General features: G+C 42.6%; 3 protein-coding genes across 5 annotated transcripts in view; 2 read left to right on the top strand and 1 right to left on the bottom strand.

The window, feature by feature from the left end:
* Positions 1 to 1,205, top strand: part of LOC135511009 (phosphatidylinositol 4-phosphate 5-kinase type-1 gamma-like) — a 38,767-nt gene extending 37,562 nt beyond the window's left edge. For all 3 annotated transcript variants that reach the window (XM_064932457.1, XM_064932449.1, XM_064932439.1), the window contains one exon: positions 1 to 1,205. This exon is cut by the window's left edge and continues 95 nt beyond it. The gene's annotated coding sequence lies outside the window, so the exon portion shown is untranslated.
* A 34,041-nt stretch (positions 1,206 to 35,246) lies between these two features.
* On the bottom strand, positions 35,247 to 94,776 carry LOC135511001 (ephrin type-A receptor 4-like). The gene is made up of 18 exons (XM_064932425.1): positions 94,639 to 94,776; positions 93,718 to 93,785; positions 90,369 to 90,677; positions 89,857 to 90,211; positions 59,782 to 59,937; positions 56,914 to 57,360; positions 47,333 to 47,457; positions 46,374 to 46,533; positions 46,119 to 46,230; positions 40,186 to 40,244; positions 39,947 to 40,060; positions 39,561 to 39,746; positions 39,354 to 39,415; positions 39,058 to 39,267; positions 38,712 to 38,888; positions 38,390 to 38,580; positions 38,106 to 38,264; positions 35,247 to 37,370 (listed from the first exon to the last, which is right to left on the bottom strand). The coding sequence occupies exons 1-18, from the start codon at positions 94,724 to 94,726 to the stop codon at positions 37,241 to 37,243; spliced, it is 3,108 nt and encodes a 1,035-aa protein (XP_064788497.1). The 5' UTR covers positions 94,727 to 94,776; the 3' UTR covers positions 35,247 to 37,240.
* Positions 94,777 to 118,121: 23,345 nt separating this feature from the next.
* On the top strand, positions 118,122 to 119,644 carry LOC135507781 (C-C motif chemokine 20-like). The gene is made up of 4 exons (XM_064927440.1): positions 118,122 to 118,320; positions 118,541 to 118,658; positions 118,769 to 118,846; positions 119,103 to 119,644. The coding sequence occupies exons 1-4, from the start codon at positions 118,245 to 118,247 to the stop codon at positions 119,137 to 119,139; spliced, it is 309 nt and encodes a 102-aa protein (XP_064783512.1). The 5' UTR covers positions 118,122 to 118,244; the 3' UTR covers positions 119,140 to 119,644.
* Positions 119,645 to 144,179: the final 24,535 nt, after the last annotated feature.

Below are 144,179 nucleotides of genomic sequence, written 5' to 3'. Positions count from 1 at the left end.
CTACAGCATTCTATAACCCTTGTGGCCCAAGCTGCACGTGAAGGATAGTTTTACCCACTGGGATGAAGAAGTACTCTGTGGGAAGACTTATTGAAATGAAATGTTTCTACTTCGGCACCACTTTCACACACACACACACACACACACACACACACACACACACACACACACACACACACACACACACACACACACACACACACACACACACACACACACACACAACCACCATCGCGTCCTAAAAAAGTATGCAACACTACTGATTGATTTGCCACAGAGTCAACTCAAATGTAAAATGATGCATAATCATCAATGGGGGTATTGTGAATAAAACCATAGTGCAACCATTTCAAACATTAGCTAAGACATCCCAGGGAGTCTGTCATTCAGTTCTGTAGTTGTTCATATTTTACTTTTGTGACTTGTGCTTGTCTCAAAGCCATGTGTTCATGTAATATCTTGTATGGAATAAGATTTATTATATTGTAATGTCAGGTTTTGGACTCCTATGGTTAAATGTTGGAGAGTTTTTTTTTATGAAGCAAAACTTTTTTTCTCAGTTGTTGTATATAATGTTTTACTGTGTCTGGTGGTGATGGCTTTACATTCAGCTCAATTATGTGTTGGTGTGTTGTGATTGGGCTACGCAAAATAGCGTTGTTTTGCGTTCTTACGGGGCACATTGTTCATGAAAACCTGAACATTTTATTGAGCTTTTAGCACTTTAAAAATTAACATTCTGCAAATGTTTTTTGAATCCATAATATATTTTGTGAATTGTAAATAGTGTGAGTGATAGTGAGCCAGAGAGTTAGAAAGTGAAAGAGGATATTGCACTTTGTCCTGGTCAATAATATATTAGGTCAAGGGTTAAAAAAGATTCTAAAGTTGTTCCAGTCCAGGGAAGTATTTAATCATCTCCATCCTTCTAAAGGTGCAATCTGTAACTTATCATTCCCCCTGCGGCAAGAATCACAATCGACCTTAAACAAAACACAAAGAAAACATATTTCGTAAGATTTTGCCAATGATAAATATGACATTTCGCATCGGTCCCCCGAAAAGCGTTGAGCCGAATCTACAGATTACAGATTGTCCCTTGAAGACAAATCACCACTGGCTGTTTGTGTATAAAGTATGTGGACAAGGAGTTAGAGATTATCATCATAGCAAATAAAATAATATATTGTTTCAGAAGTATTGAATTTGTTGGATTATCTAATTTCTCTCACAAACCCATTTTGGTTACGATTTTGTTTAACTTCCTATGGAACATAATGGATGCTATTTATTTATTTATTTGTGTACTGGTACAAATACTTGACAAATCTGACTCATAGAGCTGCAATAATGAACAGACCTGCAGAAGCTCAAGAGCATTTCACTGGAAAACTGGATAGAAATCTTTGTTTTGTGTAGTTTTTGCCACTAGGTGGCAGCATTATCCCGCTTAGAAGACTTGAGCATATTGACATAACTGTAACTATTCTGAAATTCAATGCCAATATTTTCATGCACATTTGTTCCTCATTTACTTGGAGCTAAAATAAAACATCTGCCTAGGGTGAATATGACTCAATCTCACTCAATCTGAGGCTTGTTTAGTCTCAGGCAACACATTTACATTTACACACACACACGCACTCCTACATATACACACTCACCTGTTCTCTCCACCTCTACCACAGAAGGGGAAAACCTACAGTTCTCTCCAGAACTACCACAGAAGGGGGAAAACTACAGTTCTTTCCACCTCTACCACAGAAGGTGGAAACCTACAGTTCCCTCCACCTCTACCACAGAAGGGGGAAAACTACAGTTCTTTCCACCTCTACCACAGAAGGTGGAAACCTACAGTTCTCGCCACCTCTACCACAGAAGGTGGAAACCTACAGTTCTCGCCACCTCTACCACAGAAGGGGAAAACCTACAGTTCTCTCCACCTCTACCACAGAAGGGGGAAAACTACAGTTCTTTCCACCTCTACCACAGAAGGTGGAAACCTACAGTTCTCGCCACCTCTACGACAGAAGGGGGAAACCTACAGTTCTGGCCACCTCCACCACAGAAGGGGAAAACCTACAGTTCTTTCCACCTCTACCACAGAAGGGGAAAACCTACACTTCTTTCCACCTCTACCACAGAAGGGGGAAACCTACAGTAAAATATGAAATTGATGAGAGAAATATAGTCAAAAGAAAGGGCATAACAGAATTGAGCTGTTTGTGAATTTCACTGTGGGTATGTGTGAGTATGTGTGAATGTCATTGTGGGTATGTGTGTTTGTTTGTGTGTGTGAATGTCATTGTGGGTATGCTTGCATGTGTGTGTGAGTGTGAATGTCATTGCGGGTGTTAACTCAGCCCTGTCTGGCCATAATGGAATCTCTGATGGACAGGGATCAAAGGCTGCTGGTCCAATCTTCTCCTTTAATGAAAACAAGATTCCTCTTTTCTCTTCCCTCACTCCCTCTTTCTCTCTCTTCATCTCCTCTCTCTCATACACTGACTGTACAAAACATTAAGGACACCTGCTCTTTCCATGACATATACTGGACCAGGTGAGTCCAGGTGAAAGCTATGATCCCTTATTGATTTCACTTGTTAAATCCACTTCAATCAGTGTAGATGAAGGGGAGGAGACATGTTAAAGAAGAATTTTTAAGCCTTAAGACAAATGAGACATGGATTGTGTATGTGTGCCATTCAGAGGGTTAATAGCCAAGACAAAAGATTTAACCTCTACGGGTTCCGTGTCCCTAAACCGGGACAGTTGTTGCTAAATATGCAATAACGTGACTAGAATGATGTTGTAAACAACAGCCAATTCTGTGACACAAACATGTCTCTTATGGGCAGAAAGGTTAAATTATTGTTAATCTAACTGCAGTGTCCAATTTATAGTAGCTATTACAGCGGAAAAAAATACTATGCTATTGTTTGAGGAGAGTGCACAGTTATGAACTTAAAAATACTATGCTATTGTTTGAGGAGAGTACACAGTTATGAACTTAAAAATACCATGCTATTGTTTGAGGAGAGTGCACAGTTATGAACTTAAAATGCCATGCTATTGTTTGAGGAGAGTGCACAGTTATGAACTTAAAAATATATGCTATTGTTTGAGGAGAGTGAACAGTTATGAACTTAAAAATACCATGCTATTGTTTGAGGAGAGTGCACAGTGCACAGTTATGAACTTAAAAATGCCATGCTATTGTTTGAGGAGAGTGTACAGGTATGAACTTAAAAGCACCATGCTATTGTTTGAGGAGAGTGTACAGTTATGAACTTAAAATACCATGCTATTGTTTGAGGAGAGTGCACAGTTATGAACTTAAAAATACCATGCTATTGTTTGAGGAGAGTGCACAGTTATGAACTTAAAAATACCATGATATTGTTTGAGGAAAGTGCACAACAACAACATGCTTTTATCACGACAACTGGTTTGATACATTCACCTCTGAAGGTAAATAATGTACTTACACTCAGTAATCTGTCTCTGATTTGTCATCCGGAGGGTTCCAGAGATAAAATGTAGTGTGGTTTTGTTTGAAAAAAATAAATTTTTATATTCAAATGTAGGAACTGGGTTCTACAGTTTGACCCAAATGCAGCCTCTGGCTCCACCAGCTGCTGGGTTTTTCACACTCAACTGTCACGCCTTGGTCATTGTATTTTGTGTTTTCGTTATATATTTGGTCAGGCCAGGGTGTGACATGGGTTTATATATTGTATTTTCGTATTGGGGTTTGTAGTATTTGGGATTGCGGCTGAGTAGGGGTGTTGTTTAGGTTTGGCTGCCTGAGGCGGTTCTCAATCAGAGTCAGGTGATTCTCGTTGTCTCTGATTGGGAACCGTATTTAGGTAGCCTGGGTTTCACTTTGTATTTCGTGGGTGATTGTTCCTGTCTCTGTGTAGTGTTCACCAGATAGGCTGTAATAGGTTTCACGTTCCGTTTTGTTGTTTTTTGTATTTATAAGTTATTTCGTGTATCGTCATTTGTTCCATTAAAGAACATGAGTAACCAACACGCTGCATTTCGGTCCGACTTTCTTTCGACAAACGAAGAACGCCGTTACATCAACAGTTTCCCGTGTGAATCAAGAATGGTCCACCAAGGACATCCAGCCAACTTGACACAACTGTGGAAAGCATTGGAAGCAACATGGGCCAGTATCCCTGTGGAAAACATTTAGGAAGGTGTTCTTAATGATTTGTACACTCAGTGTAGATTCTAACTGGTGTTTAGCTGGGAAAAATAGGTAAAACATTGTTGAAAAGCAAGGAAGACATTTTATCGATGTCTCCTTGCATACAGAAATTGCAAATGATATGGTGCAGTAAATCAACGAGGAGAGAAGTAAATACACTAAATGCACATCAGGCTTGAACTTTGAAAAGTATGAGAGACAGAAGAAGTGCTAGATAGCCTAAATGACCCTACTGGGTTAAAAATGACATATATTTTGTATAGAGGAATCCCTCACAATGATGAATGCATTACTCATATTCACATACCTGCTGTAAGGTCAAGTGTGTGCAGTGGTGGAAAAAGTACCCAATTTTTATACTTGAGTAGAAGTAAAGATACCTTGATATACAGTGAGGCAAAAAAAGTATTTAGTCAGCTACCAATTGTGCAAGTTCTCCCACTTAAAAAGATGAGAGGCCTGTAATTTTCATCATAGGTACACTTCAACTATGACAGACAAAATGAGAAAAAAAATCCAGAAAAACACATTGTAGGATTTTTAATTAATTAATTTGTCTAAAAAACAAGCAAGATTTCTGGCCCTCACAGACCTGTAACTTCTTCTTTAAGAGGCTCCTCTGTCCTCCACTCATTACCTGTATTAATGGCCCCTGTTTGAACTTGTTATCAGTATAAAATACACCTGTCCACAACCTCAAACAGTCACACTCCAAACTTCACTATGGCCAAGACCAAAGAGCTGTCAAAGGACACCAGAAACAAAATTGTAGACCTGCACCAGGCTGGGAAGACTGAATCTGCAATAGGTAAGCAGCTTGGTTTGAAGAAATCAACTGTGGGAGCAATTATTAGGAAATGGAAGACATACAAGACCACTGATAATCTCCCTCGATCTGGGGCTCCACAAGATCTCACCCCACTGTAAATTACTAATATAAATGAAGTAAAAGTGAAAGTCACCCAGTAAAATTCTACAAGAGTAAAAGTAAAAAACGATTTGGTTTTAGATACACTTAAGTATGAAAAGTAAATGTAATTGCTCAAATATACTTAAGTATGAAAAGTAAATGTAATTGATCAAATATACTTAAGTATGAAAAGTAAAAGTATAGATCATTTCAAATTCCTTATATTAACCAAACCAAATGGCACAATTGTGTTGTTTTTTAAAATTTACGGATAGCCAGGGGTACTCTCCAACACTCAGACATTATTTACAAATAAAGCATTTGTGTTTAGTGAGTCCACAAGATCAGAGGCAGTAGGGATGACCAGAGATGTTCTCTTTAAGTGTGGGAATTAGACCATTTTCCTGTCCTGCTAAGCATTCAAGATATAACAAGTACTTTTGGGTGTCAAGGAAAATGTATGGAGTAGAAAGTACATTCTTTTCTTTAGGAATGTAGTTGAGTAAAAGTAAAAGTTGCCAAAAATATAAATAGTAAATTAAACGATAGATACCCCAAAAAACGACTTAAGTAGTGCTTTAAAGTATTTTTATTGAAGTACTTTACACCACTGAGTGTGTGTGCTGAGAAATGTGTTTGACTCTATAGCTGTATTAGCATTCCACAGAGAAACAGAGACAGGTTCAAGAGCCCTGAGAAAGAGGGAGAGAGAAAGAGGGGAGCGAGGGAAACAAAAAGGTTTAAGAGTGAGAGTGAAGGTGAGGAATGATTGCTGTGTCTTTGCAGCAATAATCAGAGTGTGATCTGAATTCCATGCTGTTGGTTTGGGAATTTGGGATGATGTCTGGATGGCATCACATTGGACCAAGACATACAGTTCATTCAGAAAGTATTCAGACCCTGTCCCTTTCCCCCACATTTTGTTACGCTACAGCCTTATTCTAAAATGAATCTGCATCTTTTTCTGTATTTCTGTTTTTCATTAGTGATAAATTAGCAAACCGTTCTGAAAGCCTGTTTTTGCCTGGTCATTGTGGTGTATTGTGGGTAGATTGACGAGGGGAAAAAACAATTGAATCCATTTTAAAATGAGGCTCTAACGTTGAAAAAGAAAGCACTGTACATAGACACCGTTTGCCACCGCCGAGGCCTCTACCAGGTCCATGCCATTGTAACTTCCTTCTGGCGGTGCTCTCTTGACATCTATGACGATCTAGACACCTGGCTGTCGTCACAGCGATTGGTGTTCATTTACATTCTCAAGGCATGGTGTTTGTGTGCTTGTACAGTACATGTGTATTTATGTCTGTGCAGTGCCAGTCAGCTTCCATACAGTCTCTCTGGTCCAGGTATCATTGACCTTTTTGACCTTTTCTTTATCTTTGCCATGTAGTATACATCGTTCTCTCTGGACGGAAGTACTTCCTGTTTTCATCTGTCTCTATCCCCTTGGTCTCCCTTTGTGTGTGTGTGTGTGTGTTTAATATGTGTGTGCTTCTCTTCCTGTAGCCTAAACTACCCTAAACTACTCTCTCCTGCCAAACATAAGCACTCTGTCATCACCTTGTCAAAATGTCTCTGAACACAACACTGCTGAAGGAATCGGACTCTTTTCTCATTCTCTTTAACTCTTGTTGTAGGAGTTTTAAAAATCCTTATGAGCCCTGGCTCTTTACAGTTTTCATGGGGGACATAGCAGTTGCACTGGCCGACAGGAAACCGTGACCTAATGGGCTCCAGGGACCTGTTAGTAAGGGCGAATGAAAGCCCAATGATGTTATTAGGAGATTCTGGCGCAGGATGATGATGCGTGATGCCCCAGTGAAGCAGGAGCAGATGGCTAGGCAGATGACACGCCTCAGTGGCAATAAAATGAGGGCTCACTGGCAATGCAGAGATGTGTGTGTGAGTGTGTGTGTATGTATGTACAGTAAGGGAAAAAAGTATTTGATCCCCTGCTGATTTTGTATGTTTGCCCACTGACAAAGAAATGATCAGTCTATAATTTTAATGGTAGGCTTATTTGAACAGTGTTAGACAGAATAACAAAACAAAAAAATCCAGAAAAACGCAGGTCAAAAATGTTATAAATTGATTTGCATTTTAATGAGGGAAATAAGTATTTGACCCCCTCTCAATCAGAACATCTTCTGGCTCCCAGGTGTCTTTTATACAGGTAATGAGCTGAGATTAAGAGCACACTCTTAAAGGGAGTGCTCCTAATCTCAGTTTGTTACCTGTATAAAAGACACTTGCCCACAGAAGCAATCAATCAGATTTCAAACTCTCCACCATGGCCAAGACCAAAGAGCTCTCCAAGGATGTCAGGGACAAGATTGTAGACCTACACAAGGCTGGAATGGGCTACAAGACCATCACCAAGCAGCTTGGTGAGAAGGTGACAACAGTTGGTGCGATTATTCGCAAATGAAAGAAACACAAAAGAACTGTCAATCTTCCTCGGCCTGGGGCTCGATGCAAGATCTCACCTCGTGGAGTTGCAATGATCATGAGAGCGGTGAGGAATCAGCCCAGAACTACACGGGGGGATCTTGTCAATGATCTGAAGGCAGCTGGGACCATAGTCACCAAGAAAACAATTGGTAACACACTACGCTGTGAAGAACTGAAATCCTGCAACGCCCGCAAGGTCCCCCTGCTCAAGAAAGCACATATACATGCCCGTCTGAAGTCTGCCAATGAACATCTGAATGATTCAGAGAACAACCGGGTGAAAGTGTTGTGGTCAGATGAGACCAAAATGGAGCTCTTTGGCATCAACTCAACTCGCCGTGTTTGGAGGAGGAGGAATGCTGCCTATGACCCCAAGAACACCATCCCCATCGTCAAACATGGAGGTGGAAACATTATGCTTTGGGGGTCTTTTTCTGCTAAGGGGACAGGACAACTTAATCGCATCAAAGGGACGATGGACTGGGCCATGTACCGTCAAATCATGGGTGAGAACCTCCTTCCCTCATCCAGGGCATTAAAAATGGGTCGTGTATGGGTATTCCAGCATGACAATGACCCAAAACACACGGACAAGGCAACAAAGGAGTGGCTCAAGAAGAAGCACATTAAGGTCCTGGAGTGGCCTAGCCAGTCTCCAGACCTTAATCCCATAGTAAATCTGTGGAGGAGCTGAAGGTTTGAGTTGCCAAACGTCAGCCTCGAAACCTTAATGATTTGGAGAAGATCTGCAAAGAGGAGTGGGACAAAATCCCTCCTGAGATGTGTTTAAACCTGGTGGCCAACTACAAGAAACGTCTGACCTCTGTAATTTCCAACAAGTGTTTTGCAGAGGGGTCAAATACTTATTTCCCTCATTAAAATGCAAATCAATTTATAACATTTTTGACATGTGTTTTTCTCAATTTTGTTGTTGTTATTCTGTCTCTCACTGTTCAAATAAACCTACAATTAAAATTATGATCATTTCTTTGTCAGTGGGCAAATGTACAAAATCAGCAGGGGATCAAATACTTTCCCCCCTCACTGTATGTGTGTGAGTGTGTGTTTGTGTGTGAGTGTGTGTGGTTAGGGTCTCCTCTCACTCTGTCATTAGCTCTGATTGATGCCTTTAATTTTCCTCTCAGCGTTCACCCACTTCACTACAAACACACCCACGCATGCACGCAAGCACGCACGCACACACTATACATCGTGCATGGTCGTATGTATATGGACATGCATGCATGTGTGAGTATGTGTGCTGGCAAGTTTCTGTATGGTATGTGTGTGTATTTTGTATACTCTGAGAAAGCAAACAGTGACCTGTGGTGGCCCAGTTCCCTCTCTGAAACAGTGACCTGTGGTGGCCCAGTTCCCTCTCTGAAACAGTGGCCTGTGGTGGCCCAGTTCCCTCTCTGAAACAGTGACCTGTGGTGGCCCAGTTCCCTCTCTGAAACAGTGACCTGTGGTGGCCCAGTTCCCTCTCTGAAACAGTGGCCTGTGGTGGCCCAGTTCCCTCTCTGAAACAGTGGCCTGTGGTGGCCCAGTTCCCTCTCTGAAACAGTGACCTGTGGTGGCCCAGTTCCCTCTCTGAAACAATGGCCTGTGGTGGCCCAGTTCCCTCTCTGAAACAGTGACCTGTGGTGGCCCAGTTCCCTCTCTGAAACAGTGACCTGTGGTGGCCCAGTTCCCTCTCTGAAACAGTGACCTGTGGTGGCCCAGTTCCCTCTCTGAAACAGTGACCTGTGGTGGCTCAGTTCCCTCTCTGAAACAATGGCCTGTGGTGGCCCAGTTCCCTCTCTGAAACAGTGACCTGTGGTGGCCCAGTTCCCTCTCTGAAACAGTGACCTGTGGTGGCCCAGTTCCCTCTCTGAAACAGTGACCTGTGGTGGCCCAGTTCCCTCTCTGAAACAGTGACCTGTGGTGGCCCAGTTCCCTCTCTGAAACAGTGACCTGTGGTGGCCCAGTTCCCTCTCTGAAACAATGGCCTGTGGTGGCCCAGTTCCCTCTCTGAAACAATGGCCTGTGGTGGCCCAGTTCCCTCTCTGAAACAGTGACCTGTGGTGGCCCAGTTCCCTCTCTGAAACAATGGCCTGTGGTGGCCCAGTTCCCTCTCTGAAACAATGGCCTGTGGTGGCCCAGTTCCCTCTCTGAAACAATGGCCTGTGGTGGCCCAGTTCCCTGAGTTTGCAAAACTGTCATCAAGGCAAATGGTGGCTACTTTGAAGAATCTCAAATATAAAATATATTTGGATTTGTTTCACACTTTTTTGGTTACTAGATGATTCCGAATGTATATGATTCCTTACTGTACATATGGCTTTATATACCTCCCATGTTATCTGCGGGTGTTTTGCACATGACTACATGGATATGTTAACAGAGCTCCTACCCCTCCCTCCCTCTCCCTTGCTTTCTCTCTCTTTCTCCATCTCCCCCCGTCTCTCTCTATCGCTTTCCCCTCTTGATTTCTGCGTAGTCTGCATGTTCTGTATCAGGGGGGAAATGGGGTGTAACAAAGCTAACGTTTCATCTTCAGGGACAACACACGATTTCATTCTCTGAGCCGGAAAACCAAGCAGCATAGAAACAACAAACAGAGAGCGATGGAGGGGGGTTGAGGAGAAAGACTGGGTTAGAATGAGTTAGAAAGAGAGCAAGGGATGGAGGGAGAGGAGAATGATAAGGAGAAATAGGGGTGGAGGTAAGAAGTGAGGAAGGAGAGAGAGAGAATGACAGAGATAGAAAGAGAAAGAAAAATAAAGATGGAGAATGACAGAGGGAGAGAGAGAGAGACAGAGAGTGAGTGTTTATTTATTTTAAATATTTGCACATTGTTACAACACTGTACATTAAAGCCCATTGAATTGAGAGACACAGAGAGTGTGAGAGAGACAGAGAGAGATAGAGAGAGACTGTTTGCTGTTCATTTTTATTATTTATTTCACTTTGTATATTATCTACTTCGCTTGCTTTGGCAATGTTAACATATGTTTCCCATGCCAATAAAGCCCCTTGAATTGAATTGAATTGAGAGAGACAGGCACACAGAGAGAGATAATGAGAGAGAGAGAGTGTGAGAGAGACAGGAGATAGAGCAGAATGCCGGACCAATGTGACTGACCCAAAATTAAGGAAAGCTTTGACTATGTAGAGACTCAGTGAGCATAACCTTGCTATTGAGAAAGGCCGCCGTAGGCAGGCCTGGCTCTCACGAGAAGACAGGCTATGTGCACACTGCCCACAAAATGAGGTGGAAACTGAGCTGCACTTCCTAACCTCCTGCCAAATGTAGCTCCATATTAGAGACACATATTTCCCTCAGATTACACAGATCCACAAAGAATTCGAAAACAAACCCAATTTTGATGAACTTCCACATCTACTGGGTGAAATATCACAGTGTGCCATCACAGCAGCATGATTTGTGACCTGTTGCCACAAGAAAAGGGCAACCAGTGAAGAACAAACACCATTGTAAATACAACCCATATTTATGTTTATTTATTTTCCCTTTTGTACTTTAACCATTTTTACATCATTACAACACTGTATATGTACACAATATGACATTTGAAATGCCTTTAATATTTTGGAACTTCTGTGAGTGTAATGTTTACTGTTCATTTTTATTGTTTATTTCAATTTAGTTTATTATCTACTTCACTTGTTTTGGCAATGTTAACATATGTTTCCCATACCAATAAAGCCGCTTGAATTGAATTGAGAGACAGGTACAAACACAGACAGAGGGACACAGAGAGAGAGAATGAAAGAGAGACAGAGGAAGACAGAGACAGAAGGGAGATAGAGAGAGAATGAGAAAGAGACAGAGACAGAGAGGGAGATGGATGGAGAGAGCAGATATCAAAGCAGATGGGAAGTGTTTGAACTCCGGAGGGGGAGCGAGATGGAGATGAAGAACTGGTCCTGTGTGGGAGGTGACACCGTACTTACCTACCCATCATGCATTGCGTCACCCCTGTCAGCCCACTCAGGGTTTTAGGGCCATCGCTGTTCTTATTGCGTTACCATGGTTACTATAATTCCCCATAAGAAACCAACAAAAGGTTACAGAGTTTTTATGAAAGTGGAAACCAGTGATGGTACATATAAATCTGAACTTGAAATGACAGCCTAAATGATTTGCTTAAAGCTTACATGGGATATTGCGTTAGATTAGATTGACATAGTACAGCAAAACAACCTAAAGCCATGGTTTACTGTTGTTTTTGTCGATTTCTAGAGAAACAACTCTCTGATGCACACTTTGTCCATATGACAATATACCAGAATACAAGTCATTTTAGGAAACACATTGAAATTAAGTTGTAATGTAGTCCACAATCACACCATGAGTAGTTAATCATAAAACATACACCCCTGCCTTTCTTCTTCCGAGAGAGTTCTTTATTCCTGTCTGTGCGATGTACTGAGAACCCAGCTGGCTGTATGGACGGGGACAGTATATCCCGAGAGAGCCATGTTACAATCCCTGATGTCTTTCTGGAAGGAGATCCTCTCCCTGAGTTTGTCTACTTTATTATCCGGAGACTGAACATTAGCGAGTAATGTGCTCGGAAGCGGTGGATGGGTTGCACGCCTCCTGAGTCGGACTAGACATCAGTGGTGTTTTGGAGCAGCATATGGAATAAGTTCAATTGCCTTGGACGTGGCCCGCTTCCAATGACTGTGGGCTCTTCTTCTCTGTGGTTGATGTGAGTAAGACATTTAAGCGTGTTAACCGTCGCAAGGCTGCCGACCCAGACAGCATCCCCAGCCGCATCCTCAGAGCATGCACAGACCAGCTGGCTGGAGTGTTTACGGACATATTCAATCTCTCCCTATCCCAATCTGCTGTCCCCACTTGCTTCAAGATGTCCCCCATTGTTCATGTACCCAAGAAAGCAAAGGCAACTGAACTAAATGACTATCGTCCTGTAGCACTCACTTTTGTCATCATGAAGAGCTTTGAGAGACTAGTTAAGGATCATATAACTTCTACCTTACTGGACACACTAGACCCACTTCAATTTGCTTACGGCCCCAATAGATCCACAGACGATGCAATTGCACTGGACACTTCCCTATCCCATCTGGACAAGAGGAATACCTATGTAAGAATGCTGTTAATTGACTACAGCTCAGCATTCATCACCATAGTACCCTCAAAGCTCATTAAGCTTGCAGCCCTGGGTCTGAACCCCGCACTGTGCAACTGTGTCCTGTACTTCCTGATGGGCCACCCCCAGGTGGTTGAGGTAGGAAACAACATCTCCACTTCGCTGATCATCAACACAGGAGCCCCCCAAGGGTGTGTGCTCAGCCCTCTCCTGTACTCTCTGTTCACCCATGACTGCTTGGCCACGCACGTCTCCAACTCAATCATCAAGTTTGCAAATGACACAACAGTACTAGGCATGATTACCAACAATGACGAGACAGCCTACAGGAAGGAGGTGAGGGCCCTGGGAGAGTGGTGCCTGGAAAATAACCTCCCACTCAACGTCAACAAAACAAAGGAGCTGATCGTGGACTTCAAGAAACAGCAGAGGGAGCACACCCATAACCACATCAACGGGACACACAGTGGATAAGGTGGAAAGCTTCAAATTCCTCGGCGTACACGTCACTGACGATCTAAAATGGTCCACCCACACAGACATTGTGGTGAAAAGGTGCAACAGCACCTCTTCAACTTCAGGAAGCTGAAGAAATTTGGCTTGGCCCCTAAAACCCTTACAAACTTTTACAGATGCATAATTGAGAGCATCCTGTTGGGCTGTATCACAGCCTGGTATGGCAACTACACCGCCCGCAACCACAGGTCTCTCCAGAGGTTGGTGCGATCTGTCCAACGTATCACTGGGGGCAAACTACCTGCCCTCCAGGACACCTCAGCACCCGTTGTCACAGGAAGGCCAGAAAGATCATCAAGGACAATCAACCACCTGAGTCATTGCCTGTTCACACTGCTATCATCCAGAAGACGAGGTCAGTACAGGTCTATTAAAGCTGGGAAAGAGAGACTGAAAAACATCTTCTATCTCAAGGCAATCAGAGTGTTAAATAGCCATCACTTGCTGGCTTCCACGCGGTTACGTAACCCTGCACCTTAGAGGCTGCTGCCCTTTATACATAGACATGGAATCACTGGCCACTTTAATAATGGAACACGAGTCACTTTAATCATGTTTAAATAATGTTCACATACTGCTTTATTCATCTCACATGTATATACTGTATTCTGTCTTACTGTATATTTTAGTCAATGCCACGCCGACATTGCTCAATCTAATGTTTATATATTTCTTAATTCCATTATTTTGCATTTTAGATTAACGTTAGTGTGTATTGTTGTGAATTGTTAGATACTACTGCACTGTTGGAGCTAAGAACACAAGCACTTCACAACACCCACAATAACATCTGCTAAATATGTGTATGTGACCAATACAAATTGATTTTGATTTGATAGAGAGACTTTCTTCTGTCTTTCTACTGTATGTATTACATTTCTAATATGATTAGGTGATTGAGGACCACAGGGATTCAGACTGGAGTGTGGTTTGGACACGACTGCTATGCTGTGGTTGGTTTTGGAACTCAACCACGGTTTTGACATTCTGTCATGGTATTAACATACTGTAGTGGTTTTGGTATTTTGCTGTGCTATATTGTACTGTATGAATTTGTATGTTTTGTGCTATCATAGAGCAAGAGGGAGAGAGGCAGAGATGACTTGAATTTACTTCCCATTATGATCAATAAATGACCGCAGGTTGGATTAGGGGGGTGAGGGTGAGGAAGGGAGGGGGTGAGGGAGAGGGGGAGGTTGGTCGTACGAGAGGTGAGTTAGAGGTGAAGCTCTCAGTAATGATGCAGAGGAGATGTTGTGACAGGCAGAATGTGTTAGCGCTGCATGAAGACTGTCTGATCTGGCCTGACCTCTGACCTCTAGATTAGCACCCTATGAGGATGGGGGGGGGTGTATGTATATATAGTACTTACTATAGAAATCTGAAGGACACTGTAGTATACTGTGGAATACTTTACTCCACAATGTAGAATCCCTCGATCACGCTTATTATAACATTTTGTACATTATAGTAAATAATACAGTATACTACAGTCATGTCTGCAAAATCACTACAGTAAATACGTCAGTATACTACAGTAAAGTCTGCCGAAGTCGGCTCCTCTCCTTGTTCGGGCAGCGTTCGGTGATCGATGTCACCGGCGTTCTAGCCATCACCGCTCCATTTTCCATATTCCCATTTGTTTTGTCTTGTTCCATACACACCTGGTTTTCATTCCCTAATCACACAATGTCTTTAGTCCTCTGTTCCCCCTCCATGTCTTTGTGTGAAATTGTTTCAATGTTATGTGGGTAGTGCTTTGCCTCCATTCCACACCCTTAACATAGAGTCATGTCAGTAAAAACACCACAGTGAATACTACCGTGAAGTCCACAAAAACACCACAGTGAATACTACAGTGAAGTCCACAAAAACACCACAGTGAATACTACAGTGAAGTCCACAAAAACACCACAGTGAATACTACAGTGAAGTCCACAAAAACACCACAGTGAATACTACAGTGAAGTCCACAAAAACACCACAGTGAATACTATATTATACTACAGTCATGTCCGCAAAAACACTATATTGAATACTACAGTGAAGTCCACAAAAACACCACAGTGAATACTATATTATACTACAGTCATGTCCGCAAAAACACTATATTGAATACTACAGTGAAGTCCACAAAAACACCACAGTGTATACTATATTATACTACAATCATGTCAGCAAAAATACTATTGATTAGTATAGTGAATACTACAGTACATTCTGCAAAAACACTACAGTGAATACTGTAGTATATAAATATCGTAATATTACTGTATGTAGACCATAGTATGCTTTAGTATTTTGTCATATGGGATGTTATAAGTAAGGGGGTGATGTGGTGTTCTTCTCTGGCTACAGCTGGTAAGGAAGGAATAAGGGCTTCATTGCCAGGCAGACTGATGAACCAGCAGCTTTAATAGTAAAGAAAATATTTTACACCATTATTCCACTCCCAGGTACGTGTTTATCTTTGCCTTGGGTGGAGACAACAAAGCAATTGATTTCAAATCCTAATCCCCTCCTCTACAGCCTGTCCTATTGATCTTCAATCCACCCTAACTAACATAGAGGGGTAGAGGACCTATGAAGGAGAACAAAACTCTCTCCATCTCTACTTCTCTCACTTTTCATTTATTTTTCTTGAGAACTCTCTATTCTTCCCTTCTCGTCAATAAATAAAGTACTGGGTCAGGTTAGATGTAGTGGAGTTTGGTGAACGTGTGATGAGTAGCCTTGTTTTGATCCTGAATACTCACTTTAACTACCAGAGTTATTGCCTATAGGCTTATAGGTCTTGTGAAATTGCCTATAGATCTTGACGCCCATAGATGACCTCGGATTTATACTCGGTCTGTGAAATGTCCATGAAGTTCCTGTTTCTCTGCCTTTGGGTTATTGTCTGTTCACATTACCTCACGACTGCCTGAGCAAGTTCACTGAAACAACATGTCTGCAAATGACTCAATTCTTCTCTTTCTCCATTGATTGGTCTCGTGGCTGTGAAAATGTACTCATTCCCATCTCTCTCTCCATTCATCATTGCTCTCAGCTCTTTCTTATTTTTCTTCTCCTTCTCTCTCTCTCTGCCTCTCTCCAGGACGTATCATGTTTCACTCCACACATCAGTAATTGTTTGGCCTGTGTTTGGCTAGCGGAAGACATGTCTTTAGCTCTGAGTGCCTGCTATTCAATGATAATGGCTCTTTTTCTCCAGCCTTAGTGGAATGTCCGAAACCCTGTCGTTGATACACTTGATCTTGGGTACATATTGTTCAAACTTGTTTCTGGATCTTTCCCTGTGTGTCATTGTCAGTACAGATATTAGAACAGACTTTGTTATACTGTAGCTTGTATTTGGTCAGTTTTGTCCCATCTAGACATAGTAGTTATGGATATCAACAAGGGTCTCTGTGGTTATAAATGTTGCATTTGTAGGTATAGCCAATCTGTGGGAATCGATTCACCTATTCTCTTACTATTACCTGAACACGTTGATTCTATTTTTAAACCACAATAATGTCCCTCTTTACTGCTCTCTCCTTCACACTCTTTCTTTCATTCTCTCCTGTAACTAGAGAATCACAATGTGGGGCACTTACCAAATCCATGTCTGTAACCAGGTTTCAATCCAACCTTTTTATGAGAGTAAAGTACATGTTGGATAAAATAAATGTCATGACAGGACTGATGGAAAGCGCACAATTGTCGGTAAACTTTCCAAACGTCGTCGACAAAACAAAGCACGTGAGACAATGTGGGATCTTTTTGTGTCTGTAAAATGTATTGTGTGAGGAATGCGGTGGAAACTGTCCCGGGATGACATGTTGTGTTATTCTCCCACTGCAACTTGGGAAAGCATACAGTTGATTAGGCTACAGGTGAAATAAGTTAGGATTAACTTCACAGGTGAAAGTTCAAGGTGATGAGCTTGATGCTCCTTTCCAAAAAAACAATTGTTCTTATTCTGGTGACATGATGATCGATGCTTGGCTGCCGTTTGACAAATAAAAATAATCTCACTCTGTCCATAATAATCTCATCATGTACACTATACCCACACTGTATCTGCGATCTGTTGGCTAGAGCGCACATGCCAATACCAGAATGAGCACATTCACTATATAACGCAAATTTTTTTTTGTCACTAAACCATCAGTAGAGTTGAAAATGCAACAGAAACCCATGTAACTTGTATTTTTTATTTGGTAGGCTACATGGGAATTTTACCAAAAAGTTATTTTTATGTGCACCACGTCGTCACGCAAAGCCTTTAATTCGCAACAAGTCAATTTGATGGAAAAACATCTCAGGTGGGAAAATGCACATATTGTTTTATGCTGATTTTAGAAAATTTGCATGAAAATCTGTCGACCAATTGGATGGAAACCTAGCTTGTGTCATATGTTGGTGCAATATGGAAGTTTGACACAGTAGGAGAATAGGGTATCACACCAGGAGAGTCCGGGCCAAACCAGGACAATAGGGTATCACACCAGGAGAGTCATGACCAAACCAGGACAATATGCTACCACACCAGGAGATTCCCGGCCAAACCAGGACAATAGGGTATCACACCAGGAGAGTCCCGGCCAAACCAGGACAATAGGGTATCACACCAGGAGAGTCCCGGCCAAACCAGGACAATAGGGTATCACACCAGGAGAGTCCCGGCCAAACCAGGACAATAGGGTATCACACCAGGAGAGTCCCGGCCAAACCAGGACAATAGGGTATCACACCAGGAGAGTCCCGGCCAAACCAGGACAATAGGGTACCACATCAAGAGAGTCCCCGGCCAAACCAGGACAATAGGGTATCACACCAGGAGAGTCCCGGCCAAACCAGGACAATAGGGTATCACACCAGGAGAATCCTGGCCAAACCAGGAGAGGTCTGTTGCGCCCTTTGCGTGTGTATTTGCATTCATATTTCATGTAGGTATTCATTCATTCTCTAGAGTGCAAATAGGGTCTTTGGGTAAGATTCCCTGACCCCAATGAGGGCAGCAGCCTGGGCTTGTAATGGAGGGGGAGATAGATAGTGATCTATAATAGGAGATTTGTGATATAGATTGCTAGTGTAAAAGATGATGTGATATTGATTTGTAGTTTACTTTATTAGACACACACACACACACGCACACACACACACACACACACACACACACACACACACACACACACACACACACACACACACACACACACACACACACACACACACACACACACACACACACACACACACACACACACACACACACACACACACACACACACACACACACACACACACACATGCACGGCACTGCCGTTTTAAACACACTTTTGGGACGGAACCCTACTGTATATACAGTATGTACAGTTTTATCCAAACAAAATCAAAGCTCTTTTGCAAAATGTAGACGTGGTGTGGCCCCTCTCGCTATTGAGACTGGTAGATACTGTTAGATGTAGCAAGTAGACGTAGCAAGCAGTTGTTTAATCTCATGATGATGCTCAAGTGCACAAATGCAGATACTTCACACAGTCAACATCGGATAATATTTAATCATATATATATGGTAATGGCTATAATGTAAAATACAGAATCCCACAATACATAAACACTCCCTTAGATAAACGTGTTGGTACTTTTTGCAACAATGGTTCCATTGAAACAGAAGCTCATGTCTTGCTTTACTGTGGGTTATACAACAACATTAGGGATGATCTTTACTGTGGGTTATACAACAAGATTAGGGCTGATCTTTACTGTGGGTTATACAACAACATTAGGGATGATCTTTACTGTGGGTTATACAACAGCATTAGGGATGATCTTTACTGTGGGTTATACAACAACATTAGGGATGATCTTTACTGTGGGTTATACAACGACATTAGGGATGATCTTTAAAGTGGGTTATACAACGACACTAGGGATGATCTTTACTGTGGGCTATACAACAACATTAGTGATGATCTTTACTTTGGGTTATACAACGACATTAGGGATGATCTTTACTTTGGGCTATACAACAACATTAGTGATGATATTTACTGTGGGTTATACATCATCATTAGGGATGCTTTTTACTGTGGGTTATACAACAACATTAAGGATGATCTTCACTGTGGGTTACATAACGACATTAGGGATGATCTTTACTGTGGGTTATACAACAACATTGGGGATGATCTTTACTGTGGGTTATACATCATCATTAGGGATGATCTTTACTGTGGGTTATACAACAACATTAGGGATGATCTTTACTGTGGGTTATACAACAACATTAGGGATGGTCTTTACTGTGGGTTATACAACAACATTAAGGATGATCTTTACTTTGGGTTATACAACAACATTTGGGATGGTCTTTACTGTGGGTTATATAACAACATTAGGGATGATCTTTACTCTGGGTTATACAACAGCATTAGGGATGATCTTTACTGTGGATTATACAACAACATTAGGGATGATCTTTACTCTGGGTTATACAACAACATTAGGGATGATCTTCACTGTGGGTTATACAACAACATCAGGGATGATCTTTACTGTGGGTTATAAAACAACATTAGGGATGATATTTACTGTGGCTTACACAACAACATTAGGGATGATCTTTACTGTGGGTTATACAACAACATTAGGGATTATTTTTTTCATCAGCTGTCCAGCCAAAATAAAAATGTTAACAGTCTAAAGTATAAAGAAACGTCTCCATTGGAGGATAAGGTGGCAGGCTTTGGCATTTACATTATTGTTACCTGATCAAATTTCACATTATATATTATATATATATATATTCATTATATATATATATTTATTTTGGCTGGACAGCTGATGAAAAAGATACAACATCTACTGAGCTTGGTTTGTTGTTTATGCATACTTATACAATGGGTGGGTCTAATCCTGAAAGCTGATTGGTTTAAACCGCATCCCAGCCGGTGTCTATTCCACAAGTTACCACTGGCTGAATCTATGACTTTAAAATGCCTATTTACTCTGTTCCATCTGACTGCTCAATCCACTGTCTCATCAGCCCAGCCATGCAATTTATGAACTTGATCTCCATCATAAAAAGCATCTAAACATTATCTCACATTTCTTTTAGACTAATATTTAGTTTTCAACAGCGGAGATGTTGTATAAACATTGTTTCAATATTCAAATTCGATCTCCAGCTGTTCCATAGTAATGAACATGTCGGGAGTCGGGATGAACCGACAGCCAGGCAGCTTTTCTCAGCCAGTCGAAATCACGAATCAGCATCATTTATCTGGATATATACAAAGAACTATCAATAAAAAAACGGTGAAACGAAAATAAGTGCATCTAGTTTGTTGTCTTTCCTGCTTGAGTTTGAAGTGATTGTGTTAGTTGTGTGGTTGTTGTTCAGATGAGCTAGCCAGTGTTCTGTGAGAGAGCACATTTTCTATGCCAGGTGAAATCGAGCATCATTAGCTCATTGTTATGGATGTATCCAAATAAATGTAATTAAAAAGCACTTAAACAAATGCAAATGCAGCTAATTTGTTGTTGTTCTGTCTGCACTGTTTGACGTGACTGTACGTTAGCTGTAGATGTCTAGCTAGCAAGCAAGGGATAAGAACGTTGCCAGCCAGTATGGCAATGGAACATTTAGAATGAACGACTGAGTCGCGTCTCTGGCAACCGAACCGATACAACGAACGACCAGCCGGCTTGGGTAGCAACCCTAGATCTGTGTCAGGACTATATCTTTTGTCGAAGGATGAAATAGTATGAATATTTTAAAATAACGTTTTTAAGTAAAATATGTAAATCATTATTTAAAAATGTTGGTAACCAGTTGTATAAAAGGGACTTCGTCTCGGGCATTACAACACCTGTGCCAATATATCCTCCAAACACTGGCTTATTGGGCATTATCACTTAACTGTCTGTAGATTATGTCATGTATTATAAATGACTCCTGTACCATGTTTCACTATGATTGTTTTTTGTGTCTCAAAACTCAATTTGAGTGGTCCACAATGTGTTTTTTTGTATTTCGTATTATTGTATCATTGTGGAGTGACACTTAAATACATTTTTCTAAACTCTAAACACACTGATGGTGCACTATTGGTTTCAGTCCCGACAAACACACATAAGGATACACACAGTACATTGGGTATTATAGGGTATTACATTGTGTTATAATGTGTCCTGCTGCACATTTTTGACCACTCCTCACAACGAGGGGATGAACAGATGGATAGATGAGTGGTGAGGCGTTTAGAGGAGAGAGGATCCAGGACAGATGCTTCCATTAGCTAGCTAGTGTGTTATCTCTCTCTTTCTCACAAAAATCTCCTCTCCATCATCTCCCCCTCCCTCCCCTCCCCCTCTATTTTCTCTTCCTCTGCCTCTCTCTCTCTCTCTCTCTCTCACATGCACTCTCCCATCCATCCTCTCTCTATTCTCCCTTCCTCCTGTAACAGTGAAGTAGCCCCCTGCCAAGTGAAAGCAGACCCAATATAACCATAATAAATAAGTTAAGACCGGACATCTGGAACTGAAACATGCTGTTGAACAGCCTCCGGAGCCTAGAGAATGTGTGTTACAGACATATATATATATACTTTACACACACACACACACAATCACACTCAAACATGGACGCACGCATTCACACATACACGCACACGCATGCACACACAGTGAAGGTAAAAGCATCAAGTTCCTCGGTGTACACATCCCTGAAAATCTGAAATGGTCCACCCAGACAGACAGTGTGGTGAAGAAGGTACAACAGCACCTCTTGGAGCTCAGGAGGCTGAAACATTTGTTTTGTCCCCTAAGACCCTCACAAACTTTTACAGATGTACCATTGAGAGCATCCTGTCAGGCTATATCACCACTTGGTATGGCAACTGTACCACCCGCAACCACAGGGTTCTCCAAAGGGAGGTGCAGTCTGCCCAATGCATCACAGGGGGCACACTGCCTTCCCTGCAGGACACAAACAGCAAAGGGCCAAAAAGATCATCAAGGACATGAACCATCTGAGCCACGGCCTGTTCATCCCGTTATCATCCAGAAGGTGAGGTCAGTACAGGTGCATCAAAGCTGGGACCGAGAGACTGAAAAACAGCTTCTATCTCAAGAACATCAGACTGTTAAATAGCCATCACTAGCCGGCCTCCACCAGTACCCTGCCCTGAACTTAGTCACTGTCACTATTTTTTATATTTTCTACATTGTAGAATAATAGTGGAGACATCAAAACTATGAAATAACACATATGGAATCATCTAGCAACCAAAAAAGGTTTCAACAAATTAAAAAACATGATATTTGAGATCCTTTAACTTCCTTGGGACAGGGGGCAGTATTTTCATGTCCGGATGAAATGCATGCCCAAATATGCCCGGTATGCATATTATTAGTAGATTTTGACAGAAAACACTCGGAAGTTTATAAAACTGTTTTAATCATGTCTGTGAGTATAACAGAACTTATTTAGCAGGCGAAACCCCGAGGACAAACCATACAGATTTTTTATTTTTGAGGTCACTCTCTTTCAATGGGTTTTCATTGGGAATCAAGATTTCTAAGGGACCTTCTTGCAGTTCCTACCACTTCCACTGGATGTCAACAGTCTTTAGATATTGGTTGAGGTTATTCCTTTGTGTAATGAAGAAGTAGCACTGTTCAGAACGAGGGTAACTTCAAGTGTTCTGTGAGATAGAGGCACGTGGCCTGAAAGCTAGCTACAGTTTGTTTTCCTCCTGTATTGAACACAGATCATCCCGTCTTAATTTTTTTTGATTATTTCCGTAAAAAACAAGACCTAAAGTTGTATTAGAAAAGTAGTTTGAAATGACATTTGAGATATTTTTTAGTCACGTTACACAAGTTGGAACCGGTGTTTTTCAAGATCAAATGCGCCAAATAAATGGACATTTTGGATATATATCGACGGAGTTAATCGAACAAAAGGACCATTGGTGATGTTTATGGGACATATTGGAGTGCCAACAAAAGAAGCTTGTCAAAGGTAAGGCATTAATTATATTTTTATTTCTGCGTTTTGTGTCGCGCCTGCAGGGTTGAAATATCCTTCTCTCTCTTTGTTTACTGGGGTGCTATCCTCAGATAATAGCATCGTTTGCTTTCGCCTAAAAGTCTTTTTAAAATCTGACATGTTGGCTGGATTCACAACAAGTGTAGCTTTAATTTGCTATCTTGCATGTGTGATTTCATGAAAGTTTGATTTTTAAAGTAATTTATTTGAATTTGGCGCTCTGCATTTTCACTGGCTTTTGGCCAGGTGAGACGCTAGCGTCCCACATACCAGATAGGTGAATATCCACCCTTTTCCTTGATGACAGCTTTGCACAATCTTGGCCTTCTCTCAACCAGCTTCATGAAGTAGTCACCTGGAAAGCATTTCAAGGTGTGCCTTGTTAAAATTTAATTTGTAGAATTTCTTTCCTTCTCAATGGGTTTGAGCCAATCAATTTTGTTGTGACAATGTAGGGTTGGTATACAGAAGATTGCCTTATTTGGTAAAAGACCAAGTCCATATTATGGCAAGAACAGCTCAAATAAGCAAAGAGAAACAACAGCCCATCATTACTTTAAGACATGAAAGTCAGTCTATACGGAACATTTCAAGAACTTTGAAAGTTTCTTCAAGTGCAGTCGCAAAATCCATCAATTGCAATGTTGGCTGGCTCTCATGAGGACCACCACAGGAAAGGAAGACCCAGAGTTACCTCTGCTGCAGAGAATAAGTTCATTAGAGTTACCAGCCTCAGAAATGGGCAATTAACTGCACCTCAGATTGAAGCCAAAATAAATGCTTCACAGAGTTGAAGTAACATGCACATCTCAACATCAACTGTTCAGAAGAGACTGCGTGAATCAGGCCTCCATAGTTGAATTGCTGCAAAGAAACCACGACTAAAGGACACCAATAAGATGAAGAGACTTGCTTGGGCCAAGAAACACAAGCTATGGACATTAGACCGGTGGAAATCTGTCCTTAGGTCTAATCAGTCCAAATTTGAGATTTTTGGTTCCAACTGCTGTGTCTTTGTGAGATGGAGAGTAGGTGAATGGATGATCTCCGCATGTGTGGTTCCCACTGTTAAGTATGGAGGAGGAGGTGTGGGGGGGCTTTGCTGGTGACACTGTCAGTGATTTATTTAGAGGCACACTTCCAGAATGGCTACCACAACATTCTGCAGCGATACGTCATCCCATCTGTTTTGTGCTTAGTGGGACTATCACTTTTTTTTCAACAGGACAATGACCCAAAACACACCTCCAGTATGTGTAAGGGCTATGTGACCAAGAGGGAGAGTGATGAGCGCTGCATCAGATTACCTGGCCTCCACAATCATCCAACCTCAACCCAATTGAGATGGTTTGAGATGATTACAGAGTGAAGGAAAAGCAGCCAACAAGTGCTCAGCATATGTGGGAACTCCTTCAAGAATGTTGAAAAAGCCTTCCAGGTGAAGCTGGTTGAGAGAATGCAAAGCTGTCATCAAGGCAAATATATTTTGATTTGTTGTAACACTTTTTTTGGTTACTACATGATTCTATATGTGTTATTTCATAGTTTTGATGTCTTCACAATTATTCTACAAGGTAGAAAATCGTAAAAATAAAGCAAAACCCTTGAATGAGTAGGTGTGTCCAAACTTTTGACTGGTACTGTGTATATATACAGTTGAAGTCAGAAGTTTACATACACCTTAGCCAAATACATTTAAACTCATTTTTCACAATTCCTGACATTTAATCCTAGTAAAAACTAGAAAACGATGTCATGACTTTAGAAGCTTCTGATGGGCTAATTGACATAATTTGAGTCAATTGGAGTTGTAACTGTGGATGTATTTCAAGGACGACTTTCAAACTCAGTGTCTCTTTACTTGACATCATGGGAAAATCAAAAGAAATCAGCCAAGACCTCAGAAAGATATTGCAGACAAATTGTAGACAAGTCTGGCCTGGCTACCTGAAACGTTTGACCCAAGTTAAAGAATTTAAAGACAATGCTACCAAATACTAATTAAGTGTATGTGTCACACCCTGACCATAGTTTGCTTTGTATGTTTCTATGTTTTGTTTGGTCAGGGTGTGATCTGAGTGGGCATTCTATGTTGTGTGTCTAGTTTGTCTGTTTCTGTGTTTGGCCTGATATGGTTCTAAATCAGAGGCAGGTGTTAGTCATTGTCTCTAATTGGGAACCATATTTAGGTAGCCTGTTTTGTGTTGGATTTTGTGGGTGATTGTTCCTGTCTCTGTGTTTGTTTGCACAAGATAGGCTGTTTAGGTGTTTTCACGTTTTTGTATACTGTTTGTGTTTTCATCTTTATTAAAGATGTATACAAGTAACCAAGCTGCATTTTGGTCTGCCTCTCCTTCAACTCAAGAAAACCGTTACAGTATGTAAACTTCTGACACACTGGGAATGTGATGAAATAAATAAAAGCTGAAATAAATAATTCTCTACTATTATTCTGACATTTCACATTCTTAAAACAAAGTGGTGATCCTAACTGACCTAAGACAGGGAATTTTTACTCTAATTAAATGTCAGGAATTGTGAAAAACTGAGTTTAAATGTATGTAAACTTCTGACTTCAACTGTGTGTGTATATATATATATATATACTTTGGACTCTGACATTGCTCAACCCAATATTTATATATTTCTTAATTCCATTCTATCACTTTTAGATTTGTGTGTATTGTTAGAAGTTACTGCACTGTTGGTGCTAGGAACACAAGCATTTTGCTACACCTGTAATAATTTGATTTCACACACACTACCTGCCTGATTTCACACACACTACCTGACTCTACCTGCCTGATTTCACACACTACCTGACTCTACCTGCCTGATTTTTTTATGAGAAAGTAACTCAGTGTCTGCCAAGTCTTTTGATTGCATTCTGTATCACACATACACATTCTTTCATATTAAACCATGTTGAAAAGCAATTCAAAATAGTCTCAGAGAAATTGCATTTGTATCTAATAGGACTTTTGGAATGTGATTCAGAAAAAAGTTTCTTTCAGCCTAAAAGGCACAATGTGTAAGTTGTGATTGTTAATTGGGTTAGTTAGTGAGCTAAGTGATCTGGCTCTCAAGTTAGGGTCATTGTTCATATATATACGTGTGTGTGTGTCTCTCTCTCTCGGCAATTCATTTTCCTGACGATTCTGCATGTTCGATCAACAGCGTTCGTCAACACCCAGCAGGTGTGGCCGACATTTCTGTTTGTCTGTATTGTCCTTTACTCTCTCCATCCTTCTCTCCATCTCCATTTCCTCCATCCTCTCCCTCTCCATTCCTCTCTCCATCCCTCTATCTCACCCTCTCTCCATTCCTCTCTGACATCCCTTTCTCCACTCCTTTCTATATTCCTCTCTCCACCCCTCTTTCCATCCCTCTCTACATTCCTCTCTCCATCCCTCTCACCATTCCTCTCAATCCCTCTCTTCATCTCTCTCTCATTCCTCTCTCCATTCTTCTCTCCATCCCTCTCTCGATCCCTCCATTCCTCTCTCCATCCCTCTTTCCATTTATCTCTCCATCCCCCTCTCTCTTTCTCTCAATCCCTTTCTCCATCCCCCTCTCTCTCTTTCCATCACACTTTCTCCATCTCTCTCCATTCCTCTCACCATCTCTCTCCATCCCTCTCTCCATCTCTCTCACCATCTCTCTCTCCATCTTTCTCATCTCTCTCATCATCTTCCTCTCCATTCCTCTCTCCATCTGTCTTTCCATTCCTCTCTCCATCCCTCTCTCCATCTCTCTCTCTCTGTATGCCTCTTAGCCTTTCTACTATCTCTGAGCCTCAGGATTAAACACAGTTATCCAGGACATCAGAGGACAGACAGAGCACACACATGCACACACACACACACACACACGCACACACGCACACACTCACACTCACGCACACATGCACGCACACACGCACACACACACACACACACACACACACACACACACTCACACTCACACGCACGCACACACATGCACGCGCACGCACGCACGCACACACACACACACAGACAGACTCACTGCTGTAAACCTGCTGTGGAGGACAGTAAATGCATTAACCCTGCACCCCAAGAAGCACAACACTTCATTTGTTCACTCAGCGAGCCGCCAGAGTGATTGACATGTCTCTCTTCTCCATCTCCTCCGCTCCGCTCACAAGATCTCAAAGTTCCCCTTTGATATTCAACGTATTATGGATGAACATCTATTCGTTTTTTACAATCACTTTGGCACTAATTTCGGAACCTTGATGTCATTTTTCAAAACTCTAGACACAAAACTCGCAACCAATGATTAAAATGCAAATTTTTCAAAAATCTTAACACTTTTTCCATTTGCTTGGAGACAATACACATAAAGCTAAGATCATTTGTTCATTGAACTAAAATCACCTGCTCAAAATGACACAACTTAACATCAAAATATTACCATTTCAAAATGCAACTCACACATTACATCTGAGATGACTGTCTACTCATTTCATTACAATGATCTAACTATCAATTGATACAACTGCTCAAAATGATAAGTAACTGTTGCATTACTCTTAATGCATAGTTTTATGGAAACTGACAAAGAATATTCTAGATCATGAAAGTTTCAGGGTAACAAGATCCATTGACACCAATTACCGTGGAACATGAACCAATTGGACTACATTATCGATGGATGTAATATTTCATCATCATTCCTTATCAGACACTGTTTCTATGGTCCCATTTGCCACTTTTCCAGACCATGTCATCAGATTTGACATTACTATACAATCACCAGCCACTTTATTAGGTACACCTATCTAGTACTGGGTAGAACCCCCTTTTGTCTCCACAATAGCCTGAATGATTCATGGTGTTGTACGTTAAGAGATGCAATTCTGCACACCACTGTTTAAACAGCTGTTATTTGAGCATTTGTGGCCTTTCTGTTAGCTTGAATGAGTCTGGACATTCTCCTCTGACCTCTCTCATTAACCAGGTGTTTTTGCCCACAGAAATGCCTCTCACTAAATGTGTTTTGTTTATCACACCATTCTCTGTAAACTCTAGAGACTGTAGTGCGTAAAAATCCCAGGAGGGCAGGTGTTTCTGAGATGCTCGAATCACCATGTGTGGCATCAACAATCATACCACGGTCAAAGTTGCTTAGATTACTCATCTTGCCTGTTCTAATGTTGTATTTCAAGGACTACCTTCAAACTCAGTGCCTCTTTGCTTGACATCATGGGAAAATCAAAAGAAATCAGCCAAGACCTCAGAAAAAAAATTGTAGACCTACACAAGACTGGTTCATCCTTGGGAGTAATTTCCAAACCACCTGAAGGTACCACGTTCATCTGTACAAACAATAGCACGTAAGTATAAACACCATGGGACCACGCAGCATTCATCCCGCTCAGGGATTAGACCTGAAAGGCCGCTCAGCAAGGAAGAAGCCGCTGCTCCAATGCCGCCATAAAAAAAAAACAGTCTATGGTTTGCAACTGCACATGAGGACAAAATATCATTCTGTTTGGAGAAGTGTCCTCTGGTCTGATGAATCAAAATTAGAACTGTTTTGCCATAATGACCATCGTTATGTTTGGAGGAAAAAGGGGGATGCGTGCAAGCCGAAGAACACCATCCCAACCATGAAGCACGGGAGTGGCAGCATCATGTTGTGGGTGTACATTGCTGCAGGAGGCACTGGTGCACTTCACAAAATAGATGGCTTCATGAGGAACGAAAATTATGTGGATATATTGAAGCAATATTTCAAGACATCAGTCAGGAAGTTAAAGCTTGGTCGCAAATGGGTCTTTCAAATGGACAATGACCCCAAGCATACTTCCAAAGTTGTGGCAAAAAAGGACAAAAAAGTCAAGGTATTGGAGTGGCCATCACAAGCCCTGACCTCAATCCTATAGAATATGTGCGGGCAGAACTGAAAAAGCGTGTGTGAGCAAGGAGGCCTACAAGCCTGACTCAGTTACACCAGCTCTGTCAACTTATTGTGGGAAGTTTGTGGAAGGCTACCCGAAACGTTTGATTCAAATTAAACAATTTAAAGGCAACGCCACCAAATACTAATTGAGTGCATGTAAACTTCTGACCCACTGGGAATGTGATGGGAAAGAAATTAAAGCTTTAAATTAATTAATATTAATTAAATTACCCACTGGGAAAGAAATTAAAGCTGAAATAAATAATTCTCTCTACTATTATTCTGACATTCAACATTCGTAAAATAAATTGGCAATCCTAACTGACCTAAAACAGGGAATATTTACTAGGGAATATTTAATATTTATTTGGCTAAAGCTGTATGTAAACTTCCGATTTCAACTGTAGGTAGGGGTGAAGTGGCTATGCATAGATAATAACAGTGAGTACCAGAAATGTACAAAACAAATGGTGGGGTGGTGGGGGTCAATGTAATAGACCGATGGCCATTTGATTAATTATTCAGCAGTCTTATGGCTTGGGGGTAGATGCTGTCACGAAGCCTTTTGGTCCTAGACTTGGCGCTCTGGTACCGCTTGCCATGTGGTAGCAGAGAAAACAGTCTATGACTTGGGTGACTGGAGATCTGACAAGGATGGCAGGAAGCTTGGCCCCAGTGATGTACTGACCCATACGCACTACCCTCTGTAGCGCCTTATGGTCAGATGCCGAGCAGTTGCCATACCAGGTGGTGATGCAACCGGCCAGGATGCTCTCGATGGTGCAGCTGTAGCACTTTTTGAGGATCTGGGGTCTTCTGCCAAATCTTTTAGTCTCCTGAGGGGGAAAAGGTTTAGGCAGGCTACCTTCACTTCCTTGGGCACAGGGACTATGGTGGTCTGCTTGAAACATGTAGGCATTACAGACTCAGTCAGGGAGAGGTTGAAAATGTCACTTGCCAGTTGGTCAACGAATGCTCGGAGTACACGTCCTGGTAATCTATCTGGCCCTGCGGCCTTGTGAATGTTGACCTGTTTGAAGGTCTTGCTCACATCGGCTAGCGAGAGTGTTATCACACAGTCATCCAGAACAGCTGGTGCTCTTGTCCATGCTTCAGTGTTGCTTGCCTCGAAGCGAGCATAAAAGGCTAATCTGGTAGGCTCGCGTCACTGGGCAGCTCGCTTCTGGGTTTCCCATAATAGTTTTCAAGCCCTGCCACATCCGATGAGCATCAGAGCCAGTGAAGTTGGATTCAATCTTAATGCTGTACTGAGGCTTTGCTTGTTTGATGGTTCATCAGAGAGCAGGGTAGCCTAGTGGTTAGAGCGTTGGACTAGTAACTGGAAGGTTGCAAGTTCAAACCCCCGAGCTGACAAGGTACAAATCTGTCGTTCTGCCCCTGAACAGGCAGTTAACCCACTGTTCCTAGGCTGTCATTGAATATAGGAATTTGTTCTTAACTGACTTGCCTAGTTAAATAAAGATACAAAAATAGCCGGATTTCTTATAGGGGTCCGGATTAGTGTCCCACTCCTTGAAAGTGGCAGCTCTAGCCTTTAGCTTGATGCGGATGTTGCCTGTAATCCATGGCTTCTGGTTGAGATATGTACGTACGGTCACTGTGGGGATGACGTCGATGCACTTATTGATGAAGCCAGTGACTGAGGTGTTATTCTCTTCCATGCCATTGGATGAATCCTGGAACATATTCTAGTCTGTGTCAGCAAAACAGTCCTGTAGCTTAGCATCCGCATTATCTGACCACTTCCGTATTGAGCGAGTCACTGGTACTTCCTGCTTTAGTTTTTGCTTGTAAGCAGGAATCAGGAGGATAGAATTATGGTCAGATTTGTATGCATCTCTGTGTATGGAGTAAAGGTGGTCTAGAGTCTTTCCTCTGGTTGCACATGTGACATACTGGTAAAAATTTGGTAAAACCTATATCATTTTGCCTGCATTAAAGTCCCTGGCCACTAGGAGCGCCGCTACTGGGTGAGCATTTTCTTGTTTGCTTATGGCCTTATAGAGTTGGTTGATTGCGGTCGTAGTGCCAGCATCAGTCTGTGGTGGTAAATAGACGGCTACAAATAATATAGATGATAACTCTCTTGGTAGATAGTGTGGTCTACAGCTTATCATAAGGTACTCTACCTTTAATATTAGACATCACTCACCAGCTGTTATTGACAAAAAGACACACACTACAGCTCTATATTATCCGGGTCGTTATTCAGCCACGACTCGGTGAAACATACGATATTACAGTTCTTAATGTCCCATTGGTAGGATAATAGTAGGTCATCAATTTTATTTTCCAATAATTGCATGTTCGCAAGTAGAATTGATGGCTGTGGGAGTTTATTCGCTCGCCTACGAATTCTCAAAAGTCAGCCCGATCTACCTCCTCTTTTCGTCCGTCTTTTCTTCACGCAAATGATGGGGATCTGGGCCTGTTCCCGGGAGAGCAGTATATCTTTCTCGTCAGATTTGTGAAAGGAAAAATCTTCTTCCAGTTCGTGGTGAGTTATCCCAGTTCTGATGTCCAGAAGTTATTTTGGAAGCAACATTATGTACAAAATAAGATACCAACAACGCAAAAAACGTACAAAATAGCACGATTGATTACGAACAAGTAAAACATCAGCCATTCTCTACGGCGCCATATTAACATCCCTAACAGGGTTAAAACAGAAACAGATGGAAGTTTAACAGTTTAGGCATTCATTTTGAGTGATTAAGGTTTGGTCTATGTTTTGGGGAATGCTGAAATTAAAATAATTAAAAACCATGTGTTTCCATCAACTATAATGAAATAGTATCACGGCTTGCTAGAGCATTGCAGTGGCGCAGTGGTCTAAGCAGCATGCTCTGGCTCTGAGCATCATGAGTTTGCACCCAGTGCTGGACAATCGTTTAAGAGGAAGGCATATTATCGACATTTTGGGGACCTTTTTAAATGTCCGAAATCAAAGTGTACTTCTAGTGATCAGGCTGCCCCCCACCCCCTCCACCCAGCTCCTACTGACCTCTACCCAGCTCCTACTGACCTCTACCCAGCCCCCTCCCCTACACCCAGCACTTACTGATCTCTACCCAGCACCTACTGACCTCTTGGCTCTCATAGGTTATGAGGCCAGAAGTTCATAAACTTCACTGTGGAAATAGTGATATGTTGATATGCTTCAGTTTGCTGTGATATGACTGGTTTCATATTTGTCTCCATCGATCGTAAGGACGGTGAAATAGATTTAAATCTATTGTCATTTATATTTACAATCCCCTTATCCAAACATCTAACTCATTTACCTCGCTCTTATCAATGGCTCTTATCCATTTGTAAATGACAGTGCATGAAGAATGGTGTTATTTCCACTACTCATCATTTCTTCAAGCGTAAAGGTGGGGGAAATATGATGGAATTAAGTCAAGGTCAGAATACGGAGTATCTATAGACACAACGGTGACACACCTTCATTTGATTTAACTCTTCCCCAAACGAATAGCAGGTGAATGGCATGCTATTCTCATGCTTAAATTTAATGTCAGAATACACCTAGAGAGAAAAGTGCATAAAAAGGGAATTACGTTCCATTTACACACGCTTAACTTGGTCCACTACTGGAATCAGTGGACACAAACACACACTGTACAATAGAGTCAACAGTATCTCTCTCTCTCTCTCTCTCTCTCTCTCTCTCTCTCTCTCTCTCTCTCTCTCTCTCTCTCTCTCTCTCTCTCTCTCTCTCTCTCTCTCTCTCTCTCTCTCTCTCTCTCTCTCTCTCTCTCTCTCTCTCTGTGTGTATGTGAATATGCGCTTGCATGGCTGTGTGCGTCTTAAAGAGAGCTTTTCTGGATTGAAGGAGAACTGGGGCTTGTAGTGTGTGAAGGTGATTGGGAATTGGTGGTAACATTGTAACGGTGGAGGCTGTTGTGTAAATAGCATCAGGATTAGTGTTAATCACACTGGTATTCCCAAGGGGATTCTGGGTAGACCATAACAGAGACGTGGGAGGTCTGCTGACCACACCCTCTATCCCCTGACCCCGAGAACTACACCCTCACCTCAGTGACCCTCTATGACCTCAAGACCAGGATTCCTTATTTCTGGGTCCGTATTCACACTGTATCTCTGGATTGCTGATCTAGAATCAGGTCCCCCCTGTCAATTTATGAATTATCGTCTAAAAGACAAAACTGGTCCTATATCAGCATTTCTACTCTGAGGTTTTCATTATAACCATGTAATCCCATTGACGAGACTCCAAGGTTTTAGCATTTCTGGTACTCACTGTTATTTGAAGAATTCCAGATAACTATTCAGCAGAAAAGTAAGAAGTCGTAGAGCTTTCACAAAACTGACTGGACTAAGCAGTTTTTAGGGTAAAAAGTGCTGTAGTAAGATGCTACTTCAGACCCATGGCAGCAGGGGACATGGATCACATGACTAATTGTCAATTCTGTCTCAGACTCATTAGTCAGATTTTAATTCTGTCAGATGTTATGTCCACTGGCAGCAGGGGACATGGATTCTCGAGTCAGTGGCTTTGTATAACAGAAGGAGTCTCATCCTTTACAGTGTATCCTCATTTTCTTTCCTCTCCTCTCCCCTCCTCTTCCCTCCTGTCCTCTTCCCTCATCTCCTCTGCTCTCCCCTCCTGTCCTCTCCTCTTCCCTTCATTTCTCTCCTCCTCCCATTTTCTCTTATCTCCTCACATCTTCAATACATATATTAGGAAGTAATGGAGATTGAACCGGGATAAGAAATAATTTCATGGTGTGGATATAAGCTAATTTACACTTGGAGGACTGCCTGGCACTTCTCTCTACCAGTACCAGCAGACACACACACTTGCATGCACGTACACACACAAAGCACACACACACCAGGTTTACCGTGGGAATGCCTCTGGCATTGCATTGGTCAATGAGGTGATGCATTTAAATGGAAATATATTTCAACCCTGGCTGTGTGTGTGTGTGCATGCCTCTCTGTGCGTGTATCTCTAAACCCTGTCTCTCTCCTCCCAGTCACACATACATTAGGGTACGGTTGACTGGCTATTAAAGACACCCCACTGCCACTCCCCCATGTACAACCAGGCGGGATTAGCCTGTTCTATTACCACACTAATCTAGTGACCAAAAGACCACAATGACACCCTACACAGACAGAGAGAGAGCGAGAGAGGGGAGAGAGAGGGGAGAGAGAGGAGAGAGAGAGAGAGGAGAGAGAGAGGAGAGAGAGAGAGGGGAGAGAGGAGAGAGAGAGAGGGGAGAGAGGAGAGAGAGGAGAGAGAATCCTTTCTCTTAATATGGTTTCTTGCAGAGACAGACAGGCAGATTAGGAACTGGTGTCTAGCTTGGTGCTTGGGTATCCCTCAAACTCTATTAGAATGGTAGAGTGGGTGTGCCTGTATTCATATGACAAGGTGTGTTTTGTGTGAAAAAGCAGTGTGTCTAAGGCCGTTAACAGGATCAACTCTTCAAAAAGACTGTCACAGCATATCTCTGCCCCGCACCCGTAACCCACAGGGCAGCTGTGTGTCCGTGTGCGTGTCTGTGTCAGTCAGATCCCATGTAAAACCCTAGTGTAGAATGTCTGAGTATCCAAGGTGATTTGCCTGTTGTCTCCAGCTGGCAAGATTTTTATTTCATCCAAAATCAAATGAACAAATATCCCAGATTTGAATGTGAAATTGAGGTTTGGTATTGTGCAAGCAGTTGCTCAAGTGACACATATCCCTGAGTACACCATGTTCTGTACTGCTATGTATGTAGTCCCCTGTCCTTAATATATTCTGTCCATGTGTAGTTCTCTCCTGTTGTGTGTGTGTGTGTGTGTTTAGCAGATGGCACGCTCCACACCACTGAACGTTTTAACAGAACGCCTCCCAGCACCCTTCACTTGAATCCACCTGGCTTTGCTGCCGCTGGCCAGAACACACTAGTGAACACTCTTCACTTCGTTACATACACACAAACACACACTTCCCAGTCACACACACTCTGCCGCATCTGTGTCAAAAATAAGTTATGACAGAAGCAGACCATCTCAATTTGGACATTTATTACAATGCAATATGTCAGTCAGTCATTTTCCATATTCCTATTTTACAATTTACAACCCAGATAATTAGAAGATTATAAATAGAATGAAATGCTTCATGTACCTGAATTCATTTTCAAACAATTACATTTACAAAGACATAGAATACCTACAGTATATGCTAATCGTTGACTAGATAAAACCATTGTTAGTGTGTTCATCCTCAATAAAAAAGGCATTGAGAGCTTGGCACAATAAATTCTATCACATAACACTCTCCTCCATCTTCCTGTCTTTGCATATCCAAAACTGGTCCTCAAAGACAAGCACACACACACACACACACACACACACACACACACACACACACACACACACACACACACACACACACACACACACACACACACAAGCACACACACACACACACACACACACACACACACACACACACACACACACACACACACACACACACAGCGTGATGCTTCAGAACTACACTTCCTCAGCTTGTCCTTTAAGTTTCTGTTGACTTTCAGACATCCTTCAAATGTTTCAGATAGAGCCCAAAGCTCTACAACAGCTACAACATCTCTCCTCTACCAGCTGAAAATCTGACAACATTCTGTCACGGTTCAGATATGATAAACAGCACATTTGCACAATGACAATATATAGACTATCGTAGTCATATGAAATGCCTTAGGCCATACTTGGTGGACATTCAACTCCTGGTTTATTCATTGAACTCTGCTTCACTATAGACTTACAAGTCCTTGTTGATGAATGGATGTAGCACTTATTAGTACTTGTCAACAAAGTTCAATGGATGGACTACTCCTTAGTGGGTATGGGAGGGAGTCCTTGTATTGTATTAGAGATTAATGAGTAGTGTGGTCCTGAAATGCATATGTGGCAAATTGGAGACATATATTCTGTTTGTGTAGTGGAGATCAAAAACAAAAGTTTATCTGAACAGAAAACATTGGCACCACTCTGAACTAGGGCTGGGCAATATATCAAATGCCTGTATCGCAAAATCAAGTTATCTTTTTTGATAACCTTCTTATATCCTCTTGTTCTCATGTTGTCTTTTTGGTCTTGTCTCCTTCACGCCCTCTGTGCTGTGTGCACCTTCCCATTTACACCAGAGATCTGTATGTAATGACGAGATGCTCATGTCTCTGCCCTAACAACGAGAGGCGATAACAATTCAGTTGTTCTGCCTTGTAAGCTAGCAAATAAATCAAATTTGGCAAAATTTGAAATATAAAGATTACTCACTAGGACGTGGACTGGTGCTTGAGAGATTGTTTATAATCTTCTGTAATGCCTTCTACAAGAAGTTAGTCATTATTAGTGAATGTGCATTATGCATGCTTCTGGTTATTACATTTGTAACAAAATTAGCATTTTCATAGACAGACTTGAAAGCCATATCAGTGATTATTGCAAAAAAAGGTTAAACTATTTTTATAAAATAATACAATAATTAGTGAAATGTAGTGTATTTTACCTTTATACAACAACGCTTATTTAGAGAAAACCTTTTAAAAATTGATATACGTGAAAAAAGGCCATATCGCCCAGCCGAACTCTAAACAAACTACAGAAACGTTTCGCACATGTCTTAAAAGTCAGGATGACTGTGACAAACATTGTCGTGTCATAAAGTCACCAATAAAATAAAATAATGAAGAGCAGTTACATTTTTTTTTTTACACAGACACGTATGTACAAAAAGTAAACAGAACAAGAGACGGAAGGTTCCGTTGGTTCCACTGAAACAAACAGCTTCTTCAGCCTCAGGTCAATCCTCAGGGCATAGTTCAAAGGTTATATGGTTTATAAAAGTGCCTCTTTTCTCTCCTCCGTTCATATTTTCTGTTGTAGGGTTTGTTTGTTGACGTTATTCCTTATGGAAATCTCAATCTAAAGTGCATGGATGACGGAAATGGAATTCATTAAAACAAAAGTCTGTTTCTGTTTTATATCCATTCACTGGCTCAGACGGGAACCATACTGTCCTGCATCTCTTCCTGTATTTGTTGCATGTGGGACAGCAATACCTGCTGCACACTGGCAAGGATCTGGTCCTGGTGTGATGGTGTGACGATTCCTATACTGGCCATGTCCCTGTAAACATAGTACAACACACAATTAGGCATGTTGGGAGTTGAAAAGAGCATGCTCACGGACACACAAAATGAGAAAGAGAACAGGAGAGACAGAGAGACTATTGAGAAAGGACGCCGTAGGCAGACCTGGCTCTCAAGAGAAGACAGGCTATGTGCACAGTGCCCACAAAAGGAGGTGGAAACTGAGCTGAACTTCCTAACCTCCTGCCAAATGTATCTCCATATTAGAGACACATATTTCCCTCAAATTACACAGATCCACAAAGAATTCGAAAACAAACCCAATTTTGATAAACTCCCACATCTACTGGGTGAAATGCCACAGTGTGCCATCACAGCAGCATTATGTGTAACCTGTTGCCACAAGAAAAGGGCAACCAGTGAAGAATGAACACCATTGTAAATACAACCCATATTTATGTTTATTTATTTTCCCTTTTGTACTTTATCCAGTCGCACATTGTCACAACACTGTATGTATACACAATATGACATTTGTAATGTCTTTATTCTTTTGGAACTTCTGTGAGTGTAATGTTTACTGTTTATTTTTATTGTTTATTTCACTTTTGTATATTATCTACTTCACTTGCTTTGGCAATGTTAACATATGTTTCCCATGCCAATAAAGCCCCTTGAATTGAGAGAGAGGGAGAGAGAGAGACAGAGAGATAGAGGGAGAGAGACAGGGAGAGAGACAGGTGACGAGAGAGATAGAAAGAAACCGACTTACTGCTGTGTGAGGGTTAGCAGGCTGTCAGGACTGGTGTATCCAGCAGCAGTGAGGGTGTCTCTGTACATCTCCATCCCTATAGCCTGGAGCCAGTATTCTACTGACCACACCGACACAAACTCTGGACCTCCTACAGGCTCCAACAGAGTGGGAACAGGCCTGCACAGAGACAAAGAAAGAATGAGTTATAGTGAGTCCATGTCATGAAAAAACATTGAAAGGGCCTGCAATGAAAGACATGGTTTCCTGTGTGTGTGTGTGTGTGTGTGTGTGTGTGTGTGTACCTCTCCCCTCCTGTCCTCCTCAGTGTGGTGGTTGGGTTGCGGATGAGTTTATCCAGAATGTTGAGGATCTGTGTGAAACTGGGTCTGTGTATTCTGTCTCTCTGCCAGCAGTCTAACATCAGTTGGTGCAGACAAACTGGACAGTCCATAGGTGGGGGCAGACGGTAACCCTCATCTATCGCTTTTATCACCTAGAGAGAGGGGGAGAAAGGGATCGAGTGGGTAAGAAAGCATGTTTAACTAACTTTGTCTAACTGTTCAACTTAGTTTCTGTCTCACATTCAGGCGAATGTCCTGTTTTTGAGTTTTAACACACACTTACATCCTGGTTACTCATGTCCCAATATGGCCGTTCTCCATATGACATCACCTCCCACATGACCACGCCGTAGCTCCATGTGTCAGAGGCTGGAGTGAACTTCCTGTAGGCGATGGCCTCTGGAGCAGTCCATCTGATGGGGATCTTCCCCCCTGGAGAGTGGTACGTCCCAGGCACCTCCTGTAACACATTAAAGAAAATTAGGATCCACAGGTGCTAAGGACCCACATTTAAAAGATGAGTGATCTAACAGTCATTGAAACCTTATCTTGCATAATAAATCATTACTCCAGACAAGTAATATGCATGTTTAGGTTCTATGTTCTTTCCTGTGTTTCTGTGTTCTTACCTGTGTGATGTATGCTGCCTCAGGGTCGTCCTCCAGTACTCGTGACAGGCCGAAGTCAGACACCTTACACACCAGGTTGCTGTTGACCAAGATGTTGCGTGCGGCCAGGTCTCGGTGGACGTAGCTCATGTCAGACAGGTACTTCATGCCCGACACGATGCCACGCAGCATGCCCACCAGCTGGATCACTGTGAACTGACCGTCGTGTTTCTAATGGAGAAAGACAATATAGACATTAGAATAGAGTTTACAGTGTGAACACAGAGATACATACTCTCTCTCATTCTCCTTCTTACCCTGAGGAAGGTGTTGAGGGATCCATTCTCCATGTACTCTGTGATGATCATCACTGGTTTACCTGAAGAGGAGAAAAACAAACAGCGATTAAGCCAGGATGGAGTTCCACAAAGATCAGTTTTGGGTTCCCTGCTTTTACTTTATAAATGAAGAAAGAACCTGTAAATCTCTGCTTAGATTGGTCAAAGTAGCTGTCAATCACTCACATCGTGTGACCACACCCTCCAGTCTGATGATGTTTGGGTGGTCGAACTGTCCCATGATGCTGGCCTCAGAGAGGAAGTCCCGCCTCTGTTTGTCAGCGTATCCTGCCTTCAGACTCTTTATGGCCACGTAGATCTCCCTCTTCCCCTGGAGCCGCAGACGGCCACTACACACCTCCCCAAACTCACCTACAATGCACATAGATAGACACAATATCAATAACTACACACCTCCCCAAACTCACCCACAACACAGACACACCCACACCCACACCCACACCCACACACACACACACACACACACACACACACACACACACACACACACACACACACACACACACACACACTGATGATTTATTGTCCGTATGTGTGTCAGGCTCCCTTACCGATGCCAATTACTTTCTCTATGTGTATGTTGGAGGCGTCAATCTCTTTGGCAAACTCATGGACAGCCTGGTCCGGGTCCTCATAGGTGAAGGGGTCCACGTATATCCTCACACCTTCAGATGGAGAGGGAAGGGAAGGAGGGGGAAGGGAGATGGTTTGAGAAAATAAATTGGAAGGGATGGAGGGATGCCCACATGAGTATGTGCTCGGCCATGTTTGTTTGTGTGTGGGGTCTTACCTGGGTTTAAATGTTTCTCCTCCTCTAAGTCCTGCTTAGCTTTGCTGTATTGTCCCCTCCTGAAATAACAGAGGTAGAGAATGAAGTAGTGAAGGGAACAGAACACAGCTTGCTAACAGGTAGAAGACGGACAGGGGGGTGGAGGGAGAATAGTGACTTAACAGGATGGAGGGAGAATAGTAATTTAGGAAGAAGGAGAGGGGGATGGAAGGAGAAAATGAGTTGTGTGTGCAGGTGTGTGTGTGTGTGTGTGCGCGCGTGACACCTTAGTCCTGAGAGCCACTCTCAGTATAAAGCAACCTCAAGGGAGAGGTTGTGTGTGTGTGTGGGGAGGCAAGGGGGAGTTGATACAGGGGCTGTGTTTTTGTGGACACTAATGATAAAATCAGGGACAAGGGGATTACCAGGTGAGCAATCAGGCCTTTAGGAAACACCGTCTCTTTTAGGACAAATCAAATCAAATGTTATTTGTCAGATGCGCCGAATACAACATCTGTAGACCTTACAGTGATATTCTTACTTACAAGCCCTTAACCAACAATGCAGTTTTAAGAAGAAGTGTTAAGAAACTATTTACTAAAATTAACTGAAAAAAAAATAAAAAATAAATAAATAATAATTAAGGAGCAACAATAAAATAAATGTAGCGAGGCTATATACAGGGGATACCAGTACAGAGTCAATGTGGAGGCTATATACAGGGGATACCAGTACAGAGTCAATGTGGAGGCTATATACAGGGGATACCAGTACAGAGTCAATGTGAGGCTATATAGGGGATACCAGTACAGAGTCAATGTGGAGGCATTCAAGTACAGAGTTTGGGGCACCGGTTAGTCGAGGTAATTAGAAATCAAAAGTTTCACTTAGAAATCTCATTGTTTTTGAAAGAACAGCAAATGTTTTGTCCATTAAAATAACATCAAATTGATCAGAAATACAGTGTAGACATTGTTAATGTTGTAAATAACTTTTGTAGCTGGAAACAGCTGATTTTTTTATGGAATATCTACATAGGTGTACAGAAGCCCATTATCAGCAACCATCACTCCTGTGTTCCAATGGCACGCTGTGTTAGCTAATCCAAGTGTATCATTTTAAAAGGCTAATTGATCATTAGAAAACACTTTTGCAATTATGTTAGCACAGCTGAAAACTGTTGTTCTGATTAAAGAAGCAATAAAACTGGCCTTTTTTAGACTAGTTGAGTATCTGGAGCATCAGCATTTGTGGGTTCGATTAAAGGCTCATAATGGCCAGAAAAAAATAAACTCTTCTGAAACTCATCAGTCTATTCTTGTTCTGAGAAATGAAGGCTATTCCATGCGAGAAACTGCCAAGAAACTGAAGATCTCGTACAACGCTTTGTACTACTCCTTTCACAGAACAGCACACACTGGCTCTAACCAGAATAGAAAGAGGAGTGGGAGGCGCCGGTGCACAACTGAGCAAGAGGACAAGTACATCAGAGTATCTAGTTTGAGAAACAGACACCTCACAAGTACTCAACTGGCAGCTTCATTAAATAGAGACGGGTGCTTTGCAGGTACTATGTCAACAGTGAAGAGGTGACTCCGGGATGCTGGCCTTCCAATCAGAGTTGCAATGAAAAAGCCATCTCAGACCGGCCAATAAAAATAAAAGATTAAGATGGGCAAAAGAACAGACACTGGACAGAGGAAGATTGGAAAAAAAGTGTTATGGACAGACAAATCTAAGTTTGAGGTGTTCGGATCACAAAGCATGCTGGAGGCAATGTGATGGTCTGGGGGTGCTTTGGTGGTGGTAAAGTGGGAGATTTGTACAGGGTAAAAGGGATCTTGAAGAAGGAAGGCTATAACGCCATTTTGCAACGCCAAGCCATACCCTGTGGATGGCGCTTAATTGGAGGCAATTTCCTCCTACAACAGGACAATGACCCAAAGCACAGCTCCAAACTCTGCAAGAACTATTAGGGAAGAAGCAGTCAGCTGGCATTCTGTCTATAATGGAGTGGCCAGCACAGTCACCGGATCTCAACCCCATTGAGCTGTTGTGGGAGCAGCTTCACCGTATGGTACGTAAGAAGTGCTCATCAAGCCAAACCAGCTTGTGGGAGGTTCTTCAGGAAGCACAGGGTGAAATCTCTTCAGATTACCTCAACAAATTGACAACTAGAATGCCCAAGGCTGTAATTGCTGCAAATTAAGGATTATTTGACAAAAGCAAAGTTTGAAGGACACAATTATTATTTCAATTAAAAATAATTATTTATAACATTGTTCAATGTCTTATATTTCCTATTCATTTTGTAACTCATTTCATGTATGTTTTCATGGAAAACGACATTTCGAAGTGACCCCAAGCTTTTAAACGGTAGTGTACATGTAGGTAGAGGTAAAGTGACTATGCATGGGTAATAAACAGAGAGTAGCAGCAGAGTAAAAATGGGGGTGGAGGTCAATGCAAATAGTCTGGGTAGCCATTTGATTAGCTGTTCAGGAGTCTTATGGCTTGGGGGTAGAAGCTGTTAAGAAGCCTTTTGAACCTAGACTTAGTACTCCTGTACCGCTTGCCGTGCGGTAGTAGAGAGAACAATCTATGACTGGGGTGGCTGGAGTCGCTGGAAATGTCTTGAGCTCGGCCCTCCTCTGACACTGCCTGGTATAGAGGTCCTGGATGGCAGGAACCTTGGCCCCAGTGATGTACTGGGTCGAACACACTGCCCTCTGTAGTGCCTTACAGTCGGAGGGCAAGCAGTTGCCATGCCAGGTGGTGATGCAACCAGTCAGGATGCTCTTGATGGTGCAGCTGTAGAACTTTTTAAGGATCTGAGGACCCATAACAAATCTTTCCAGTCTCCTGATGGGGAATAGGTTGTGTCGTGCCCTCTTTATGACTGTCTTGGTGTTTGGACCATGAAAGTTTGTTGGTGATGTGGACACCAAGGAACTTAAAGCTCTGAATCTGCTCCACTACAGCTCCGTCGATGAGAATGGAGGCGTGTTCGGTCCTCCTTTTCCTGTAGTCCACAATCATCTCCTTTGTCTTGATCACATTGAGGGAGAAGTTGTTATCCTGGCACAACACTGCCAGGTCTCTGACCTCCTCCTTATAGGCTGTCTCATCGCTGTTGGTGATCAGACCTACCACTGTTGTGTTGTCGGTCAACTTAACAATGGTGTTGGTGTTGTGCTTGGCCATGCAGTCATGGGTAAACAGGGAGTACAGGAGGGTACTGAGCAAGCACCCGAGGGGCTCTCGTGCTGAGGATCAGTGTGGCAGAGGTGTTGTTGCCTACCCCTACTACCTGGGGGCGGCCCATCAGGAAGTCTAGGATCCAGTTGCAGAGGGAGGTGTTAAGTCCCAGGGTCCTTAGCTTAGTGATGAGCTTTGAGGTCACTATGGTGTTGAACGCTGAGCTATAGTCAATTCTCACGTGGGTGTTCCTTTTGTCCAGGTGGGAAAGGGCAGTGTGGAGTGCCATATAGATTGCATCATCTGTGGATTTTTTGGAGTGGTATGCAAATTGTAGTGGGTCTAGGGTTTCAGGGATAATGGTGTTGATGTGAGACATGACCAGCCTTTCAAATCACTTCATGGCTACAGACATGAGTTCTATTGGTTGGTAGTCATTTAGGCAGGTTTGTGTTCTTGGGCACAGGTACTATGATGGTCTGCTTGAAACATGTTGGTATTATAGACTCGGTCAGAGACAGGTTGAAAATGTCAGTGAAGACACTTGCCAGTTGGTCAGCACCTGCTCGGAGTACATGTCCTGGTAATCTGTCTGGCCCTGCGGCCTTGTGAATGTTAACCTGGTTTACTCACATTGGCTACGGAGAGTCACCCGGAACAGATGATGCTCTCATGCATGCTTCAGTGTTGCTTGACTCGAAGAGAGTATAGAAGTTACTTAGCTCATCTGGTAGGCTCGTGTCACTAGGCACAAGGCTGTGCTTCCCTTTGTAGTCTGTTAGAGCTTGCAAGCCCTGCCACATCCAAAAAGCATCAGAGCCGGTGTAGTACGATTCAATCTTAGTCCTGTATTGATGTTTTGCCTGTTTGATGGTTCGTCAGAGGGCATAGCAGGATTTCTTTTAAGCGTCTATGTTAGAGTCCCGCTCCTTGAAAGCGGAAGCTTTACCCTTCAGCTCAGTGCGGATGTTCCCTGTAATACATGACTTCTGTTTTCTGTATGTACGTACGGTCACTGTGGGGACGATGTCATCGATGCACTTATTGATGAAGCCAGTGACTGATGTGATATACTCCTCAATGCCATTTGAAGAATCCTGGAACATATTCCAGTCTGTCCTAGTAAAACAGTCCTGTAGCTTAGCATCCTTGTTATCCGACCACTTCCTTATTGAGCGACTCACTGGTACTTCCTGCTTTAGTTCGGGAGGATAGAGTTATAGTCAGATTTGCCAAATTGAGGGCGAGGGAGAGCTTTGTACGCGTCTCTGTGTGTGGAATAAATGTGGTCTAGAGTTTTTTCCCCCCTGGTTGCACATTTAACATGCTGGTAGAAATGAGGTACCTCTGGCCTGCTCGCCTCCCTACCACTGGCCTGCTCGCCTCCCTACCACTGAGGAAGTACAGTTCCCGCTCAGCCCAGTCAAAACTGTTTGCTGCACTGGCCCCCCAATGGTGGAACAAACTCCCTCACGACGCCAGGACAGCGGAGTCAATCACCACCTTCCGGAGACACCTGAAACCCCACCTCTTCAAGGAATACCTAGGATAGGATAAAGTAATCCTTCTCACCCCCCCTTAAATGATTTAGATGCACTATTGTAAAGTGGCTGTTCCACTGATGTCAGAAGGTGAATTCACCAATTTGTAAGTCGCTCTGGATAAGAGCGTCTGCTAAATGACTTAAATGTAAATGTAGGTAAAATAAAAAAATCTTCCATGCATTAAAGTCACCGGCCACTAGGAGCGCCGCCTCGATGAGCATTTTCTTGTTTGCTTATTGCCTTATACAGCTCGTTGAGTGCCTTCTTAGTGCCAGCATCGGTTTGTGGTGATAGACAGCTACAAAAAATATAGATGGGAACTCTTGGTAAATAGTGTGGTCTACAGCTTATCATGAGAAACTCTACCCCAGGTGAGCCAAACCTTGAGACTTCCTTCGTGCACCAGGAGAGGTCCTACCGCATTATGAAGACGGCATCCCGTAGTGCTGATATCACATAACGCGGTAGGACCTCAGCTGGTGCACAAAATCTAATATTAAGGAAGTCTCAAGGTTTGGCTCACCTGAGGTAGAGTTTCTCATGATAAGCTGTAGACCACACGATTTACCAAGAGTTCTCATCTATATTTTTTTGTAGACATAGACTGCCACCCCGTGTCTTACCGGATGCAGCTGTTCTATCTTCCCGATGGACCAAAAACCAAGCTAGCTGTATGTTATCCATTTCATCGTTCAGCCACGACTCAGTGAAACACAAGATATTACAGTGTTTAACGTCCCGTTGGTAGGATAATCTTGATCGGGGCTCATCCATTTTGTTACCCAATGATTGCACGTTGGCTAATAGGACTGATGGTAGAGGGGGATTACTCACTAGCCGTACTTACACCCCGACCTTCGTCACCGATATCTCTGTCTCTTCTTTATGCGAATGACGGGGATTTGGGCCTTGTCGGGTGTGAAGTAAATCCTTTGCGTCCGACTCGTTAAATGAAAAAATCTTCATCCGTACGAGGTGAGTAATCGCTGTCCTGATATCCAGAAGCTCTTTTCGGTCATAAGAGACGGTGGCAGAAACATTATGTACAAAATAAGTTACAAAAAAACCACACACAATAACACAATTGGTTAGGAGCCCGTAACATGGCAGCCATCTCCTCCTGGTGCGATCATACACACGGTCTCCTTTTGGACATACTGCCTCCTTTAGGACACACTATGTATGTTTCCCTGTGGCTGTGTGTGTGTGTACCTGTGGCTGATGATGAAGACTGTGGTAGAGATGAGCAGTAGAACCACACCCCCACTGATTGACAGTAGGAGAAGGGTGGAGTTAGCGGCATTACCAATCAGAGGCAAGGGATCTGACAGAGGGAGGAGACAACAGGTCACAAACCAGGACATTTTCATTCAAAAACAGGTACATATTTGATCAATATCCCTAGCTCTATAAAAATAGACAAATAGAATATCATATAATATGAAATAATAGAACATAGTGTTGTACCTGAGTTGGTGGAAAACTCAAAGGGGGCGCTGAACTCTCCGTATCCGGCGGCCGTGCGAGCTCGCACTTGAAATACGTACACAGTGAGTGGGTTTAGCCCAGTGATATCAGCACTACGGGATGCCGTCTTCATAATGCGGTAGGACCTCTCCTTCTGATTCTGATTGGATAGGAGAGGAGGTGAGGGGCGTGTTAACGTCCACTATATGAAGCGTTCCAATATATAAAATACAACCCATTATAATTGGCAAGCAAAAAGAAAATGGGTAAAAGATGTGAACATGATTCTAAAATGTAACTTGAAGTTGCAGAACAATATTTTCTGTGGGTCTGGAGGGAAATTCCTCTCCCTATGGCCTACAATCACAAAACCATTCAAGCAATGAAACACACAAAAACATTGCCACACAGTCACAAATCCCTCCCACAGCTTGCCCATCTCTTATCTACATTGCCTCAAGCTCTCTCTTTTTCTCTCCCAACATATTTTATCTCGTATCCTCTCCCTCCATTTCTGCAGGTTAGCGTTTTGTGTAATTTATCTTGTTCTGGAGGCAGCTCTGCAATGGTCACTAGCTGGCACAGCCAAAGTCACAACATTTTAACCCTAACCACATTGCTAACCCTAAAGCCTAACCCTAAACTGAAATTAAGAACAAAAACTATATTTTTGTTTTCATGAATTTTTACACCCAGTTCTGCCTCCAGGACAAGACTCATGACAATAAATTTCAACCTGCTACATTTCTCCCTCTATCCTTTTCTGTGTCAAACACAAGGAAAGCTTTGAAGATAGTTTATTGGTTATTTTATAGGTCTATTGATTCTTTTATAGGTCGATTGATAACAGTTGAAGCAGTTGAAAACTTATACACTCACAGATACGCATAACACACAGTTACAATAGGTTTCCATAGGATATCTGATTTCTGAACCGCGGTTCCCACGAGACACCTTACCTTCTCGTAGTACTTGACCTCGTATTCAAGGATGACCCCGTTGGGCCGGTCGGGCTGTTGCCATGCCAACGACACATCGTGCCTGGTGACATCACTGGCCTGGATGGATGTGACTGGGGAGGGAGCTGTGCGTGAGGGTGAGAGAGGAGAGAAAGAGGGGTACACAAGTTGAAGAATGAACACTTCATAACAACCGCCTGCTTAACCCGGAATCCAGCCGCACCAATGTGTCGGAGGAAAAACTGTTCAACCGCCTGCAGGCACCGGGCCCTCCACAAGGAGTCGCTAGAGCGCGATGAGCCAAGTAAAGCCACCTCCCGGGCCAAACCCGGACAATGCTGGGCCAATTATGTGCTGCCCTATGGGACTACTGATCACGGCCGGTTGTGATGCAGCCTGTGATCAAACCTAGGTCTGTAGCAAAGCCTCGAGCACTGCGATGTAGTGCCTTAGACCGCTGCATCACTCGGGAGGCCCATGGCTTCTACATTCTATTGAACGGTCTTGAATTAATGCACAACAACCATTTTTCTATGCATAACAAGTATTATTGTGGTAATCACTCTGGCAAACTGACCTTCAGGAGAAGAGAGTTATGTCACTGGTCTATGTGACTCTCTGGATTTATGATACTGACTCACTAAAGACAGATTTTTTTTATTTCAGAGTGTATGAGTATTGACCGACTCTGGTTAGTTCCCATACTACTCATTTATTTGATTTGATTCATTTGACCTTTATTTAACTAGGCAAGTCAGTTAAGAACAAATTCTTATTTTCTTATAGCACCCAGTAGGTGACAATATATTACACAAGAAGACAGCACACTTCCATCAGGCAGTTAAAGTAGGTGTGTCTACCGCTATCTGTGACTCAAAGACAATATATTACACAAGAAGACAGCACACTTCCATCAGGCAGTTAAAGTAGGTGTGTCTACCGCTATCTGTGACTCAAAGACAATATATTACACAAGAAGACAGCACACTTCCATCAGGCAGTTAAAGTAGGTGTGTCTACTGCTATCTGTGACTCAAAGACAATATATTACACAAGAAGACAGCACACTTCCATCAGGCAGTTAAAGTAGGTGTGTCTACCGCTATCTGTGACTCAAAGACAATATATTACACAAGAAGACAGCACACTTCCATCAGGCAGTTAAAGTAGGTGTGTCTACCGCTATCTGTGACTCAAAGACAATATATTACACAAGAAGACAGCACACTTCCATCAGGCAGTTAAAGTAGGTGTGTCTACCGCTATCTGTGACTCAAAGACAATATATTACACAAGAAGACAGCACACTTCCATCAGGCAGTTAAAGTAGGTGTGTCTACCGCTATCTGTGACTCAAAGACAATATATTACACAAGAAGACAGCACACTTCCATCAGGCAGTTAAAGTAGGTGTGTCTACCGCTATCTGTGACTCAAACACAATATATTACACAAGAAGACAGCACACTTCCATCAGGCAGTTAAAGTAGGTGTGTCTACCGCTATCTGTGACTCAAAGACAATATATTACACAAGAAGACAGCACACTTCCATCAGGCAGTTAAAGTAGGTGTGTCTACCGCTATCTGTGACTCAAAGACAATATATTACACAAGAAGACAGCACACTTCCATCAGGCAGTTAAAGTAGGTGTGTCTACTGCTATCTGTGACTCAAAGACAATATATTACACAAGAAGACAGCACACTTCCATCAGGCAGTTAAAGTAGGTGTGTCTACCGCTATCTGTGACTCAAAGACAATATATTACACAAGAAGACAGCACACTTCCATCAGGCAGTTAAAGTAGGTGTGTCTACCGCTATCTGTGACTCAAAGACAATATATTACACAAGAAGACAGCACACTTCCATCAGGCAGTTAAAGTAGGTGTGTCTACTGCTATCTGTGACTCAAAGACAATATATTACACAAGAAGACAGCACACTTCCATCAGGCAGTTAAAGTAGGTGTGTCTACCGCTATCTGTGACTCAAAGACAATATATTACACAAGAAGACAGCACACTTCCATCAGGCAGTTAAAGTAGGTGTGTCTACCGCTATCTGTGAGTCAAACACAATATATTACACAAGAAGACAGCACACTTCCATCAGGCAGTTAAAGTAGGTGTGTCTACTGCTATCTGTGACTCAAAGACAATATATTACACAAGAAGACAGCACACTTCCATCAGGCAGTTAAAGTAGGTGTGTTTACTGCTATCTTTGACTCAAACACAATATATTACACAAGAAGACAGCACACTTCCATCAGGCAGTTAAAGTAGGTGTGTCTAGCTATCTGTGACTCAAAGACAATATATTACACAAGAAGACAGCACACTTCCATCAGGCAGTTAAAGTAGGTGTGTCTACTGCTATCTGTGACTCAAAGACAATATATTACACAAGAAGACAGCACACTTCCATCAGGCAGTTAAAGTAGGTGTGTCTAGACTATCTGTGACTCAAAGACAATATATTACACAAGAAGACAGCACACTTCCATCAGGCAGTTAAAGTAGGGTGTCTATGCTATCTGTGACTCAAAGACAATATATTACACAAGAAGACAGCACACTTCCATCAGGCAGTTAAAGTAGGTGTGTCATTGCCTATCTGTGACTCAAAGACAATATATTACACAAGAAGACAGCACACTTCCATCAGGCAGTTAAAGTATGTGTCTACCGCTATCTGTGACTCAAAGACAATATATTACACAAGAAGACAGCACACTTCCATCAGGCAGTTAAAGTAGGTGTGTCTACCGCTATCTGTGACTCAAACACAATATATTACACAAGAAGACAGCACACTTCCATCAGGCAGTTAAAGTAGGTGTGTCTACCGCTATCTGTGACTCAAAGACAATATATTACACAAGAAGACAGCACACTTCCATCAGGCAGTTAAAGTAGGTGTGTCTATTTTTATCTGTGACTCAAAGACAATATATTACACAAGAAGACAGCACACTTCCATCAGGCAGTTAAAGTAGGTGTGTCTTTTTTATCTGTGACTCAAAGACAATATATTACACAAGAAGACAGCACACTTCCATCAGGCAGTTAAAGTAGGTGTGTCTACTGCTATCTGTGACTCAAAGACAATATATTACACAAGAAGACAGCACACTTCCATCAGGCAGTTAAAGTAGGTGTGTCTACCGCTATCTGTGACTCAAAGACAATATATTACACAAGAAGACAGCACACTTCCATCAGGCAGTTAAAGTAGGTGTGTCTACCGCTATCTGTGACTCAAACACAATATATTACACAAGAAGACAGCACACTTCCATCAGGCAGTTAAAGTAGGTGTGTCTACTGCTATCTGTGACTCAAAGACAATATATTACACAAGAAGACAGCACACTTCCATCAGGCAGTTAAAGTAGGTGTGTCTACTGCTATCTGTGACTCAAACACAATATATTACACAAGAAGACAGCACACTTCAATCAGGCAGTTAAAGTAGGTGTGTCTACCGCTATCTGTGACTCAAAGACAATATATTACACAAGAAGACAGCACACTTCCATCAGGCAGTTAAAGTAGGTGTGTCTACTGCTATCTGTGACTCAAACACAATATATTACACAAGAAGACAGCACACTTCCATCAGGCAGTTAAAGTAGGTGTGTCTACCGCTATCTGTGACTCAAAGACAATATATTACACAAGAAGACAGCACACTTCCATCAGGCAGTTAAAGTAGGTGTGTCTACTGCTATCTGTGACTCAAAGACAATATATTACACAAGAAGACAGCACACTTCCATCAGGCAGTTAAAGTAGGTGTGTCTACTGCTATCTGTGACTCAAAGACAATATATTACACAAGAAGACAGCACACTTCCATCAGGCAGTTAAAGTAGGTGTGTCTACTGCTATCTGTGACTCAAAGACAATATATTACACAAGAAGACAGCACACTTCCATCAGGCAGTTAAAGTAGGTGTGTCTACCGCTATCTGTGACTCAAAGACAATATATTACACAAGAAGACAGCACACTTCCATCAGGCAGTTAAAGTAGGTGTGTCTACCGCTATCTGTGACTCAAAGACAATATATTACACAAGAAGACAGCACACTTCCATCAGGCAGTTAAAGTAGGTGTGTCTACCGCTATCTGTGACTCAAAGACAATATATTACACAAGAAGACAGCACACTTCCATCAGGCAGTTAAAGTAGGTGTGTCTACCGCTATCTGTGACTCAAAGACAATATATTACACAAGAAGACAGCACACTTCCATCAGGCAGTTAAAGTAGGTGTGTCTACCGCTATCTGTGACTCAAAGACAATATATTACACTAGAAGACAGCACACTTCCATCAGGCAGTTAAAGTAGGTGTGTCTACTGCTATCTGTGACTCAAAGACAATATATTACACAAGAAGACAGCACACTTCCATCAGGCAGTTAAAGTAGGTGTGTCTACCGCTATCTGTGACTCAAAGACAATATATTACACAAGAAGACAGCACACTTCCATCAGGCAGTTAAAGTAGGTGTGTCTACCGCTATCTGTGACTCAAACACAATATATTACACAAGAAGACAGCACACTTCCATCAGGCAGTTAAAGTAGGTGTGTCTACCGCTATCTGTGACTCAAAGACAATATATTACACAAGAAGACAGCACACTTCCATCAGGCAGTTAAAGTAGGTGTGTCTACCGCTATCTGTGACTCAAAGACAATATATTACACAAGAAGACAGCACACTTCCATCAGGCAGTTAAAGTAGGTGTGTCTACCGCTATCTGTGACTCAAAGACAATATATTACACAAGAAGACAGCACACTTCCATCAGGCAGTTAAAGTAGGTGTGTCTACTGCTATCTGTGACTCAAAGACAATATATTACACAAGAAGACAGCACACTTCCATCAGGCAGTTAAAGTAGGTGTGTCTACCGCTATCTGTGACTCAAAGACAATATATTACACAAGAAGACAGCACACTTCCATCAGGCAGTTAAAGTAGGTGTGTCTACCGCTATCTGTGACTCAAACACAATATATTACACAAGAAGACAGCACACTTCCATCAGGCAGTTAAAGTAGGTGTGTCTACTGCTATCTGTGACTCAAAGACAATATATTACACAAGAAGACAGCACACTTCCATCAGGCAGTTAAAGTAGGTGTGTCTACTGCTATCTGTGACTCAAACACAATATATTACACAAGAAGACAGCACACTTCCATCAGGCAGTTAAAGTAGGTGTGTCTACCGCTATCTGTGACTCAAAGACAATATATTACACAAGAAGACAGCACACTTCCATCAGGCAGTTAAAGTAGGTGTGTCTACTGCTATCTGTGACTCAAAGACAATATATTACACAAGAAGACAGCACACTTCCATCAGGCAGTTAAAGTAGGTGTGTCTACCGCTATCTGTGACTCAAAGACAATATATTACACAAGAAGACAGCACACTTCCATCAGGCAGTTAAAGTAGGTGTGTCTACTGCTATCTGTGACTCAAAGACAATATATTACACAAGAAGACAGCACACTTCCATCAGGCAGTTAAAGTAGGTGTGTCTACTGCTATCTGTGACTCAAAGACAATATATTACACAAGAAGACAGCACACTTCCATCAGGCAGTTTAAGTAGGTGTGTCTACTGCTATCTGTGACTCAAAGACAATATATTACACAAGAAGACAGCACACTTCCATCAGGCAGTTAAAGTAGGTGTGTCTACCGCTATCTGTGACTCAAAGACAATATATTACACAAGAAGACAGCACACTTCCATCAGGCAGTTAAAGTAGGTGTGTCTACCGCTATCTGTGACTCAAAGACAATATATTACACAAGAAGACAGCACACTTCCATCAGGCAGTTAAAGTAGGTGTGTCTACCGCTATCTGTGACTCAAAGACAATATATTACACAAGAAGACAGCACACTTCCATCAGGCAGTTAAAGTAGGTGTGTCTACCGCTATCTGTGACTCAAAGACAATATATTACACAAGAAGACAGCACACTTCCATCAGGCAGTTAAAGTAGGTGTGTCTACCGCTATCTGTGACTCAAAGACAATATATTACACTAGAAGACAGCACACTTCCATCAGGCAGTTAAAGTAGGTGTGTCTACTGCTATCTGTGACTCAAAGACAATATATTACACAAGAAGACAGCACACTTCCATCAGGCAGTTAAAGTAGGTGTGTCTACCGCTATCTGTGACTCAAAGACAATATATTACACAAAAAATACTAGATGAAATGTCAGAATAATACTAGAGAGAATGATTTATTTCAGCTTTTATTTCTTTCATTACATTCCCAGTGGGTCAGAAGTTTACATACACTCAATTAGTATTTGGTAGTATTGCCTTTAAATTCTTCAACTTGGGTCAAACATTTCAGGTAGCCTTCCACAAGCTTTCCACAACAAGTTGGGTGAATTTTGGCCCATTCCTCCTCACAGAGCTGGTGTAACTGAGTCAGGTTTATAGACCTTGCTCGCACACTCTTTCTCAGTTCTGTCCACATATTTTCTATGGGACTGAGGTCAGGGCTTTATGATGGACACTCCAATACCTTGACTTTGTTCTCCTTAAGTAATTTTGCCACAACTTTGGAAGTATACTTGGAGTCATTGCCATTTGGAAGACCCATTTGCGAGCAAGATTTAACTTCCTGACTAATATCTTGAGATGTTGCTTCAATACATCCACATAATTTCCCTTCCTCATGAAGCCATCTATTTTGTGAAGTGCACCAGTCCCTCCTGCAGCAAAGCAGCCCCACAACATGATGCTGCCACCCCCGTGCTTCACATTTGGGATGGTGTTCTTCGTCTTGCAAGCATCCCCCTTTTTCCTCCAAACATAACGATGGTCATTATGGCCGCACAGTTCTATTTTTATTTCATCAGACCAGAGGACATTTCTCTAAAAAGTACGATCTTTATCCCCATCTGCAGCTACAAACCATAGTCTGGCTTTTTTATGTATGTTTTGGAGCAGTGGCTTGTCCTTGCTGAGCAGCCTTTCAGGTTATGTCGATATAGGACTCGTTTTACTGTGGATATAGATACTTTTTTACTGGTTTCCTCCAGCATCTTCACAAGATCCTTTGCTGTTGTTCTGGGATTGATTTGCACTTCTCGCACCAAAGTACGTTCATCTCTAGGAGAGAGAGAACACGTCACCTTCCTAAGCTGTATAATAGCTGCGTGGTTCCATGGTGTTTATACTTGCACACTATTGTTTGTACAGATGAACGTGGTACCTTCAGGCATTTGGAAATTGCTTCCAAGGATGAACCAGACTTGTGGAGGTCTACAATTTTTTTTCTGCGTTCTTGGCTGATTTATTTTAATTTTCCCATGATGTCAAGCAAAGAGGCACTGAGTTTGAAAGTAGGCATTGAAACACATTCACAGGTACACCTCCAATTGACTCAAATAATGTCAATTAGCCTATCAGAAGCATCTAAAGCCATGACATCATTTTCTGGATTTTTCCAAGCTGTTTAAAGGCACAGTCAACATAGTGTATGTAAACTGCTGACGCACTGGAATTGTGATACAGTGAATTATAAGTGAAATAATCTGTCTGTAAACAATTGTTGGAAAAATGACTTGTGTCATGCACAACTTGCCGACTTGCCAAAACTATAGTTTGTTAACAAGAAATATGTGGAGTGGTTGAAAAGCAAGTTTTAATGACTCCAACCTAAGTGTATGTAAGCGTCTGACTTCAACTTTATATATCATTAGGCTGTATGTGTATCGGCTCTCATTGGTAGAAGGAAGACTGGACCAAAGCGCAGCGTGGAAAGTGTTCATGATACTTTATTCAAAAACACTCAAACAAAAATAACAAACGCGAAAATGAAAGTGCACAGTTCTGTTAGGTACAGACACTAAACAGAAAACAAGAGCCCACAAAACCCAAAAGGAAAATGACAACTTATATGTGATCCCCAATCAGAGACAACGATAGACAGCTGCCTCTGATTGGGAACCACACACGGCCAAAAACAAAAAAAAACAGAAAACAGCCTTTTCCACCCGAGTCACACCCTGACCTCACCAAACAGAAAAATAAGGATCTCTAAGGTCAGGGCGTGACAGTATGTATTTTTAGATATAGGCCTATTATAAATGTGTATTATTCTCGCATCACCAGCTTTATTGCAAAAAGACAGACAAATGCACACAACTTTAAGCTATATATTCAATTGAGGTAATGAACTGCCTATTCATCCGCACAGCAATTAATAAAACAGTACCATGTTTGCAAAACAAGTTTTTCTGAGCTTATGTCAATATTACACAGGTAAGCTAACGGTTGCAGAAATCAGGAATGCAGACAGGCTCTATAGACCTCTATATATGAATGTCTGTGTCCAACACACCACCTGGGGTTATGTTGGGCATCTACTGACCAAAAAATATTTCTCAATGACACGTATTGCTAAATCAAAAGGTTTAAGGAAATACAGGCAGGCACTACATTAGTACATGACAAAACAGCTCGCTGAATCAAGCATGATGGTCTTGTAAGTATAATAGCAAAGCTTGTTATCATATGATTAAAAAAGCTTGAAAAGGTAGTGGAATGGGATTAGTGTGATGTGGGAAGAATCCAATACTTTACCTTGTGTGTGGTACAAATCACATTATTGTGGGAGCACCTCATCTAAGAGTATGAACTGTTTGAGAAGGTTTGAATTCTAAGCAACCTGCCTCCACACAGTTTGAAGTACAATACCAACTTAGCTTCTTTAGTAGGTCAAAGCTGTGTGCTGGAAAACCTTGGTGGAGCATTGGTGAAGTAGGCATTCTGGTGCTCATGTGAATTTCCTTCATTTCGGCTTCAGACAAATGCCTACTTCTCACTTAAAACTTTGTTTTTCGTTTTTAATAGCCTATAAGGGTTAATTATGGCTGCATTGGTCAGAATCTGTAACCATATCAGTGTTGCCAGCGACGGCATATGAGGAGATAGCCTTGTCCAACTAACCCTACTATCTGAACGTGAACATATTGGAAGTTAGAGGCCTAATATTCATTATTTGATAGGGAAAAAAAGACTTATGTGACTAAAAAAGCTGTGACTAAAACGAGACAAATTGTCCAGTGTTTTAGTCGACTGATAATAAGTAAAACTAACAAAGGATGCATCCTCTTTCTATCTCTCACACTGTTTACTGAGTTTGTAGCAGAAATAAAGTATTCTTCACTCAGCATTTTCACACACACACACACACACACACACACACACACACACACACACACACACACACACACACACACACACAAAGAGGCGCAATAGACAAGTATTGCGTTACCGAGGCATCTAAACATCAACCTAAACCAGTTACATGACGACTCCACTGTGGTATTATGTTTATGTCACTGAGACAAGTCACTCCTTGAGAGAGGGGACAAACACTAAATCCAATTAAACCAACCCGCTTCAGAAACTCTCAAACAGACATGGAATAAACACAGTCCTGCTTGGCCCCTTAAAACACACATACACTCTCCCTCCACTTACTTCTAAACTCTCTCTCACACACACAAACTCACCGGCCTGGTTGGTGGTGAGAGTGACAGACACACTCTCTCTTGCACCTGCAGTGTGGCCTTGGGAAACTCCGTTGCGGGCGCCAATTGTGAAGGTGTAGCGTGTGTGTGCCTGCAGCTCGCTCACACACACTCTGGTGGCCCCCAGGCCGCTCTGCTGGGGGGAGAAGAGGACGTCTGGGCCGCAGGGTAGGCAGAGCTGGGTCCCAAGAGGCCCGTCAGGACCCCCAAGGCTACCAGCCTCTCCAAGTTCACTCCCAGACAAACTGCCAATCTGAGTTTGATTCCCGGTTTGACTCCCAGGGTAACTCTCAGGACCGATGCAGAGCAGGCAGTCCACATTGTATCTGATGTCAGTTCTCCCTCCAAGCCTGAGTGGGGCGCTCCACTCTAGAACCACTGATGTCTCGTTGACCTCTGAGATCAGCTGCTGTGGAGCAGAGGGGGGTTCTGGGATAAATAGGACAGGTAGGTTGAGTTAGAAATGATATTTCGGCAATCGTTATATACAGTGCCTTGCAAAAGTATTCACCCCCTTTGGCAGTTTTACTCTTTTGTTGCATTACAACCTGTAACTTAAATGTTTTTTTATTGAAATAGTCCAAATTGGTGAAGTGAAAAAAAATACTTGTTTCTAAAAAATAAAAACGGAAAAGTGGTGTGTGCATATGTATTCACCCCCTTTGCTCTCAATAAGATCTGTGCAACCAATTACCTTCAGAAGACACATAATTAGTTAAATAAAGTCTACTTGTGTGCAATCTAAGTGTCACATGATCTCAGTATATATATATATATATATATAAAAAAATAAACACACACACACACAACACACACACCCACACACACACACACACACACACACACACACACACACACACACACACACACACACACACACACACACACACACACACACACACACACACACACACACACACACCTGTTCTGAAAGGCCCAGGGAGTCTTATACACCACTAAGCAAGGGGCACCACCAAGCATGCGACACCATGAAGACCAAGGAGCTCTCCAAACAGGTCAGGAACAAAGTTGTGGAGAAGTACAGATCAGGGTTGGGTTATAAAAAAATATCCAAAACTTTGAACATCCCACGAAGCACCATTAAATCCATTCTAAAAAATGGAAAGAATGGCACCACAACAAACCTGCCAAGAGAGGGCCGCCCACCAAAACTCACGGACCAGGCAAGGAGGGCATTAATCAGAGAGGCAACAAATGATGATAACCCTGAAGGAGCTGCAAAGCTCCACAGCAGAGATTGGAGTGTCTGTCCATAGGACCACTTTAAGCTGTACACTCGAAAGAGCTGGGCTTTACAGAAGAATGGCCAGAAAAAGCCATTGCTTCAAGAAAAAAATAAGCAAACACTTTGGGGAAAAGGCATGTGGGAGACTCCCCAAACATATGGAAGAAGGTACTCTGGTCAGATGAGACTAAAATGTTGCTTTTTGGCCATCAAGAAAAACATGTCTGGCGCAAACCCAACACCTCTCATCAGTGTGAGAACACCATCCTCACAGTGAAGCATGGTGGTGGCAGCATCATGCTGTGGGGATGTTTTTCATCAGCAGGGACTGAGAAACTGGTAAGAATTAAAGGAATGATGGATGGCGCTAAATACAGGGATATTCTTGAGGGAAACCTGTTTCAGTCTTCCAGAGATTTGAGACTGGGATGGAGGTTTACCTTCCAGCAGGACAATGATCCTAAGCATACTGGGGAAGATACTGCTAAAGCAACACTCGAGTGGTTTAAAGGGGAAAAATGTAAATGTCTTGGAATTGCCTAGTCAAATCCCAGACCTCAATCCAATTGACAATCTGTGGTATGTCTTAAAGATTGCTGTACACTAGCAGAAGTCATCCAACTTGAAGGACCTGGAGCAGTTTTGCCTTGAAGAATGGGCAAAAATCCCAGTGGCTAGATTTGACAAGCTTATAGAGACATACCCCAAGAGACTTGCAGCTGTAAATGATGCTAAAGGTGGCCCTACAAAGTATTGAATTTGGGGGGATGAATAGTTATGCATGCGCAAGTTCTGTTTTTTTGTCTTATTTCTTGTTTGTTTCACAATAAAAAATATACTGCATCTTCAAAGTGGTAGGCATGTTGTGTAAACCAAATGATACAAACTCCCCCAAAATATATTTTAATTGCAGGTTGTCAGGCAAGAAAATAGGAAAAATGCAAAAGGGAGTGAATACTTCGCAAGCCACTGTACGTTCCATTTTGGTACTTATTGTTGTTCTGTTGTGTGTTCTATGTGTTTTCTCAGGCTGACTTGGTGAACAATGTGCTGTATATAGGCATAATTAAGTTTATGACAAACAGACCAAGGTCTCAGTCAGAACATATTTACTGAGAGAGAGAGAGAGAGAGAGAGAGAGAGATATGTTACTGAGGACTATTCATCCCACTCAGGACATGGTGTATTACTCATTGGATCAGTATAATGGGAGGCGTGAGAGGAGAGAGACAGAGGGAGGCGTGAGAGGAGAGAGACAGAGGGAGGCGTGAGAGGAGAGAGACAGAGGGAGGCGTGAGAGGAGAGAGACAATGTGTGAGATACCCCTTTGGGGAAATACAGTGTGTGAGATACCCCTTTGGGGAAATACAGTGTGTGAGATACCCCTTTGGGGAAATACAGTGTGTGAGATACCCCTTTGGGGAAATACAGTGTGTGAGATACCCCTATGGGGAAATACAGTGTGTGAGATACCCCTTTGGGGAAATACAGTGTGTGAGATACCTCTATGGGGAAATAGTGTGTGAGATACCCTTATGGGGAAATACAGTGTGTGAGATACCCCTATGGGGAAATACAGTGTGTGTGCGTTCATGTGTTCTTACGTGTGCAGGGCATAGGTGCAGGGTCTGTCTCAGAGCGGTAGTATCCTGGGTTGCAGTCACAGACAGCAGCCCCCGCTTTCTCTGAGTGACTGTGTGGAGGACACTCAGAACATGCTCCGTCTGTAGACACAGCTCTGTAGAAACCAACCTTACATGCTGCAGAGAGACAGATTCAATGACTTGTCATTCCATCAACAAATGCATTGCCATACTACTTAGTTTGACATAACCCCCATGTTGTGTGAGAAAAGTGGGGGTAACAGTATTTGTGTGTGTGTCTGTGTGTTGGGGGGAAGATGACAGAATGACACACTCATCAGCATATGAAGTATTCCTATAGTCCCTGTAACTACGCTGTAATTATCTCTGTAATTACCTCTAATACTCTCTCTTTCTCTCTAATGCTCTCTCTCTCAAATGCCCTCTCTCTCAAATGCCCTCTCTCTCCAATGCCCTCTCTCTCAAATGCCCTCTCTCTCAAATGCCCTCTCTCTCCAATGCCCCTCTCTCCAATGTCCTCTCTCTCTAATGCCCTCTATATCCAATGCCCTCTCTCTCTAATGCCCTCTCTCTCCAATGCCCTCTCTCTCCATCGCCCTCTCTCTCCAAAGCCCTCTCTCTCCAATGCCCTCTCTCTCTAATGCCCTCTCTCTCCAATGCTCTCTCTCTCAAATGCCCTCTCTCTCCAATGTCCTCTCTCTCCAATGCCCTCTCTCTCCAATGCCCTCTCTCTCTAATGCCCTCTATATCCAATGCCCTCTCTCTCTAATGCCCTCTCTCTCCAATGCCCTCTCTCTCCAATGCTCTCTCTCTAATGCTCTCTCTCTCCAATGCCCTCTCTCTCCAATGCTCTCTCTCTAATGCTCTCTCTCTCAAATGCCCTCTCTCTCCAATGCCCTCTCTCTCCAATGCTCTCTCTCTAATGCTCTCTCTCTCAAATGCCCTCTCTCTCCAATGTCCTCTCTCTCCAATGCCCTCTCTCTCCAATGCCCTCTCTCTCTAATGCCCTCTATATCCAATGCCCTCTCTCTCTAATGCCCTCTCTCTCTAATGCCCTCTATATCCAATGCCCTCTCTCTCTAATGCCCTCTCTCTCTAATTTCCTCTCTCTCCAATGCCCTCTCTCTCCAATGCCCTCTCTCTCCAATGCTCTCTCTCTAATGCCCTCTCTCTCCAATGCCCTCTCTCTCTCCAATGCTCTCTCTCTAATGCTCTCTCTCTCTAATGCTCTTTCTCTATCTCTCTAATGCGCTCGCTCTCTCTCTAATGCTCTCGCTCGCTCTAATGCTCTCGCTCTCTCTAATGCTCTCGCACTTTCTAATGCTCTCTCTCTTTAATGCTCTCTCTCTCTAATGCTCTCTCTCCTTCTCTCTAATGCTCTCTCTCCTTCTCTCTAATGTTCTCTCTCTCCTCTCTAATGCTCTCTCTTTCCTCTCTAATGCTCTCTCTCTTTCTAATGCTCTCTCTCTCTAATGCTCTCGCTCTATCTAATGCTCGCTCTCTAATGCTCTGTCGAATAATCTCTCTCGCTCTCTTATGCGCTCGCTCTCTAATGCGCTCGCTCTCTAATGCGCTCTCTCTAATGCTCTCGCTCCCTCTAATGCTCTCTCACTAATGCTCTCTCACCAATGCTCTCTCTCTAATGCTCTCACTAATGCTCTTTCAAATTCAAGCTGCTTTTTGGCACGAAAAACATTGTGTCAATATTGCCAAAGCAACATTGTATACAATATACATTGTAATAAAATTAAAAAAGAATATAAAATGGTAGTAAATAATACACAATGATATACAAAAATAACAGAAATAGTAGAAATGTAATAAATATAACAAGCTAAACATGGAAAATGAAACTAACTTATAAATGAATAACTGTCTCTTCACCATTACATCAGTACTACAACTACCATCATCATTACTACTACTACCACCACCACCATCACTGAACTGCTAACATTACCATCACCCTACTACCCATACCACTGCTATTTGGAATGATAAACAACAATAATAATAGTAATAACAATAATACCAATAATACTAATAATAAGTATGTTACTGCTTACAATGCAGATGTTATTATTCAGTATCCCTTAGACTATGGCAGGCAAATACATATTTGGCTGCAAGAGGAGCCATTGCTCCTTCGCAAATGAGTATTTTTAGTTTTTCCTCTGGGTTTAATAAGTTAACATTTGGAAAAAATATAGTCATTTCTGTGAAAAATGAATCTCTTGGTGAGGAATATTTCTCACAGTAAAGGAGAAAGTTAATCTCTGTTTCTACTTCCCCTGTCGTGCAGTGACCACGTACACACTCCTCTTTGGGAAGCCATGTCTTTTTATGTCTGCCGGTTTCTATTGCCAATTGGTGGAAACAGCCTGTACTTGGTAAGGATCTGTCTCTGCTTCGTATCTCTGACAGAGTAGAGATAATCAGCCACTGCATATTCTTTGTTTAGGGTCAGATAGCAATTTAGTCGGCTTTGGGATTTTGTTTGGTTTTTCCAATGTTGTAAATGAGTCCTTTGATTGGTTCATGATTTTGTTTATTTGAATTCTTTCTTTTGAAGCAGTGCTGGTGTCAGCTTGGTTGTTTAGGTCCAAGACCAGCTGACTAAAAGTGCTAATTTCTGGGCTCAGCTCCTGGATTTGAAGTGCTTTAAATTGCAGACTTGAATTTGGATGTAACCAAATTTTGAAGGATCTTTTGAGAATTTTCATTACCACTGGAAAGCGACCCAATTATGCCATACATGCATTAGTTGGTTATTTCTCTGGACTTGTAGGGCTTTCTCTGCATGTAGGGCTCCAATTGGATGTTTGTCCCACATATTAAAGTATAGTTTATTGAGTGGCCCCCAAATCTCACTTCCGTAAAGAGCAATTGGTAGGATTACACAGTCAAATATTTTGGTCCAAATTCTAATTGGGATGTTGAATCATTTCATTTTTATTGCATACAATGCTCTGCAGGCTTTTTCTTTGAGTGCATTCACTGCCATATTATCTATTTCACCTTTATTTCACCAGGTCGGCTGGTTGAGAACAAGTTCTCATTTACAACTGCGACCTGGCCAAGATAAAGCAAAGCAGTGTGACACAGACAACACAGAGTTACACATGGAATAAACAATAAACAAGCCAAATAACACAATAAACAAGACAATGACACAGTAGAAAAAAGAAAGTCTATATACAGTGTGTGCAAAAGGCGTGAGGAGGTAGGCAATAAATAGGCCATAGGAGCAAATAATTACAATTTAGCAGATGAACACTGGAGTGATAAAGAAGCAGATGATGATGTGCAAGTAGAGATACTTGTGTGCAAAAGAGCAGAAATGTAAATAAAAACAGTATGGGGATGAGGTAGGTAGACTGGGTGGGATATTTACAGATGGACTATGTACAGCTGCAGCGATCGGTTAGCTGCTCAGATAGCTGATGTTTAAAGTTGGTGAGGGAAATAAAAGTCTCCAACTTCAGCGATTTTTGCAATTTGTTCCAGTCACTGGCAGCAGAGAACTGGAAGGAAAGGCGGCCAAATGAGGTGTTGGCTTTGGGGATGATCAGTGAGATATAGTGAGATATACCTGCTGGAACGTGTGCTACAGATGGGTGTTATCGTGACCAGTGAACTGAGATAAGGTGGAGCTTTACCGAGCATAGACGTATAGATGACCTCTGGAGCCAATGGGTCTGGTCACAAATATGTAGTGAGGGCCAGCCAACTAGAGCATACAGGTCGCAGTGGTATAAGGTGATTTGGTAACAAAACGAATGGCACTGTGATAGACTGCATCCAGCTTGCTGAGTAGAGTGTTGGAAGCTATTTTGTAGATGACGTAATTTTTATCATAGGTACACTTCAACTGTGAGAGACGGAATCTAAAACAAAAATCCAGAAAATCACATTGTATGATTTTTAAGTAATTCATTTGCATGTTATTGCATGACATAAGTATTTGATACATCACAAAAGCAGAACTTAATATTTGGTACAGAAACCTTTGTTTGCAATTACAGACATCATACGTTTCCTGTAGTTCTTGACAATGTTTGCACACACTGCAGCAGGGATTTTGGCCCACTCCTCCATACAGACCTTCTCCAGATACTTCAGGTTTTGGGGATGTCGCTGGGCAATACAGACTTTCAGTTCCCTCCAAAGATTTTCTATTGGGTTCACGTCTGGAGGCTGGCTAGGCCACTCCAGGACCTTGAGATGCTTCTTACGGAGCCACTCCTTAGTTGCCCTGGCTGTGTGTTTCGGGTCGTTGTCATGCTTGAAGACCCAGCCACGACCCATCTTCAATGCTCTTACTGAGGGAAGGAGGTTGTTGGCCAAGATCTTGTGATACATGGCCCCATCCATCCTCCCCTCAATACGGTGCAGCCGTCCTGTCCCCTTTGCAGAAAAGCATCCCCAAAGAATGATGTTTCCACCTCCTTGCTTCACGATTGGGATGGTGTTCTTGGGTTTGTACTCATCCTTCTTCTTCCTGCAAACACGGCGAGTGGAGTTTAGACCAAAAAGCTATTTTTTTGTCTCATCAGACAACATGACCTTCTCCCATTCCTCCTCTGGATCATGCAGATGGTCATTGGCAAACTTCAGACGGGTCTGGACATGCGCTGGCTTGAGCAGGGGGACCTTGCGTGCGCTGCAGGATTTTAATCCATGACGGCGTAATGGTTTTCTTTGAGACTGTGGTCCCAGCTCTCTTCAGGTCATTGACCAGGTCCTGCTGTGTAGTTCTGGGCTGATCCCTCACCTTCCTCATGATCATTGATGCCCCACGAGGTGGGATCTTGTATGGAGCCCCAGACCGAGGGTGATTGACCGTCATCTTGAACTTCTTCCATTTTCTAATAATTGCGCCAACAGTTGTTGCCTTCTCACCAAGCTGCTTGCCTATTGTCCTGTAGGCCATCCCAGCCTTGTGCAGGTCTACAATTTTATCCCTGAAGTCCTTACACGGCTGTCTGGTCTTGGCCATTGTGGAGAGGTTGGAGTCTGTTTGATTGAGTGTGTAGACAGGTGTCTTTTATACAGGTAACGAGTTCAAACAGGTGCAGTTAATACAGGTAATGAGTGGAGAACAGGAGGGCTTCTTAAAGAAAAACTAACAGGTCTGTGAGAGACGGAATTCTTACTGGTTGGTAGGTGATCAAATACTTATGTCATGCAATATAATGCAAGTGAATTACTTAAAAATCATACAATGTGATTTTCTGGATATTTGTTTTAGATTCCGTCTCTCACAATTGAAGTGTACCTATGATAAAAATTGCAGACCTCTACATGCTTTGTACGTAGGAAAACCTGCAAAATCGGCAGTGTATCAAATACTTGTTCTCCCCACTGTACCTCATAGCCAAATACATTTGAACTCCGTCAGGGAAAAAGCCAATTTGACATTTACGAATTACATTTTCTTCTTGAAGAAAAGTTTCAATTCTTGAATTCAAAATGCTCCAGAAAACCTTTCCCAAGTTGCTGTTCACGCAAATTCCCCTGTAATTATTGGGGTTTGATTTGTCTCCACTGTTGTGGATAGGGGAGATGAGCCACTGGTTCCAGACATCAGGGAAGCAGCCAGAAGTTAAAACCATGTTGAAATATTTAAGCACAGCATTTTGCAACTCAGGTGTGCTGTTTTTTTAGCATTTCATTTCTGATTTTCTCCCGCTCTAATCCTCTCTCTCTCAAATGCTCACTTTCTCTCTAATCCTCTCTATCTAAAGCTCACTCTCTCTCTCTCTCTCTGTAATGTTCTCTTTCTTTCCCTCTAATCCTTGCTCTCTTCCTTTCCCTCTAATCCTCGCTCTCTTCCTTTCTCTCTAATCCTCGCTCTCTTCCTTTCTCTCTAATCCTCGCTCTCTTCCTTTCTCTCTAATCCTCGCTCTCTTCCTTTCTCTCTAATCCTCGCTCTCTTCCTTTCTCTCTAACTCTTCTCTCTAATCCTCTTGCTCTTTCATGCTCTCTCGCTCCAATACTCTTTCTAATGCGCTCTTTTCTCTAATCCTCTTGCTCTTCCATGCTCTCTCGCTTTGCACTCTTTCTTTCTCACTAATGTTCTCTTTCGCTCTAATGCTCTCTCTTTCTCTCTCTGTCACTATTCCACATCTCTTGCTGCTGCCTCTCACATCGCCTCTCAATTCAATTCAAGGGGCTTTATTGGCATGGGAAACATATGTTTATATTGACAAAGCAAGTGAAATGTATAAACAAGTGAAATAAACAATAAAAAGTGAACAGTAAATATTACACTCACACAAGTTCCAAAAGAATAAAGAAATGTCAGAAGTCATATCTATATTCAGTGTTGTGACGATGTGCAAATAGTTAAAGTATAAAAAAGGGAAAATAAATAAAGAAATATAGGTTGTATTTACAATGGTGCTTATTCTTCACTGGTTGCCTTTTTCTTTTGACAACAGGTCACAAATCATGCTGCTGGTATTTCACCCAATAGATATGGGAGTTTATCAACATTTGATTTGTTTTCTAATTCTTTGTGGGTCAGTGTAATCTGAAGGTAACATGAGTCTCGAATATGGTCATACATTTTGCAGGAGGTTGGGAAGTGCAGCTCAGTTTTCATCTCATTTTGTGGGCAGTGTGCACATAGCCTGTCTTCTCTTGAGTGCCAGGTCTGCCTATGGCAGCCTTTCTCAATAGCAAGGCTATGCTCACTGAGTCTGTACATAGTCAAAGCTTTCGTTAATGTTGGGTCAGTCACAGTGGTCAGGTATTCTGCTACTGTGTATTCTCTGATTAGGGAGTATTATAGTTTGCTCAGTTTTTTTGTTAGTTCTTTCCAATGTGTCAAGTAATTATCTTTTTATTTTCTCATGATTTGGTTGAGTCTAATTGTGTTGCTGCATTGGGGCTCTGTGGGGTCTGTTTGTGTACAGAGCCCCAGTATCAGCTTGCTTAGGGAGCTCTTCTCCAGGTGAATTTCTCTGTAGTTGATGGCTTTGTTATGGAAGGTATGGGAATCACTTCCTTTTAGGTGGTTGTAGAATTGAACATGTATTTTCTGGATTTTGGGTATTAGCGGGTATCGGTCTAATTCTGCTCTGTATGCATTATTTGGTGTTTTACGTTGTACGCTGAGGATATTTTTCCAGAATTTTGCATGAGGAGTCTCAATTGGTGTTTGTCCCATTTTGTAAATTCTTGGTTGGTGAGCAGACCTCACAACCATAAAGGGCAATGGATTCTATAACAGATTCAAGTGTTTTTAGCCAGATCCTGAATGGTATGTCACATTTTTTGTTCCTTTCGATGGCATATAAGGCCCTTCTTGCCTTGTCTCTCAGATGGTTCACAGCTTTGTGGAACTTACCTGTGGCTGTGATGTTTAGGCCGAGGTATGTATTGTTGTTTGTGTGCTCTAGGGCAACTCTAGATGGAATTTGTATTTGTGGTCCTGGCAACTGGACCTTTTTTGGAACACCATTATTTTTGTCTTACTGAGATTCATATTTACAGATGGCATGCAAGTTTGTTATTAAGGCACATGAAAGTTCACATGTTCCAGAAGTCACTTCTTCCAAAAAACGCATTTTGATTCCTAATTTTTTTTTACATTCAAATGGAGTGCAACATACGCTTAGTTTCCTGAAACAAGTCACATATGTGCTTACGGGGCTCTTATCCAGGTTCATATCTCTGTAGGTGATGGCTTTGTTATGGAAGGTTTGGGAAACGCTTCCTTTTAGGTGGCTGTAGAATTTAACGGCCCTTTTCTGGATTTTGATCTTTAGCGGGTATCGGCCTTATTCTGCTCTGTATGCATTATTTGATGTTTTACATTGTACACAAAGGATTTTTTTGCAGAATTCTGGTGAGTGAACCCCAGATCTCACAACCATAAAGGGCAATGGATTATATAACTGATACAAGTGTTTTTTGCCAGATCCTAATTGAAGGCCCTTCTTGCCTTGTCTCTCAGATGGTTCACAGCTTTGTGGAACTTACCTGTGGCTGTGATGTTTAGGCCGAGGTATGTATTGTTGTTTGTGTGCTCTAGGGCAACTCTAGATGGAATTTGTATTTGAGGTCCTGGCAACTGGACCTTTTTTGGAACACCATTATTTTTGTCTTACTGAGATTTACTGTCAGGGCCCAGGTCTGACAGAATCTGTACAGAAGATCTAGGTGCTGCTGTAGACCCTCATTGGTTGGGGACAGAAACACCTGATCATTAGCAAACAGTATTCATTTGACTTCAGATTCTAGTAGGGTGAGGTCGGGTGCTGCAGACTGTTCTAGTACCCTCGCCATTTCCTTGATTTATATGTTGAATAAGGTTGCTGCATCCCTGTCTCACCCCACAACCCTGGGGAAAGAAATGTGTTTTTTTGCCAATTCTAACTGCACACTTGTTGTTTGTGTACATGGATTTTATAATGTCGTATGTTTTTCCCCCAACACCACTTTCCATTCATTTGTATAGCAGACCATGCCAAATTGAGTCAACAAAAGCATGAGAAGACGTTGCATTTGTTTTGGTTTGTTTGTTTGTGTCAGTTAGGGTGTGCTGGGTGAATACGTGGTCTATTGTACAGTAATTTGGTAAAAAGTTAATTTGACATTTGCTCAGTACAATGGTTCCTCCTTTAAAAGTTGCGAGCTTGCACCGCGGGACTTAGAGGTACCCAGCGTCACGGCGTAATTGCTCCGGAGCACCACAAGGGGGAGTTAGAACACCATTATGCATTTGGGTCCCAAGGTTTTTATATGACCAATCATATCGAGTGGTTCCAATGACGAATTTGACACGAGCCACCCGTCCCTGGTGACTTTCTTCAGCAAAGATGGCTGACAAAACATTACGGTGGAACCAAATGTAAGTAATTATAACGTCATAACGAGTCAAGCAAAAAATGTACACTTGAGAGGAATACGTTAGTTAACGTACAGACAGATGATTGTGCATATTTTTGTCATAAAGTTAATTTCTGAAAATCGCTATTTATCAAGTTAGCTAGCTAGCTGGTGTTATTACATGAGTATGACATTGCAATTCATGTCGTTAAATGTTTTAGTGACTCCTGAGAAAACCAGCAACAGTGGGAAAGAGTGGATGCAAAGAATCTAGCTAGCTAAAGCATTTAATGCAAATTGAATGTATAATTGTGTAAGCTTGCCTTTCCGTGCAATGTAGTATAGGTAGCATAGCTAGCTAACTATTTACTTGCTTATTGTGTAGTGGAGGATAAAAATAACTGTATGCCTATGGGATGTGCAGTATTATGCAACTTTTAAAGGAGGAACCAATGTACATTGTTTTCACTGAGGAATTGTACAAGTTTGATGTTAATGATAATGCAGAGGATTTTCCCAAGGTTGCTTTTGACGCATATCCCAAGGTAGTTATTGTGGTCAAATTTGTCTCCACTTTTGTGGATTGGGGTTATCAGTCCTCTCTCTCTCAAACACAAAGGAATGCTTTAAAGATTATTGTTTTTTATAGCTCAATTAAGCACTGATAGCATAAAAACACACACACACAGGTGTGAGGGGTGGCGAGTCCTCTTCTGGCCGTGCCGGGTGGAGATTATAAGAGTGCATCAAATCAAATGATATTGGTCGCATACGCATATTTATCTGATGATATTGCAGGTTTAGTGAAATACTTGTGTTCCGAGCTCCAAAAGTGCAGTAATATCTAACAAAAATATCCATTAAGGCCGGCTCGTTCCTCAAGATATTCAAACGTTCATAGATGACCAGAAGGGTTAAATAATAATCACCGTGGTTGTAGAGGGTGCAACAGGTCAGCACCTCAGGAGTAAATGTCAGTTAGCTTTTCAAAGCCAAGAATTCAGAGGTTGAGAAAGCAGGTATGGTAGAGAGAGAGGGGGAGAGAGTTTATGGCTGCACATCCCTTTCTTATTCTCTCCCTCTTCATTCTCTCTCTCCCCCTCTTTCAGTCACCTGCCCTTTTAATGTGGAGAAGAGGGAGGAGGGCAGGATGGGATGGAGACAAAGCCAGCTCACAGCATTGTGTCCTGTCTTCCTGCTACACCTCAATAGCTCACAGTGTGCCAAAATGTATGCCAGTATGGTTGTATGTGTGCTAGTGTATTTGTGTATGTGTGTGAGTATGTAAGCGACAGAGACTGTGTGTGTGTGAGAGAGTAAATGTGTTTTTTTTTTTCATGTCAATGGCAGGTCAGGTATCGCGTGTCTCCTTGATTGACAGCTCCGGGGTCATCCATCAGACTCAGAGAGACAGGAGACCGGCCCCCTGATAAGATCCTGCAGGGCAGGAATGCACACAGTGACAGAGGAGGAAGGACAGTAGATACATACTGTAAACAGTCAGTTTCTTGGCTTTTGTATCCAATCTCCTGATGAGAGCAGCTGAAGCTGCCAGCCAAGCAGGTAGGGGGGAGACAACCAGGCCTCCAGTATCCGGTCTGGAGTGTGAAGTCATGAGCTCTGCTGGTCGGCTACTGTGTTGCAACCTAGCTAGGCCAAAAGCCCTGGTCTGCACGAGAAAGCCTAAATAAATTGAGATCAGCAGATTTTTTAGATGTTGTTTTGGGCTTTAAAATTAGTTTATAATCAAGTTCGATCCCCACAGTGAATTATGTTAAAGTTTCCTACAAAATGTGATATTTAATTCAATAGTGATGCGTTCTAACTACTAGATATTTAATTAAATAGTGATGCGTTCTAACTACTAGATATTTAATGAAATAGTGATGCGTTCTAACTACTAGATATTTAATTAAATAGTGATGCGTTCTAACTACTAGATATTTAATTAAATAGTGATGCGTTCTAACTACTAGATATTTAATTAAATAGTGATGCGTTCTAACTACTAGATATTTAATTAAATAGTGATCCGTTCGAACTACTACATTTGTCTTCACACAGGACTACGTGCTGACACAGACCAATCACGGGCCGGCAGACTATGAGGAGGCTCGCGCACTCACGCAGGATGAAAAGGACTACATCAACCATGATGTACCATACAGCCACTTTCACCATGATCCTTAGCGATTTTATGGTGCCAATCAGCACATTCAGCAATATGACATGCTTCAAACTGACGTCAGCGCTAACACTATCTACTAGTTTTAATGTCTATGGAGACAACTCACGTGTGTGTATGTGTGTGTGAAAAGGCGGAGTGAGGTAGAGTGAGTAAATGAGTGTAGAAATCTTTCTGCTATGAACTCAGTAAGCTGTGAGAGAGCGAGATAAAGGGAATCATTATTGCAGGGGGATATTGACATGCTGATATTCTCACTGTTGGTTCCAACCGCCCCTCCCCCAGCCTGAGCCCCCCCACACACACTAAAAGCTGTGAGAATGTGAAACTAAATCCACCTAAACTAGTATATTACTAGCATGTTTGGTCGACTGATGGAGGAAGGAAAGATGAATTCTGGAGTGTCAACACCTATTCAGTGACAGATGTAACAGTGTGTACGTGTGTGTGTGTGTGTGTGTGTGGACGTGTTTAACTCTTCTTGTGGGGGCCAGGAGTCCCTACAAGAATAGTAAACAAACAAACATTTGACCAACTGAGGACATTTTGTTAGTCCCTACAGGGTCAAATGCTATTTCTAGGGGGTTTAGGGTTAAGGTTAATGTTCGTGTTAGAATTACGTTAAGGGTCAGGGTTAGGAGCAAGGGTTAGGGATAGGAGCTAGCATTAGGTTTATGTTTTTGGGTTAAGGTAAGAGTACGGATTAGGTTTAGGGAAAATAGGATTTTGAATGGGACTGAATTGTGTGTCCCCACAAGGTGTGTGTGCGTGCATGTGTGCACGTACATGTGTGAGTACATTGTGTGTGTGTGTGTGTGTGTTGGTGAGGAAGGATCTAATCCTGGTTTAGGTAGGCCTGACAGACAGACATCTCACTCTCTCAGAGTAGTCATTACAGTATAATATCCAACCCTTACACAGATGTCCTGTTGTGTTTAACTACACCACTCACTGTGTGTCACTGCAGAGGTGTTGACAAACGTCTCCTTTGAGGATAATCATAGTTCATCTGGATAGGAACTCTGGTTTAGCTCACAAGAGCTGCAGGCAGGTAGTAGCAGAATAGAACAGGGATTACTGAATCAGATGAAGATTTAGGAGCTGTATTGTGTTACAATTTACAAGAATACCAAGACCACAGAGCAGTGATTGGGACAGCCTTGGGTTTACTACTCCACAACAGTTAACTATGAAAAACGTCTAATTTTCTCCAGGTCTAACCCATAACTCCCTCTGATGTCCATCCTGCCCTCATGTATTGCTCCATCTATCCATCACTCTGTCCCTCCCTCTATCCAGCACCAAGACAGCTGACACACTGGAACATTCAGGGGCACTTCCGACTCAAGAAACAGAAAATCTCAACCCTGCTACCTCAAAAATCCTTTCACCCAGCCACAGTGGGTGAATGCAAGCATTTACCAGGACTGTGCCTCAAAACCAAATACAGTGGGGCAAAAAAGTATTTGGTCAGCCACCAATTGTGCAAGTTCTCCCACTTAAAAATATGAGAGAGGCCTGTAATTTTCATCATAGGTACACTTCAACTATGACAGACAAAACGAGAATTTTTTCTCTCCAGAAAATCACATTGCAGGATTTTTAATGAATTGCACCTCATACAGGAGCAATAGAGAAATGGACACCATGTCCAGATCAGCGAGACACCCTCCCAGAAATGCAGCCCCCCCCCCTGTACCAAGAGGATCCACACCAAGAGGTCCTACACCCACACCATATCACCCACAGCCACAACCTCAGGGTAGGGTTTGAGGGAACTCTTATGGTAGGTACACCTACAGCTCATCCCTTGGCAGTAGTACTGTATATTACTTTGTCACTGACATCAATACAGAGTCTCTCAGAGCGTTCAGTCAGCCCACTGACACCCTTATCAGATCACAGCAAAATCAGTCTACTTGAACAGAGAAATACTCAAATCATGAGGAATCAAAGCCAAAGAAACTGCATAATATTAAGAAATGTCATAGATGGAACGAAAATAGTGTAGAAACCTACCAAAAACAATTAGGCAACAACAAATTCAACCCCTTCAAGACAACTTCCTGGACAAAACGTTTCACTGTAATAGTGAGGTGTCTTAGAATCAACTACTAAAAACTTCCAGAACCCACTGGATTGTGCAATTACATTGAATGTACAGGATAAACCTCCAACCCAAAAAGGCCTGTGGTGTTGATGGTATCCTCAATGAAATAAAATATATAGACCACAAATTCCAATTTGCTATGCTTAAACTCTTTAACATCATCCTCAGCTCTGGCATCTTCCACAATATTTGGAACCAAGGACAAATGTGATCTCAATAACTACCATGGGATATGTGTCAACAGCAACCTTGGGAAAATTCTATGCATTAAAAGCAGACTACAACAATACAAAAGCTAAGTTCTCATGCTTTGTTGATTTCAAAAAACCTTCCATAACAAAGCCATCACCTACAGAGATATGAACCTGGATAAGAGTCCAGTAAGCACATATGTGACTCGTTTCAGGAAATGAAGCGTATGTTGCACTCCATTTGAATGTAAACTTTTTTTAGAAATCAAAATGGGTTTTTTGGAAGAAATGCCTTCTGGAACATGTGAACTTTCATGTGTCTTAATAACAAACTTGCATGCCATCTGTAAATACGAAGCAAATTGTTAAATTACGAGCCTAGTTGTTTTAGCCACAGAAAAGGACGGGAACCTTCCCGCAAGCCATGATTGGCTGAGAAAAATGGATGGGCTGGATATGCCGAGAGATGAGTTTGGATTGGTCTGCCATGTAGCACGCTTCTGTCTATAACATGAGCTGATCAGTATGTGCAGGCAATCATTTGTAACACAACTTTTTTTTAAAGATATCAAGTACTGTAGTAGAATTGCAAAAGTGTTGCTCTCCACTTTCTGGAGGACCGAGTTTTGAAAACAGCTCTGGCATCTGGAATGCCCAGTGGAATTACAATATGATAGCTAAGGAGATGGAGAAAATTCAGGCATTTGATTGCAAATATTACGAGGGAGTCGAAAAGAGAACACACAGAAGGCTATTGTATAAAACACCTGTCTTCAGATTACATCTTCAAACTAAGGGCAACCATGGTATCTGTGACAGAGAGGAGGATGTATACAGGTAAAAATAGTCTAGCTAGCAACATTTTCAGATATTACACGTTTCTAATTTTGTCAGAAAGTAATTTTAATTTCAAGTTAAAATGTGCTGTTGGCTATCTGGCTAACCTTAGCTGGCTGTCTCGTTAGTTAATGTTATATGTATGTTCTGTGTAGTAATACTATGCGTATTTCAGAGCCATTTGCATTGCTAGTTATAGCTTAATGTTAGCTAGCTAACACTGAACCTTATTGGTTAGCTACCTGCAGATTCGTGCAGGATAGTAACATTATGAGTTGGGATTATGTTTCATTGTTTAGCTAGCTACATGTCTAAACAAAAAGACTCCACTATGCAAGTAACCATTTCAATAGAATGTTCATGATGTCACTGCGACAACTGTCAATAGACATAGCTGGTAAATTCGCTCTGGCTATCTACTCCGATTTCAGACCACTCTTGTCTGAGTATGCTAGAGCGCAGATTAACTGACCAGTTTACGAACTCTGAACACCCGTTGAATATGGCCGGTGTCAGTAAACGTTGGCAAAAAAGCGTAATTCAATTTTTGCCAGCTGCACAGTTTCAGTCACCAATGCTCTGGATAACATAAAAACAGCCTAACTAGCTCTGATAGGATGAGTAAAATGGCCACAGTGAGGTGTTCTCTCATTTGTGACTGGAAGTAGCTGGCAAGCTAGCCAGTTAGAAAAAAATAAAACCCCCACTCGGGTTTTCGATCAGCAGACCAAGCCTACCTCAATTACGAGATGATTAAAGGTTGCAGACCATGTTTTTCTCCATTAGGGGAGGACAAAGGTTGTGGACCATTGCTGAATATTTGAACCATACCACGTGGTTAAACTCTTAGACTATCGATACCGACAGAATAAGAACGAGTCTTTGATATTAATTACTAGTCTGCAGCTAGGAATTCGGTATCATTGAATGCGAAGAACAACAATCCCCGAAACATCCACTCTATTACGAAACGAATGAATGTCACTCTGAACTATCCACTATAACCACGACAGAGAGAGAGAGAGATGGACAATTCTACAAAAAGAAACAAACTTTTCACCAGCGATCAAGACAACACACTGAGCGTTTATATATATATATATTGATTGCAATTGTTCCCGAATGAGTGAGCGTTCATGTGCAAGGGATTAGCATTTCAATTGTTATAATTATCACTCTGTAGTGTCACGAGTCCGACTGAGGGTGGTTGCCCTTCCCGGTCGGGTGGCGGTTGTCGTCACCGGCCTATTAGCTGCCACTGTTTGTCTTTCCTCCCCTCCTTGTATGTTTATTGGTAGCACCTGTTTGTGATGATTAGTTTGTCTTTATTCGACAGCCGGCCCGCCTGGTTGTTGTGCGGGATTATTCATTGTAACCTTCGGCTCTGTAGTAGAGGAACGTGTTAGTTCCTGGTCGTGCATTTTTCAGTAGTCATTTTTCATTCCCTGTGTTTTGGGGCCGTTATTATTGTGAGCAACCTGTGGTGCGTTAGTGCAATTAAAGAGCACAGCATTGTACTCTCTGTCTCCTGCGTTTGACTCCACACCCACGACACCCAGATTATTACATGTAGTGACTTCTTAGTCGACCCCCACTTCCCCTTTTGTCTAACAAGCCGCCATGCCGGTTTAGCCCACTAGGGCACATTCTCCTATCATTTCTTGTAACCATATTTACGCATTTCTGTGAATTACTTCGTAATAAATAAATGATTTAAGACAATTGATGTATGGATGACTCATAGTGAACACTGGGTTCGTGCAGATAACCAACAATTTACGACGTTTGGAATGAGACTAACGTGAGGTAAAGTAAATAATTCATTAATTCGAAGGCTAATTGATCAGATAAAATATTTGAAAAGTTATTTTAAGAAATTATAACCTTGTAATCTGAATATTTTTCCTTGGTGCCCCGACTTCCTTGTTCATTACATGTACATGATTAATCAGTCTAATCGTGCAATACTAATTACAGAGAATCTTTGATAAAACTTATAAGTCTTCAGTTTAATGATAGTAAAGACACGACAAGTGTATGATAACATTTTCTAGCTCGGAGTCTCTACTTTTATACAATGTAAAAAACAAATGTTGCTTCATAAGACCGAATAGAGCCGGTCGATCACATATGTGAGTCCCCTCTGTTCACAAACAGACCCCACAGAGCAACACAATTAGACCCAACCAAATCATGAAAACAAAAAGATAATTACTTGACACATTGGAAAGAAATAACGAAAAAACAGAGCAAACTATAACGCTATTTGGCCATAGAGAGTACACAGTGGCAGAATACCTGACCACTGTGACTGACCAAAAATTAAGGAAAGCTTTGACTATGTTTGACTATATTTGACTAGACTCAGTGAGCATAGTCTTGCTATTGAGAAAAGCCACCATAAAAGCCACCGTGAGATGTATGACCTGTTGCTACTAAAAAAGGGAACTAGCAAAGAACAAACACCATTGTAAATAAAACCCATATTTATGTTTATTTATTTTCCCTATTGTATTTTAACCATTTCTGCAGTTTGTAACAATGTATATTGACATAATATAATATTTGAAATATCTCTATTCCTTTGGAAGAGATAGAGCGAGAGAGAGAACAGGGAAACCAACACAGAAGTAGACACACAACTATGTAAAGAGCTGGATTAGCATTTTCTGGATTTGCATTTCTGTAAAAAAAAAGAATATGTAAATTACAAAGATGACAGAAATTTAAGGGCACCTTTACTGTGAATGTTGCTTTTTCACTCTCCTCTCGTTCTCCCACCCCCTAACTCTATCTATCTCATCCCCATATCCCTCTCTCTTTCTCCTCTCTCACTAGACAGGTGATGATCATGTATTCAGGATTCTCCCACATAGAGAGAAGCATGTACACACACACACAAACAGAGCTGAGTACCTGGACAAGTCCCACATCTGCTTATAATTATGACAGATGTGATGAGATGTCTACTGCAATTACACACTCAGTACGGCTATCTGCACCCACAATCTCTCTCTCTCTGTCCCACTCCAACTCACTCTCCATTTCTCTTCCACACATGCACAAATGCACGCATACACACACTTAGAAAAGCATACACACAACCAAATGCCGAATGCTCAGTTGAGTGCACTGAAGGTACATAGGAGTGAATTACAGCCATAATATCTCTCTGACATCTCTCTCACACTTGGACACATCTTACAAATTCACATCTCTCTCTCATACAGTGCATTCAGAAAGTATTCACACCCCTTGACTTTTTCATTATTTTGGTGTATAGGCCAGTGACTCCACAGGAGTAAAAATGTGCTTAACAAGTTAGATAATAAGTTGCATGGACTCACTCTGTGTGCAATAATAGCGCTTAACATGATTTTTGAATGACTACCCCATCTCTGTATCCCACACATACAATTATCTGTAAGATCCTCAGTCGAGCAGTGAATTTCAAACACAGATTCAAACACAAAGACCAGGGAGGTTTTCCAATGCCTCGCAAAGAAGGGCACCTATTGGTAGATGGAAAAAACACACTGAACACACTTTGGATGGTGTATAAATACACCCAGTCACAAAGGTATAGGCTTCCTTCCTAACTAAGTTGCTGGAAAGGAAGGAAACCACTCAGGGATTTCACCATGAGGCCAATGGTGACTTTAAAACTGTTATAGAGTTTAATGGCTATGATAGGATAAAACTGAAGACGAAACAACATTGTAGTTGCTCCACAATAATAACCTAAACGACAGAGTGAAAAGAAGGAAGCCTGTACAGAATAGAAATATTCCAAAACGTGCATCCGGCTTGCAATAAGGCACTGAAGTAAAACTGCAATGAAATTAACTTCATGTCCTGAATACAAAGTGTTATGCTTGTGGAAAATCCAACACGTCACTGAGTACCACTCTTCATATTTTCACACATGATGGTGGCTGCGTCATGTTATGGGTATGTTTGTTATCAGCAATTACCAAGGAGGTTTTTTTATATAAAAAGTAACTGAATAGAGCTAAGCACAGGCAAAAACCTAGAGGAAAACCAGGGTCAGTCTGCTTTCCAACAAACACTGGGATATGAATTTGCCTTTCAGCATGACAATAACCTAAAACACAAAGCAAATCTACACTGGAGTTGCTTACCAAAAAGACAGAGAATGTTCCTGAGTGTCCGAGTTACAGTTTTGACTTAAATCTACTTGAACATCTATGGCAAGACCTGAAAATGGTAGTCTAGCAATGATCAACAACAAACTTCACAGAGCTGGAAGAATTGTGAATTTTGGGTAGATAATTGACAACAACAAAAATACAATCACATCTATTTTAATCCCACTTTTTAACCCTAACCCTAACACAAGAAAAAGTCAAGGGTTGGAAATACTTTCTGAAGGCACTGTACACAAACACCACCCACACACTCACAGATACCACCCACACACTCACAGATACCACCCACACACTCACAGATACCACCCACACACTCACAGATACCACCCACACACTCACAGATACCACCCACACACTCACAGATACCACCCACACACTCACAGATACCACCCACCCACACACAGATACCACCCACACACTCACAGATACCACCCACACACTCACAGATACCACCCACACACTCACAAATACCACCCACACACTCACAGATACCACCCACCCACACACAGATACCACCCACACACTCACAGATACCAGCCACACACGCACAGATACCACCCACACACACACAAACACCACCCACACACTCACAGATACCACACACAGATACCACCCACACACTCACAGATACCACCCACACACTCACAGATACCACCCACCCACACACAGATACCACCCACACACTCACAGATACCACCCACACACTCACAGATACCACCCACACACACACAAACACCACCCACACACTCACAGATACCACCCACCCACACACAGATACCACCCACACACTCACAGATACCACCCACCCACACACAGATACCACCCACACACTCACAGATACCACCCACACACACACAAACACCACCCACATACTCACAGATACCACCCACACACTCACAGATACCACCCACACAAACACCACACAACTCACAGATACCACCCACACACTCACAGATACCACCACAAACACCACCCACACTCACAGATACCACCCACACACACAGATACCACCCACACACAGATACCACCCACCCACACACAGATACCACCCACACACTCACAGATACCACCCACACACTCACAAATACCACCCACACACACACAAACACCACCCACATACTCACAGATACCACCCACACACTCACAGATACCACCCACAAATACACACAAACACCACCCACACACTCACAGATACCACCCACACACTCACAGATACCACCCACAAATACACACAAACATAACTCACACACTCACAGATACCACCCACGCACTCAGATACCACCCACACACAAACAAACACCACCCATACACTCAAAGATACCACCCACAAATACACACAAAATTACCACTCACACATGCACCACCCACACAGACACCTTCCACATACACACATACAGTTGAAGTTGGAAGTTTACATACACTTAGGATGGAGTCTTTAAAACTCGTTTTTCAACCACTCCACAAATTTCTTGTTAAACTATAGTTTTGTGCATGATACAAGTAATTTTTCCAACAATTGTTTACAGACAGATTATTTCACTTATAATTCACTGTGTCACAATTCCAGTGGAACAGAAGTTTACATACACTAAGTTGACTGTGCCTTTAAACAGCTTGGAAAAGTCCAGAAAATTACGTCATGGCTTTAGAAGCTTCTGATAGGCTAATTGACATCATTTGAGTCAATTGGAGGTGTACCTGTGGATGTATTTCAAGGCCTACCTTCAAACTCAGTGCCTCTTTGCTTAACATCATGGGAAAAGCCAAGACATCAGAATTGTTTTTGTAGACCTCCACAAGTCTGGTTCATCCTTGGGAGCAATTTCCAAATGCCTGAAGGTACCACATTCATCTGTACGAAAAATAGTGCGCAAGTATAAACACCATGGGACTACACAGCCATCATACCGCTCAAGAAGGAGATGCGTTCTGTCTCCTAGAGATGAAAATACTTTAAAAAAAAGTGCAAATCAATTCCAGAACAGCAGCAAATGCCCTTGTGAAGATGCTGGAGGAAACAGGTACAAAAGTATCTACATCCACAGTAAAATGAGTCCTATATCGATATAACCTGAAAGGCCGCTCAGCAAGGAAGAATCCACTGTTCCAAAACCACCATAAAAAGCCAGACAACAGTTTGCAACTGCACATGGGGACAAAGATTGTACTTTTTGGAGAAATTTCCTCTGGTCTGATGAAACAAAAATAGAACTGTTTGGCCATAATGACCATTAATAAGTTTAGAGGAAAAAGGGGGAGACTTGCAAGCCGAAGAACACCATCCCAACCGTGAAGCACAGGGGTGGCAGCATCATGCTGTGGGGGTGTTTTGATGCAGGAGAGACGTCACAAAATAGATGGCATCATGAGGACGGAGAATTATGTGGATATATTGAAGCAACATCTCAAGACAGTCAGGAAGTTAAAGCTTGGTCGCAAATGGGTCTTCCAAATGGACAATGACCCCCAAGCATACTTACAAAGTTGTGGCAAAATGGCTTAAGGACAACAAAGTCAAGGTATTGAGTGGCCATCACAAAGCCCTGACCTCAATCCCAAAGAACATTCTTGGGCAGAACTGAAAAAGCATGTGCGAGCAAGGAGGACTACATTCCTGACTCAGTTACACCAGCTCTGTCAGGAGGAATGAGACAAAATTCACCCAACTAATTGTGGGAAGCTTGTGGAAGGCTACCTGAAACATTTGACCCAAGTTAAAGAATTTAAAGGCAATGCTACCAAATACTAATTGAGTGTATGTAAACTTCTGACCCACTGGGAATGTGATGAAAGAAATAAAAGCTAAAATAAATCACTCTCTACTATTATTCTGACATTTCACAGTCTTAAAATAAAGTGGTGATCCTAACTGACCTAAAACAGGGAATCTTTATTGCGATTAAATGTCAGGAATTGTGAATAACTGAGTTTAAATGTATTTGGCTAAGGTGTATGTAAACTTCTGACTACAAATGTATACCACACACACACAGATACCACCCACACATATGCACAGATATTTTTTTTCTATTTTTATTTCACCTTTATTTAACCAGGTCGGCCAGTTGAGAACAAGTTCTCATTTACAACTGCGACCTGGCCAAGATAAAGCAAAGCAGTGCGACACAAACACAGTTACACATGGAATAAACAAATGTTCAGTCATTAACACAATAGAAAAAAATCTATATACAGTGTGTGCAAATGAGGTAGAATTAAGGCAATAAATAGGCTGTAGTGGCAAAGCAATTACAATTTAGCAATTAACACTAGAGTGATAGATGTGCAGAAAATGAATATGCAAGTTGAGATAATGGGGTGCAAAGAAGAAAAAAAAGACAATATGGGGATGGTTGGATGGGCTATTTACAAATGGGCTATGTACAGGTGCAATGATCTGTGAGCTGCTCTGACAGCTGATGCTTAAAGTTAGTGACGGAGATATGGGTCTCCAGCTTCAGTGATTTTTGCAATTCGTTCCAGTTATTGGCAGCAGAGAACTGAAAGGAAAGGCGACCAAAGGTGGAATTGGGTTTAGGGGTGACCAGTGAAATATACCTGCTGGAGCACGTGCTACGGGTGGGTGTTGCTATGGTGACCAGTGAGCTGAGATAAGGCGGGGCTTTACCTAGCAAAGTCTTATAGATGACCTGGAGCCAGTGGGTTTGGCAATGAATATGAAGCGAGGGCTAGCCAACGAGAGCAAACAGGTCACAGTGGTGGGTAGTATATGGGGCTTTGGTGACAAAACAGATGGCACTGTGATAGACTGCATCCAATTTGCTGAGTAGAGTGTTGGAGGCTATTTTGTAAATGAGTCCCGAAGTCAAGGATCGATACGATAGTCAGTTTTACGAAGGGTATTTTTGGCAGCATGAGTGAAGGATGCTTTGTTGTGAAATAGGAAGTCAATTCTAGATTTAATTTTGGATTGGAGATGCTTAATGTGAGTCTGGCGGGAGAGATTACAGCCTAACCAGACACCTACGTATTTGTAGTTGTCCACATATTCTAAGTCAGAACCGTCCAGAGTAGTGATGCTGGGCAGGCGGGCCGGTGCGGGCAGCGATCAGTTGAAGAGCATGCATTTGGTTTTACATGCATTTAAGAGCAGTTGGAGGCCATGGAAGGAGAGTTGTATGGCATTGAAGCTCGTCTGGAGGTTAGTTAGCACAGTGTCCAAAGAAGGTCCAGAAGTATACAGAATAGTGTCGTCTGTGTAGAGGTCAATTAGAAAGGCCTGCTCGCTGAAGTGTTTTAGGGAGCGTTTGACAGTGATGACGGGTGATCGTTTGACCGCAGACCCATTACGGACACAGGCAATGAGGCAGTGATCACTGAGATCCTGGTTGAAGACAGCAGAGGTGTATTTAGAGGGCAGGTTGGTCAGGATGATATCTATGAGGGTGCCCGTGTTTACGGATTTGGGGTTGTACCTGGTAGGTTCACTGATCTTTTGTGTGAGATTGAGGGCATCTAGCTTAGATTGTAGGATGGCCGGGGTGTTAAGCATGTTTAGGTCACCTAACAGTACGAGCTCTGAAGATAGATGGGGGGCAATCAATTCACATATGGTGTCCAGGGCACAGCAGGTGGCTGAAGGTGGTCTATAACAAGCGGGAGCGGTGAGAGACTTGTTTCTGGAAAGGTGGATTTTTAGAAGTCAAAGCTCGAAGTGCTTGGGCACAGACCTTGATAGTATGACAGAACTCTGCAGGCTAACTCCGCCCCCTTTGGCAGTTCTATCTTGTCGGGAAATGTTATAGTTAGGGATGGAAATGTCAGGAGTTTTTGGTGGCCTTTCTAAGCCAGGATTCAGACACGGCTAGGACATCTGGGCTGGTAGAGTGTGTTGCAGCAGTGAATAAAAAAAACTTAGCGAGAGGAGGCTTCTAATGTTAACATGCATGGAACTAAGGTTTTTACGGTTACATTCAACAAATGAGAGCGCCTGGGGAATGGGAGTGGAGCTAGGCGCTGCAGGGCCTGGATTAACCTCTACATCACCAGAGGAACAGAGGAGGATTAGGATAAGGGTACAGCTAAAGGCTATAAGAACTGGTCGTTTAGTGCGTTCAGAACAGAGAGTGAAAGGAGCAGGTTTCTGGGAGCGGAAGAATAGATTAACGGCATAATGTACAGACAAGGGTATGGTTGGATGTGAATAAAGTGGAGGTAAACCTAGGCATTGAGTTACGATGAGAGGTTTTGTCTCTAGAGACACCATTTAAACCAGGTGAGGTCACTACGCATGTGGGAGGTGGAACAGAAGGGCTAGCTAAGGCATATTGAGCAGGGCTGGAGGCTCTACAGTGAAATAAGATAATAATCACTAACCAAAACAGCAATGGACAAGGCATACTGACATTAGGTAGAGACATGCGTAGCCGAGTGATCATAGGGACCAGTGAGTAGCTAGGTGAAAAGACACAGAGATTCAGACAGCTAGTGGGCCGGGGCTAGCAGGCTAGCAGAAGGGCCTGAGGGAGACGTTGCGACGGAAGAGTCTGTTGTAGCCCCCTCTGATGATTACGTTGGCAGACCAGTCGTGATGGATTGGCAGGGTTCCATGTAGGCAGTAAAATGAGTCCAGGCCACTTAGAAAAATAGGTATTGTAGCCCAAGAAGTTGGCTGATGGCCCTATTCAGCTAACAGTCCGCTATGCTCAAGACAGCTAGCGGGCCGCGGATAGCAGGCTAGCGGATGGGCCTTCAGGGGACGTCGCGACGGAGGAGCCTGTTGAAACCTCCTCGGGCGGATTACCTCAGTTAACCAGTCGTGATGGATTGGCTGTGCTCTGTGTCGGCAGTAAAAGGGGTCCAGGTCACTTAGCAAAATAGGTAGCCCAAGAAGTGACTGATGGACCTCTTCAGCTAGCCAAGAGATAGGCCTTGCACGAGGCTAGTTTCCGGCTAACTGGTGCTTGCTTCGGGACAGAGACGTTAGCCAGGAGTAGGCACTTGGATAGCAGCTAGCTAGCTGTGCTGATCCAGGTGAAAGGTTCAGAGCTTGCGGTAGGACGCTCCGGAGATATGGAGATTTGGTGGAGGAAATGCAGTCCGGTATGCTCTGGGTTGAATCGCGCTGTGCAGACTGGCAGGACTTGACCGGGCTAAGGTTAGCTGATAACCGCTAGCAGTGGCTAACTGACTACTAGCTAGTAGCTAGTTAGCTGGCTAGCTTCTGTTGGGGGTTCCGGTTTGTGTTAATAGACAGTCCCGCAGGCATCGGCTGTGTAGCCGAGTGATCATAGGGTCCAATGAGCAGCACTAGATGAAACAGGGAACAGTTCGGTAGTCGATTACTACGTTGAGCGAGCGGGAGACACGGCATTCAGGGAGCTAGCAGGCCGGGGCTAGCAGATGGATCATCACCAAACATCCACGACGCAGAGGCCAGTTGAGAGCACATCGGCCTAGTTACGTCAGCAGACCAGTCGTGATGGATTGGCGGGGCTCCGTGCCGACAAAGGGTCCAGGCCAATTAGCAAGAGAAGTGTTGTAGTTGGTGTACTTCGTTTGCTAGCCGTGGGATGAGCCTAGCTCGGGGCTAATTGGTGCATGATTCTGGACAAGGGCGTTAGCCACAATAGCTCCTCAGTAGTAACTAGCTAGCTGCAAAGATCTGGTGTAATGGTCCAGAGCTTGCGGCAGGAATCCGGTGATGTAGTGGAAAAAGCAGCCCCCATATAATCAGGGCTGGTATCGCGCTGTGCAGACTGGCAGGTATTATCCGGGCTATCCAGGCTAAAGCGGCAGGAGTCCGAGCTAAAGGTAAGACAGCTTGCAGAGGCTAACAATGACTAAATAGCTCGTAGCTAATTAGCTGGCTAGCCTCCGATGGAGGTTCCAGTTATAAGGTCTCAAAAAATAGCTGATCCGTACAGCATTGGGTGAGGCAGGTTGCAGGAATGTATATTTATTTTGAAAATGGAAAAAAAGAGATTGAAATGTATACAAAAAACTCTGAAAAAGACTATATTTACATGGGATGAAAACAAACACGTCTTACTGCTGAGCCATCTTGGATTCTTACCAATCACATACATAAACACACACAGATACCATCCACATACTGAACACGCACAAATACCACCCACATACACACAGAGATGTAACCCACATAACAACACAGATTATCAGCAGCAGATGAGCAGCCACAGCGGAACAAAGTCCCTCTAAAAAGTAGGTGACAAAACTCAAATAAAACGAACAATATGCAGAGATCCTCTTTTATTCCTGAGTGTGGCTGTCCCATTCCCATTTAAACCGCCTCTGTTGTCTCTATGCTCCTCCTCAGTCTCTCCCTCGCTTCCTCTCTTTTGATGTCTTCATCAACCTCGTGCATGACCCTGCTCTTTTTTAAATGTATTTTAAAAACAACTGTATATCATTTTTTTATCAGGGGGTAGATCAGCTTTAATATAGCAGATAGACTGTAGCGTCAATGTAGTTGTCTGATTACTCCAATTCCCCATATATTTTGGGGGCAAATTACACACACACACACACACACACACACACACACACACACACACACACACACACACACACACACACACACACACACACACACACACACACACACACACACACACACACACACACACACACACACACACACAGTGTACAACAAGCTTTCTCTACCCTTATCCTTGTTCTGAACACCTCCAAAACAAAGGTCATGTGGTAGTAAGAATGAAGAAGAATGCCCCGCTCCCCACCAGTGTGATTACTACCTCTGAGGGTTGTCACCTCATACAAGTATTTACAAGTATGGCTAGAGGTACACTGTCCTTCTCTCAGCACTTATCAAAACTGCAGGCTAAAGTTAAATCTAGACTTGGTTTCCTCTATCGTAATCACTCCTCTTTTATCCCAGCTGCCAAGCTAACTGATTCAGATGACCATCATACCCATGCAAGATTACGGAGACATCATTTATAGATCGGCAGGTAAGGGTGCTCTTGAGCGGCTAGATGTTCTTAACCATTCGGCCATCAGATTTGCCACCAATGCTCCTTATAGGACACATCACTGCATTCTATACCCCTCTATAAACTGGTCATCTCTGATACCCGTCGCAAGGCCCACTGGTTGATGCTCATTTATAAAACCCTCTTAGGCCTCACTCCCCCCTATCTGAGATATCTACTGCAGCCCATAATTCTCCACATACAACACTCGTTCTACCAGTCACATTCTGTTAAAGGTCCCCAAAGCACACACATCCCTTGGCCGCTCCGCTTTTCAGTTCGCTGCAGCTACCGACTGGAACGAGCTGCAACAAACACTCAAAAACTGGACAGTTTTATCTCAATCACTCAAAGACTCAATCATGGACACTCTTATTGACAGTTGTGGCTGCTTTGTATGATGTATTGTTGTCTCTACCTTCTTGACCTTTGTGCTGTGGACATGCTGTTGGCATGTTGTGTTGCTACCATGCTGTTTTGTAATGTTTTGCTGCCTTGTTATGTTGTCTTAGGTCTCTCTTTATGAAGTGTTGTGTCTCTTGTTGTGATGTGTGTTTTGTCCTATATTTATATTGTTTGTTTTTTTTAAATCCCAGGCTCCCGTCCCTACAGGAGGCCTTTTGGCAGGCTGTAATTGTAAATAAGAATTTGTTCTTAACTGACTTGCCTAGTTCAATAAAGGTTAAATAAAAATAAAAAATAAATACAAATATATGTCAACGGTGAAGAGGCGACTCCGGGACGCTGGCCTTCTAGGCAGAGTTGCAAAGAACAAGCCATATCTCGGACTGGCCAATAAAAAGAAAAGATTAGGATGGGCAAAAGAACACAGACACTGGACAGTGGAACTCTGCCTAGAAGGCCAGCATCCCAGAGACGCCTCTTCACTGTTGACGTTGAGACTGGTTTTGGGGGTACTATTCAATGAAGCTGGCAGTTGAGGACTTGTGAGGTATCTGTTTCTCAAACTAGACACTCTAATGTACTTTCCCTCTTGCTCAGTTGTGCACCGGGGCCTCCCACTCTTTCTATTCTGGTTAGAGCCAGTTTGCTCTGTTCTGTGAAGGGTGTAGTACACAGCGTTGTACGAGATCTTCAGTTTCTTGGCAGTTTCTCGCATGGTATAGCCTTAATTTCTCAGAACAAAAATAGACTGACTAGTTTCAGAAGAAAGTTGTTTGTTTCTGGCCATTATGAGCCTGTAATCGAACCCACAAATGCTGATGCTCCAGACACTCAACAAGTCTAAAGAAGGCCAGTTTTACTGCTTCTTTAATCAGAACAACAATTTTCAGCTGTGCTAACATAATTGCAAAATGGTTTTCTAATGTTCAATTAGCCTTTTAAAATGATCAACTTGGATTAGCTAACACAACGTGCCATTGGAACACAGGAGTGATAGTTGCTGATAATGGACCTCTGTACGCCTACGTAGATATTTCGTTAAAAATCAGCCATTTCCAACTACAATAGTATTTACAACATTAACAATATCCACAGTGTATTTCTGATCAATTTGATGTTATTTTAGTGGACAAAAAAAAGTGCTTTCATTTAAAAAACAAGGAGATTTCTAAGTGACCCCAAACTTTTGAATGGTAGTATATACAGTATATACGTTTTACGGACACAGTATGTTTTACATTAGTTATCTTGTTGTATGGACAGTACCAAAACAAATTATCTAATGATTCTGTCTCTTCGCAGCAAAATCTGCAGAGATGAATAGGCTGTATCCCCCGTATATATAACATTCTATTGGTTGCAAGAATTTTATATAATAATTTACATTGAAAAGTTCTACGTTTTGAATCCGGCATAGTTTTGAGTATCAGTTCATACATAAACCATGGTATCGGTACGTCGAAAATCTCAACTATTTTGCCATCTATATGGCACAGCTGTCCAGTTTTGGGTCCTTAAATGAAACTGTTATCCTTTTTGATTCATCACAATTATAGTTTTTAATTCCGACAGACTAGTTCCCTACTTCCATTTTTGCAGTAATGTAGCAATTTTGGGTAGAACAGACATGACCCTGCTCTTAATGGGGAATGGTGGGGGGGAGATTAGTATGGGGAAGGAGTTATATTAGGAGGCCATCGGTGGCATAAGGCGTCACTGACAGCCCAGCCTCCCAATTGTTGCTGTGTCGGAGCATTAGAGGGGTTGCAGGTGAGGTACACAGGTGGGGGATAAAGATTAGGGGAGGGGGGGTAACCCTGAACCTCTTCCATGTTCACCCCTCGTGCACCCCCTCTAACACTGCGACACAGCAACAATTGGGAGGCTGGGCTGTCATTAATGACTTAATCCACCAATGGCCTCCTCATAGAACTCCTCCCTCATTCACAAACTAATCCCTTCCTCCTCTCCTCCCTCTCTCTCCACCCCTCCACCTCCCTCCAACCCTCCACAAGCCTTTAGCGAGCCCACATTGAAGATTAATGCCTCCCCTTCCCACTATCCACCTTGTATCCGTCCAATGGCAGGCGAGGCTGTGAGAGAGGGCCACCTTTTGATTTCTCCCATGGGGGAGGGGGGACTCTTTCTTCATAGCTCTCTATAGAGCTATAAAGTATTCTTCTCATTCACTGCCTCATTCTTTCCCTGTTTCTCTATGTCCTTGTTGGTCACTAGTCCACTAATTCAGTGGTTCCTAACCTTTTTTGGTTACTGTACCAACAACTAAATTTAGCTCTGCCTGGAGTACCCCTGAAGTACCCCCTCATGTGCATTTTACCTGTCGGCCTATAGTCTCATGATTTTTCTCAAGTGGGGCGGCAGGTAGCCTAGTGGTTAGAGCGTTGGGCTAGTAACCGAAAGGTTGCAAGGTAGAATCCCTGAGCTGACAAGTTCTGCCCCTGAACAGGCAGTTAACCCACTGTTCCTAGGCCGTCATTGAAAATAAGAATTTTTTCATAACTGACCTGCCCAGTTAAATAAAGGTAATATATATATATATATATATACTGTATATATATATTTTTAAACGACCCCCTGTGGATAGGCCAAGTACCCCCAGGGGTCCTAGTAGCTCTGGTTGGGAACCACTGCGCTAAGTGACATGATGGAAATGCTAAGATGTAATATTCAGTCCAGTAGGTCATTAAGTCAGAGTACTTTGGCACCACTAGAGTAGTCCAGTCCTGAGGGGGCTGTCTTGATTTAATAGAGCGGGGGAAAGGATATACTGTTAAAAATAGCCGGTCCTTCACTTCAGATCAAAGCTGACCAAAGTCAAGGGTTTAGTTCAATCTTGTTAAAGAAAACAGCTTTCAGATGTCATTAACTCTACTATGGAGAAAGAGAGAGAGGTATGAATGGAGAGAGAGGCACAGAGAGGAAGAGAGTGGGAGAGAGAAGCTGGTGTCTGTCATATACAGAACAATTTGATAGGTACCCCTTTCTCTACTATCACACACACATTCTCCGCTGGGTCCGCAGGCTGCGGCTATGGTCATCATAAGTAAGGTTGTCAGAATAGTCACACAGCTGTATATCACTCCCTACTGAAGCATTGAGCCTCAACTGCTGTGTGTGTGTGTGTGTTTCCGTGTGTTTAATAGAGAGAGAAATGGCGTGCTATAAAACAGAACATCTGAACATCTGTTCCCGACAGTCTCTCCTATTTCCATGTCTCTTCCAGAGCTCAGAGCCGATGACTTAACTTTAGCTCAGTCGACTAAGTGCATACACCCAGAGTTCGATATAATTTCAAATAAAATGTGGTAATTAAATTGAAATATATGTAAATCAAATGCCTTACCCTGACAGGCTCCACCTTTCTCCTCGTATCCCGGGATACAGACACACCCACCAATGGGAACCAGCCATTCTCCATCTGCGCCACAATACATCTTAGGCTCCTCCCTTTCCTCTGATTGGTTCACACACGACCCCTTGACCTCCACTAACGAGGAAGTGTCAGCTCCAGTGTTAGTATCTGGGAAGGTTGCCAGGTTACGGATGCTGAGGGGGCAGGTCTTGTAGAAAACGCGAACTGAGATCAGAGCGATGCAGGCGCCAACATCCTGGAACGCCAGGTAGAAACCCTTCCGGGTTGTGACCTTCACATTACGCACCTCCGTGTTTAGCTTCATGATGCGATCCCCGATGTCCACCTGATCATAATAATAATATCATTAATAATTATCAATAGCCATTGCAACACAATGTTACCTCATAGTAATTTTTACACTGAAAAAACAACATCAAATCAACATACCGTCAGATCTGAAACTTTGACAGAGAGAGTAATAATGAAGCAAGAGTCCTAACCTGAGTGAAGCTCTCGTCGGCTGCCACTGTGTCGATCTTGAGGAAGTTGCTCTCTCTGATGTAGTGCTCTCTGTCATTGTTAGACTCATAGTAGTAGAGGTTAAAGGTCTCTTTGCAGGTGCCAGTGACTCCAGGCAGGCTGTTACAGTCCCGGAGGGTGAACTTGATCTCGACATAGATGCGCTGCGCACCAGACCGAGGGATCCAGTCAGTTCTAAGCCAGTTGCTCTGGCTGGGTTCCATCACGTTACACACCTGGTACGTTCTGATGGGGATGTTCTTCTCATCCATGATGCTCACCTCCTCCCACTGGCAACACACATACAAACATTCCGATTATTAGACCCCTTTTTCTCCCCAATTTCATGGTACCCAATTGGTAGTTACAGTTTTGTCTCATCGCTGCAACTCCCGTACGGACTTGGGAGAGTCGAAGGTCGAGAGCCATGCGTCCTCTGAAACACAACCCAGCCAAGCCGCGCTGCTTCTTGACACACTGCTCACTTAACCCGGACGCCAGCCACACCAATGTGACGGAGGAAACACCTTACAACTGGTGACCATGTCAGCGTGCATTGTGCCCGGCCCACCAAAGTAGTCACTAGAGAGCGATGGGACAAGGACATCCCTGCCAACCAAATCCTCCCTTAACCCAGACGACGCTGGGCCAATTATGCACCGTCCCATGGGTCTCCTGGTTTCGGCCGGCTGCGACAGAGCCTGGACTCAAACCAGGATCTCCAGTGGCAAAGCTAGCAACTGTGATGCAGTGCCTTAGACCACTGCGCCACTCGGGAGGCCCCAACATAATTTAGAATCATTAATCAGCTTCAGTGACTACAAAACCTTCCACGCTTTTATCTTGGATAGTTTATCAAGGACGTTGTATGGAGCTGTATGGTGAACTCTTCTAACTATGTGTAATTGGCATCTTATTACCATGTAATAATAATATGTCTTCACCCTGCTGGTGAGAGCTTTAGATGTAGCAAGCCAGAGAGTGTATAGAGGTGTTCAATGGGATCTGGTCATAAAGCTGTAAACTGGCCCAGACAGTGATGAGAAGACGGGAGTGTGAGTGTGTGTCTGTGGGGGGGGGGGGGGTTCTGGCAATCAAAGGGCTCAGTGCATGGGGACCAGGACCTTGTCAATCAAGCAGTTCAGTAAAATAAAATGAACCAGGGGAGACTGGAAAGGAGTCTGGAGAGAAATTCAGTTCACCAATAACTTAAACCAACAAAGAAGTTGTAAAGGGAGAGTGGGAGAGAAATAGAGAAAGAGAGTGTTAGAGAGAGTAAGAGAGAGAGTTGGAGGGTGCAGTAGAATGCAGTCCATCTTCACATTGTCACTAAAGTAGTCGTTGTTAGATTACAGGCAACAGCCGCATTGAGCTAAAGGCTAGAGCTGCTGCTTTCAAGGAGTGGGAGACTATTCCGGACGCTTACCAGAAATCCCGCTATATCCTCAGACGAACCATCAAACAAGCAAAGCGTCAATACAGGATTAAGATTGAATCTTACTACACTGGCTCTGACACTTGTCGGATGTGGCAGGGCTTGAAAACTATTACGGACTACAAAGGGAAACCCAGACACGTGCTGTCCAGTGACGCGAGCCTACCAGACGAGCTAAATGCCTTTGATGCTCGCTGCGAGGCAAGCAACATTGAAGCATGCACGAAAGCACCAGCTGTTCTGGATGACTGTGTAATATTGCTCTCGGTAGCCGATGTGAACAAAACCTTTAAACAGGTCAACATTCACAAAGCCGCTGGGCCAGACGGATTACCAGGATGTGTACTCAAAGCATGCGAGGACCAACTGTCAAGTGTCTTCACTGACATTTTCAACCTCTCCCTGACCTAGTCTGTAATACCTACATGTTTCAAGCAGACCACCATACACCCTGTGCCCAAGGTAGCGAAGGTTATCTGCCTAAATGATTACCATCCCGTGGCCCTCACGTCGGTAGCCAAGAAGTGCTTTGAAAGGCTGGTCATGGCTCACATCAACAGCATCCTCCCGGACACCCTAGACCCACTCCAGTTCGCATACAGCCACAACAGATCCACAGATGACGCAATATCAATCGCTCTACACACTGCCCTTTCTCACCTGGACAAAAGGAACACCTATGTGAGAATGCGGTTAATTGACTTCAGCTCAGCGTTCAACACCATAGTGCCCACAAAGCTCATCACTAAGCTAAGGACTCTGGGACTAAAAACCTCCCTCTGCAACTGGATCCTGGACTTCCTGATGGGCCATCCCCAGGTGGTAAGAGTAGGCAACAACATGTCTGCCATGCTGATCCTTAATACTGGGTGTGTACTTAGTCCCCTCCTATATTCCCTGTTCACCTACAACTGCATGGCCAAACACGACTCCAACACCATCATTAAGTTTGCTGATGACACAACAGTGGTAGGCCTGATCACCGATGAGACAGCCTATAGGGAGGAGATCAGAGAAATGGCAGTGTAGTGCTAGGACAACAACCTCTCCCTCAATGTGAGCAAGACAAAGGAGCTGATCGTGGACTACAGGAAAAGGTGGGCAGAACAGGCCCCCATTAACATTGACGGGGCTGTAGTGGAGCGGGTCGAGAGTTTCAATATCCTTGGTGATATGGTCCAAACATACCAAGACAGTCGTGAAGAGGGCACGACAAAACCTTTTCCCCCTCAGGAGACTGAAAAGATCTGGCATGGGTCCCCAGATCCTCAAAAGGTTCTACAGCTGCACCATCGAGAGCATCCTGACCGGTTGCATCACCTCCTGGTATGGCAACTGCTCTGCATCTGACCGTAAGGCGCTACAGAGGGGAGTGCGAACGAGGACCTATATAATAGGCGGTGTCAGAGGAAAGCCCTTAAAATTGTCAGACTCCTGTCACCCAAGTTATAGACTGTTTTCTCTGCTATCGCACGGCAAGTGGTACCGGAGCGCCAAGTCTCGGACCAAAATGCTTCTCAACAGTTTCTACCCCCAAGCCATTAGACAGCTTATAATTCATAAAAATCGCCACTGGACAATTTACATTGACACCCCCCCCCCCTCGTACACTGCTGCTACTTGCTGTTTGTTTGTTACCTTTGCATAGTCACTTTGCCCCCACCTACATTTACAGATTACCTCAACTACCTTTAGCCTCTTTATTGTTATTCTTATTGTGCTACTCTATATTATTACTTTTTATTTTAGCCTACTTGGTAAATACTTTCTTCTTCTTGAACTGCACTGTTGGTTAAGTGCCTGTAAGTAAGCATTTCACGGTAAAGTCTACACTTGTTGTATTTGGTGCATGTGGAAAATAAAGTTTGATTTGATTTTGGTAAGTCCTCACTCACCCCTCCTTCTGTGGGATTGGCTGCCCATTTCAGCTCCCCAGGAACTGTCCTTGTGTCCAGTAATGTCACTGAAACACACAGTTACAGAGATAAGGAAAGTGATTTCCTATTCCGTCTCAATACATGGAAATTAGTCAATTTTCTGCTACTCTTGGGCTCAATAAGAGCCTATACATTTTCATACAGAAGCAGAAATTGCAATAAGATAATCATAAGAGCATAACTCAAAATGCATAAAATGACTATCTTAATAAATTTACTGGAACGAATGTAGATTTTGGGATACACGTTGAACATATCTTGTAGCTAGTAACTCACAACCCTGGGTTAGGATAGAAAAACACGTAAAACATAGGCAGTAGGGTAGGCCCCGGTCACAAAACGGTGATGAAAACCGTACTGTCTGTCTGACGTTCCATTTGTGCCTCTGTTCAAATTACTCCAGTCTGAAAAAGCTACGGCCTGCATGAAATTGAGCAAAAACAAAAGTGTAAAAGACTGAACCTGATAAAGAAAAATAGTGGTAAGGCTACACCTCTTGTTGAGATTATGAAAATTGTAGGTTTGTTATACAATTGTTGGATAAAAGTAAAATGAAAGAGGAAAAACTGCGCTATCCAGTCAGCAGCAGGTTGGACAGAAAAGGGACATTCCTCATTGAATATCTATCCGAGCGGATCCTACAGAACGCAGGTTGGGACTTGCTGAACCAATCGATGTGCAAACTACTCCAAATGTGTAAACAGGTTAAAATGTTATTATTACCAAATAATAAGATCTATCAATTTCCAGTAGTCGAAAAGGGACCGAAACTGACCCTCAATGAAGACACGGCGAGTAGCCTAACCAAATACTGCGGATAACCGTAACGTTACCCTCCCTAAATCCCCCAAAATACTCAAAAAACACTCCACTCCTTACCTTCGTTCGGTGGGTATACTCGAGCGGTTGAAACAACTGCAAACATCCATATAAACGCACAAGTCGTTCTGCAGAAACTCGCAGCCATTTGCGCTGTAAGGAAGAGTCTCAGTTTAGCTCCGCGCACGGACTATAGTTGCTTCGTCCCAGTGGGAGAATGAATGAGTGTGTGGGAATTACAGCCTACTCCGCGCGAGGCGAACGCTGGTGGCATAGGGCGGTCTCACGCGCCTCTGACGCATGTTGTAGGTCTCTTATCTTCTGTGCTCTCTTGCTGGCACAGCAGGCCCTTTTATGTATGTTTTTGTAACTTCTGAATTGTATGTTATGTTTGTGTAGACTATGTTGTAATGTTTCAATATCTTTACTGTTTTACTGATGTTTCTAACAAGCCACAATAGTGTGACAACATCATGACGACTGCCTACCTGAGAAAGCGGTCATGACTTCAGTTGCGTCAATTATTCATGATGAGCCAATATGCCGTGATCGTTTCGATAACAGTCGAGTTTATCAGGAAAATGATTAATTATGTGACAAATAATGTTATTTGTTTGGGACTGAATTGGACAAATGTTGCATAGAAATGGCATAGCGCTTAAAACAAAAGTAGCCAACCATTCATAACCAACTACAAAATAGTTTAATATAGATGGATTTGTGTACTGTTGGCGATTGATATTCGTTATTGAACACATCAAATAGTAAGACTTATACCTCTTGTTTCTTGCTGAATAGGATGGAGGAGAAACTAGAGGGAGATAGTGACCCCTGTCGTTTGCTCATCTCCCTACCTGACGCACATCAATCTGCAGTGAGATCTGGGGTGATGGTTGTGGATCTCAATAGCCGAAGGCTATGATATCTAAATAACAAGAACTGTGATACTATTACCATAACATGTCAGAGTGGGCTCTTGACCCAGCAACTTTGCTGTTATGGGACAAGTGCACCACTGTGCCATAAAGATCAAGGCCTCACATCGACCATACAGGGAGGCCACTGAGTCAAGCACACACCACAGCCATTATACACACTGTTTAAAAAAGGCAGACTCCATCCTGTGCAGGCTCTAAAAGCACAGAGGAGGTACAAAGAAGGGGTGTGTGACCTGTCCTCCCACACCTTCTCTCTCTCAATGGAGCTGCTGCACAAAGACACTCAGTAGAGGTCTGTTTTAACTGAAGAGAATATATACTGGTCCTTTACTATAGCCTGTTATAACTGAAGATAATAGATACTGGTCCTTTACTATAGCCTGTTATAACTGAAGATAATAGATACTGGTCCTTTACTATAGCCTGTTATAACTGAAGATAATAGATACTGGTCCTTTACTATAGCCTGTTTTAACTGAAGAGAATATATACTGGTCCTTTACTATAGCCTGTTATAACTGAAGATAATAGATACTGGTCCTTTACTATAGCCTGTTATAACTGAAGATAATAGATACTGGTCCTTTACTATAGCCTGTTATAACTGAAGATAATAGATACTGGTCCTTTACTATAGCCTGTTATAACTGAAGATAATAGATACTGGTCCTTTACTATAGCCTGTTTTAACTGAAGAGAATATATACTGGTCCTTTACTATAGCCTGTTATAACTGAAGATAATAGATACTGGTCCTTTACTATAGCCTGTTATAACTGAAGATAATAGATACTGGTCCTTTACTATAGCCTGTTATAACTGAAGAGAATAGATACTGGTCCTTTACTGTAGCCTGTTTTAACTGAAGAGAATAGATACTGGCCTGTTATAACTGAAGAGAATATATACTGGTCCTTTACTATAGCCTGTTATAACTGAAGATAATAGATACTGGTCCTTTACTATAGCCTGTTATAACTGAAGATAATAGATACTGGTCCTTTACTATAGCCTGTTATAACTGAAGAGAATAGATACTGGTCCTTTACTATAGCCTGTTTTAACTGAAGAGAGTAGATACTGGTCCTTTACTATAGCCTGTTATAACTGAAGAGAATAGATACTGGTCCTTTACTATAGCCTGTTTTAACTGAAGAGAGTAGATACTGGTCCTTTACTATAGCCTGTTTTAACTGAAGAGAATAGATACTGGTCCTTTACTATAGCCTGTTTTAACTGAAGAGAGTAGATACTGGTCCTTTACTATAGCCTGTTTTAACTGAAGAGAATAGATACTGGTCCTTTACTATAGCCTGTTTTAACTGAAGAGAATAGATACTGGTCCTTTACTATAGCCTGTTATAACTGAAGAGAATAGATACTGGTCCTATACTGTAGCCTGTTATTACTATAGCCTGTTATAACTGAAGAGAATAGATACTGGTCCTTTACTGTAGCCTGTTATAACTGAAGAGAATAGATACTGGTCCTTTACTGTAGCCTGTTTTAACTGAAGAGAATAGATACTGGCCTGTTATAACTGAAGAGAATATATACTGGTCCTTTACTATAGCCTGTTATAACTGAAGATAATAGATACTGGTCCTTTACTATAGCCTGTTATAACTGAAGATAATAGATACTGGTCCTTTACTATAGCCTGTTTTAACTGAAGAGAATAGATACTGGTCCTTTACTGTAGCCTGTTTTAACTGAAGAGAGTAGATACTGGTCCTTTACTATAGCCTGTTATAACTGAAGAGAATAGATACTGGTCCTTTACTATAGCCTGTTATAACTGAAGAGAATAGATACTGGTCCTTTACTATAGCCTGTTATAACTGAAGAGAATAGATACTGGTCCTTTACTATAGCCTGTTTTAACTGAAGAGAATAGATACTGGTCCTTTACTATAGCCTGTTTTAACTGAAGAGAATAGATACTGGTCCTTTACTATAGCCTGTTTTAACTGAAGAGAATAGATACTGGTCCTTTACTATAGCCTGTTTTAACTGAAGAGAGTAGATACTGGTCCTATACTATAGCCTGTTATAACTGAAGAGAATAGATACTGGTCCTTTACTATAGCCTGTTATAACTGAAGAGAATAGATACTGGTCCTTTACTATAGCCTGTTTTAACTGAAGAGAATAGATACTGGTCCTTTACTATAGCCTGTTATAACTGAAGAGAATATATACTGGCCCTTTACTATAGCCTGTTATAACTGAAGATAATAGATACTGGTCCTTTACTATAGCCTGTTTTAACTGAAGAGAATAGATACTGGTCCTTTACTATAGCCTGTTATAACTGAAGAGAATAGATACTGGTCCTTTACTATAGCCTGTTATAACTGAAGATAATAGATACTGGTCCTGTACTATAGCCTGTTTTAACTGAAGAGAGTAGATACTGGTCCTTTACTATAGCCTGTTATAACTGAAGAGAATAGATACTGGTCCTTTACTATAGCCTGTTATAACTGAAGAGAATAGATACTGGTCCTTTACTATAGCCTGTTATAACTGAAGAGAATAGATACTGGTCCTTTACTATAGCCTGTTTTAACTGAAGAGAATAGATACTGGTCCTGTACTATAGCCTGTTTTAACTGAAGAGAATAGATACTGGTCCTATACTATAGCCTGTTATAACTGAAGATAATAGATACTGGTCCTTTACTATAGCCTGTTATAACTGAAGAGAATAGATACTGGTCCTTTACTATAGCCTGTTATAACTGAAGAGAATAGATACTGGTCCTTTACTATAGCCTGTTATAACTGAAGATAATAGATACTGGTCCTTTACTATAGCCTGTTTTAACTGAAGAGAGTAGATACTGGTCCTTTACTATAGCCTGTTATAACTGAAGAGAATAGATACTGGTCCTTTACTATAGCCTGTTAAAACTGAAGAGAATAGATACTGGTCCTTTACTATAGCCTGTTATAACTGAAGAGAATAGATACTGGTCCTTTACTATAGCCTGTTATAACTGAAGATAATAGATACTGGTCCTTTACTATAGCCTGTTTTAACTGAAGAGAGTAGATACTGGTCCTTTACTATAGCCTGTTATAACTGAAGAGAATAGATACTGGTCCTTTACTATAGCCTGTTAAAACTGAAGAGAATAGATACTGGTCCTTTACTATAGCCTGTTAAAACTGAAGAGAATAGATACTGGTCCTTTACTATAGCCTGTTATAACTGAAGAGAATAGATACTGGTCCTGTACTATAGCCTGTTATAACTGAAGAGAATATATACTGGTCCTTTACTATAGCCTGTTATAACTGAAGATAATAGATACTGGTCCTTTACTATAGCCTGTTATAACTGAAGATAATAGATACTGGTCCTTTACTATAGCCTGTTATAACTGAAGAGAATAGATACTGGTCCTTTACTATAGCCTGTTTTAACTGAAGAGAGTAGATACTGGTCCTTTACTATAGCCTGTTATAACTGAAGAGAATAGATACTGGTCCTTTACTATAGCCTGTTTTAACTGAAGAGAGTAGATACTGGTCCTTTACTATAGCCTGTTTTAACTGAAGAGAATAGATACTGGTCCTTTACTATAGCCTGTTTTAACTGAAGAGAGTAGATACTGGTCCTTTACTATAGCCTGTTTTAACTGAAGAGAATAGATACTGGTCCTTTACTATAGCCTGTTTTAACTGAAGAGAGTAGATACTGGTCCTTTACTATAGCCTGTTATAACTGAAGAGAATAGATACTGGTCCTATACTGTAGCCTGTTATAACTGAAGAGAATAGATACTGGCCTGTTATAACTGAAGAGAATAGATACTGGTCCTTTACTGTAGCCTGTTATAACTGAAGAGAATAGATACTGGTCCTTTACTGTAGCCTGTTTTAACTGAAGAGAATAGATACTGGCCTGTTATAACTGAAGAGAATATATACTGGTCCTTTACTATAGCCTGTTATAACTGAAGATAATAGATACTGGTCCTTTACTATAGCCTGTTATAACTGAAGATAATAGATACTGGTCCTTTACTATAGCCTGTTTTAACTGAAGAGAATAGATACTGGTCCTTTACTGTAGCCTGTTTTAACTGAAGAGAATAGATACTGGTCCTTTACTATAGCCTGTTATAACTGAAGAGAATAGATACTGGTCCTATACTATAGCCTGTTATAACTGAAGAGAATAGATACTGGTCCTTTACTATAGCCTGTTATAACTGAAGAGAATAGATACTGGTCCTTTACTGTAGCCTGTTTTAACTGAAGAGAATAGATACTGGTCCTTTACTATAGCCTGTTTTAACTGAAGAGAATAGATACTGGTCCTTTACTATAGCCTGTTTTAACTGAAGAGAATAGATACTGGTCCTTTACTATAGCCTGTTTTAACTGAAGAGAGTAGATACTGGTCCTATACTATAGCCTGTTATAACTGAAGAGAATAGATACTGGTCCTTTACTATAGCCTGTTATAACTGAAGAGAATAGATACTGGTCCTTTACTATAGCCTGTTTTAACTGAAGAGAATAGATACTGGTCCTTTACTATAGCCTGTTATAACTGAAGAGAATATATACTGGCCCTTTACTAACTGTTATAAGAGATAATAGATACTGGTCCTTTACTATAGCCTGTTTTAACTGAAGAGAATAGATACTGGTCCTTTACTATAGCCTGTTATAACTGAAGAGAATAGATACTGGTCCTTTACTATAGCCTGTTATAACTGAAGATAATAGATACTGGTCCTGTACTATAGCCTGTTTTAACTGAAGAGAGTAGATACTGGTCCTTTACTATAGCCTGTTATAACTGAAGAGAATAGATACTGGTCCTTTACTATAGCCTGTTATAACTGAAGAGAATAGATACTGGTCCTTTACTATAGCCTGTTATAACTGAAGAGAATAGATACTGGTCCTTTACTATAGCCTGTTTTAACTGAAGAGAATAGATACTGGTCCTGTACTATAGCCTGTTTTAACTGAAGAGAATAGATACTGGTCCTTTACTATAGCCTGTTATAACTGAAGATAATAGATACTGGTCCTTTACTATAGCCTGTTATAACTGAAGAGAATAGATACTGGTCCTTTACTATAGCCTGTTATAACTGAAGAGAATAGATACTGGTCCTTTACTATAGCCTGTTATAACTGAAGATAATAGATACTGGTCCTTTACTATAGCCTGTTTTAACTGAAGAGAGTAGATACTGGTCCTTTACTATAGCCTGTTATAACTGAAGAGAATAGATACTGGTCCTTTACTATAGCCTGTTAAAACTGAAGAGAATAGATACTGGTCCTTTACTATAGCCTGTTATAACTGAAGAGAATAGATACTGGTCCTTTACTATAGCCTGTTATAACTGAAGATAATAGATACTGGTCCTTTACTATAGCCTGTTTTAACTGAAGAGAGTAGATACTGGTCCTTTACTATAGCCTGTTATAACTGAAGAGAATAGATACTGGTCCTTTACTATAGCCTGTTAAAACTGAAGAGAATAGATACTGGTCCTTTACTATAGCCTGTTAAAACTGAAGAGAATAGATACTGGTCCTTTACTATAGCCTGTTATAACTGAAGAGAATAGATACTGGTCCTGTACTATAGCCTGTTATAACTGAAGAGAATATATACTGGTCCTTTACTATAGCCTGTTATAACTGAAGATAATAGATACTGGTCCTGTACTATAGCCTGTTTTAACTGAAGAGAATAGATACTGGTCCTTTACTATAGCCTGTTTTAACTGAAGAGAATAGATACTGGTCCTTTACTATAGCCTGTTATAACTGAAGAGAATAGATACTGGTCCTTTACTATAGCCTGTTTTAACTGAAGAGAGTAGATACTGGTCCTATACTATAGCCTGTTTTAACTGAAGAGAGTAGATACTGGTCCTATACTATAGCCTGTTTTAACTGAAGAGAGTAGATACTGGTCCTATACTATAGCCTGTTTTAACTGTAGGGCATTTATCTCACCTTCCTTTGAAGTAGAGCTGGGACGATAAACCGACCACACCGATCACTTATCGCAGGCATCTTGCTGATATTGTTCACTACAATAAGTTTGCTAATATGTGTGATTGTTAATGGGACAATTGATGGCGACAACCATCAAATTAGTGGTTGTAGATTAAAGTATAATACAAAAAAACAGTTGTGTACATTCATTTTCTACATTTATTGTTCTATTTACACAATTTAGGCAATTAATCACGATAAAGGTTTCTGTCCATATCACACAGCTCTACTTTGAAGTCTACTATCTTTAATTCCATACTATCTATGTCTAATATTGCTTTCAATAGAGTCACACAAGTTTTGTGTGTGTTTTGTTTAGAGCTCTACCTGGAGAGTCTAAGATGTGGATAAGAGGTCTTTTATCATATTGAAACTTGTTGTCCAGCTGGATAGAGAGTTTGTGACTTTTGTTTGTGTTTGATGTGTCCGTGTTGACCTCGATTTTAGAGTCTGAGAAGGAGCACTTGTGTGAGACCTGTATGTGAATTGTATTCGTGTTTTTCCATAAGCTCTCCATCTCAGTGTATGGGGCCGTTCTCAGGTCCGGGCGGGGCCCTTAGTACAGGGTGCTGTGTGTGGGTTTGTCTCCAGGGTCCCACTCTGAGGGTCTTTGTGTCATTTCGGTTGTTGAGGCGAAACCATCCCATCTCCCATAATGCACTATAATGGACCAAGGAAGATCATCTGGCTCTTTGAGATCGCCTCGCATCGCCCCGTCACTCACCGCCGCTGACCATAATGCTGTTTTCACAGCTTTATCTTCCTCCAATCCCACGACAGACTGCGCAATCACAAAGAGCCAATTAGCCGAGAGTGGGCAGCGGCTTCGCTCTGGAGCCGGTGTCCAATCACATTGAGCTATGGAGGGCAGGGGCCTATCGAACACCGGTGCCAGTGGGCGGACCCTCGCCACAGGGCAGAGGTGACATGGTGACATGGTAAAGTTGCAGGCCGTTGTTTAGGCTCGTTTATGTCAGTGTAGTTTTGATTGATGACCGTCGTGATGGTGTTTCCATTCTGCTGAGGGATTCCCAGGTCTGAACAGTGAACTCCCACTGTGGCCCGAGCCTTTGGCCCCCACACACGTTTTGTTCCTATAGGGCCCCATATGGTCCTATACTGCCCACACCTCTCCATTTTGAAACTATACACAGGCAATCAGTGAGTGTGTGAGTGTGTGAGTGAGTGTGTGCTTGTGAGCACCATGCACCCCAAGGAATACTCTTCCTTTAATTACTCGAAAGCCTAAACCCACCAAGACCCAACCCATTAACCCCCATAAGAGGCCCTGAAGCCAAAGTGAAGTCATCTCTCTATCCAAACCCCCTCCTCAAACCACAAACAAACTCCTCATGCCTCCCACAGACACTCAAAAAATTGAGTAGTCTTAATAGAAGTAGTGGTAGAAGCAGTAGTGTAGAGAAGTTCACAGAAGGGCCCTTTAGTGTTGTGACAAATATATAATCTAGGTCTAGCTGCTGTGTAGACACATCGCTGAGGATGTTAAAGGGATGCTAGTGTATGGAGAGATATTGGACATGTGTTGTTGTGTGCGTATGCAACGAGCATACTCTCTGTCTCTCACCATCTCCCCCTCCTCTTTCTCTTTCACCATTCCCCCCTCTCTACTCTCACCACCCCCCCTCCCTCACCCCCTCCATCTCTCTCTCACCATCTCTCTCCCTCCCCTCTTTCTCTCTTTCTCTCTCTCACACCCCTCTTTCTCACCCCCCCTCTCTCTCTCACCATCTCGCTTCCTCCTGCTTAAGAAAACTCTCCAGGGATGTAGATGTGTGGGTGTTTAAGAACAAAGTAGAAGAAGAAAAAGAGGACAGGAGTTGCTAGTTGAGCTTTAGTATGGGGCTTCCTCTATCACATACACTCCATGAACAAGACTATGGGTTAACTGACAACACACTTTATCATGTTATATTAGGACTGAAACTTAGAAAGAGGGTAGAATATATTTGTGTTTGTATTTGTATGTTCATGTGTGTGTGTCCAGACCCCACAGTTAAAAAAACAGAGCATCATTAACATGCTGGAGGTGTAGCGTCGAGACCTAGCGCTTGCTAGCATCTGTCACACCACTCTGAGGAACACACACACACACACACGCACACACACACACACACACACACACACACACACACACACACACACACACACACACACACACACACACACACACACACACACACACACACACACACACACACACACACACACACACACACACACACACACACACACAAGTTGACATGATTCCACTGAGCTACCGGCTGCTCTGATGAAGGGCTGGGTGAGAGTTGACTGAATAAGACTCCAGGTTCATCAAGTATAGCATGGATTCCTCTCCTCCTCTCTTTCCCTTCCTATGCACTAAAGAGGTAAAAGTACATCACCTTGCAATCTTATGTCATAATGTATCTGCTGATATTTGTCTTTTAGGGATGTGTGTGTGTGTGTGAAAATGTTTACCATGCCAACAGAGGAAGGAAAGAGCAGCTGGTGTCATCTATAAACCCAGGAGGAAAAGGCAGGAGGATGAGGCAGGATGAGGAGGCAGGAGGAGAAGGCAGGAGGATGAGGAGGATGAGGCAGGAGGAGAAGGCAGGAGGATGAGGCAGGATGAGGAGGCAGGAGGAGAAGGCAGGAGGATGAGGCAGGATGAGGAGGCAGGAGGAGAAGGCAGGAGGATGAGGCAGGATGAGGAGGCAGGAGGAGAAGGCAGGAGGATGAGGCAGGATGAGGAGGTGGGAGGATGAGGCAGGAGGAGGAGGCAGGAAGAGAAGGCGGGAGGAAGAGGCAGGATAAGGAGGCAGGAGGAGAAGGCAGGAGGATGAGGCAGGATGAGGAGGCAGGAGGAGAAGGCAGGAGGATGAGGCAGGATGAGGAGGCAGGAGGAGAAGGCAGGAGGATGAGCCAGGATGAGGAGGCAGGAGGAGAAGGCAGGAGGATGAGGCAGGAGGAGAAGGTGGGAGGATGAGGCAGGAGGAGGAGGCAGGAGAGAAGGCGGGAGGAAGAGGCAGGATAAGGAGGCAGGAGGAGAAGGCAGGAGGATGAGGCAGGATGAGGAGGCGGGAGGAGAAGGCAGGTTGAGGATGGGAGGATGAGGAGGAGGAGGAGGCAGGAGGAGAAGGCAGGAGGAAGAGGCAGGATAAGGAGGCAGGAGGAGAAGGCAGGAGGATGAGGCAGGATGAGGAGGCAGGAGGATGAGGCAGGAGGATGAAGGCGGGAGGATGAGGCAGGATGAGGAGGCAGGAGGATGAGGCGGGAGGAGGAGGCAGGATAAGGAGGCAGGAGGAGAAGGCGGGAGGATGAGGCAGGATGAGGAGGCAGGAGGATGAGGCAGGATGAGGAGGCAGGAGGAGAAGGCAGGAGGATGAGGCAGGTTGAGGAGGTGGGAGGATGAGGCAGGAGGAGGAGGCAGGAAGAGAAGGCGGGAGGAAGAGGCAGGATAAGGAGGCAGGAGGAGAAGGCAGGAGGATGAGGCAGGAGGAGAAGGCAGGAGGATGAGGCAGGAGGAGAAGGCGGGAGGATGAGGCAGGATGAGGAGGCAGGAGGAGAAGGCGGGAGGATGAGGCAGGATAAGGAGGCAGGAGGAGAAGGCGGGAGGATGAGGCAGCATGAGGAGGCAGGAGGAGAAGGCGGGAGGATAAGCTTGATGAGGAGGCAGGAGGAGAAGGCGGGAGGAAAAGGTAGGAGGAGTTTGTGTCACTTCTATTTGTTTGCTCACTAATTCTAAAAGAACACATGTAGGAACCAAGACCCTGTTTTATCCCCCTTTCCTCTCTTTCTCTCTCACTGTCTTTCTTTTTTCAGTGTGTGATAGAATTAGAACTTTTTTCGTGTTGGTCTATGTGTGGGTATCTGTGAGTCATTGTGTGTAGTAATGTACAGATGGATGTACAGTATAGGATCTTCATTGGAGCCAGTTTGCTACAGTAGGAAAATAATCCTTCAGCAATGGGAAATGTTCATTATTATGTGGATTATAGTTCAAGGAGATTTTTGTAGGGGTTGATACATTTTTCATTCAGGCAAAAGTGAAATTTCAAAGCTGAAGTTAAAAAACTTCAGAAGCCTTTTTAAAACTCAAATACATAACAAGATCCTACATCTGTAAGGTGGAGAGATGGATGCAGCACGGGTTCTCTCCACCAAGCATCTGTTGTGCTGGCGTCTTGTTGTCTTCCTGCTCCTCAGGAACAGGGGAACACTGCCTCCCTCTCTCCACCTGGTACACTTAGACAGAATGAACAGATCACTGTCCCAAGGAAAATAGAGAGACGGGTAGAGTGAGTGAGAGAAAGACAGAGAGAGGCAGTGAGGGACTGAGAGAGAAAGATGGGCAGTGAGAGAAAAGGAGAGCGTGGAGGGTGGTGGTAGATTCCATGGTCCGTCTGTCAGCACGGTCTGTGATGGCACACCGTGAGGTCACCTGGTGACCCCGCAGGCTCCATCCTGCCTCTCACCCCACATGTGTGTGTGTGTGTGTGTGACCAAACCACATGAAAACTTTTCTCTTCGCTCGTCTCCCCTCCTTTAGCATTGTGACCTATTGGGGTGCTTCTGTATGGTCTCAGCTCCACAGAGCTGAGACTTCCCTGAAAAAAAGACCCCTCAAAATCTCCCTCTCTCACACATCCTGGGGTCTCCACCCCGACTCATATTTCTGTATATAACTAATCACTGTAGTTCCTCTAATGGGTGTGGGTTCCTCTAATGGGTGTGGGTGAGCGCACATGTGTGCCGTTGCGTGCATGTGTGTGCATGAGTGTGTGTTTGTGTGTGTGTCCTTACTTCCTCCAGGAGGGAGTGTACTGTGATTCCCATCTGTCTTGGTAGTTTGTGTCAGTCTGTTGATGGATGATATTTATCCAGGAATAGGGCTTAGGGCTAACCACTATTCATCAGCCATTAATTATGTCAGTCAAGAGGATGCTTCACTCTCTGTATGTATGTGTGTGTGTGTGTGTGTGGGTGTGTGTGTGTGTGTGTTTTGTTTGTCGGTGTGACTTTTGGAAATGAGAATCATTGTAATCTAATATCTAAATCTTTGCTGTTAATTCACGCTTAATAACTTATTCAATTGGAGAGGAGTCTAAGAAACATACCCTTCCACTGAAAGTCTAAAGCATTGCCTTTACAGCTTCTGTTGGCTGACAGCCCATGCAGGACAGAGGGGACCATAGGGGACAGTGAGTGAGTGGACAACTCAAAAAGACCCACTCTGTCCCTTCTTCCTTCAGCCTCTTCCACCATTTTGGGAGAGCGAGTGGGAGAGAGGCCCAAGGTGAAACATATGTGGACACGCACACTTATGCAAACAGTCAGCTCTTTGTGTCGGACATCATTCGCGGTCCTCTCAACTCAAACACACACACACACACACACACATATATAACACTGTATGGGAGCACCACTAAATAAACACAGACTCACTTGCCACTGTTACTGAAAACAAACATGATTACAGAGCACGAGAGCTACGATAAATCAAAGTGCCAGAAGAGGTGGAGACAGAGGAAGGGAGAGAGCGAGAGAGAGAGGGAGAGAGAGAGAGAGGGAGAGAGGGGGAGAGAGAGAGAGGGGGGAGAGAGAGAGAGGGAGGAGAGAGAGCGAGAGAGAGAGCGAGAGTGAGAGAGCGAGAGAGAGAGAGAGGGAGAGAGAGAGAGAGCGAGAGAGTGAGAGAGCGAGAGAGAGAAGGAGAGAGAGAAAGAGCGAGAGGGAGAGAGAGTGAGAGAGAGGGCGAGAGAGAGAGCAAGAGAGAGAGCGAGAGAGAGAGCGAGAGAGCGAGAGAGTGAGCGAGAGGGCGAGAGAAAGAGAGAGCTGGTTAAAGGTTCTCTCTAGATCTGTCTTGTGAGCCCAGGGAAGGAAACAAAGTGAAGCGTGTTTACATGCATGTGTGTGTGATAAGAACTGTGTATTAAGGGGGATTACTACAGTAGAGGACTAGACTCATAAACTCAGATGATTGCACTGCTTATCATCACCTTTCCTTTTATCAAGTCCTTGTTGTGCTGAGGAGGCAGGACACACACACAGACACACACACCCACACTACAAAGTAGCACTACACCAGCCCTCCGATAGCAAAGCATTAACTTGGGTACTACATAACAACACTTTGAGAGCAGAGAAGAAGAGACTGAAGAGAAGGAAGAGAACAGTGGACTCTTCCAACAGAAAGTTGGTTTTGAGTTCCGTCACTCGTCACCTGTGACATCCTGTCTCTGGCTGTTGACAGCCTGCTCGGCCATGTTTGCTCTGCCACACCAAACTAATGACAATCACACACATACAGGAGGGGTGAAGTGTCAGATAACCAATCATCACTCTTTCTTTGCCTTCTTTATCTATCCGTCCTTCAAGGATAAGAGGACAACAGGGCCCTGTGCTTTGCATGACAGAGAGAGACCAACTCACAGAGAGTCCTTCTGAACCTCCGTATGATCCATTTTTCTATTCAATGATTTTAAACCCAAATCTGAGAGCTCCGGGTTCAAGGCTTTGGTCTACTGGCTTTGTACATGTGTACCTTCCCTCCATGTTTTCCCTTCATTCTCTCATCTTTGTCTGAATTGAGGGTGATCAAAGCATGGGACAGACTTACAGATATCCAGGACTGGGCTCATCACAGTCACCGATGGTCTACAGATCATCTGGGAGCCTAGTTCTGCTGGGACCTCAGGGGGTCATCAGGGTCAGAGATAGCTGACCAGATTATACCAAAGAGCTCCAGGGGGAGGTGGATTCACAAGATCAAAGACTGCTGGACAGTGAACACCAGCCAGTCAGTACAGATAAGAGACAGACAGACATGAGATGGTCAGACAGAGACCAAGAGCTTGCATCTGTGTGTCTACGGACAAATCTAACTATACTGAATGAGATTATACTAAATCTATTCATGCAGATTACAAATTATGTATTTTAATTGAATTAAAAGTGGTTGAATTACTGTGCCATATCACCCTCTATTGGTTATGATAAGAACTACAACATTGGCATGAAACCTTAGTTGTCTTTTTATTTATTAGGGATCCTGGGGTATATACACATTAAGACACTTACATTACACATAAAACAAACGATAAAACAGTACATCACATAACACTATTACACCACTACATATCTACAATACAAAATGTGTAATATCATAAGTATGCAAAAAGCTGTGGAGTGTTTGTGTGTGTGTGTACTTGTGTGTGTGTGTGTGTGTGGCAGTGGAGGCTGGTGGGAGGAGCTATAGGAGGACAGATGGGCTCATTGTAATGGCTGGAATGCAATTAATGGAACCGAGTCAAACATTTGTCTTCTATATGTTTGATGTGCTTGATAATGTCCCATTAATTCCATTCCAGTCATTACAATGTTTCAGTTAATTGTCACATGCAAGTACAGTGAAACGCATTTCTTACAAACTCAAAACCCAACAACGCAATAATCAATAACAATGTATTACTAGAAAAACGAGAAATATGAAATACACAATAAAGTAAGTAATAAATATCCTATATTCAGGAATCATTTTGAAAAAGTCTGTTCCAATACCATATTTGCGTGTAAAGATACTGGGGTTGTGGAGGTAGATACAGTGCATTCGGAAAGTATTCAGACCTCTTGACTTTTTCCACATTTTGTTACATTACAGCCTTATTCCATAAATCTACACACAATACCCCAAAATGACAAAGTGAAAACAGGTTTTTCAGCAGCAGGGACTGGGAGACTAGTCAGGATCGAGGGAAAGATGAACGGAGCAAAGTACAGAGAGATTTTTTCTTTTCTTTTTCTTAGTTATTATGGGGTATTGTGCGTAGATTGATGAGGGGAAAAAACCATTTAATCAATTTTAAAATAAGGCTTTAACGTAACAAAATGTGGACAAAGTCAAGGCGTCTGAATACTTTCCAAAGGCACTATATGTATAGGGGTAAGGTGACTAGGCAACAGGGCAAAATAAACAGAGTAGCAGCAGCTTGTATGTGAGTGGGTGTACGGGTGTTTAGAGTCAGTATAAATGTATGTGCATATTACGTGTGAGTGAGAAAATTAGTGTGAGTGTGTAGGGCCCTGTGAGTGTACATAGAGTGTACATAGACACAGTGCAAAGATTGAAATAAAAGGTCAATAAAGATTCAAGGATAGTCTGTGTAGCTATTTTGTTAGCTATTTGTCAGTCATATTGCTTTGGGAGCTGTTCAAGAGCCTGTTGGAGTCAGACTTGATGCACCGGTACCTCTTGCCGAGCGTCAGTAGAGAAAATAGTCTGTAGCTTGGGGGGGTTGGAGTCTTTGACGACTTTCCGGACCTTCTTTTCATGCTGGAATTAGCACACCAGTTGGATGTGATGAAAAGGCAACCCCCCCCCCCCCTTACTGAGCCATGTTTCTGAAAATGTTTCTGAAAAGCAAAGAATATTGCAGTTCCGAGAGTCCCGTTCATTGCAAATCCACAATCAGAGGTCATCCATCTTATTATCAAGTGATTGTACATTAGCCAGTAGAATGGGGGGGGAAGAGGTGGTCGGTTTTCACTTCGCCTTAATGTCGCTAGGCCTCCCCTCTCTTGCCTCTGTAACACTGGTTTCCTCTTAGGTCGCCTGACAATTTGTTCAGAATTACAGAGAGAGCCAAAGGCAGATGAGTGTGTGTGTGTGTGTGTGTGTGTGTGTGTCTGTGTGTCTGTGTGTGTGTGTGTCCATAATAAAATGTGGAATTTGAATCTCTGCGTTACAACTCTGTGGTGACAGTGTATGGGTGGCAATGTATCATTTCAGAAAACACATATTCAACTGCTGATATAGAGATCATTTAACTCCAACTTTTCTATTGAAGTGTTCAATGTCAGAAGAGCCATTTGTAGAAGGTAACCACAACACTAGCACAAACTCACACCCACCAATATCCCAGACTCACACACACCACTCCCCCAGAAGGTTACCAGCACACCAACACAAGCTCACACCCACACCACTCCCCCATTATGTTGTCCAATTGGAGTCGTACTAAATGCTTTGTGTGAAAAGCACCTCATGTAGCTGACCTACAATCAATTCAACTCCAAACTCTTTATGGGGTTGGCTTTTCAATGGCGCTTTCACATATTGGAGAGTTTAAAGTGGCTTAATGACTAAAAAACATTTGAAAAATCGCCAAACAATTCACAGCGCCGAGTGCTATTGAACCAGCGGCGATCATGCCGTCTAAGATGAGGGAGGACAAAATGTTTTTATGAGCATGGCCTTATTTCTATTACAGCATATTGGATGGCTGTCATTCCTATTCCATTCACCCAGCTCAATGTAACATCAATATGTTCCCTACACCCATCATGAGGTTGCTACAACCTAGCCTATGAATTAAAGTTTACAACGTAGGTACACAGGTCGAGAGACAATATTTAGGAATCAAGGTGATAGAGAGTGACACATTCAATACTGCCTTGCACACTCTTTCCTGGCTCTCACGTCAGTAGCCATGACGTGCTTTGAAATGCAGGTCATGGCTCACATCAACATCATCATCTCGTAAACCCTAGACCCACTCCAATTCGCATACTGCCTCAACAGATCCACAGATTATGCAATTTTGTCCACCTGGACAAAAGGAACACCTATGTGAGAATTCTGTTCATTGACTATTACGTTTAACACCATAGGGCCACAAAGCTAATCACTAAGCTAAGGACCCTGGGACTAAACAACTCCCTCTGCAACTGGATCCTGGATCCTGGACGGGCCGCCCCCAGGTGGTAAGGGTAGGCAATAACACATCTGCCATGCTCATCCTCAACACGGGGGTCCCTCAGGGGTACGTGCTTAGTCCCCTCCTTTACTCCCTGTTCATCCAATACCGCGTGGCAAAGCACGACTTCAACAATATCATTACCTTTTCTGACGACACAACAGTGGTAGGCCTGATAATCGACAACAATGAGACAGCCAATAGGGAGGAGGTCAGAGACCTGGCAGTGTGGTGCCAGGTCAACAACCTCTCCCTCAACGTGAGAGACAAGACAAAGGAGCTGATCGTGGACTACAGGAAAAGGAGGGCCGAACACGCCCCCATTCACATCGACGGGGTTGTAGTAGAGCGGGTTGGGAGTTTCAAGTTCCTTGGTGTCCACATCACCAACAAACTATCATGGTCCAAACACATCAAGACAAGAGGGCACGACAACACCTTTCCCCCCTCAGGAGACTGAAAAGATTTGGCATGGGTCCCCAGATCATCAAAAGGTTCTACAGCTGCACAATCGAAAGCATCCTGACTGGTTGCATCACCGCCTTGAATGGCAACTGCTCGGCATCTGACCGTAAGGCGCTACAGAGGGCAGTGCTTACGGCCCAGTACATCACTGGGGCCAAGCTTCCTGCCATCTAGGACCTATATACGAGACGGTGCCAGAGGAAGGCCCAAAAAATTGTCAAAGACTCCAGTCACCCAAGTCATAGACTGTTCTCTCTGTTACAGCACGGCAAGCGGTGCCAGAGTGCCAAGTCTAGGTCCAAAAGGCTCCTTAACAGCTTCTTCCCCCAAGCCACAAATAATCAAATGGCCACCCATACTTTTTACATTGACCCCCACCATCCCCCTGTATATAGCCTCGTTATTGTTATTTTATTGTGTTACTTTTTTTCATACAACCAAAAGCTTACCTTGACTTGGAATAGTTCCAGTATTGGATAGCCATAGCCAGTTAGCTAACATAGCATCCCTCTCTGTTTGAGCCAGGTGTTTAGTAGGCTAAACTAGCTAACTGCATTCGCTAGCTAAGTAAGTGAAAGTGATTTTTTTAAACAAAATACAGCTAGCTCTCTCTCTCTTGGTTGTCCTTCATTTTTGAGGAAGTGAATTTGTTCAGAACTGTTGAACTATTGTCTTTCTCTTTGAGTCAACTACTCACCACATTTTATGCACTGCAGTGCTAGCTAGTTGTAGCTTAGGCTTTCAGTACTAGATTCATTCTCTGATCCTTTGATTGGATGGACAACATATCAGTTCATGCTGCAAGAGCTCTGATAGATTGGAGGACGTCCTCCAGAAGATGTCATAATTACTGTTTAAATCTATGGAAGGGGGTGAGAACCTTGAGCTTCCTAGGTTTTTTATTGAAGTCAATGTACCCAGAGGAGGATGGAAAATAGCTGTCCTCAAGACTACACCATTGTGCTACCCTACAGAGTGCAGTTGAGGCTACTGTAGACCTTCATTGCAAAACAGTGTGTTTTAATCAATTATTTGGTGACGTGAATATATTTAGTATAGTTTTATCTAAAAATAATAACTTTTTTAAACGTTTCATATATTTTTTAAATGAAATTCACTGAGTAGGATGGTCCTCCCTTTCCTCCTCTGAGGAGCCTCCACTGTATTGAACAACTATTGACTTGAGTTTTTATCAACTGATGTTAATAAGCCACATTCAACTCTGAAATAATGCTTGAAACATTGCATGCACTTAACATGCACATTCTAGTGATCTTATGCAATTAAGCCACATTTGTTTTCTCTATAGCACTGCACCAGATTCTGGGCTCACTCGAACCCACATAGTGGTATATTCCCCGTAACTTTGTTTCTCATGGCATTTGTTATTGAGTTGAATATTGAGTGCTGCATGAGAACACAATAACAACATCTCTGTTATCTAGGTCAGATGAGATGTTTGCTCTTCTCAGCATTTTGCAGAAACACCACTAAATGGGTCATGGAACAGATTAGTTTTTGTTGTTGTTGACAACTTGCTATTGGTTCATAAATTTACCACAAACACTATCATATTGTTTAGCTTTCAAAAAGGTATCTACATGTTTGACTTGTGATATTGAACATCAAATCAAATCAAATCAAATTTTATTTGTCACATACACATGGTTAGCAGATGTTAATGCGAGTGTAGCGAAATGCTTGTGCTTCTAGTTCCGACAATGCAGTAATAACCAACAAGTAATCTAACTAACAATTCCTAAACTACTGTCTTATACACAGTGTAAGGGGATAAAGAATATGTACATAAGGATATATGAATGAGTGATGGTACAGAGCAGCATAGGCAAGATACAGTAGATGGTATCGAGTACAGTATATACATATGAGATGAGTATGTAAACAAAGTGGCATAGTTAAAGTGGCTAGTGGTACATCTATTACATAAGGATGCAGTCGATGATATAGAGTACAGTATATACGTATGCATATGAGATGAATAATGTAGGGTAAGTAACATTATATAAGGTAGCATTGTTTAAAGTGGCTAGTGATATATTTACATCATTTCCCATCAATTCCCTTTATTAACCTCTTGAAACTCCCCATCCCGGATCCGGGATCGTGACTAAAGCCTCAGGCTCATTAGCATAACGCAACGTTAACGATTTCTGAAAATCGCAAATAAAATTAAAATAATGCGTTTGCTCTCAAGCTTAGCCTTTTCTTAACAACACTGTCATTTCAGATTTTCAAAATATGCTTTTGAACCATAGAAATGGACTAATTTGTGTAAGAGTATGCAAAGCTAGCATAGCATTTTGTGTAGCATGTAGCACGCAACATTTTCACAAAAGCCAGATAACCAAATAAATGAAATCATTTACCTTTTAAGAGCTTCTGATGTTTTCAATGAGGAGACTCTCAGTCACATGCCAAATGCGCAGTGTTTCCTGAAAGCGTCTGTGTGTAGGAGAAATCGTTCCGTTTTCTACATTGCACCTGGCTACTGAAACGAACCGAAAATGCAGTCACCTACAACGTAAAACTTTTTCCGGATTAACTACATAATATCGACCGAAACATGGCAAACGTTGTTTGGAATCAGTCCTCAAGGTGTTTTTTCACATATCTCTTCATTGACATGCAGTTCGTGGAAGCTTGCTTTCCTCTCTGTATTCCTTGGAAAAATACTGGCAGGTGACTTTTGCGCACCAATTTCGGCGCAGGACACCGGGCGGACACGTGGTAAATGTGGTCTCTTATGGTCAATCTTCCAATGATCTGCCTACAAATACGTCACAATGCTGCAGACACCTTGGGGAAACGACAGAGAGGGTTGATTCATTCCTCTTGCGTTCACAGCCATATAAGGAGATCATGACAAACAGAGCCTCAAAAATCCTTGTCATTTCCTGGATGCCATCTCATCTTGGTTTTGCCTGAAGCTCACGCACAGAGAAGAAGGGCACGCACAGAGAAGATCTTTGTATTTCTGGACACGTCAGAGTGTTTTCTTTCGAACAGTAGCAATTATATGCATAGTCGAGCATCTTTTTGTGACAAAATATCTTGTTTAAAACGGGAACGTTTTTCATCCAAAAATGAAATTGCGCCCCTAGAGTTCCAAGAAGTTAAAGTGGCTGGAGTTGAGTCAGTGTCAGTGTGTTGGCAGCAGCCACTCAATGTTAGTGGTGGCTGTTTAACAGTCTGATGGCCTTGAGATAGAAGCTGTTTTTCAGTGTCTCGGTCCCAGCTTTGATGCACCTGTACTGACCTCGCCTTCTGGATGATAGCGGGGTGAACAGGCAGTGGCTCGGGTGGTTGGTGTCCTTGATGATCTTTATGGCCTTCCTGTAACATCGGGTGGTGTAGGTGTCCTGGAGGGCAGGTAGTTTGCCCCCGGTGATGCGTTGTGCAGACCTCACTACCCTCTGGAGAGCCTTACGATTGAGGGCTGAGCAGTTGCCGTACCAGGCGGTGATACAGCCCGCCAGGATGCTCTCGATTGTGCATCTGTAGAAGTTTGTGAGTGCTTTTGGTGACAAGCCAAATTTCTTCAGCCTCCTGAGGTTGAAGAGGCGCTGCTGCGCCTTCTTCACGATGCTGTCTGTGTGAGTGGACCAATTCAGTTTGTCTGTGATGTGTATGCTGAGGAACTTAAAACTTGCTACTCTCTCCACTACTGTTCCATCGATGTGGATAGGGGGTGTTCCCTCTGCTGTTTCCTGAAGTCCACAATCATCTCCTTAGTTTTGTTGACGTTGAGTGTGAGGTTATTTTCCTGACACCACACTCCGAGGGCCCTCAGCTCCTCCCTGTAGGCCGTCTCGTTGTTGTTGGTAATCAAGCCTACCACTGTTGTGTTGTCCGCAAACTTGATGATTGAGTTGGAGGCGTGTGTGGCCACGCAGTCGTGGGTGAACAGGGAGTACAGGAGAGGGCTCAGAACGCACCCTTATGGGGCCCCAGTGTTGAGGATCAGCGGGGAGGAGATGTTGTTACCTACCCTCACCACCCGGGGGCGGCCCGTCAGGAAGTCCAGTACGCAGTTGCACAAGGCGGGGTCGAGACCCAGGGTCTCGAGCTTGATGACGAGCTTGGAGGTTACTATGGTGTTGAATGCCGAGCTGTAGTCGATGAACAGCATTCTCACATAGGTATTCCTCTTGTCCAGATGGGTTAGGGCAGTGTGCAGTGTGGTTGAGATTGCATCGTCTGTGGATCTATTTGAGCGGTAAGCAAATTGGAGTGGGTCTAGGGTGTCAGGTAGGGTGGAGGTGATATGGTCCTTGACTAGTCTCTCAAAGCACTTCATGATGACGGAAGTGAGTGCTACGGGGCGGTAGTCGTTTAGCTCAGTTACCTTAGCTTTCTTGGGAACAGGAACAATGGTGGCCCTCTTGAAGCATGTGGGAACAGTAGACTGGTATAGGGATTGATTGAATATATCCGTAAACACACCAGCCAGCTGGTCTGCGCATGCTCTGAGGGCGCGGCTGGGGATGCCGTCTGGGCCTGCAGCCTTGCGAGGGTTAACACGTTTAAATGTTTTACTCACCTCGGCTGCAGTGAAGGAGAGACCGCATTTTTCCGTTGCAGGCAGTGTCAGTGGCACTGTATTGTCCTCAAAGCGGGCAAAAAAGTTATTTAGTCTGCCTGGGAGCAAGACATCCTGGTCCGTGACTGGGCTGGATTTCTTCCTGTAGTCCGTGATTGACTGTAGACCCTGCCACATGCCTCTTGTGTCTGAGCCGTTGAATTGGGATTCTACTTTGTCTCTGTACTGACGCTTAGCTTGTTTGATAGCCTTACGGATGGAATAGCTGCATTGTTTGTATTCAGTCATGTTACCAGACACCTTGCCCTGATTGAAAGCAGTGGTTCGCGCTTTCAGTTTCACGCGAATGCTGCCATCAATCCACGGTTTCTGGTTATTGAATGTTTTAATCGTTGCTATGGGAACGACATCTTCAACGCACGTTCTAATGAACTCGCACACCGAATCAGCGTATTCGTCAATGTTGTTATTTGACGCAATACGAAATATGTCCCAGTCCACGTGATGGAAGCAGTCTTGGAGTGTGGAGTCAGCTTGGTCGGACCAGTGTTGGACAGACCTCAGCGTGGGAGCTTCTTTTTTTAGCTTTTGTCTATAGGCAGGTATCAGCAAAATGGAGTCGTGGTCAGCTTTTCCGAAAGGGGGGCGGGGCAGGGCCTTATATGCGTCGCGGAAGCTAGAGTAACAGTGATCCAAGGTTTTTCCGCCCCTGGTTGCGCAATCGATATGCTGATAAAATTTAGGGAGTCTTGTTTTCAGATTAGCCTTGTTAAAATCCTCAGCAACAATTAATGCAGCCTCCGGATAAATGGTTTCCAGTTTGCAAAGAGTTAAATAAAGTTCGTTCAGAGCCATCGATGTGTCTGCTTGGGGGGGGATATATACGGCTGTGATTATAATCAAAGAGAATTCTCTTGGTAGATAATGCGATCTACATTTGATTGTGAGGAATTCTAAATCAGGTGAACAGAAGGATTTGAGTTCCTGTATGTTTCTTTCATCGCACCATGCCTCGTTAGCCATAAGGCATACACCCCCACCCCTCTTCTTACCAGAAAGGTGTTTGTTTCTGTCGGCGCGATGCGTGGAGAAACCCGTTGGCTGCACCGCTTCGGATAGCGTCTCTCCAGTGAGCCATGTTTCCGTGAAGCACAGAACGTTACAGTCTCTGATGTCCCTCTGGAATGCTACCCTTGCTCGGATTTCATCAACCTTGTTGTCAAGAGACTGGACATTGGCAAGAAGAATGCTAGGAAGTGGGGCACGATGTGCCCGTCTCCGTAGTCTGACCAGAAGACCGCCACGTTTCCCTCTTTTTCGGAGTCGTTTTTTTAGAGCTTGACTGTTGGCCAGCTGAAAGCTTTTTGATCAAGGATCAGCAGACTATGTCCGTGCTAGAGATCTTCCATTCACATAATTCTCGAAATGTACCGCTTTTATTTTTATGTGGTTGTTTCTCCAACTTCTTGTAGATTCAGAAAATGTCAGAAGGGACAATACAGGAGCGAATTGGAACGGTAGCTTCTGTGGGTCTTGAGCATCAACCCTCTGTCTGTCAGCCCAAAACGTATGATTTTAGGCCAGAAGTGCCTTGATGAGGTCCCTAGTTGTAAGGACACTATGAATGTATATCAATCAAAACACGCACCATTCAAGCAACATTTGGAAAGCACAGTTCTGTGTGTCACTAAACTGCAGTGTTAGCATCTCTGTCTGCTATGATGCAGAGGTAGGCTTCCTGTCCCCAATTTAGAAAACCAAAGGTTAGGAGTGTAGGATGTGATTGACACATATCAGTATAATCCACACACACATTCACATGCACACACACACGTTTGTAGGGGTATATAGGACCAGTCAGTAGGCTTGTTCAGTGTATCTTCTCTCGTCCTACGTACTATCACCATGGCTTTCAGATACCTAGAGACAATCCTGCTTCTCTGCTGCATTGTGACCATGTTTAGTTCAACCTCAGCAGCATGTGAGTTTACCTGGTAACCAATTTACCACTTTACCTGCTTAATAGTTTATCCATGTAAACTGTATTTTTTAATATTTTTTTTTTATCAAGGTCCGGTAAGATCTAGCAGTGAGACCTGCCAACTTATTTTGGGGTCATATTATTAAATTACATTCATGTTCTTGTGATCTGAATTGATGTTGCCCGTGGCTGACTGATTTGTGTGCTTATATGTGTTCAGATGGTCCTCGGAAACTTTACTGTTGTGTGGAGTTCCAGGAGAAGCCTGTACCCTACACGCAGATAATAGGCTACAAACAACAGAGTTATAAGGAGGTGTGCAACAATGACGCTATCATGTAAGCCCTGCATGATGTATATACACACACCAAGTTACAATACTCTCAAAATGTATGCTCATATTTGTAATCTCTATGAGGTTGAGGGTTAAGTGTGTTTTCTGTTGTAGCTTCTATACCACGAAGAACAAGAAGGTATGCGCCAGCATTAAGGACGAGTGGGTGAGGATGGCTCTGGTTCGTCTCAGGTACACACATGCTCTCCTCTTAAGACACAAAGCATTCCCATTCAACTACACACACCAAAATGTCTCAGAGCCACAAATACACCAAATCGTACTTACAGGAGAGTTTCAAGGCTGGATGTCAATCAAACTTGCCATACGGGTTTTTTAATGTCTTCGTGTACAAACTACTGCCTTCCAGCACACTTGTTCTGAAAAGTAAAATCATGTAAGTCTGCATCAAACTCAAAATGAGTTTCATATTCTGTGTTATGTGCAGCTCCAAACTGAAGAAGATATCCACAGCAACACTGTGATGGCCCCCCCCCCCCAACCAACTGTGGAAGGAAGATTCACCCACAGCGACACAACTTTTTCCAATCGCAACATCACCAGTAACAACCCCATTGAGTAATGTGGCCAAATGATGCAGATTTAATGCATTGCATATCTGAGGTTTGCCGTTGTTGATGATTGTACTTTATTCATGCTCAAGCTTTCAGGTATCTTCTGAACCCACAATATAATCTAATTAAGTTGATTGCTTCAATTAGTTATATTTTTCTGATTTACATTTTTTATATTTGTTTCTTTTAAGGCCTGCAGAAATAAATATATTCTATTGCCTTGATTATTTATTTTAGTCACATTACCGTAAAACTAGAGCTGACAACTGCATGGACATTAGTTGTGAAAGTGATTGTGAATTGAAACAGTTCAACAGTGCAAAACCACAGAAACCATCATGACTTCAAATGGCCTGTTGGGAAGATGACTGTATATTTAATCATTTTGAATCATATAAAGCCAATTTATTCAACATCATTGTCTCAATTCCAGTTAAAGTAAACAGATCTATCATATCATGAGGTGTGTGTGTTTGTGTTTAGAAGACACCGTAGCTCATCTGCTGGACGGTGCCCATGAGTGCCACCTCACAAATGATGCCACCGGTGGCCTTGTCCTTGTTGACCTCGCTCTAGAGAGACTTGGGAACCGTTGCACCCTGCTTAAGATCATAGGTCAACAGCTGAAGGAGGGGAGACAACACAGTCACAACACAGACCAATATCATCACAATATTGACCAAGACACAAAATATACAGGGACACACATCCTTTGTTCTGCACTAAAAGCAAACAAGGTGTTGGCTTTAAGTAGATGCAGAAGCTTCACATACCTGCTTCTCTAAAACAGGTTAAACATGTGTGTGCACTACCTGGAGGTACTCTTCAAGGCCGAGGTCAATAGAGAGTGATAGGAATAATGTGCTTCAGTAAGGTGGGCGCTTTGTCTTTTATGTCCATGGTTGTCAACTGTAAAACAGGAAGGGAACATAAATCACAAAGGATAGATGTTGTGGTGGCAGCTGCAGAGAAGTACTTGGATGTAGGAGATTTAACTGCAGAAGAGTTCCAATGTGTGTTGAATGTGTCCCGTCCTCTCAGGCTGCTGGCCTGGTGGAGGATCACATAGGGCCAAAGTAGTGGAAGTAAGTCTGTGTTAGTAGTGTAACCAATGTTAAATGTTAAATGGCTAGCTAGTTAGCGTTGGTGCGCGCTAATAGCGTTTCAATTGGTGAAGTAGCTGTTCCCCTTGCTCTGCAAGGGCCGTGATTTTGTGGCGTGATGGGTAACGATACTTCGTTGGTGGCTGTTGTTGATGTGTGCAGAGGGTCCCTGGTTCAAGCCCAGGTTGGGGCGAGGAGAGGGACGGAAGCAATACTGTTACAGTAGCACCCACTTTTATTCATGTGTGATGTTTTGAAACCAGCCCAGAGAGACTCATGATAAGATTATCTCATTATTGTGGATAAAATTTGTGTGTATGTGCTGTTACCTACAGTCTCTTCAGCTAAAAATCACTGAGTAGCCACATCATGACATCAGGAAAAGTCACATCTGAATTCACTCACAAATCATCAAAGTCCAGCAGGCGCTCTTTGTTGGTGTCAAAAATCTCAAACAGATATCTCAGGTTGAGCAGGTGTCCAGTGTTGAAACTTAATCTTTGGATCTATCACACTGGTGTTCCAGTCTTAGATGTAGTCTGTAACCAGGCACAGGCAAACACAGGTTATATTTATAAAACACAGGCAAATAAAACAGCACACAATAGGCCTTCCATGTAGTCTATCTTGGCAGGGTTCACAATCTTAGGTGGCGGCATGCATTTTAAACGTTTGTTTGCTGACTGCCATCATTATTTAGCTAAAGTTAAGACATTGTCTGTTATGATATTGTCATTATTTGAACTGGTTAGCCTGCTAACTTAACATTAGAAATGAACCAAAACATTGTTTAGCTAAAGTTAAGACATTGTCTGTTATGATGTTGTTATTATTTGAACTGGTTAGCCTGCTAACTTAACATTAGAAATGAACCAAAACATTGTTTAGCTAAAGTTAAGACATTGTCTGTTATGATGTTGTTATTATTTGAACTGGTTAGCCTGCTAACTTAACATTAGAAATGAACCAAAACATTGTTTAGCTAAAGTTAAGACATTGTCTGTTATGATATTGTCATTATTTGAACTGGTTAGCCTGCTAACTTAACATTAGAAATGAACCGAAACATTGTTTAGCTAAAGTTAAGACATTGTCTGTTATGATATTGTTATTATTTGAACTGGTTAGCCTGCTAACTTAACATTAGAAATGAACCAAAACATTGTTTAGCTAAAGTTAAGACATTGTCTGTTATGATGTTGTTATTATTTGAACTGGTTAGCCTGCTAACTTAACGTTAGAAATGAACCAAAACATTGTTTAGCTAAAGTTAAGACATTGTCTGTTATGATATTGTTATTATTTGAACTGGTTAGCCTGCTAACTTAACGTTAGAAATGAACCAAAACATTGTTTAGCTAAAGTTAAGACATTGTCTGTTATGATATTGTTATTATTTGAACTGGTTAGCCTGCTAACTTAACATTAGAAATTAACCAAAACATTGTTTAGAAAGTTTTTCATTTTTTTTTCATTTATTGAATATTCAAAATGTATAATATAGTTGCAGTGAAGCCGCTCAACAACTACACCATACCAGTCATCCAACAGACTCCCATTCAGAGCGACACACAGAAGCATTCAGGGTCAATGCCCTGCTCATGGGCCAAAAAACTTGAACCCGAACCCTCCAAAAATCCCAAAAGATCCCAACAGTTTCCCAATAGCTGTCCCTCAACCATTCGAGACCCCCCCCCCCCCAAGAAAGTTAAGAAAGTTGCCTTTAGTTGCCTGGTTTGCTAGAATGACATATACTGAATTCATGTTTAAATGGATGGGTTTATTATTCATAAAAACAATGACATGTTGACAGATTGTAGTATAAAGACAGATGGTTACTTAAGTTGGTCAGGGTGGATAGGTGGGTGTATAACATGAACGTCTAGCAACCCAAAGGCTGCACGTTCAAATCTCATCATGGACAACTAGCATTTTACCTAATTTGCAACTTTTCAACTACTTTCTACTTTTTATAACGCGAATATCTAGCAACTCAAATGTTGCGAGTTTGAATCTTATCACAGACAAATTTAAGATTTTAGCTAATAAGCAACTTTTGAACAACTTACTAATTTTTAGCTACTTTGCAACTACTTAGCATGTTAGCTAACCCTTTCCCTAACCTTAACCTTTAACCAAACTCCTAAATTGAACCCTAACCTTTAACTCCTAGCTTAGCTAATGTTAACCAGCTAGCTAACGTTAGTCACCTAGCTTGAATTCGTAACATATCATACGTTTTGCAAATTCGTAACATATAGTACATTTTGTCAATTCGTAACATATTGTACGTTTTTCTAATTAGTAACATTGCAAACAAATTGTTATTCATAACATAACTGGTGGACATTCCTGTAGTCAGCATGCCAATTGCACACTCCCTCAACATTTGACATCTGTGGCATTGTGTTGTGTGACAAAACTGTGCATTTTAGTGGCCTTTTATTGTCTGTGTACCTGTGTAATGATCACGCTGTTTAATCAGCTTCTTGATATGCCACACCTGTCAGGTGGAGGATTTTCTTGGCGAAGGAGAAATGCTCACTAACAGGGATGTAAACAAATTTGTGCACAGAATTTGAGGGAAATACACTTTTGTGAAAGGGTCCATAGCCGCAGGAGGTAGGGGTTATAATATATATATTTTATTTATTTAACCTTTATTTAACTAGGCAAGTGAGTTAAGAACAAATTATTGTATAAAATGACAGCCTTCCCCGGCCACACCCTAACGACACTGGGCAAATTGTGTGCTGCCTTATGGGACTCCCAATCACGGCCGGTTGTCATACAGCCTGGAATCGAACCAGGGTCTGTAGTGACACCTCTCGTACTGATATGCAGTACCTTAGACCGCAAGTAGTTCGCTGGACCGATGTAGCCATCTTTAGCGTAGCTCATAAAAAATGTCAACGCTGCATGCATTGTATTGCAATGCTGGTGCAGTAAAATAATCAAGTCCAGTTGAATGAATTACAGTCTAGACCCTTCAAACTCAACTCTGGACCTACAAGTCAGCTCCAGTGCTTGTGTTGATTGTTCCTCTCTAATCGGGGACTGATTTAGGTGGGTGCAATTAATGATCAGGTAGAACAGAAAACCAGCAGGCTCCAGACCTCATAGGGTAAGAGTTGTATACCCCTGGTGTAGGCTATGACGCAATGTCAATGGAGAAGAAGGCTAAGACGTGGTCAGCGGCACATCAATATAACCAAGTCTGTTGGGTCTCGAACCCCGCCCTGTGCAACTGGGTACTGGACTTCCTGACGGGCCGCCCCCGGGTGGTGAGGGGAGGCAACAACATCTCCACCCCGCTGATCCTCAACACTGGGGCCCCACAAGAGTGCGTTCTGAGCCCTCTCCTGTACTCCCTGTTCAACCACGACTGCGTGGCCACGCATGCCTCCAACTCAATCATCAAGTTTGCGGACGACACAACAGTGGTAGGCTTGATTACCAACAACAACGAGACGGCCTACAGGAAGGAGGTGAGGGCCCTCGGAGTGTGGTGTCAGGAAAATAACCTCACACTCAACGTCAACAAAACTAAGGAGATGATTGTGGACTTCAGGAAACAGCAGAGGGAACACCCCGCTATCCACATCGACGGAACAGTAGTGGAGAGGGTAGTAAGTTTTAAGTTCCTCGGCATACACATCACAGACAAACTGAATTGGTCCACTCACACAGACAGCATCGTGAAGAAGGCGCAGCAGCGCCTCTTCAACCTCAGGAGGCTGAAGAAATTTGGCTTGTCACCAAAAGCACTCACAAACTTCTATAGATGCACAATCGAGAGCATCCTGGCGGGCTGTATCACCGCCTGGTACGGCAACTGCTCCGCCCACAACCGCAAGGCTCTCCAGAGGGTAGTGAGGTCAGCACAACGCATCACCGGGGGCAAACTACCTGCCCTCCAGGACACCTACACCACCCGATGTTACAGGAAGGCCATAAAGATCATCAAGGACAACAACCACCCGAGCCACTGCCTGTTCACCCCGCTACCATCCAGAAGGCGAGGTCAGTACAGGTGCATCAAAGCTGGGACCTAGAGACTGAAAAACAGCTTCTATCTCAAGGCCATCAGACTGTTAAACAGCAACCACTAACATTGAGTGGCTGCTGCCAACACACTGACTCAACTCCAGCCACTTTAATAATGGGAATTGATGGTAATTGATGTAAAATATATCACTAGCCACTTTCAACAATGCTACCTAATATAATGTTTACATACCCTACATTATTCATCTCACATGTATACGTATATACTGTACTCTATATCATCTACTGCATCTTTATGTAATACATGTATCACTAGCCACTTTAACTGTGCCACTTTGTTTACATACTCATCTCATATGTATATACTGTACTCGATACCATCTACTGTATCTTGCCTATGCTGCTCTGTACCATCACTCATTCATATATCTTTTTGTACATATTCTTTATCCCACATTTACATTACATTTAAGTCATTTAGCAGACGCTCTTATCCAGAGCGACTTACAAATTGGTGAATTCACCTTCTGACATCCAGTGGAACAGCCACTTATCCCCTTACACTTGTGTGTATAAGACAGTAGTTTTGGAATTGTTAGTTAGATTACTTGTTGGCTATTACTGCATTGTCGGAACTAGAAGCACAAGCATTTCGCTACACTCGCATTAACATCTGCTAACCATGTGTATGTGACAAATAAAATTTGATTTGATTTGAAGTCTCTGGTGAATGGAGGAGCTGTCCATGGTCCTTTATTTACCCTGTTCGTAATGAGCACAGGAAGGTTTCATTTTAGCTTCTGCTCAGATGGATGAAGCCAGAGGGGAACAGATGCAGCATACAGACACCATCGGCTACATACATATAACATATCTTACTTGCATTTGATTGAGCTCAATCAGTTTAATGGGAATAGCCGATGCATTTCGATCTTCTTGAATTCCGGTTTCGTGGGCAAAATAGAGCAGATGATTTTAACAAACTATTAGCCTTTTTTTGTATTTTGTTTCAATCAAAGCATACAGTGGGGCAAAAAAGGATTTAGTCAGCCACCAATTGTGCAAGTTCTACCACTTAAAAAGATGAGAGAGGCCTGTATTTTTCATCATAGGTACACGTCAACTATGACAGACAAAATGAGGGGAAAAAATCCAGAAAATCACATTGTAGGATTTTTAAAGAATTTATTTGCAAATTATGGTGGAAAATAAGTATTTGGTCACCTACAAACAAGCAAGATTTCTGGCTCTCACAGACCTGTAACTTCTTCTTTAAGAGGCTCCTCTGTCCTCCACTCGTTACAAGAACGGTGATCAAAAATCCCAGAACCACACGGGGGGACATAGTGAATGACCTGCAGAGAGCTGGGACCAAAGTAACAAAGCCTACCATCAGTAACACACTACGCCACCAGGGACTCAAATCCTGCAGTGCCAGACATATCCCCCTGCTTAAGCCAGTACATGTCCAGGCCCGTCTGAAGTTTGCTAGAGAGCATTTGGATGTTCCAGAAGAAGATTGGGAGAATGTCATATGGTCAGATGAAACCAAAATAGAACTTTTTGGCAAAATCTCAACTCGTCGTGTTTGGAGGACAAAGAATGCTGAGTTGCATCCAAAGAACACCATACCTACTGTGAAGCATGGGGGGTGGAAACATCATGCTTTGGGGCTGTTTTTCTGCAAAGGGACCAGGACGACTGATCAGTGTAAAAGAAAGAATGAATGGGGCCATGTATCGTGAGATTTTGAGTGAAAACCTCCTTCCATCAGCAAGGGCATTGAAGACGAAACGTGGCTGGGTCTTTCAGCATGATAATGATCCCAAACACACCGCCCGGGCAACGCAGGAGTGGCTTCGTAAGAAGCATTTCAAGGTCCTGGAGTGGCCTAGCCAGTCTCCAGATCTCAACCCCATAGAAAATCTTTGGAGGGAGTTTAAAGTCTGTGTTGCCCAGCAACAGCCCCAAAACATCACTGCTCTAGATGAGATCTGCATGGAGGAATGGGCCAAAATACCAGCAACAGTGTGTGAAAACCGTGTGAAGACTTACAGAAAACGTTTGACCTCTGTCATTGCTAAAAAAGGGTATATAACATAGTATTGAGATAAACTTCTGTTTTTGACCCAATACTTATTTTCCACCATAATTTGCAAATAAATTCCTTAAAAATCCTATAATGTGATCTTCTGGAATTTTTTTCTCATTTTGTCTGTCATAGTTGAAGTGTACCTATGATGAAAATTACAGGCCTCTCTCATATTTTTAAGTGGGAGAACTAAATATTTTTTTGCCCCACTGTATATCCTGCCTAGAGTTTTGGCGCATGATCATTTTTTTTGACTGTTCAGCTTCAGCTAACCATCATAAAATCTTATTAGAAATTAGGTGATGTTTTTAGTGTATAAGTAACTCCATAGACCTGCTATCCTATGCTATTATATTCGGTTCTGTTATGTAAAACACTAACTTTACTAAACGAGCAGCATTGTGAGAAGTGATAATCTTCTATTTGTAATAATAATAATACCAAGTGATGAGTAGGACTATTTGGCAACATGTTGATGAGTGTTATTTTTAAGGATTGGAGTGCCACTCGTGACTCTTAGAGGACAGCTTTGATTTGATTAGCTTGAACACATGGTGACAATATACCTTATTACAGAATAAAAGAAAATAAGGGTGAACTATCAATTCATAGAATGTATTTAATAATCAAATCAATTGACCAAGTAGTGAATATAAATCATTAGTTTACTACATAGAGTTGCAGGACTTTTTTTGTAAACAGCCATAAAATCAAGTTTTTTTGTGTGGTGTATTCATGTATCTCAATAAACTATAAACTCAATGCATCATTACCTTCAACTTGGCCCAATTCACATTTACAAATTCCACCCTGACATAGTTTACCAATCTAGAACACTCCCTGCTTTCTCAATCAATAGACAATTTAGCTAAATATCCCAAGCAGGGCTACAGCAACTTCCAGAAAGCGTCAGGCTCTTAGGCTTTGCAGTGGCCACACTGGTTTGCGCGTCCTCGGCAGAACAGTGTCGCTGTAACCAAGTGGTTACGTATCGGTCTGGGTTCCACTGCGCAACAGCAGCTCGGCGGAGTTTTATGAACATCAAGGCAGACATGGTGCAATTTTGTAAATATGTTTCGAAGTCCTGAAGTTGTCAAGCATCCAACGGGCCTCTGCAGTGCACGTGTAGCATACAGTTCTTATCATTCGCCAGAGAGAAGACGGGGAAGAAACCACCATTTACCTAACTGGCTGCTGTAGCCTACATATTTATTTAGTTTGTAATTCTATCGTTTTTCCTGAAATTCTTGTGATTAAATATAATTTATTTAGAATTGATCAGAACACATTTCCCTGTATTCTCAAATTGAAAAAAGTGAGATCCCTCGGGCCCGCAGCACTATACTTCTGCTTACTTTGTGAAGCAAAGGCAATTTCATCAACAACAAAAAAATGATACACCCCGGTGAGAAATCGCAGCACCCCCACTCCCAAACTACTTCCAGTGGCTATGTCTGGGTCAAAGCATATTTTTGGGCGTCCACCATATTGAATTACCCAATAATTCAGTTAGATAATCTCACAACATCTTCAAATCAGTGTGTAAATAACCACGTGATGATTATTATATTTTTGAATATTCGCATGAAAATCTGTCGCCAATTGGATGGAAACCTAGCTAATGTCAAACATGTCAATCAACGTGAAGGCCGAAGATGCAATGTTACATTGAATCCGCCAGATGGCGGCAACAATCCATAAGAATAGGTGCATCCAAAGTGTGGAACAGCAGAAAAGAATGAATTGAATAAAACCTATTCATCTACGAAAGATTGTGAAATGACAACATACAGGAAACCGCAATGACAGAGAACAGCAAACCGCAATGACTGAGAGATAAGAAAGGATAACAAGGGATTCAAGTGCACTATTATTGTAAAATATTGTTTATTTTGTTATTAAAAAAATGGTGGCATAAAATCTTACGTCTTCAATTCTCCATTTGAGCTTAAATAGGCTTTTGTTTTGTTTTTAAACCAGTTTGATACACACATATACATCACAGGAATGAACTGAATGTTAAAAGCACATCACACATAGCCCCCTACACACACACACACACACACATTAAAAACCCAATAAATCCTTCAACTGGAAATAAATAAATAATAAATACACCAATTTATCTCACAATATTTAAATGGATTAAATTATACCTTAATTATCATAAATAACATAATTTAAAGGTTGATCATTTAAATAACAGGTTTAAACAATGCTGTCCCTCAAGTTCAGCCAGTGACGATGTTGGTAATGATTGATAAACAAGAAGAAGTGTCCTCTACGTGGAGGTGGTGGTGGTGTTCTGTGTATTCAGTGACCTTCTGGCCATTCTAGAAGAAATAGCAACATCGTTAGCATTTCAACCATGTCTGTCTTGTACATTCTGTCTTCTCCTCTGGCTCTTGCCACTGGTCCTCGTGCAGGTCACTTACTCTAGCCAGCCATGTAACTGGATAGTAGAACTGAGTTAGCCTACAGTAAGTATTACACTATGTATATGAATGAATTTAACTCACTAATTGATCACTCATTCGTTATTCTATTGATGACTTACTCCAGCTGAATGAATGTGTGTCGAACCCAGGTCTCTTTCCAGTGGCTGCAGATCTCTCCATCTTCAGTCTCAAAGCTGTGTTGAACCCAAGATGACAACAATAAGACAACTGTCATAATCTCGTCCTTACTCATTAATTTGGCGGGAGATGGTCAAAGTAGGCCTATACATTTCATTTGTGACGTTCCATGTTCTGTGTTAGTAGGGATGGGAGGTTCTTACATGACAGCCTTGACACAGGGAGGATTCCTTTTCTGCATTCTGGCTCCGATGATAGGAACCGTGATCTTCTGCCTGGAGACCTCTGTGCAACAGCTGTGCACCTTATCTGCTCCTGAAGATTTTAGGAAGCATATGGGGTTCAGAACAACTTTTTTAACCCACAACCACCATCCCACTCTTAACTTCCCCTATATAGCATATTTGTAATATCTCATTTTGTTCCAGAAAATACTGTATTTACAGAGTTAACACATACTTATTAGGGCTACACCCATCATTTTGCCAAGGGTTTCAGATCTCCTGGCATAATATAGTATTTGTTGGATGAACAGATGCAATGTTGTATGTTGAAGTCCTGCAAGAGATATACCCCGAACGTTCACTACAGGACTAGACTGTACTTACCAGTGCCAGTGGCCGTTAACAAGAGGAAGAGAGTGAGGCATGCCATTGGTCCGTAGCACAGCTGCATGGTTGCTAATGAGATGTTCTGTAGTGTTCTTGACTGATTCAGAAGGCTAGAACCGGCTAGAGGGGAGGAGATCACTAATTTCTCCTGACCAGAGCCTCAGCTTTTAAACACTAAAATGAGGAACCGGATCTACTCCGTCCGGCTCCGTGTTTTATTTTTTGTTAACTCTTTTGGAGTGGGGAAGAGGTTGGCTGGGGTGTCAGGGAGGGGGGAGCTTCTGCTTAGTCAGACGTTTCCTGTAAGGATTGCATAATTAAGACCAAGTTTCAAGTTCACGTTTGAGCTTTATTTGTCCCAGAGGGCAGTTGGTTTAGCAGTAAGGAGCACGAGATGTATAATCATATAAAAATACACATGAACCACAATGATACTGAATGCAAAGGTAGTGCATACAACACTAGTCATGGATTGGCAGACATCAATATAAAAATTAACATGGTGATTTTCCAAGTAGAATAACTGCGGGACTTGCTTTAACTCCTTCTAAAAGTATTTCTGTGGTAGTTTAAAACATTTTACTTAAGCGAAGCAACTTAAATATAGTCAAACTTACATTTTGTCAAATAATTCTGATTACTTTGATAGACTACTGTAACGGTCATCGGTAGTTGAATAAGGATCAGACCAATGTGCTAAGTGTCCATAATGATATATTTAATAAATCAACTGAAGAACATAACAAACGTACAAACAACCGAAACAGTCCCGTATGGAGAAAACACTAACACAGGATACAACCACCCACAAAACACAATAGAAAACAGGCTATCTAAATATGGCTCCCAATCAGAGACAAAGACTGACACCTGCCTCTGATTGAGAACCATACTAGGCCAAACACATAGAAATATAACAACAGAACAAAACATAGAAAACATAGAATGCCCACCCCAACTCTCGCCCTGACCAACTAAAATAAAGACATAAAAAAGGAACTAAGGTCAGAATGTGGCAACTACTATATCAACCTTATTACTTAGGATTGTGGGGTAGTTATATCACACATTTCATCAGAAATAACTACACTCAGACTACTACACTTGTATATGCTTTCCTGCTAGAATACCACATTATATGAAAACTGTGATAATAGAGTACAGAAGACAAGGAGGCATTGGTCAAGTTTAAAATGAATAACAAAAAAAGTGATTTTCTGACAACGGTTTGAACAACAGCAGGATGTTCTTGAAGTCCTCTCTGGGCTGGAGGAGGATCAGTAGTCAGTGGTGCCCAAGACAGGAGAGGGGCACCCCTTCCATTGGAGCAACTCTGGGGGAACAGTCAACTCAAGATTTGCATTTGAATCTACTTGAAATTATAAACAAAGCATATTTATTTGTATTTATTATGGATCCCCATTAGCTGCTTCCACGGCAGCAACTACTCATACTGGGGTCCAGCAAAATTAAGGCAGTTATATACAAAAACATTATAATACATTCACAGGTTTCACAACACACTGTGTGCCCTCAGGCCCCTACTCCACCACTAGCACATATCTACAGTACAAAATCCATTTGTGTGTGTATATGTTATCGTGTGTATGTATGCATGGGTCCGCGCCTATGTTTGTGTTGCTTCGCAGTCCCCTCTGTTCAATAAGGTGTATTTTGTTATTTTACTGCTTGCATCAGTTACTTAATGTGGAATAGAGATCCATGTAGTCATTGCTATATGTAGTACTGTGAGCCTCCCATTGTCTGTTCTGGACTTGGGGACTGTGAAGAAACCTCTTGTGGCAAGTCTTGTGGGGTATATATGGGTGTCCGAGCTGTGCGCTAGCAGTTCAAACAGACAGCTCGGTGCATTCAACATGTCAATACCTCTCATAAATATAAGTAGTGATCAAGTCAATCTCCTCTCCTCTTGAGCCAGGAGAGATTGACATGCATATTATGAATGTTAGCTCTCTGTGTTCATCCAAGGGCCAGCCATGCTGCCATGCTGCCCTGTTCTGAGCCAATTGTAATTTTTGACCACACCACTGAACAGTAGTCCAGATGCAACAAAACTAGGGCATGTAGGATCTGCCTTGTTGATAGTGTTGTTAAGGAGGCAGAGTAGTACTTTATTATGGACAGACTTCTCCCCATCTTAGGTACTGTTGTATCAATATGTTTTGACTATGACAGTTTACAATCCAGGGTTACTCCAAGCAGTTTAGTCGCCTCAACTTGCTCAATTTCCACATTATTTGTTACAAGATTTAGTTAAGGTTTAGTGTTTAGTGAATGATTTGTCCCAATAACAATGCTTTTAGTTTTATACATATTTAGGACTAACTTAGTGGCATGTCCTTAGTAAAGATTGAAAAAAGGAAGGGGCCTAGACAGCTGCTCTGGGGATTCTACCTGGATTATGTTGGAGAGGCTAACAATAAAGAACAGCCTCTGTGTACTGTTAGACAGGTAACTATTTATCCACAATATAGCAGGGGGTGTAAAGCCATAACACATACGTTTTTCAAGCAGCAGTCTATGATCGATAATGTCAAAAGCCCGTCTGAAGTCTAACAAAACAGCCACCACAATATTTTTAGCATTGATTTCTCTACCAATCATCAGTCATTTGTGTAAATGCTGTGCTTGTTGAATGTCCTTTCCTATAAGCACGTTGAAAGTCTGTTGTCAATTTGTTTACTGTAAAATAGCATTGTATCTGGTCAAACACCATTTTTTCAAAAGTTTACTAAGGGTTGGTAAATGGTTGTTCGGTTGGCTATTTGAGCTGGTAAAGGGGGCTTTACTATTCTTCAGTAGCGGAATGACTTTTGCTTCCCTCCAGGCCTGGGGTCAAACACTTTCAAGTATGCTTAAATTGAAAGAGTGGCAATATCGTCCGTTATTATCCTCAATCGTTTTTCATCCAAGTTGTCAGACCCCGGTGGCTTGTCATTGTTGATAGACAACAATACTTTTTTCACCTCTTCCACACTCAGTTTACAGAATTCAAAATTACAATGCTTGTCTTTCATAATGTGGTCAGATATACTTGGATGTGAAGTGTCAGTGTTTGTTGCTGGCATGTCATGCATAAGTTTGCTAATATTTCCAATTAAAAAAATCCTTAAAGTAGTTGGCATTATCAGTCGGTTTTGTGAAATAAAAGATCAGAGAAACGTTCAATAAGTTACACAAAGCGCATTTCTCAAAAAACATTTTTGTTTACATCCCTGTTAGTGAGCATTCCTCCTTTGCCAAAATAATCCATCCACCTGACAGGTGTGGCATATCAAGAAGCTGATTAAGCAGCATGATCATTACACAAGTGCACCTTGTGCTGGGGACTATAAAAGGCCACTATAAAATGTGCAGTTTTGGCATGCTGACTACAGGAATGTCCACCAGAGCTGTTGCCAAAGAATTCACCATAAGCCGCCTCCAACCTCATTTTAGAAACTTTGGCAGTACGTCCAACCGGCCTCACAACCGCAGCCACATGTAACCGCACCAGCCCAGAACCTTCACTTCCGGCTTCATCACCTGTGGGATCGTCTGAGACCAGCCACCCTGACAGCTGATGAAACTGAGGAGTATTTCTGTCTGTAGTAAAGCCCTTTTGTGGGGAAAACCTCATCCTTATTGGCTGGGCCTAGATCCCCAGTGGGTGGGCCTATGCCCTCCCAGGCCCACCCAAGGCTGCACTCCTGCCCATTCATGTGAAGTACATAGATTAGGGTCTAATGAATTTAGTTCAATTGACTGATTTCCTTATATGAACTGTTGGAGAACCGTAGGCTTAAGCAATAATACACTGCAGCTGTAGGCTCCTCTCCCTTGCAGAAGGTTCCAGATGAGGAGGCAGGAGAAGGAGGTGACTGCCAGAGAAGCACACCTTATGGCCATTTTAGAGGCCATAATTTAGATCCAGTATTATGTTTTTTGATGTATTTTATTTGTAGCTATTGATGTATTAATTTTGTACTGTTTTGGTGAAGTCCTTTTATTGAACCCTATGCAGATTTCTGTGTTATCATAGAAAAATGTTTATTGTTTGTAATTAACATTTTTATACCACAGCATGGTTGAATACTGGTTTCTGATAAGCTCGAAGGGCATTCTAGAATGGACATTAAACCAGAAAACGGGACAGTTGGAAAATATATCAGTACACCTTGAAATATGCAGCTACACATGCACTGTAATTGCTACAAAGTTACAGAAAGCTAAATCAATAAGCACACAAACATTTATTTAATACATAGTAAATGCAAGTCCAATGAAGAACATTTTTGCTAGCTAGTTAGCTATTGATTTGTTTTAGCAGAGACATATTTTTTGGAGCAACTGTCACGTTCTGACCATAGTTCTTGTGTGTTTTCCTTGTTTTAGCGTTGGTCAGGACGTGAGCTGGGTGGGCATTCTATGTTGTGTGTCTAGTTTGTCTATTTCTATGTTTGGCCTAATATGGTTCTCAATCAGAGGCAGGTGTTAGTCATTGTCTCTGATTGGGAACCATATTTAGGTAGCCTGTTTTGTGTTGGGTTTTGTGGGTGGTTGTTTCCTGTCTTTGTGTTTTCTGCACCAGTTAGGACTGTTTCGGTTTTGCCACAATTATTGTTTTGTAGTTAGTTCATGTTAAGTGTCTCTTATTAAAGAACTACGAACTATAACCACGCTGCGTTTTGGTCCGCCTCTCCTTCCCAGGAAGAAAGCTGTTACAGAACCACCCACCACAACAGGACCAAGCGGCGTGGTGACAGGCAGCGGCAGCAGGAGCAGCGCAAGGAGGAATGGACATGGGATGATGTGTTGGACGGCAAGGGTTGCTACACTTGGGAGGAGATCCTGGCGTGAAAGGATCGCCTCCCATTGGAACAGGTGGAGGCAGCTAGGAGAGCATAGGCTGCCGGTGAGAGGAGTCGGCGATACGAGGGAACACGGCTGGCAAGGAAGCCCGAGAGTCAGCCCCAAAAATTTCTTGGGGGGAGGAACACAGAGAGTATGGCGAAGCCAGGTAGGAGACCTGCGCCAACTTCCTGTGCTACCGGAGGGCGAGAGAGACCGGGCAGGCACCGTGTTATGCTGTGGAGCGCACGGTGTCCCCAGTGCGGGTGCATAGCCCGGTGCGGTACATACCAGCTCCGCGTATCGGCCGGGCTAGAGTGGGCATCGAGTCAGGTGCCATGAAGCCGGCTCTACGCATCTGGTCTCCAGTGTGTCTCCTTGGGCCGGCGTAGATGGCACCAGCCTTGCGCATGGTGTCCTCGGTTCGCCTGCACAGCCCAGTGCGGGCACTGGCAGGGTGACCGGGAGCATTCAACCAGGTAAGGTTGGGCAGGCTCGGTGCTCAAGAGCTCCAGTGCGCCTGCACGGTCCGGTCTATCCAGTACCACCTCCATGCATCAGCCCTCCGGTGGCAGCTCCCCGCACTCGCCCTGAGGTGTGTGTCCTCGGCCCAGTACCACCAGTGCCGGGCACCACGCACCAGGCCTACAGTGCACCTCGTCTGTCCGGTGCCGCCAGAGTCTCCCGTCTGTCCGGTGCCGCCAGAGTCTCCCGTCTGTCTGTTGCCGCCAGAGTCTCCCGTCTGTCCGGTGCCGCCAGAGTCTCCCGTCTGTCCGGAGCCGCCAGAGTCTCCCGTCTGTCCGGAGCCGCCAGAGTCTCCCGTCTGTCCGGTGCCGCCAGAGTCTCCCGTCTGTCCGGTGCCGCCAGAGTCTCCCGTCTGTCCGGTGCCGCCAGAGTCTCCCGTCTGTCCGGTGCCGCCAGAGTCAAATGATATCATAACTTTTTCAATTTAAATGATTATATAGAATTCTTGCAACCAACAGAATATTATTTATATGGGGGATACAACCTTCCCAGCTCTGAAGATTTTGCTGCGTAGAGGCAGAATCATTAGATAATTTGTTTTGGTACTGTCCATATGTACTGTAGCTTGTTTTTAGTGACAGGTCCGGGAATGGCTGAAGAATTGCAATATTTACCTGGAGCTAATCCTATAGATAGCACCACTAGGTGATCTGAAAAGTCATAGTCAATTGATCAATAATATAATAATACATTAAGAAAATAGACTGTGTTCATCAAATGTATATAGTATGTATAAGCTGGAAATAGAGGCCTAAGCGTTGTTGTTCATTACTTTGCTCTATTTGGGTGGTTTGACCCCTGCCTGGTTTGACCCCTGCCTGTCCTGACTCTGAGCCTGCCGTTCTGTACCTTTGCCCCTACTCTGGATTACTGAATTCTGCCTGTCCCTGTCCCTGAGCCTGCCTGCCGTCCTGTACCTTTGCTCCTACTCTGGATTATCAACCCCTGCCTGCCCTGCCCTGTCGTTTACCTGCCCCTGTTACAATAAACAGTGTTACCGGAAGCGCTATTCGACACGTTCCAACACGGATTATTGCCTCACTCATCGCTTTAACCATTCAGATCGATGGCCAGCGACAGGAACATAGGAGGGAGAAGAGGTCCTATTGCGGTCCCAATAGTACACTCAGGGATCCCACCTTGCAGCTGATGAGGTCCCCGGCGTCTACATCCCCGAGTGGATCCGTCTTACCTGAGTCCCTCCAAGAGCCTCTGGAGACTGCCGATGCAGGGCTAGGCTGTCTCCAGCCGAACACGTACGCAGACTTGAGACCCAGAGTTGTCTGTATTGCTGTACTGCCGGTCATTTTGTCTACCTGTCCCTTCAAGAGACCTAGCTCATTCGTTGGAGTGAGTACACTGGTGGGTCTTAAAGATAATTGTTCTTCTCTCTTTACTCACCCCCTCTCCATGTCACCCTGCTGTGGGGCGACCAGTCCAAATCTTTCTAGGTTCTCATCAACTCGGGAGCAGTCTTACATTACCCTGGCGTCCGAGCTGGGCATCCCCACTCAAGCCCTCCATTCACATGGGTGTTAGAGCGCTGGACGGGCGCTCTATAGGCCGGGTCACCCACCAGGCCACCCCCGTGAAACTAAGAGTGTCAGGGAACCACAGCTTTTTCCAGTCTCTCTTTTCTCGCCTTTCTGGTTTGACCCCTGACTGTCCTGACTCTGAGCCTGTCGTCCTGTACCTTTGCCCCTACTCTGGATTAGCGACCCCTGCCTGCCTTGACCTGTCGTTTGCCTGCTCCTGTTACAATAAACATGAACTATTCGAATTTTTGCAACCAGGAACTGGGGACTTCTTCATATTGCACCTTTTAACAGTGGAATCTAAACAGGGAGCCAGAGGGTAAGACCTGGAACTCATGTTGTAGGGGGTGTGCACAATCAGACGGTATGTATTCTGCCTTCCTCACCACTTGTGAGGACTCCCATGATCTTACTGCCCACTTTCACTACTCTAGCAAGTGTATTTCTAGCTTTGGTACCAAGGTTACCATCACAACAGATCAAAGAAAATGTCAGGACAGACTGATTTATAAAAGAATCAAGGTCCTTTCAACCTGGAACGTTGCTGGTTTCCTGAGACAAAGGGCTTTGCTGGCCCTTAAGCAACATGTCAGTGTTACGTTCAAGCTCAATTTATCAATAATGGTGCCAAGATAGTTGTAATTGGCTACAGTGTTTACCACCTGGCCCTTAATGATAGTGTTCTGAGTGGTAAGGGGTTGACTGCCTGAAGTCAATACAACTAGCTTTGTTTTTTGTCAAATTAATTTGTAAGAAAGCACTGTTGCACCAATGTACAAAATCATCAATAGCAGGACCATGGCTACTTTCATCAGCATGAAGGAGACGGACTTACTGAGTCGTCCGCAAAATTCAGGATGTGTCGGTTCAATGGTCTGCTTATTGAATGAAGCTCTCTATCATAGAATGGTCATGCAACCAGTGTCACGTTTGTTGTAAGAATGAGTGGACCAAGGCACAGCATGAGTAGAGTTCCACATATTTATCACAGTGAAACTTCAAAACAACAAAGAATCAACGAACATGCAGTACATAGCGCACATAGGAACAAAACAAAACAATATCCCACAACGCAGGTGTGAAAAGGACCACTAAGTATGATCCCCAATTAGAGGCAACGATCATCAGCTGCCTCCAATTGGCAACCATACTCACACCAACATAGAAATTAAAGACTAGAACACCCCCTAGTCATGCCCTGACGTAAAACATCATAGAGAACCCCGAGGGCTTTCTATGGTCTGGGCGTGAGAGTAACTCCACCCCCCCCCCAAAGGTGCGGACTCCGACCGCAAAACCTGAACCTGGATGGGGAGGGTTAGGGTGGGCAACTAGTGTCAGTGGCGGCTCTGGTGCAGAACGGAGCACCCGCTCAGACCATGGATCCGGCCATGAAGCTGGGCTGAACGCCGTGCCTGGACTGGGCACCGATGCAGAGGAAGTCTCGGCCATGGAGCGGGACTGGACTCCGTGCCTGGACTGGGCACCGGCGCAGAGGACTCAGGGCTGGTGACACACTCTTCAGGGCAAGTGCAGGGAGTCGGCACAGGACGTACCGGGCTGGGGAAGTGCACTGGAGGCCTGGTGCATGGAGCCGGCACAGGTTTCACCGGACTGATGACACGCTCTTCAGGGCGAGTGCGGGAGCCGGCACAGGATGTACTGGGCTGGGGAGGTGCACTGGAGGCCTGGTGCGTGGAGCTGGCACAGGTGGCACCGGACTGATGACACGCTCTTCAGGGCGAGTGCGGGGAGCCGGCACAGGATGTACTGGGCTGGGGAGGCGCACTGGAGGCCTGGTGCGTGGAGCCGGCACAGGTGGCGCCGGACTGGTGACGCGCTCTTCAGGGCGCGTGCAGTGCAGAATACACCTAACCAACATCTCTCTCCGATCTCCCTCCTCCAACTGCTCCATCGACTCCCAGATGGTCTCTGGCTCTCGACTCGGCCGACCGCCCCTTGTGCCTCCCCCCCAAAAATCTTGGGGTTGTACTTTGGCTGTTTGTGGCCGTGGACCCCGGTGTCGTCGCTGTCCTCCTATACTCCTTGGCGACTCCCGCCAAGGAAGGGTCTCGCATCCATCCAGTATTTCCTCCCATGTCCAACTCTCCTTTAGCTCCTGGGCATGCTGCTTGGTCCTGTAGTGGTGGGATATTTTGTCACGTTCGTCGTAAGAATGAGTGGACCAAGGCGCAGGGTGAGTAGATTTCCACATATTTATTAGTGAAACTTCAAAACAACAAAGAATTAACGAATGTGCAGTACATAGCACACATAGGCACAAAACAAACAATATCCCACAACGCAGGTGGGAAAAGGACCACACTAAGTATGATCCCCAATTAGAGGCAACGATCATCAGCTGCCTCCAATTAAAGAACCATACTTCCGGCGCCGACAGAGATGGCCGCCTCGCTTCACGTTCCTAGGAAACTATGCAGTTTTTTGTTTTTTTACGTGTTATTTCTTACAATAGTACCCCAGGTCATCTTACTCACACCAACATAGAAATTAAAGACTAGAACACCCCCCTAGTCACGCCTTGACCTAAAACACCATAGAGAACCCCGAGGGCTCTCTATGGTCAGGGCGTGACAACCAGCTAGTTGAATTTAGGCCTATGAATTTCTCTAGTGTTGGAATATTTAGTAGTAATGTTCGATTTAGGTTAGGGGGGTGGTTCTTCCATAAGTCATAGAGGCACCTAAATGTGCACGGGCCCAGTCCATTGAATGAAACTGAACCCAGGACTAGGGTTTCAGGTCAAGTTCAGTGGTGAAACTCACATTTGTGATTAGAAAGTGCCATACTTCTGTTTTTCCTACCATGACCAGATGGTGATGTCCAGTATGGAGCGGTTAGTACTTGGGGTCTGTTTGTACATGTGTGTGAGTGTGTGTATGTGTGTATATGTGATCTACTGGTAATGATGTCAGCAGATATGTCTGTGCATGCTGTGAGGTCATGAGATCATGTGCTGATGACTACACAAATTTGCTCAGCCCTCCTTCCTCTCCCCCCTCCCAAACCTCCAGGGAAGTTCCTACCCAAATATGGGTATGGTTGGCCAGCTGACACTAACATCTCATAGGGCAAAAAAGCTAACCTGAAGAGTGAATATGGAGGATGTATTTTTACAGTGTGCAGACTGCATTCTTCTGTACTTCAGATTATAATGATTATTATAGAATTTCTTTGTGTACTCGATTTACATTTTACTGCATTGTTAGGAGCCAGTAACGTTAGCATTTTGCTGCATCTGCTAAGCTGTGTATGTGCCCACTAAACTTTGATTTGATTGCACTTGTAGGCTACATCCAGGAAGATTTTGTAAAGATAGGAATTGAGCAAAAAGATGGCTTTGTAGATAAAAAGGCGAAACTTTGCAAGTCATAGTAAATTCTGAAACTTCTTGCCTCACACTATTGAGATGCACCCGTCGCAGTGATTTCCTTAGATACGGCATTGTGTCTGTTTGTGTTACACATGCACTTGGCATGACAGGAAACAGGTTGAGGGTGTAGGTACTGAGTCACGTCCCCTACGTAGTCATGGCTTTCAGGGCACGGCCTGTCTTCAGACAGCATTTGTGTTTTTGTTGTGGTTGTTGAATAACAGAATCATTCAGGTGAAATGGTGAAAAACGAATTAAAAATGTCTTGAATTCATGTTTGAAAACACACTAATTCTCTGGGATTTGGGCAGCTCTATACTTAGTTTTGCATTAGTCATTGTGATTCCTCAAAAAATGAAAAGCAGAAGTAATGGCTAGTGATTTTAGGAGCAGTTTGGTCATTTAGATCCGTTTAGCTGAATGAAGATGTAATTTAAGCTATTGCAAAAGTCCTATGTTTCATGAATTAGAAAGAAAAGAGAGAGTAACGACAGAAGTGAGTTTGGTTGTTGCCAACTTGTTAAAGCTCGAGCTCTCTCTTACCTGGGAACGCCATGCTAGGTTTAATTTAAGTTGAAGTTTATTTGAACATCTTGTACATACAGTGCATGCGAAAATGTACATCAAATGTGATATCCACAGCACATTTGCCAATGTTACCTAGTGTTGATTTTTCAGTGTAACATTTCTAGTGTTGATTCAGATTTTAAATTAAATCTGTAAATGTTAATATAACACTCATTGGTGTAAAATAACCTCAGTGTTGGTGTCAATAACCAGTGTGATTGTCAGTTTTACTATGTGGAGAGTAAAACAGTCCCATCAAAACCAAGCCCATAATTATATTTCCCAGCATGCTCCACTGCATGTGGAATTATTAGGATTGTTTTTATTATGTGTTTTTAATTGTACATTGATTGATTGATTGATTAATCTTATGCTACACAAAGATAAGTAACATTTTCTAAGCTTATCCAATCAGTTAGTTAGATTTGTTGCACCCGTTACTGAAATGGTTGTTCCAGCGTAGCCCTTTCCTACAGTCAATAACCAAAACCCCCCTCTTTAGCCTCATGGGTGGAACAGTATTCATATTTTTCATAATTGAATAATAAATAAAGATTGTTTTTTAAACAATGTTAATTAAATAGTTTGTTATATTTCAGTCTTCTGTGAAGTATACCGTATAAAGCAGTGTTTCCCAACCCTGGTCCTCCAGTACACATTCTCATTGTAGCCCTGGACAAACACGCATGACTCAACTTATTGAGGGCTTGATGATTAGTTGACTAGTTGAATCAGGTGTTTCTTCAGGGCTACAATGAGAATGTGTACTGTTGAGGGTGCTCGAGGACCAGGCTTGGGAAACACTGATATAAAGTGTAATTTTGCGATGCAAACTCAACATGGAAACATTTCATGTTTAAAAGACTACCAAATCACTCGGTGTGGCCCTGATTTAGCTCACTGCAGCAAAGGATTAAATGGTCTCCATTATCAATGTTAATAACCCTGACGGTCATTCTGCATGCAGGTTGCAGGTTGCAGGTGAATGAAAATTCCAACTGAAATATCCTAACTCTGGCTGGATTCCAATAGGAATTATACAACACTTTGCAAGCCAGCATAATGTGACTTGATGTGGCCTGTAAACAATACGTTTCAGGCCACTGTGTTAGGGTAAAACTAGGCCTCAAAGTAAGGCCTCAAAATAAGGCCTCATGAGATACACTACATGACCAAAAGTATGTGGACACCTGCTTGTCGAACATCTCATTCCAAAATCACCGGCATGGAGTTGGTCCCCACTTCGCTTCTTCAACAGCCTTCACTTCTTCAACAGCCTTCACTTCTGGGAAGTGGGACTGTTCTAGGACTGTGCAGGCCAGTCTAGTTCTGCCACACCAATCTCGACAAACCATTTCTGTAATGGATCTCGCTATTTGCACAGGTGCAATGTCATGCTGGAACAGGAAATGCCTTCCCCAAACTGTTGCCACAAAGTTGCAATCACAGAATTGTCTAGAATGGCATTGTGTAATGTTGCGTTAAGATTTCCCTTCCCTGAAACTAAGGGGCCCAGCCCCAGATCATTATTCCCCCTTCCAAAAACATTTTTTGTGTGTGTGTGTCAGCAATTGACCTTTGTTCTTAACAATTGGGTATTATTCTACACTACCTGCATACTCTTCAGTGGAGTATGCAAAGCAGGTGTCTGTGCATGTGGGCTGTTACGTATGTGTGCGTCAGGTACTCTGAAAAACACAACAGGGTGGTGGTATCTTACACAACTACCTACAGTGTACATGATCCCTAGGTCTTCTCTTCTGCATAACTTCAAATGTAATGTGCTGACACAACATATTATCATGTGACGGTAATTTTACCGCAACATGATGGTTATTCTATCAACAGTTACACAAAAAAATAGTTTCCACTGCCATTTGTCACTTCATTTGTTTCGAACGTAGGTCATTTTTGTTTTGTCAACATTTAGGAACGTTTACCGACAATTGCTTTTTCCATCAGACCTGTCGTGAGTTTTTTAATCCAACATATACTTTACTCGCATAAAAATGGTTGGATGGAAATATTGTTAGCCTAATGATTCAATGCATGTTTGCTTGGTGGGAGGTGGGGGGGGGCTTCCTTGTCTTTTCGTCGTGTGAACCCAGCCTAATTCCTGCAGGCATCTTATATTATTTTGTTGTAGCCTACCCATCTTTATTCATTAATGTCATCATCCAATGTTTGAAAAGTGGAGTCAACAACACACTATCAAATCATATATCCTGTTCTTTTAAATATAATCTGACACTAGTTTGAAGTTGCCCAAACATTGATCATGAAGGAACTTTTAACCTCTCTATGGTAGGGGGCAGCATTCTGAATTTTGGATGTAAAGCATGCCCAAATTAAATGGCCTGCTACTCAGGCCCAGAAGATATGATAAGCATATAACTGGTAGATTTGGATAGAAAACACACGTTTCCAAAACTGTTAAGATAGTGTTTGTGAGTATAACATAACTGATTTAGCAGGCGAAAACCTGAGAAAAATCCATTCAGGAAGTTTTTTTGTTTGTTGTGGTTTTGTAGTTTTCTATTCAATGCCATTACAGTATCCATTGACTTAGGACTCCATTTGCAGGTCCTATGCCTTCCACTAGATGTCAACAGTCTTTAGAAATTGTTTCAGGCTTGTATTCTTATAAATGAGGGAGTAAGACCAGTCTGAACGAGTGGACCCTAACGTGACGCAGAGTTTTTTCAGGCGCATGTGCATTGCTTGTTTACCTTTCATATTGACGACGTTATTGTCCGGTTGAAATATTATAGATCATTTAGGCTAAAAAACAACCCGAGGATTGAATATAAACATTGTTTGACATGTTTCTATGAACTTTACGGATACAATTTGGATTTTTTTGTCTGATTGTTTTGAGTGAGTTTGAGCCTGTGGATTTCTGAAGAAAACGCGCTAACAAAAGGGAGGTTATTGGATATAAGGAGACTTCATCGAACAAAAGGAACATTTATTGAGTAAATGAATGTCTTCTGATTGCCACCATATGAAGATCATCAAAGATAAGGGATTCATTTTATCTCTATTTGTGAGTTTTGTAATGCTTCTGCTTGGCTGGTTACTGTTTGTAATAATTTGTCAACTGGGCTATGTTCTGGGCTAGGTATGTTCTGGGCTAGGTATGCTTTCGCTGAAAAGCATTTTTTGTAAAATGACACTGTGGTTGGTTTAACAACAAGAAGTTAATCTTTAAACCTCTGTAAAATGTTTTGTTTTCTGAATTTTTATAATGAGCATTTCTGTAATTGAATTTGGCGCTCTGCAACCTCACTGGATGTTGGCCAGATGGGACGCTAGCGTCCCACATACCCTAGAGAGGTTAATGGGGGTGAAAATATTATAAATGAGATATGGTAAACATATTTTAAGTCATATTCTTGCTTTAGACAACATCAATCGGTTATCACTAATTTCTTATTGTCTTTTTGGTCAATTGTCTTTCTCTATCAGACAGTACCATCCGAATGAACAATTCCATTGCCATCAATGACCTGCTGTGAGGGGTGGACGTCACAAATTTCTACCCCTATATGGGTTCCTGTACACCCCCACCAGTAACTAGGCTGTTGTCTGGACCATGTTTCAGGAGGCAATTAAAATCAGCAGCGAGCTGCTATGTTTTATAGCATGAAGAAATTAGGATTATTAATATGATTTGGGGTTTTGATTT

The sequence above is a fragment of the Oncorhynchus masou genome, chromosome 3 (assembly GCF_036934945.1).
Source record: "Oncorhynchus masou masou isolate Uvic2021 chromosome 3, UVic_Omas_1.1, whole genome shotgun sequence".
Taxonomy (NCBI): domain Eukaryota; kingdom Metazoa; phylum Chordata; class Actinopteri; order Salmoniformes; family Salmonidae; genus Oncorhynchus; species Oncorhynchus masou.
The sequence above is the reverse complement of the archived record's forward strand: the minus strand, read 5'-3'. Positions and strand labels throughout refer to the sequence as shown.

Coding starts and splice junctions, on each gene's coding strand:
- LOC135511001 (XM_064932425.1), bottom strand. CDS start 94,726: ATGGCTGCGAGTTTCTGCAGAACGACTTGTGCGTTTATATGGATGTTT. Junction 57,361..59,781: donor TGCACCTATGCCCTGCACAC/GTAAGAACACAT, acceptor TATTTATCCCAG/AACCCCCCTCTGCTCCACAG. Junction 37,371..38,105: donor CTGCTAACCCTCACACAGCA/GTAAGTCGGTTT, acceptor CTATGTTTACAG/GGACATGGCCAGTATAGGAA.
- LOC135507781 (XM_064927440.1), top strand. CDS start 118,245: ATGGCTTTCAGATACCTAGAGACAATCCTGCTTCTCTGCTGCATTGTG. Junction 118,321..118,540: donor TAGTTCAACCTCAGCAGCAT/GTGAGTTTACCT, acceptor ATATGTGTTCAG/ATGGTCCTCGGAAACTTTAC. Junction 118,659..118,768: donor TGCAACAATGACGCTATCAT/GTAAGCCCTGCA, acceptor TTTCTGTTGTAG/CTTCTATACCACGAAGAACA.